Here is a 144,179-nt window from a genome sequence, read left to right as displayed (position 1 = left end):
AGTGGGTCTCCTACGCCCCCATCCCAAATCACCTCAGGCCCCCACTGAGCAGTGACGGGTTGCTGTGATCCGGGTGAAAGGGCAGACCTCTCGCCCCACCCCAGTGACCGGGGGGCTTCTTCATCCCACCCAAGCGTTGCCAAGTATGGAGCAACACTTCCACAGGCTGGCATCTCTTTGTATCCTTCTCCTTCCTGCCGATTCCTTGACCTACTTGATGGTAGAGCCCAGGACACTTACAGGGATCCTCGACTGGGAACTCTTTTCTCTGGTAAGTAACTGGCAAGCAGGAGAGGAAAATTCTCCTTAGCCAGGGAGGGAGAGAACAGAATGTGGAGTCAAGGTTGATCTTTCGCTGCCTCGGGAATCCTCAAATCTGGTTGGTGAAAGATAAAGTTAACATATACTATTAACCCAGTAGTACCACGCCTAGGGATTTACTTAAGAGAACTGAAAACATTTGTAGCAGCTTTATTCGTATTAGATGAATAACACTGCAAGGCTCATTCAGGTAAACAAATTGAGTTATAGTTGTATGACGAAATACTACTTAGCAATAAGGACAAAAAAAAAAAAAAAAAGGACTGAGCTGGGCATGGTGGCACACACTTGTAATCCCAGTACTTGAGAGGCTGAGACAGGAGGATCACAAGTTCCAGTGCAGCCTTAGCAAGTAGTAAGATGCTCATCAACCTAGCGAGACTCTGTTTCAAAATAAAAATCAATCCCCAATATCACAAAAAAAAAAAAGGAAGGAAGGAAGGAAAGAAGGAAAGGAGACAGAAAGGTAAAGCCCAGAAAGGCAGGTATTTTATCTTTATTTTATTTTATTTTATTTTTATTTTTTGTGGGTCTGGGGATGAAACTCAGGGGCATTCAACCTCCAAGCTATTTGCTGGGTGTGGTGGCGCACACTTGTAATCCCAGTGCTTGGGAGGCTGAGACAGGAGGATTGCACAGATTCAAAGCCAGCCTGTTACTTAGTGAGGCTCTCAGCAACCTAGCGACATCCTGATTCCAAATAAAATTTAAAATAAGTCTGGCAGTATAGCCTAGAGGTAGAAAGCCCCTGGGTTCCATCACCATCACCACACACACACACACACACACACACACACACACACACACCAAACAAACAAACAAACAAACAAAAACAGGGTCTCACTAAGTTGCAGAGGGCCTCACTAAGTAGCTAAGGCTGTCCGCGACCTGTGATCCTCCGGTCTCAGCCTCCAGATGCTGGGATTACAAGCGTGAGCCACAGCTTCTGTCTTTACTTTATCAATATTATTGTTACTATCATTTTGGTACTGGTGATTAAACCCAGGGGCATTCTACCCCAGAGCTACACCACCGGCCCTTTTTATTTTTTTATTTTGAAGCAGGGTCTTGCAAAGCTGCTGAAGGACTTGCTAAATTTCTGAGGCTTGCCTCCAACCTGTTATCCTTCTGTCCTAGCCTCCCAAGTACTAGGATTATATAGGCCTGTATCACCACACCAGGCTTTGTCTTTATTTTAGGAAGAAACTGAGGACAAGACACTTGCCAAAGTAACCCAGCTAGTAAGTAGCAAGACTCCTTCCTTCAACTCTCCCTTATTATGAAGATCGCATTCTCTCCATCCTTCATTCATCTGTTCATTCATTCATGCAACAATCAAAAGCAAATAAGTACTGTGCGCCTCCTCCATGCCAGGCACTATCTGGGGTACCGAGCCATACCAGCCTCCCTGGGAAGACTAGCGAAGGGAGATGGGAGAGTTAGGTGAAGCCTCCAAAGCAGCCATGTCGTGGTGGGGAGGAGGGGCTCTTCTGATTGTAGTTATTCAAGTGGTTTAGCCAACAGGCAGGAGGTTTATGGTTATATAAACATAACTAAAGGAAACCTCCAGGTTACTGACTTTGGGAACTTTCCAGAAGCTGACATCAATAGCAGGTAATGTTAAAAACGGGTTAAAATCATTATCGGATTATGAATAATTCACCAGGCACCCCGTTTCCCATTACATTTTGTTCTACATAATTGCTTCCTGGAAGTCTGCTCTCAGTTCAGGGAATTGGGAGCACACATAAAATTGACTATTTCTGCCTTTGACAAATAAATTTAGACAAAATTGTAAATTAGTTTCTGTCCACTGCTGCCTGTCCTCGTTGAGTTGATAAGACTGGTCCTTTATCCTAGCAAAATAACTGAGCAAATAAAAAGGGGTATAGCATCTTTGAAAAGGACATCAACTGCCAGTCTCCTTCAGAACAGGCAGTATCTCAGAATTTTAAGCATTATGAGGGACTGAGGGTGGGATGGGGGAATAGAGGAGGGATGTCTGAGAGAGAATCAGTGTCAAACCACAAAATGTATTCTGCATGTATGACATAAAAATGGGAATGATCAGACTAATAAGAGAAATCATGTCTTTTTTTTTAAATGTAGATATAATTATACCAGAAATTCACCCAATTAAAGTGTGCAAGTCAGTGATGCTTAGCATATTCACAAGATTGGGCAATGGAGCCGGGCCTGGTGGGAAGCACTTATAGTCCCAACTACTCCTGTAGCTAATGTGAAAACCTACTCAACATCACTGGCTTTATGCACCATTCTTTCTGGATAGCACACAGTTTAAGACCTGTGGTGGTGCACGCTTGTAATCCCAGCATTTGGGAGGCTGAGACAGGAGGATTGCAGTTCGAGGACAACCTCAGCCACTACTTAGTAAGGCCCTTTGCAACTCAGAGAGACCCTATTTCAAAATAAAGAATAAAAAATAGAGTTGAGGGTGTAACTTGGAGGCAGAATGTTCCTGGGTTTCATCTCCAGTACCCCCCACCCAAAAAAAAAAAAGAAACCATATGATTTCTTCCCTTTTGGCAGGAATAGACAAGTATATCCATAAGGTGGTAAATTATGACAAGCTCAGAGAGGTGATGCAGGAGCTAAATGAGGAGCCTTCCATCATTTTGTCTCCTCTCAGGGAGGCAATGCTTAAATACACTCATATGGCCCCTCAGTCCAGAGGACACCAGCCTTTCCTACATTTATATTTTATCTCACAATCTGCTCCTGATATTTGGAGAAAGCTACAGCAGATGGAAGAGGACCCCAGACTGCTTAAGAGGTTCTCCTAGCAGACATGGTGGTGCACGCTTATAATCCTACTACTTGGGAGGCTGAGACAGGAGGATTGTAGGTTCACGGCCAGCCTCAGCCACTTAGTGAGATTCTCCACAACTTAATGAGACCCTGTTTCAAAATAAAGAATAGAAAACAAGCCGGGTATGGGCGTGTGGAGAAGGGGCCACTGCAGGTCCTCAATGAGGACACCCTCCTGGTTCAAGGATATTCTACTCTCAGGCCCCAGAGCACCTCCTAAGGAACTCTCTCCTCTAGTAGCCTTATCAAATGCTGATTTTGCCACTGGTGAGCCCAGGGGACCCCGGGTAAAAGGGGCAATGTCTGGTAATGCTGGCTTCTTATCTGTTTTAACAGAATTCTTGGAAACTTTACTTCCTTCCTCCATCTCCGTTAGTGGAGTAAAAGGAATCACAGAAAACCCCAAGAAGACTCCACCCCTATTTTACCATTTTGGACAAACCTCCCTTCTCTACTCCTTTCTGGTGATTTCACAATGTCCTACGCTACTTATAGGCAGGATTTACTTCACAAATTAGGTATGCCCATATGACTAAGTAGCTTTACAGAAAGTCATCCTTATTTTATTTTACACTTACCTATCCCACTACCTCAAGGGGCAGATAACAATTCCCCAAACATCCGTGCTCATATAAATTCAGATATGCAACACAAAATCCCCCAAAATAGCTATCCACCATACACCAATAAAAAAATCTCATTTAGAGATCTTTATCTCTCTATCACCATTTCCCAATACTCATTAAGCCCAGCCAATGTCCGAGGGCTCCAGCCTATTATTTCCTGCCTTCTATCCGCCCAACTTCTAATCTCTACTGACTCTCCACATAATACCCCTATCCTCCCTGTCAAGAAACCAAAGGGCTCCTTTTGCTTAGTGCAGGACCTGTGACATATAAACAAAGCCATAATCCCTACCCACCCAGTACTGCCAAACCCTTGTACTCTCTTATCCTGCCTCCCTCCATTTACTACCTTTTTCTCGGTATTAGACCCAAAAGATGTCTTTTTTTTTCTTTTCTTTAATATTCCTCTAACTCATCTTCACAACAATTATTTGACTTTACCTAAACGGATCCCAATACAATACATGCCCAGCAATTTACCCAGACAGTCATCCCTCAAGGTTTCCACAAGAGTACCCATTTCTTTAGCCAAGAACTTTATTCAGACCTAAAAAGACTTGACCTAAACCCCAGCATTGTTCTCCAACATGTTGATGATCTATTACTCTGTAGTTCAACCCAGCAAGACTGCAGAACTCATATTGTCCAGTTGCTAAATTTCCTGGCCACCTGTGGGTATCGGGTTTCACAGAAAAAGGCTCAATTGATCACTCAAAGGGCCATATATCTTGGTTTAATAATCACTTCTACTACAAAAGAAACTCTCTGCCGGGCGTGGTGGCGCACGCTTGTAATCCCTGGCTTGGGAGGCAGAGACAGGAGGATCGCGCAGGTTCGAAGCCAGCTGCGCGCGCTGGCTTAGGAGACCCTGTTTCCAAAATGAAAATGTAAAAATAGGTCTGGGAGTGTAGCCCGGAGGTAGAAGGGCTTCCAGGAACCCCAGTACCACCAAAAAAAAAAAAAAAAAGAAACTCTCTTATCCTGGAAAAAGACCATCATTTCTGTTACTTTTCCCAAAACAAAACAGGGAATTCTCTCTTTCTTGGGCCTTACTGGGTACTTTGGAGCCTGGGCACCCTTATATTCAAACCCCTCTATGAAGCCACAGAAGGAAACTTTACTGATCTAATTCCCCTGACCTATTTTCTAGCCAGGCATGGTGGTACACGCTTGTAGTCCCTGCACTTGGGAGGTGGAGACAGGAGGATCCCGCAGGTTCGTAGCTAGCCTCGCTGGCTTAAGAGACCCTGTTTCCAAGTAAAAATATAAAAATGAGTCTGAGAGTGTAGCCCAGAGGTAGAAGGGTTTCCAGGAATCCCAGTACCACCAAATAAACAAAAAGACAACATTTCATTCATTTCCCTGACTCTGACCTGTCTAGAGCCTTTAATGATTTCTGGAAAAAGGCCATCATTTCTGTTACTTTTCCCAAAACAAAACAGGGAATTGTCTCTTTCTTGGGCCTTACTGGGTACTTTAGAGTCTGGACACCCTTATATTCAAACCCCTCTACAAAGCCACAAAAGGAAACCTTACTGACCTAGTTCCCCTGACTCTGACCGTCCAGAACCTTTAATGACTTAAAGCCGGTGCTGAGCCAGGCAACCACTATGGGGCCACCAAATCCAAACAAACCCCCTTTTCTGTATTTACATAGCAAAAACAATAGGCCTTAGTTCTCCTGAATTAACCAGCTGGAGATCTTATGGTACCTGTCACTTACTTGTTAAAACAATTAGACACCATATATATATCATGTATCTATTCTGTCTAAATTCTTGGGTTCTGCCACCCTACTAATCCCAGAAGCCCTCCAGCTAACCTTCTATTGCCCCCTTCTGGTACTGTCCTCTCATAACTTACTTGATGTACTTAGTCACAAAGCTCTTAACACTGTTTCAGATTCCCACTTACAAACTCTCCACTCCACTCTCCTCCAGCCTGAAGTCTCCTTTGCAGCCCTTCTCTAAACCCTGCTAACCTTTTACCTTCAAAACACTCAGAAGAAAGTGACCAACAATTGTTCATAAATTATCAAATTTTCCCTGACCACCTTCTACCATATAACTACTATTCATATGTTGGGGGCACCTGGCTGGTTCATTGATGGAAGCGCATCTAAGGATCCCTAACTACTGGATACGCCACTATTCAAAGGTTATCATGACCATGATCGATGTTATCCATCCAGGAGGATATTTGAGGCAATCCCTTGCCCCCTCACATCACTTCCCAACAAGCTGAGCTCATAGCCTGACTTGAGCACTGACCCTAGCAAAAAGTTGTATTATTAATATCTATACTGACTCAAAATATGCCTTCAATATCCTTCATCCCAACACTCAAATCTGGAAGGATTGAGGTATTTTAGCTACAAAATTCAGTCCTATACTAAATCATAAATTAATTGATCACCTCCAAGCAGCTCTCCTACCAAAGGCAGTGGTGGTTATCCATTGCAAGGGACACCAAAAAATAAAGAATATATCTCCTCAAGTAATTGAGAGGTAGACAAATTAGCAAGATTGGCCACTAATGGCAAATATATTCCTCACAACCTATTTCCATTGATCCCAACTCCACCTTTTGTCCCAACTGAGTGTTCCCTAAAACAAGAGAGCCAGCTAAAGGTTCTAGGAGCCTTATTGGGATATCCAGGGAAAGCTAATTCTTCCAGAGCAGTCCCAAGGCCACTTCCTCACCAGTTTACATAACGTTTTCCATTCTGGCTCCTTCCCTATTCAAAGATTATTAGAACCCCATTTCTACCTCACACTTGAAATAAAACAACATATAAATGAAATTAAAAGACTTTAATATCTGTCAATAATCCTCAACATCCTCTAGCCTAACACCCCCACTTTTCCCCACTTACCAAGTCTGGTGTCACCTTCTAGGGGAAGACTTGCAAATAGATTTCACCCACATGTCCCCAACACAAAAAATATAATATTTTTTAGTCTTAGAAGATACCTTTTTGGAGTGGGTTGAGACCTTTCCAACTACCAACACAAGAGCCTCAACCAACTCATTACCTTACCTCTAGCATAATTCCCCAATTTGGTATATTCAATTCAATCTAACCCAATAATGGACCTGAGTTCACCTCAGAAATCACCCAAAGTTTGCTTAAAACTCTGGGGGTAATCTGGCATTTCCACATTCCTTATAGACCTCAGTTGTCAGGGATGGTTGAAAGAATAAATAGAATATATATATATATATATATATATATATATATATATATATATATATATATTTTTTTTTTTTGTAGTACTGGGGGTGCAACCCAGAGGCTTCTACCTCCGGGCTATACTCCCAGACCTATTTTTCATATTTTATTTGGAAACAGGGTCTCACTAAGTTTTTGAGAGCCTCACTAAGTAGCTGAGGCTGGCTTCAAACCTGTGCGATCCTCCTGTCTCAGCCTCCCAAGCGCAGGGATTACAAGCGCGTGCCACCACGCCCGGCTCATGAATGGAATATTTTAAAACACCCTAACCAAGCTCTCCCAACAAACTCACACTTATTGGATCAATCTCCTTTCCTTAGCCCACCTAAAACTAAGAACACTTCCCCAAAAACCCCTCATAGTAAACCCTTTTGAAATAATGTATGAGAGACCTGTTGTTCCCATTTACACTTCAACCCACCCAGGTTTCCCCTTCCATACCTCCACCCTCAGTCCTCTCCTCCGCTCTCTTGATTCTGTGTTATAGAAACACATAGATTCCAATCTTTCCCAACCCTCCCATTTTACACACTCTTCCTTACAACCAGGGAACTGGGAATATCTCCAAACTACACCTGAGCCACTTTGCCCAAAATTTGAAGGGCCCTACCAAATTATCCTGACTACCCCAACAGCAGTGAAATTAAAGGGACTCCCCTCCTGGCATCATTTATCCACTCTCAAGCAGGCATGGTTGCTGGGCCCATCAGAACTAGATTCTTCAAAACCAGATACCATATATACAAACACCCACCCTCCCTTTTTTCTTTACTAAACTCCATATTCCCTCACTCTTCTCCCCCTGCCCAGGTCCCTGTGGATAAAAATTACAAAACACCAGGAAAAAGGATATTATTTTACTCCCATACCAGAAGAAAACATATGAGCAGAACAACTTAGCCTGACACATGTCCTTTTCTTTTTTCTTTTCCTTTTTCTTTTTTTTTTTTTTTTTTTTTGGTGGTACTGGGGTTCCTGGAAACCCTTCTACCTCCGGGCTACACTCCCAGACCTATTTTTAATTTTATTTGGAAATAGGGTCTCCTAAGCCAGCGAGGCTGGCTTCAAACCTGCATGATCCTCCTGTCTCCACTTCCCAAGCGCAGGAATTACAAGCATGCGCCACCACGCCCGACATGATCTCTTTATATATTGTCCATGAGGTGTGGACCCTGGGCATGTTCCAAGATTATAACCCCACTCACTTCTTTTCACTCTGCCTTGCTTTCTCTGCCCTTCATGTTTTGCATCCTGCCTTCACCTCATGACAGATAAAACAGTAATGGTTCTAACTTTCATAGCCCTGGGTCAGATATTTCTAATTCTTTTAATTTTTAATTTTTTAATTTTTTGCAGGTCTTGGGATGGAACCAGGGGCATTCGACCTCCGAGCCATACCCCCTACCCTATTTTTGGAGCCCAAACTGCCTTTTCACTTCTTCATGTAATCAAGCATATACAGGCAGACTAACCATCCCTGCAAGGTAATTTAGTTGATTATTCCTAGGATCAAGTTTTTTCTAAATAAAAATCCAAGATAGGCATGGTGGTGTAAGACCCCCGCCGAGGGGAGACCCTCAATCAACCTCGGGATAAGCGACGTCAAGTACCACGAGAGACTACGTCCTCAATGCAATGAGCAAAAAGGTTTATTAAGGAGCCAGTGCACTGAGGCCGACTCGTATAGGAGTTCGGCCCCGAGCAACTGAAAGTGTGGATATTTATAGGGAAAAGACCACCAGTTAGGGGGGGTAGGGGTTTGGGCCAGATTGCATGCGTTTACAGAAAATTACAGAATCATTTGAAAAGTACATTCTGTAGTCAGGTGTTAGATAAGATACCAAGTGTAGTCAGTAAGCTCCCGGGTCAAGGCGCTCTGACCCAGTCAGTATAGATAAGATGGGGTGGGCTTATCGCATATTTTACATTCCTAAGCTGTAAGCTGCAGTAAAATATACTTTTCTTTTTAACTATTAGCTGGCTGCTAGGGGCTTATGATTTTTCTTCTAAATGGAGCCTTTCAGTGGCACACACCTGTTATCCCAGTACTTGGGAGGCTGAGACAGGAAGATCATGGACAACCTCAGCTACTTAGTGAGGCCCTCTGCAACTTAGTAAGACCTTGTTTCAAAGTAAAGAATAAAAAAATAGGGATGGGGTATATCTCGGAGGTTTAGGGTTCCTGGTCCCTGGGTTTCATCCCCAGTACCATTAAAAAAAATCCTGACTCCCTCCCCATTATAGTTGAGGAGGCTTTAAGATTTCAACTATTCTGGATTCTTGTCCTCCATACCTTTCTCACTACACTAGACCAACTGATGCAGAATTGCTTTCTGCCTGCCAGTTAGAACTATGCTGGGCACTGCTAGGACCTATAAGTTACCCACACCTCAGGATGATTGCCTTCCTCTACTCTGACCTCTGTTGTCCTGTCTCTCCTCAAGGGATCTGCTAAAGGTATATTCCCCTGTCCCTGCTATTCCCCAGAGCTATTTCCAGACTGTCTTCACTTCTTACACCCTAATACTGGCTGAATGCTACCAGGGGTTACACTGGCTCATTGCATTGCCTCTGGCCAAACCTACTAGAAGGTCAAAATTACCTCCCCAGACATAACATGGCGTTGGATCAATAGGGAACAGCCAGTCTGCTTCATTTTACAAACACACTGGGGATACTCTAATAGAGGAGGCATCCAGGACAAGACTAGGAAAGAAAACATCAAAAAGTATCAACTTTGTCTACAAATAGACAAATTCAAGTTCCAGGAGTCATTTATCTCCATTACTTTATTAATTGTTCTAACTCAAGCTTAGCAAAAGATAGCTAGTTCTGCTCATCTACCCCGTCCCTTGCTACATCTTTTCCTCTCAATATCTCCATCCTCAATTTAAGCACTTCTTCAAACCCCTACTCACCGATCCCATCAGTTCCAGAGTCCAGTTATTAACAAACTAACCTCTATCATGCATCTCCCAAAAGAACATAAAAAAGGTAGGAGATTTATGGAGCATCCACACATGCCAATCAATGGTCCAGGTGCTAAGCACTCAGCCTTTGTGACTCAGTGAATCAGGAGTTATGTTTCTCTGTGGTGGATTATCCTATTATTATTGTTAACCATCCAACTGGACAGGGTCTTGTGATGGAGTGTGGGTAATTCTTGCAGTTGACATTGCATCTACTAATCAGCCTTTCCTATTCCCCTGGAAGCACACACTCGCTATAAGTCGGTGGTCCAACTTATTCCTTCCTAATATTCTTAGGAATAACTAGCTCAGTGGCACAAGTGTTGGAGCCCTAGCCACTGCAACTACTTACGAAAAATGCCAATAACAATGGGCAAGTTGCCCAATCTATTTTTAAGTTACAGGATCGATAGACTCCTTAGCAGAGGTAGTACCGCAAAATCGGTGAGGTTCAGCTCTCCTGACTGTAGAAAAAGGTGGTGTGGTCTGTGCCTGGTTTTTGGAGAGGAACACTGTTTCTATGCAAATCAACCTGGCATCATACATGAGATGACCCCAAAACTAAAAGAAAGAAATAGCAAAATGGAGGAAAGAATTGGCCAACTATGGAGACTCCTGGGCACAATCCTTCAACTAGCTTTCATGGGTGGCTCCACTAGTGGGACCCCTGCTTATAATAATCTTAGCAGCCATCTTCAGACCCTGTCTGGTAAACTTGATCTTGTCCCAGATTTTTAAAAAAATCACTAACCACTCTGTCAATGAGCTTCTTCTCTTATAGACCAGAGGCCAAACACACAGGACCTCTAAGACCTTCACAGTGCCTGCAACACAGCTTCTAGTCCTAGGTCTACCTTTATCCCACTGGCATGCAGCTAGAGGGACTCCAGCCACCTATTTCCCAATATAAATATTATAAAACCTCTGGAATAGCCAGGCTCAGTGGCGCACGCTTGTAATCTCAGCACTTGGGAGGCTGAGACAGGAGGATCACACAGGTTAGAAGCCAGCCTCAGCTACTTAGTGAGGCTCTCAGCAACTTCGTGAGACCCTGTTTCCAAATAAAGTAAAAAATAGGTCTGGGAGTATACCCCAGAGATAGAAAAGCCCCTGGATTCCACCCCCAGTACCATAAAAAATTTTTAAAAAATGAAATAAAATAAAACCTCTGGAATGTGGGCACTGTGAGGTCTAACTGTGAGGCCTGGTTGGAGGAGGCCCCAAACAAAGAACTCCAGGAGCAGCAGTAAAGTAAAGAAAAAATGCCTCTAACCATCCCCTGCCCCAGCCCCATAAATTTACCTGTTCTGGCCTGATATCAAGCCCACCAATTGGAGAAATACACAACGCATGCAATCTGGCCCAAACCCCTACCCCCCCCCAACTGGTGGTCTTTTCCCTATAAATATCCACACTTTCAGTTGCTTGGGGCCGAACTCCTATATGAGTCGGCCCCATTGCACTGGCTCCTTAATAAACTTTTACCTTTTGCTTTTGCATCAAGGAAATTAAAGTTTCTCATGTGTTCTTGCTGTCTTCGCTTATCCCGAGGTTGATTGAGGGTCTCCCCTCGGCGGGGGTCTTACAAAATCACCCCCTCAGCTTTGTTGGTCCATCTGTCTAAGTCAACCCTGTCCTGAAGAGCTTCCTAGGAAAACAGAAGATACTAAGCCCCCGGAAACCCCACAGGCTCTTTAACTACAGGACAATGGTGCATCCCCACGGCAAACTTGGAGACAGGGCAGACTGTCCCTTACCCTCATTTTTACCTCCTTCTTCATTCTACTGTGTGCCACGGTGCTTTTTATCTTTATCTTTTTCTTTTTTTCTGTGTGTGTGTGTTACTAGTGTAAGACCCCCGCCGAGGGGAGACCCTCAATCAACCTCGGGATAAGCGACGACAGCAAGAACACATGAGAAACTTTAATTTCCTTGATGCAAAAGCAAAAGGTAAGAATTTATTAGGGAACCAGTGCACTGGGGCCGACTCATATCTCACGTAAGAGCAGAGGAGTTCGGCCCCGAGCAACTGAAAGTATGGATATTTATAGGGAAAAGACCACTAGTTAGGGGGGGGTTGGGCTAGATTGCATGCGTTTACAGAAAATTACAGAATCATTTGAAAAGTACATTTTGTAGTCAAGTGTTAGATAAAATACCAGGTGTAGTCAGTAAGCTCCCGGGTCAAGGCGCTCTGACCCAGACAGTATAGATAAGGTGGGGTGGGCTTATTGCATATTTTACATTCCTAAGCTGTAAGCTGCAGTAAAATATACTTTTCTTTTTAACTATTAGCTGGCTGCTAGGGGCTTATGATTTTTTCTTCTAAATGGAGCCTTTCACTAGGAATTGAACCCAGGGGCATTCTACCTCTGAGCTACACTCCAGCCTGCCTTTCTCTCTTTCTTTCTTCCTTCCTTTCTTTCTTTCTTTCTTTCTTTCTTTCTTTCTTTCTTTCTTTCTTTCTTTCTTTCTTTCTTTCTTTCTTTCTTTCTTTTGTGGTACTGGGGTTCCTGGAAACCCTTCTACCTCCGGGCTACACTCCCAGACCTATTTTTATACTTTTTCATTTTGGAAACAGGGTCTCTTAAGCCAGTGCACCTGGCTTCAAACCTGCCTGATCCTCCTGTCTCCGCCTCCCAAGCGCGGGAATTACAAGTGTGTGCCACCACACCCGGCTCTTTATTTTTGAAACAGGGTCTCACTACGTTGTGAGAGCCTCACTAATTAGCGGAGGCTGGCGGTGAACCTGCGATCATCCTGTCTCAGGCTCCCAAGTACTGGGATTACAAGCATTGACCACTACACCCAGCTTGCCATTGTGCCAAAGGAGCAGAGCAGAAACTGTCTTAGAAAATGAAGGAATAGAGCCCGTGTGGTGGCGCACGCTTGTAATCCCAGCATTTGGAAGACTGAGACAGGAGGGTCATGGTTTGCGGCCAGCCTCAGCTACTACTTAGCGAGGCCCTTTGCAACTCAGTGAGACCCTGTTTCAAAATAAAGAATAAAAATACTAGACTGGGGGTGTAGCTTGGAGGTAGAATGCCCCTGGGTTCCATTCCCAGTACCACAAAATAAATAAATAAATAAATAAATAAATAAATAAATAAGGAATAGGTTTAGTAATTCAAAGTATTTTCTTTCCTCTCCATGGGCTCCAAAATCTGAGACAGTTTCTTAAGAGACTTTTTTTTAAAATAAGGTTACACCAGAAACTGGAGCATACACATTAAAAGAGGAAATACGCCCAATCTGCAGATTTCAGAGCTGGAGGAGCCCATGAGGATCAGCTAGTTCTCCCTCTGGTTTTGCAGAGGGAGAAATGGCAGCTGCAAGAGACCTGTCAGGGAGATGAAAAGCGGCAGAGCTAGCTCTAAATCCAGCTCTCCCAGCCTGATCCCCTTTCCTCTCCCTCTTGAGTGCAAAATCATAGAAAACACAGCTCCAGGTATATCATAAAGGCCTAAGAACACCGTGCTGAGTGACTGCAGAGACTTCCCAGTTTTAATTTCCTCTTCGGGCATGGCAGGAACGCCATCTGCGCCCTGCGGAGGGCTTCTTGTTGAAGTCAGCTCAGAGCCATCTTCCCCCCTGTGAGTCACTGCCTGCACAGGAAGCATCTTAATGAGATCGCTCCAAGAGAAGGAGAGGACTTGAGGGCGAGCAACACAGAGGTGCAGACATTTTTGGAAACGAGCTCCAGAGCTGAAATCAACAGCCTCGATCTGAGTAATGACAACATGCAATGTTCTGTGGGCAGCACAAAAACCCTCCAGCTGCAACCCTCTGCCTGTATGTTTACAGACTATTTACACAGGAAAGGAAACACTACTGGGACATGTTTTGGGTTTTTCCTTTTTTCTTCTTCCTTTTTTGTATAACATTGTAAAAGCTTTGGGGGAGGGAGAGGTGGGGGGGTAGCTGTTATTGAACTCAGAACTGTTCTACATTCCCATTTTGAGACAATGTCTTGCTAAATTGCCCAAACTGTCCTCAAACTTGGAATTTTCCTGTTTTAGCCTCCCAAGTAGCTAGGAATACAGCTTTAAGCAATCATGCCTAGCCAGCAAAAGCTCTTTATCTAAGGGTTTAGTTTTTGTCTGTCTTGTAGTTTCACAAATATTTCTCTCTAGTGTGTGTGTGTGTGTGTGTGTGTGTGTGTGTGTGTGTTTGCACTAAATTGCGCAGGGCCTCCATAAGTTGCTGAGGCTGGCCATGAACCTGCAATTCTCCTGTTTCAGCCTCCCAAGTACTGGGCTTACAAACGTGCACCACCACACTTAGCTTCAATCTCTATATTTAATATATAAAAGTTATGCTTCAATAAAATGAATGGAAGTGTAAACATATGCCTTAAAAAAAAAAAGATATGAGAGCTGGGCGTAGTGGGGTACACTTGTAATCCCCGCGCTTGGGAGGCTGAGACAGGAGGATCACACATGTTCGAAGCCAGCCTCAGCTGGCTTAAGAGACCCTGTTTCCAAATAAAATATAAAATAGGTCTGAAAGTGTAGCCCGGAGGTAGAAGGCCCCTAGGTTCCGAACATCCCCAGTACCAGAGAGAGAGAGAGAGAGAGAGAGATTTGAGTCCTATCCAACATAAAAAGCTGCTGTGGCTGCTCAGTTCAGCTGACCAGCGGGTTCTGAGTCTCTGAGTCTGAGGACACAGTCAGTGTTTCCAGGGCAACCCCTCAAATCAGCTGATCTGCTTGCAGGATGGACACTTGACCTGGGTGTGGTAGAGCAGGCTGAAGCCAGTTCCACTAAAAGCAGGAAGAACAGAAGCTTGAGAAGAATGCCCAGACGCTCTAGGATGTGGAGATCTCCTAATCACTTGCACACCAAGCCTTATAACTGTTTGCCTGAATCCATAGAACACTCATGAAGAAATGTGGCAGGTGAGATCCCACTCACTGACCAAGAATGCCCCAGGGCACAGCTGGCCCCTGTTCCACCTAAGCCTGAGAGAATCTTATCACAGCAGAAAGATCGCTTCAGTGAAGAGTCTAGAGCAGTCCCCAGTGGGGACATAGAGGAACACAACTCAGGAGCAGCAGGGATAATCCCAGTACTTGGGAGGCTGAGACAGGAGGATCCAAGGTTTAAGAACAGCCTCAGCAAGTTAGTGGAAACTTTTTTCCAAATAAAAGTAAAATAGGTCTGTGAGTATCATTGCAAGATGCTTGGTCCCCACCATCAGGTCCCCAGAGACAAAGAAAGCATGAAGGAATGGAAGAATCAGGCAACACTATTTATGTGTGAAGATGTAGTAAGCCACAGCTATGGAACTGGGCCTCAAAGACATTCCAACTTTCTTATACATTTGGATATATTATATTATTATATTATATTATATTATACTATATTATACTATATTATATTATTATATTGTATAATAATAAAAATAATAATAATAAATTTTGGTACATGCCAGTCAGAGACATAGAATGGTTGTAATCCCAGCATTCGGGAGGCGGAGACCGGAGGATCGCGACTTGTGGACAGCCTCAGCTACTTAGCCCTTTGCAACTCATGAGACCCTGTTTCAAAATAATAAAAAGGAGCCAGGCATGGTGGCACACACTTGTAATCCCCGTGCTCGGGAGGCTGAGACAGGAGGATCGCACAGGTTCGAAGCCAGCCTCAGCTACTTAGTGAGGCGCTCGGCAACTTAGTGAGACCCTGTTTCCAAATAAAATATAAAATTGAGTGGAAAGCCTGGGGGTTTCACCCCCAGTACCACCAAAAACAACAACAGCAGCCAAAAAAAAAAAAAGAATAAAAAGAATAAAAAATAGAACCAAGGATGTAGCTTGGAGGTAGAATGCCCCTGGATTCCATCCCCAGTACTGCCAAAAATAAATAAATAAATAGCAAGAAATAAACATTCAAGGGAGAATGTGGGCCATCTCCACAGTAAGAGGTGCATTTGGCTCTTTTTATTTATTTGTTTGTTTATTTACTTACTTATTTTGTGGCACTGGGGATTGAACCCAAGGGAATTTCACTTTCAAGCTACACCCCAGCCTTATTTTAGTTTTATTTTGAAATAGGGTCTCACTAAGTTGATGAGTCTCACTACTTGCTGAGGTTGGCCTTGAACCTGTTATCTCAGCCTCCCAAGTACTGAGATTACAAGTGTGTACCACCATGCCCAGCTGTGGCTGTTCTTTTAAAAGAAACTCGGTGAGGGGTGGGGGTGGGAAGCTACGTGAGGATGACATCATCCCACTGATCACAAGTTGGTTTCTAGTGGGTCTGGCCATCTACCAGATCCTCCATTATCTGATCAATAGATAGCTGGCAAGCCCCCTAAATTATAGGTTTCTCAAGGTATCATATCTGGCTTACTAACAGTACAACAGGGTAATTATAGTTTTGGGAGATTAAGGTTTTCAGATTTCCCAGGAATTTGGGAAAGATAGGCCTGGGAGAAAGAACTGGTTCAGGAGTAAAAGTATGAGGAACTTTAGCACCAGGCGTTCATCTTAAAGTTATATTTTCTATTTCTCTGATTCCTTCTATCCTACCTCAGTTTCATCTATACAGATCTCTTCTGAGCACCATATTCTAAGCCAATGTTTCTGAGAAGAGTTGATCGTACCAGATAATTTTGGTGGTACATGAGCACTAAATAACTAATTTAGGGGAATTGGACCTAAGTGCATTCTATTTTTGAGCCATACTGTTTTTATTTTTATTCTTACTTTTATTTTGTGGTACTGGGGATTGAACACAGGGCAATTCTACCTCTGAGGTACAGCTCCAGTCCTATTTTTTATTTTGAAGTAGGGTCTCACTAAGTTGCTGAGAGTGTCACTTTGCTGAGGCTGTCCTAGAACTGCAATTCTCTTGTCTCAGCTTCCCAAGTACTTTGAAACAGGGCCTTGCTAGGTCGCTGAGAATCTCACTATTGCTGAGACTGGTCTCGAACCTGCAATCCTCCTTTCCCAACCTCCCAAGTATTGGGATTACAGGTGTACACCACCATACCCAGCTTTATTTTTTAGTTTTTGTGAAACAGGGTCTTGCTAGGTTACTAAGAGTCTTAATACTGAGGAGATAGAAAGGAAATAGGCAGATAGGGAAAAGGCCTAGGTAGAAAAAGCCAATTTCCTGAGTTTCCTGAGGGGCGACAAATATCTGAAATTCCAAAGGCTCAGAGATACAAGGACCAGAGCTTCACAAAGCCATCTGTTTACTAATCAACAAACCCACCCGAACAAGTCTGGCATTCCTGAAAGGAGATTCTTCAAAAAACTTGCAAATACCCTATGCAAATCCTGAGAGCTGCTTCCCAGAATTCCCAAAGTCACCCTAACCAAAAGATGTCAAAAACGATCAGGCCTTCGCCTTACTCAGACTGCAAAAGGGGGCTTTCCCTCTTGGGACTCCCTCCCCTTTTGGGGAGCTGTTCTCTCTCTTGCAGGTCGTGTTGGCCCTGAGAGAAGGCAGAGTGCATTTGAGGGAATGTGGCTCGGGCGACTCTCGAATAGTGACCTGAAGGCCTCTGTTGGGCATCAAGGCTGGCCAGGCCCCTAGGGGTGACCTGCACCTCTTTTCTGGCAGATCGCGTGGGCTCTGGGAGAAGTATGGCACTTGGCGCGGGCGACACTCGGGTAGTGACCTGAAGACAGTACTGGACAACAGAGACCCGACAGCCCCTTTGGGGTGTTCGGCCACATTTCTCTATTCCCTTCTGGCAGATCACATGGACTCTGGAAGAAAGCAGCCTGCACCTGAAGGCAATTCGGCTTGGGCTACTCTCAAGTATTGTCCTGAAGGCAGCTGCTGGACCCCAGAGTTCCAGCCCCTTTGGGGTTTTTAGCCACTCCCCCCCCCATTCCCTGTTGCTTCCAATAAACCTTTTACTCCCCTTCCTGAGGTCTGCGGGTGTCATTCTTCGCTCACCGTAGACAAGAACTCGCCGGGTTTCCTCTCAAGAAACCCCCATTTCAGTACGTTCCTGAGGCTCTCATGGAACCAGAAACCCTCCGGTCTCAGCCTCCTTAGTACTCAGATTACAGGTCGAGACAACCATGCTCGGCTCATTTTATTTTTAATAGTTACATATTTACTTAACTTTGGATATATGTAAGTATGTGCATAGATATAATGGAACATAAAATTCAATTAATTAAGTTAATGTTAAATTTGGGGCAGGTACTGGGAACTAAACCCAGGGGCATTCTACCTCTGAGCTACACTCCCAGACCCATTTTATTTTTAACTTTGAAAGAGGCTCTAAGTTGTGGAGGGCTACACTAAGTTGTTGAGGCTGGCCTCAAACCTATATTTCTCCTTTCTCAACCTCCCAAATACTGCGATTACAGGCATGCAACATCATGCCTAGTTTTAATGTTAAAATTTAAAAGATGACTTTTAAGATGGGTATGGTGGTACACATCTATAATCCCAGTACTTAGGAGGCTGAAACAGGAGGATCACAGGTTTGAGGGCAGACTCACCAACACAGCAAGTCTTTCAAAATAAAAAGGGATTGCCAGGCGTGGTGGCACATGCTTATAACCCCCGTGCTTGGGAGGCGGAGACAGGAGGATGGCGCAGGTTCGAAGCCAGCCACGCTGGCCTAAGAGACCCTGTTTCTAAAATATAAAATAGGTCTGGGAGTATAGCCCGGAGGTAGAAGGGCTTCCAGGAACCCCAGTACCACCAAAAAAAATAAAAATAAAAAAATAAAAAAAATAAAAAGGGATGAGGTATGCTGGGCTTGGTGGCGCATGCTTGTAATCCCAGCATTCAGTAGGCAGAGACTGGAGGATCATGGTTCGTGGACAGCCTCAGCTACTGAGTGAGGCCCCTTGCAACTCAGTGAGACCTGTTTCAAAATTAAAGAATAAAAAATTAGGGCAATGTTAAGAAAATGCTGGTCTTGGTGATTCTATAATCCCAGTGCTTGGGAGGCTGAGACAGGAGGATTGCAGGTTTGGGCCAGCCCCAGCAATTTAGTAAGACCCTATTTCAAAATAAAAAGAGAGTATAGCTCAGAGGCAGAATGGACCTCATTACAATAATTAATAATAATAATAATAATAATAATAACAACAACAACAATAACAACAACAACAACAGCAGCAGCAGCACAAATGGTACATGGATAGAACAAAAAAAAAGTAATTGGCATACAAATCTTTGGCATTTAAAAATGGAGTATACACCCTCCCTCCAGAAACTGATCCTGGATGCAAGGTTTGGGAGATGAAAATGGAAAGTTCCCTAAAAGGCAGCTCCATGCAGGTAAATCAGGAGGAAAAATAAATATGTTCAGAATCTCTCAAGAGCCATCAGGAACTGTTTGGCTGGGCCAGGTAGAGTGGCACATATTTATAATCCCAGCTATTCCACAGAGGCTAAGGTAGGAGAATGGCAAGTTCAAGGCTAGCCTGGACAACGTAGTGAGACCCTGTCTCAAAGTCAAAAACGGGCTGGGCATGTACTTCAGTGGTAGGTTGCTTGCCTAGCATGGGTAAGCCCCTGGGTTCAGTTCCCAGTACCCTCTACTCCTAAAAAAAAGAAAGAAAGAAAGAAAGAAAGAAAGAAAGAAAAGAAAGTACCTGGGTGGAAGCTATTAAAAAAAGGTGCAGGTCCTCAGGAAGAACTTACAGTGTAGTCACAATAGAGACTCTTCTTTCTAGAGACAATGGAAAAACTCACCCAGGTGATGTCCCCGGAGCTCACACTTCCCAGTTCAGCAGGTCTTCCCATGCGGGTACTTCTGACCTAGGAAAATCAGTCAGAACCTCGGAATTATTTTTAGTTAGGAATTTAGATTTAAGATAAGAAAAGTGAGAATTTTCCCACCCCTTTCCCCTAGTTTCCCTCAAGCTGACACTTTGGAAAATAAAAGAAAGAAAGCCCCTTTCAAAGTTAATTGAGCCGTTCTGTAGACATCCCTGGAGTCAGGACCCAGGTGCTCTCCCTAATGTAAACAAAAGAGAGTCTCTCTGGGCCATGTACAAGGTCAGAGAGAGGAGGGGAGGATGTGTGATTTAATGGCCTTTCTGCTTTCTGCATCTTGCTTATGCTAGGTAAAATAAACCACACACTTATCCCTCCCCTCCCAAAATTAGGAGACTGTGAGAGCCAGGTGTGGTGGTGCATGCCTGTAATCCCAGTATTTGGGAGGCTGAGACAGGTGGATCTGGGTTTGTGGACAGCCTCAGCTACTTAGTGAGGCCCTTTGCAACTCAGTGAGACCCTGTTTCCAAATAAAGAAGATAAATAGGGCTGGGGGTGTAGCTTGGAGGTAGAATGCTCCTGGGTTCCATCCCTAGTACTACCCAAAAAAAAAAAAAAAAAATCCTGTAAGCCCTTGTTAGCTGGTTCTTCACCAGTGAATAAAGAATCCTTGCTAACCAATTTTGGCAGCTGGAGTTTCCTTTGTTTCTGAGACCAGGCTGTGGGACCAAGAATCCTGCAACACTTTCTGTCTGGTCCATAGACAAAATGGCTGCAGCACTGACCAAGCCCAGGACACGATCCGCTGACGGCTTGACCAAGAGAAAGCCACAGGGAAGTACCCATCTGTAAGAACTGAATTTGTTGAACAAATAAAGGCATCAAACAGTAACCTATCTTTGAGTGGCTAGTTACTTATCAGTTAAGTCCATTTTGAGAATTTAGTTTTCTTATTAATATTCTGAAAACTTTCCTTTTCTTCCTATTTCTGACTAGGAGCTTCCCAACTTGGATAAAAGTGCCTTCAGATACCGGAGCTAGCTGTCAGGGGCGTGCTGAGACGCAGCAAGTAAGGGCTTTGTCCCACGCTTAAGTTTCTCTGGGGCCTTAGAACTCACTAGGAAGAGAACCTCCCTCCTCACCTCAGAAAAACACTTCGTGTCTCACCAGAGTCCCCAGAATTTTTTAGGCCTAAAGCCTTATGTGTAGCACATAGAGGATGATACAAGGATGCCACCATTGTGGGGGGTACTGGAGATTGAACCCAGAGCATTCTCCCTCTGAGCTACACCCCTTGCTCTGTATCTATCTATCACCTATCTATCCATCTATCCATCTATCTTGAAATATGGTCTTGCTAAATTGCTGAGACTGCCCTCAAAGGGTGATCCTCCTGTCTCAGACTCCCAAGTACTGGGATTACAGGCATGTGAAAACACGCCCAGATGAACATTTTGTTCTTAACGGTGTTTTGGGGAAGAGAGGAACATAAGTAATAAAAAGGCAGGAGGAGCCAGGCGCACGCTTGCAATCCCAGTACTTGGGAGGCTGAGACGGAGGGATCGCAGCCAGCCTCAGCTACTTAGTGAGGACTCTGCGACTTAGTGAGAACGTGTTTCAAAATAAAGAATAAAAGCCGGGCGTGGTGGCGCACACTTGTAATCCCCGCACTTGGGAGGCAGAGACAGGAGGATCGCGCAGGTTCGAAGCCAGCTGCGCGCGCTGGCTTAGGAGACCCTGTTTCCAAATAAAAATGTAAAAATAGGTCTGGGAGTGTAGCCTGGCGGTAGAAGGGCTTCCAGGAACCCCAGTACCACCAAAATAAATAAATAAATAATAAAGAATAAAAAAAATAGGGCTGAAGGTGTAGTTTGGAGGTAGGAGGTAGGATGCCCCTGGGTTCCATCCCCAGTACTGACAGAAAAAAAAAAAAAAAAGGCAGGAGGAAGCTGAGGAGGAGGAAAGCCAGGATTGGCTGCAGACAGAGCCGACACTGTCAAGGTCCCATCAGCTCAAGCGATGGGACTAGGGGAAAGTGAATTTTCCATCTCTCTCAAAGCTCCCTGCCACATGGAAGGACCTAAAACAACAACCATAACTGATTGTTATGTTATGACAGTTCACAATGGGCCAGGCATTGAGTGCTTTTGTTACCTATTCCATTTGGCAGAAGTCAAGAACATGGGCTCTGGTGTTACCCTTTCAGCCAGAAAATTGCTGGGCAAGTACCCTCCCACTGAGCTACATCCTCAGCCTTGCCTTTTACTAACTTTAATTATTTATCTATTTATTTTGGGTGCTAGGGATTGAACTCAGGGACATTCTCCCTCCGAACTACACTCTTACCCTTCTTTTTTTTTTTTTCTTTCTTTCTTTTTTTTTTTTTTTTTTTTTTTTTGCGGGTCTGGGGATGGAACCCAGGGGCATTCGACCTCCAAGCTACACACCCTGCCCTATATTTTATTCTTTATTTTGAAACAGGGTCTCACTGAGTTGCAGAGGGCCTCACTAAGTAGCTGAGGCTATCCGCGAACCGCAATCCTCCAGGTCTCAGCCTCCCGAATGCTGGGATTACAAGCGTGAGCCACCACGCCCGGCTCCCTCTTTATTTTTTAAACAAGTCACCCTAAATTGCTGAGGTGAGCCTCAAACCTGCAATCTCTCTGCCTCAGCCTCCCAAGTACTGGTATGATAGGCATGTACCACCATGCCCTGCTGTGTTCTACCTCTAATTCTGCCTCTGAGCTACCCTCCCCGGCCCCCCCTTTTCTTAAAAATTTGAAACAGGGTGTCCATAAATTGCTAAGGCAGGCTTGAATTTGTGATCCTCTTATCTCAGTCTCCTAAATACTGGGATTACAAGCATGAGCCAGCAGGCGGAGCTTTATGTCTCATTTTTTAAGTAACTGTTTTCCAGTGGCTACACCATTTTATCCTCCTACCACCAGTGCACATGGGGTTCAATTTCCCTACATCCTCGACAGCACTTGTTATCTTCTGTCTTTAGAGGAGCCATTGCCATGAGCAGGAAGCAGCAGCTCGCTACAGTTGCAACATGCGCTTCCCAAGGGCTAGAGATGCGTGCTTGCCAACGGTCTGCATATCTTCTCTGGATAAACGTCTAGTTGAGCCCTTTGCCATTTTAAACTCGGGTTGTTTGTTTTGTACTGCTTTTGAGATGTCGTGTGGTATTTTATATGTGTTTATCTATTTCTTCCCATGCACCTGAGTCCACCCACTAAAGCCCCATGCCTGCCAGGCAAGCCACAGGCCCTGCCTCCTCCGCAGTCCTCTAGAGGGAGTGGCTTCCTGGGAGGGCACCTGGCAGGTCAGACTGATAAATGCAGTCTGCAAGGGCAGCCGGAGACAAGAAGTAAACAAACCCGGGAAGAAGGCTCACCAGGGAGAGAAAACCAACAGGCTCCAGCTCTCTCAATCTCATCCATATTAAATCAGGTACAAACCAGCAGAGCTTCAAATGTCCGCTGACCCCTCTGAATCTCATCTGTGAGATGGGAGTCCAAGGGGAATGTGTCTGTGCACATTCTAGGGAAATCCTCCCTACCTCCCCTGACTGGAAGGGAGCAGCAGCAAAAACAAGAATAATGAAGCAAAAGAGTGGGTGGGGTCTGGCAAGATGTTGGATCCATGCAAGCAGCCTTCTGTGGGGAGAGACAGAGAAAAGGATTGCTCCCCGTAGCACTCTCCAGAGGCCGGGTCTTAGAGCAACAGCGTAAGAAGGCAGTTGGCATTCATAATGGGGCATGTGAGACCAGGAGGAAGGTTGTGTGAAGAAGATGTCAAAGCAAAGTCAGGAGACTCCTAGAAAGGGCAGCCATCAGAGTACCCTGAGATCAATCCCTAATACAAAAACAAAACAAAACAAATCTTCCATGAGGCACTTTTATTTATTTATTTATTTTCAGTACTGGGCATGGAACCCAGGGGCATTCGACCTCCGAGCTATATCCCCAGCCCTATTTTTTATTCTTTATTTTGAAATAGGGTCTCATTGAGTTGCAAAGGGCCTTACTAAGTAGTAGCTGAGGCTGTCCGCAAACCACGATCCTCCTGTCTCAGCCTCCCAAATACTGGGATTACAAGCGTGGACCACCACGCCTGGCCATGAGGCACTTTTAAAACAGGCTTCTCTTACTTGGGAGTGGTGGCACATGCTTTCGGGAGGCTGAGATAGGAAGATCACGATTCGCAGACAACCTCAGCTACTTAGTGAGGCCCTCTGCAACTCAGTGAGACCCTGTTTCAAAATAAAGAATTTTTAAAAAATAGGGCTGGGGGTATAGCTCAGAGGTAGAATGACCCTGAGTTCCATTCCCAGTAAAATAAACAAACAAACAAACAAACAAACAAACATAAAATAGTAGACTTCTCCTCTAACAGTGACTACAGGCCAGTCCAGGTCCCGTCAACCCTTGATATTAGAATAACATTCTAGGTCGGGAATGTAGGGCCAAATGAAAGACTGGACACACCTCTGGGCACATGGCCTCAGTGGCCTGGGGCGGCCTGAGAACCTGCATTTTCCCCAGCGGTGCCTGGGGAAGGTGATGCTCATGGCAGAGCCCACCCTTCAAGCCACTGTGGCTGCTGTCAGTGGTACAGAGACTACCCCAGGCCTTCCTCCGTCTGTGGGCCAGTGGGCATAGTTTCTGTTTCTTTTTTCTTTCTCAAATCTGGGGTGAGGATCTGGAAATGTAAACAGAAAAATTCAGAGTTAATGACTCATCTCATGACAACAGAATTCTTCCCTTCCTTCCTGCAAGAATTTGCTAAGAAGTGCTTTTATTTTCCAGGCCTTTGAGTGTTTGTTTGCCACATTAATGGCATGAGGAAGAAGTTTGGCAGATGGAGTTCAGGAGAAAGCGTGTTTAAGAGCTGTGGCAAACTATACTCGCTGAGTACTGAGGATAAAATGAGAACCCTAAGATAAAGTTACAGAGAAAATAGGATTTGGTTTTCATAGCTGTCGGAAACACATCCATCTGTGAGTGCAATAACAATGACATCTCTTGAGCCAGACCCAGAGATAAGTAGGCTTCAAATATCCATTCATCATCCCGGCACAGTGGCACAGGCCTGTAATCCCGGTATTTGGGAGGCTGAGATAGAAGGGTCACAAGTTTGAAACCAGTCTCAGCAACTTACCAAGCTCTTTAGCAACTTAGCAAGATCCTGCTTCAACATAAAAAGGGCTGGAGGTGCAGGTCCGTGGGAGAAGGCCCCTAGAGTTCCACCCCTAGAAAAGAAGGAGAAGAAAGAAGAGACAAAGGAGAAGAAAAAAGAGAGGAACCAGGCGTGGTGATGTACACCTGTAATCCCAGCTACTCTGGAGGCTGAAGCAGGAGGATCACAAATTTGAAGCCGGCCTTGACAACTTACAGAGACTGTATCTCAAAATAAAATTTAAAAAGGCTGGGGATATAGCTCAGTGGCTGGACTTGGTAGCATGCACAGAGCCCTGGGTATAATCCCCAGTACTGAAAAATATATATATTAAAAAAAAGAAAAAGAATCAAGTAAGATAGTACACATACAGTACCTGGCACACAGCAAATACTCAATCAGCAGCAGGCATTATTGCTATTATTTTTTTAAATTTGCTATAGTGTCTCCAAAAACATGACCTCATTAACAACAATTAACATTAATCAAACACTACACCAAAAACCACCCCTTGGGTCTATAGTCCCACTACCTTCCCCTTTTCCTGGTGACTTTATTTTTATTTTTATTTATTTATTTATTTATTTTTTTTTGCAGGTCTGGGGATGGAACCCAGGGGCATTTGACCTCTGAGCTATACCCCCTGCCCTATTTTTTATTCTTTATTTTGAAACCGGGTCTCACTGAGTTCCAGAAGGCCTCACTAAGTAGCTGAGGCTGTCCACAAACTGCGATCCTCCAGGTCTCAGCCTCCCGAATGCTGGGATTACAAGCGTGCGCCACCACGCCCGGCTGGTGACTTTATTTTTCTTAGGAATGGTCTAACCCTCATTCCATGGTCTTGGCAGGGCTTCCAATCACAGAACTCCATTCCTTCCCATGTTTCTCTTGAAGCCTAATCAGCCAGAGCCCTCCAGGAACACAGCCTGTCGTCTGACAAAGTTGGATTTCTGGTCTCGGTGCAGTGAGGTACAGCAATGCAGAGGAGCCTGGGAAGGAGGGCAGGCCTCCAGAGAGCCCTGGGCTCCTGCCCAAGGGTCACAAGGAGGGTCTAAGGGAAGCAGGAGTAAGTTTTGGACCAGTTGCTATTTTGGATCTGGGATTAAGAAAAGCAGGGATTAACTGGGTATAGTGGTGCTCACTGTAATCCCATACTTGGGGAGCTGAAACAGGAGGATCACAGGTTTAAGGTCAGCCTCAATAATTTAGCTAGACCCTCAACAACTTAGCATGACTCTGTTTTAAAACAGAAATTAAAAAGGGTTGGGGTGTAGCCTGGTGGTAGACTACCCCTGGGTCTGATCCCCAGTATCAAAAAGAAAAAAAGAAAGAAGGGGTAGGGAGAGAGGGAGGAAGGCAGGCAGGCAGGCAGGCAAAGCAGGGACTACTTAGGGATGGAGCATCCTGAGCCACAGCTGCTGAAGGTTTGGTTTCCCCAGCAACAGAAGACAAAGCAAGCAGGCCTGTGCCCTGCTCTGGGAGGAATAATGCCTCCTGTTAGCTTTAGAGCTGGCTTCCTCGCTTCTGTCTTCCTAGGCTACTTTTTCTTTTCTTTCTTTCTTTTTTTTTCAGTCCAAGCTGATTTTCACTTTTAGTCTCAGAGTTTTACTCTTTCTGCCCCAACTGAAACTTCATACAAAAATACCCTTCCCCAGGACACTTTACTGCTACCTGCCAGACAATTGTCATGATGAGACCCCAAGTCTCTGCTGCTTGACTGCAGTGCAGGCAGCAGCCCAGCCCAGTGCCCTTGAGCCCTGAGCGGGCAAGCAGGCACCCAGGTTAGGAGGGCTGGAGCAGTCATCTGAGCCCCGAGGGAGGCTGAGCTCCAAGCTTCTGGGCCGAGGATCCTGTCACTGCCCACGCTCCTTCAGGCCCTCTGAGGACTATTTAGATCTTCTGATTCTGAAACTATCTCAGTTTTCCACCAGAAATACTTTTTTTTTTTTTTTTTTTTGGTACTGGAGATTGAACCCAGGGGCATTCTACGTCTGAGCTACACCTTCAGCCCAACCCTATTTTAATTTTTTATTTGGAAATGGGGTCTCACTAAGTTGCTGAACACCTCACTAAGTTACGGAGGCTGGTCTTGAACCTTCATCCTCCTGTCTCAGCCTTCCAAGTCCTGGGATTACAGACATGTGCCACCACACCTGGCTAGTAATGCTCTTAAACAGAGCCAGTTTCTGTTGTTTAGAAATCTAAGTAAGCCAGGCGTGGTGGCGCACACTTGTAATCCCAGCATTCGGGAGGCTGAGACCTGGAGGATCGCGGTTCGCGGGCAGCCTCAGCTACTTAGTGAGGCCCTCCGCAACTCAGTGAGACCTGGTTTCAAAATAAGGAATAAAAAATAGGGCAGGGGGTGTAGCCCGGAGGTCAAATGCCCCTGGGTCCCATCCCCAGACCCGCTAAAAAAAAAAGAACTCTAGATAGCCGGGCGTGGTGGCGCACGCTTGTATTCCCAGTATTTGGGAGGCTGAGACCTGGCAGTTCGCGGACAGCCTCAGCTACTTAGGCCCTCTGCAACTCAGTGAGACCCGGTTTCAAAATAAAGATTAAAAAATAGGGCAGGGGCAGTAGCTCAGAAGTCAAATGCCCCTGGGTTCCATCCCCAGAGCTGCAAAAAAAAAAAAAAAAAAAGAACTCTAGGTAACATATCTCCTTTTGTAGTAGCCTTCTATCAAGTGCTGGGATAGAGAGAAATAAGATGCAGGCCTGTGTGGGTATACTGGCTTCTACCTGTGACGCAAGAGCATGATTATTCCCATGACGAAGGAGTTCTCTCTTTCACAATAATTCACCCGTGTCTTACCTCTTTCTCCCCATCTGAGTCTATAAATTCTGTGACTGCTCACGCTCCTCACTGCCTGGCCCACAGTAGGCCCTCAATAGGCTCAGTGACTGATGAGCAGTGTGGCCACCTACGTTTCTACAGATAAGGAAGCTGAGCTCCAGAGAGGCTCGTTGAACGGCCTATGCACAAGCTCCTTCTTTCTTTCTCTCTTTTTTTCTTTTTCTTTTTGTTACTTTTCTTTCTTTTCTTTTTTTTTTTTTTTAGTATGCAGGATTGAATTCAGCACATACTAACAAATGTTAGAGCAGGGATTCAAAACCAGGCCAGCTAGCATTACTATGCCACCACATGCTGTTTACCTTGCTTGTCAAAAAGTAGGCTTGAGGTAGGATAGGAGAAATAAAATATTAGGTAGAAAGGAGACAAACTGGGAAGGAAAGGGAAAATACAGTTTTAAAATCTAGAAACTTCATAATCCTTAACTTCATCTTACAGGGTCTGCTCTTCCTTAGGCAAAACCTCTTAAGAGGCCACACTTTAAATTTTTTAATTAATTAATTAATTAATTTATTTATATTGTGGTACTGGGGGTGGAACCCATGGGCCTTCTACCTCTGGGCTACACTCCCAGACCTATTTTATATTTTTATTTGGAAACAGGATCTAAGTTTCTGAGAGCCTCACTCAGTAGCTGAGGCTGGCTTTGAACCTGTGTGATCCTCCTGTCTCAGCCTCCCAAGCACGGGGATTACAAGCGTGCGCCACCACGCCCGGCTCACATGTTTTAATCATATGGCCTATGTGGCCTGGCGTTTTTCTTAGGCCAAGCTCCTCAACAGGACTACACTTTTTTTTTTTTTTTTTCGGTACTGGGGATGTAACCCAGAAGCATTCTACCTCTAAGCTATAACCTCAGCCCTATTTTTTATTCTTTATTTTGAAAAAGGGTCTAATTAAATTGTGGAGAATCTTGCTAAGTAGCAGAAGGTGGCCACAAACCACAATCCTCCTGTCTCGGCTTATACATTCACACTTACACTGGGATTATACGTGTGCACCACCACACCTGGCAGGCTTACACTTTTTAATCCTAATGGCCCATCTCGCCCGCCAGTCCTTTTTCTTGGGCAAAAATCCTTAATAGGCCACGCTTTTTCATCATAATGGACTGTCTTTACACTTGAACTTCCTGGGATGCTTGACAAACAAAAAATATCCCCCAAGGAAGTCTCACCATTTGTCAAGCCTAGCAACTGATCTTCACTCTTAAACTTCCTGGGATTCTTGGCAAACAGAAATTCCAAAGGAAGTCTCACCGTTTGCCAAGCCCAGGCATCACCCAGCACCCATCAACGAAATGGCAAGAACCTAAAGATTCAAAGACAGGAGCTCAGTCACTCCAAGTCACCCCATCCCTGCCATGCATCCATAGCCACCCCTCTTGAGGTCCCCTATAAAACAAGGATTGTGAAGACCTGAAGGGCCTTTCACCCTTGAATGTATACACCCACCCACTTTTTTTTTTTTTTTTTTTTTTGCGGTTCTCGGGATGGAACCCAGGGGCATTTGACCTCCAAGCTACACCCCCTGCGCTATTTTTTATTCTTTATTTTGAAACAGGGTCTCACTAAGTTGCAGAGGGCCTCACTAAGTAGCTGAGGCTGTCTGCAAACATGGAGGTCTCAACCTGCCGAATGCTGGGATTACACGCTTGCACCACCACGCCCGGCTCCCCCACTTTTCCTAAATAAAACCTCTGCCTTTGTGTCTGACTGGTGCATGCTAAAATTCTTTTCCACTATGAAAGCCAAGCACCCCGAGGTCCTGAGGAGAGCTTCCTTTCCCTAAACCTGGGAAATCTTTGGGACTCTCCACGGAATTATTGTTTTCCTGTGACAGGCTGGGCATGGTGGTACATGCCTATAATCCAAATATTTGAAGACTGAGACAGGAGGATGGCAGGTTTGATGCTGGTCACAGCAACATAGTAAGACCTTCAGCAATTTAGCAAGAACTTGCTTCAAAATAAAAAATAAAATTGGGTTGGGAGAGTAGGTCAGAGGCAGAATACCCCTGGGTTAAATCACCAGTAACACACACACACACACACACACACACACACACAGAGTTAAAATTGTTTAGCTGGGCATGGTGGCGCTTGCTTCTTGTAATCCCGCATTTTGGAGGCTGAGACTGAGGATCCCAGTTCCTGGACAGCCTCAGCTACTTAGTGAGGCCCTCTGCAACTCAGTGAGACCCTGTTTCAAAATAAAGAATCAAAAACAGGGCAGGGGGTGTAGCTTGGAGGTCAAATGCCCCTATGTTCCATCCCCAGACAGATCCGGAAAAAAAAAAAAAAAAAAGTTAAAATTGTTTCATATGCCGGGCGTGGTGGCGCACGCTTGTAATCCCCGTGCTTGGGAGGCAGAGACAGGAGGATCGCGCAGGTTCGAAGCCAGCCGCACGCGCTGGCTTAGGAGACCCTGTTTCCAAATAAAAATGTAAAAATAGGTCTGGGAGTGTAGCCCGGAGGTAGAAGGGCTTCCAGGAACCCCAGTACCACCACCACCAAAAAAAAAAAAAAAAAAAAAAAAAAAAAATAATAATAATAATAATAATAATACAGGAGGTGTAGTTTGGAGGTAGAATGCCCCTGGGTTCTGTCCCCAGTACTGGAGGGTAGGGGGAAGGAAGAAAATAGGGCTGGGGTTGTAGTTAAGAAGCAGAATGCCTCTGGGTTCAACCTCCAATACAAAACAAAAACAAAAAAAAACCATTTTGCTGAAAAGCATATCTCCACAAATAAAGATCTTGCCGTCTCTTTCACGTTAGGCTAAGGAAGAGCAGAGGAGGAGATTGAGAATTAGAAACACTTATTTTCATTTTCAGGAAAGGAAAACACTGTTCTTGGCAGAAGTCACTAACACGCACCGCTAATTAGAGTTCTCACAGTCAGCACAAAGGTTCTGAAAAACAGCCAGTCAGCGACCGCCTCACTCCTGTAACCTTGCTCAGGAAAGTAAGCCGAACCACGGCTGCCCAAAAGGCAGCCAATGAGCGGCAGCCCCACTAGATATCAGCCAATCAGCAGGTGCCTTACTCTGGTGACAGTGTTTCCCAGAGTCAAAGGCAGTTTTACTCATGCACTGCCACACAGTTGAAAGTCTTGGATCCTTCAGTATTTCCTTTCTGAAAGGTCGCTGTTCCCTGAACCCAAAGCTTCTGAAAACCTTACATAAAATCAATTCTGAGATTTTAGGAAGATTTCCACACAAATACAATTCTCTCTTGCAGGCAAACTGAAAGTTTATCCCCCCCCCCCCCGCGCCCCTTATCAGATGTCAAGTGCAATTTAATGCTGTTTTTATTTTTATTTTTTTGGGGGGTGGGAGTACTGGAGTTTGAACTCAGAGGCTAACTCCCAGCCCTGTTTTTACTTTTAATTTTAAAATGGGGTCTTGCTAAGCTGCTGAGGGAGCTAAATTGCTGAAACTGGCCTTGAACCCGCAATCCTTGTGTCTCAGCCTCCCAAGTACTGGGATTACAGGTGTGCACCACTACACCCGGCTTTAATGCAACTTTTTAAAACACATACACCCATTTATGGCTTGTTAGGAGTTCAGTCTTGTGAGTGACACGTATCTAAAGGGCTGGGAGAGAAGCAAATTCAGTATCTTCTTTTCTTGTGATGGTTTCTTTTATCTATTTTTTGTACTGGTATTGGGAAGAGGGTTTAAAATGTATTAATGTGTCAATACTGGGAAAGATGTCCAATCTTAAAATATATCTTCTTTACTAAGAAAGCCAGGGTTAGCTAACATGTCCTTGCATTCCTAAGAACAATTTAACACATTTTGGGGGAGAAGAGAAAGGTAAAAGCCTGTTTCTGGAGACAGAGATGCCTCCCTCTCAGGCCATAAATCTGGGCCTGTGTTTGGAGACAGAGATGTCTCCCCCTTTAGGCCATAAATTCGGCTGGAGAGATAACAGAAGCAGATCCGGGGTTGGAGATAAGGGGTAACATGATCTCCAAAAATCAGAGGGACCTGCTGGACTTAGACAGGATAAAAACTCAGTAAACTGGAGTTCTTTGGCATTTTCATTCAGATTGCCCCCCTGTGCCCCTCTGCAGCACAGGGCTGTAACTATCTCTATATTTCTATCTTTTTAATAAACTTCTTTAAATCTGCAGCAGCTGTCCAAGCGATGAATACTTATTCTTAGCTTAGGACAAGAATCCATGGTTTTTCTATTTGTCTGTCTGTCTGTATGGGGGGGGGGATTACTTCTCCACACACACAACACACACCTCCCCCCCCACAACCTATTCCCGCAACATATTTCATTCGTGCATATCTGAACTCTCAAAGGCCAAAAAAGTAAGCATACATTTTCTGAGCAATGGAAACTTATTAAATGAGGAAAAGGTACTTTTGAAGCTCCTTAAGTAGTACGCAATTGTTGATTTAATACAAAAAGTGGCAGAAAGCTAACTCTAAACTAGCATAGCCGGTCCTGGTGGTGCACATTTGTAATCCCAGCATTTGGGAGGCTGGGACAGGAGAATCACAGTTCACATACAGCTTGGTGTAGCTTGGTGGTAGAATGCCCGGGGTTCCATCCCCAGTACTGCCAAAAAAAAAAAAAAGAGTAAATAAAATAAAGTAGCATATGGCCGGGCGTGGTGGCGCACGCTTGTAATCTCAGTACTTGGGAAGCTGAGACAGGAGGATCCTGCATGTTTGAAGCCAGTCTCAGCTACTTAGTGAGGCTCTTAGCAATTTAATGAGACCCTATTTCCAAATAAAATATAAAATAGTTCTAGAAGTGTAGCCTGGCGGTAGAAAGCCCCTGAGTTCCATCCCCAAAACCACAAAATAAATAAATAAATAGATAAATAAACTAGCATACATTAACATATACGCATAAAAATGTATGACTTACTCAACTTTGGGCTAAGGTAATTGCTAAACTGATAAATAATAATAATAATAATAATATTATTATTATTATTATTATTATTATTATTATTATTATTATTTTGCGGTACTGGGGATGGAACCCAGGGATATTGTACCTCTGAGCTGCCCCCAGCCCTATTTTTCAATTCTTTTCTTTATCTCTCTCTCTCTCTCTCTCTCTCTCTCTCTCTCTCTCTCTCTCTCTTTTTGAGGTAAGGACGGTGGAACCTGATAAGTCAGGTTCCCCCACGTGACCCTGCAGGGGACAGTAGGCGGACCCCGGAAGCCATAGAATCCGGGCGCCCGGACATCCCAGGCATTGCAAGGCTCCAGATGTCCCGAGAGAATCAGCGTTTCCACGCTGTTAGCCCCACTCCCCCAACCCACCCGCCTAACACACAGACGCTCCTCTCCCACCGCGTGTGGCTCAGCTATCCCACCGGGACTCTGGTGACTCTCCCTATGGGGGCGTCTGTCCCTTCCCCCACGGCCGGCTGACTTCAGCTTTTCTGATACATCGGCTGGTGTATACCTCCTTCGCGACTCCCTAGCTCAATTTTCAACACTTCAAAATCCAGAGACATTGTACCTCCAAGCTATATGCCCAGCCCTAGATTTTAGTCTTGTTTTTTGTTTTGCTTTGTTTTGCTTTTGTTTTGAAACAGCGTCTCACTGGGTTTCAAAGGGCCTTGTTAAGTAGCTGAGGCTGTCCAGGAACCGCGATCCTCAGGTCTCCTCCTCTTGAATGCTGGGATTACAAGCGTGCACCACCGTGCCCGGTGATAAATTATTTTTATTACAAAAAATTCTGGTTGGACACGGTGGCACATACTGTAATCCCAGTACTCGGGAGGCTGAGATCAGGAGGATCACAGTTTCCAGCACAGCCTTAGCAACATAATGAGACCAACAACAATTCAGTGAAACCTTGTTTCCAAACAAAAAATAAAAGGGCTAGAGGTGCAGCTCTGAGGTAAGAGAGAAGGAAGGGAGGAATGAGATTCAGGTGTGTGTGTGTGTGTGTGTGTGTGTGTGTGTGTGTGTGTGTGTGTGTGTGTGTTGCTAGGGACTGAACCCAGGAGCTTTCTACCTCAAAGCTACACTTCCAGCCCTTTTGTGTTTTGTTTGGACACAGGGTTTCACTAGGTTGTTGTCCATCTCACTATATTGCTAAAGCTTTCCTGGAAACTGATCCTTCTGTCTCAGTCTCTCAAGTAGACTACAGGCGTGTGCCATCACACTCAGCTAGCAATTCAGTCTAAAAAGATAATCGCAGCAGAAGTTGTTATGGCTTTTCATACTGTGTATCCTCGTGTCTTTCAGCTCAATTGTTTGAACATACTACTAATGGAAGCTTTCTGGTTGTAAAATAACAAACGTATTTTCAAATGCTAGGATAAAATCTACTGCCAAAATAAAGTGGTAAGACACTGGGTATGGTGGCACACACCTGTTATCCCTGTATTGGGAGACTGATACAGGAGGGTAGCAGGTTCAAGGACAACCTCAGCAAGTAGTGAGACTTTCACCAACCTAGGGCAAACCCATTTCAAAATAAAAATAAAAAATTAAGGTTGGGGGTGTACTTGAGGTAGAATGCCCCTCAGTTTAATCTCCAGTACCACAAAAAATAAAAACAAAAAAAGTGATAGCAATTCCATTTAACTTTTCAGAGATTATCACATATCTACACACCTTACTTTATATGTCATGGTACACTACACAAAAAGTTTTCCTTTGTGCAAATATTTTGCTCATGAAAAAAGCGGAATCTGTTCCAGATGAGACTTGAAAAACAATAGCAAATTTTTGCCACAACTTTCATTGGGTTAGCAGTTAATGAGAACATTTTTACTGCTTTTAATGGAGAGAGAGCAAATAAAACTTTTAGTGGATGTTTGCATAAAGGTACAAACAATGTTTATTCAAAGTTGGAAGCAAAGCATGAGTGATTTTATAGAAAGTGGTGTCAGTTGTCTTGCTAGATTCTACATCATGCTTTACAAATAACAGTTGCCATACATTGAGTTTGAAGCAATCATTAATAAGCAATTGTTACCTACTTCTACTGTTACTATGTTTTAACTGAGAAATTATAGGATTTTATTTATTTATTTGTCCCGGGGGTTGAACCCAGGGGACTCTCCTGCTGAGCTACACACACCCCTAGCCCAATTTTGTTTTTTATTTTTTTTGTTTTGTTTTGTTTTTTTGGTGGTACTGGGGGTGGAACCCAGAGGCTTTCTACCTCCAGGCTATACTCCCAGACTTATTTTATATTTTATTTGGAAACAGGGTCTCACTAAGTTGCTGACAGCCTCACTATGTAGTTGAGGCTGGCTTCGAACCTGTGCGATCCTCCTGTCTCAGCCTCCCAAGAGCAGGGATTACAAGTGTGCGCCACTACACCCATCTTATTTTTTATTTTGAAATAGGATCTTGTTAAATTGCTGAGGCCAACAGCAATCATAAGATTTTTTTTTTTTTTTTTTTTTTTTTTTTTTGGTGGTACAGGAGATGGAACCCAGGGGCCTTCTACCTCTGGACTACACTCCCAGACCTATTTTATATTTTATTTGGAAACAGAGTCTCACTAAGTTGCTGAGAACCTCACTCAGTAGCTGAGGCTGGCTTTGAACCTGTGCTATCCTCCTGTCCCAGCCTCCCAAGTACTGGGATTACAAGCGTGCACCACCGTGCCTAGCTGCAATTGTAAGAATTTAATCATTTTTTGGCATTCAGAATTTTTTTCTTTCACAATCGAAAACACGTTGGCAATCTTTAACAAATGCAGTTGAGCAAAATCTTCCATTATTTTGAAGAACAGTTCAATCTGAAGAAAAGGCTCCTCCAACTCTTGACTTTTAAATGATCCATCGAATGAAGCCTACTTATTTCTTGTTCATAGTTTTCAATGTCAATTTAGTAACAGGATTATGCAAATCGAAAGAGCCAAGAGCATTATTGGAGGATTCTTGCTAAAAGTATAAAATAGCTGGGTGCGGTGGCACACCCCTGCCATCCTAGTACTTGGCAGGCTGAGACAGGAGAATCATAGGTTCAAAGTTAGCAACTTAGTGAGACCCTGTTTCCAAATAAAAAATAAAATAGGGCTGTTGCAGGAAAACTAGGTCCCCAGAGTCAGGAGACAGAGACTAGAATTGGAAGTAGGTTGGTTTTTCTTTCTTTCTTTTTTAAAATACTTTTATTGGTGCATTGTAGTCTCATATCATAATGTAACTCACAGTAATGGTGACGTACATGCACCCGGCACTTTCCATGGCTTCCTCCCCGCACCCCCTTCCCCCTTACAGATATTGAGACTGGCATTGGTGTTCTCACATATGCACATGCTATCAGCCATTCCTCCATTGATCCTCCCTCTTCCCCCACACAACCCTAGACCACATTCCTCCATCCACTGAAGCTTGTCTGCCATTATTTAAAATCCCTCTTGTATCCCGATTACTTCCTAGGTCACACACACAGCATTTTGCCATTTGAGCAACACCCTCAGCCCTATTTTTTTTTTTTTTTTTTTTTTTTGGTGGTACTGGGGTTCCTGGAAGCCCTTCTACCTCCGGGCTACACTCCCAGACCTATTTTTACATTTTTTTTATTTGGAAACAGGGTCTCCTAAGCCAGCGCGTGCGGCTGGCTTCGAACCTGCGCGATCCTCCTGTCTCTGCCTCCCAAGCGCGGGGATTACAAGCGTGCGCCACCACGCCCGGCTCAGCCCTATTTTTTATTCTTTATTTTGAAACAGGGTCTCACTGAGTTGCAAAGGGCCTCACTAATTACCCCAGGCTGTCTACAAACTGCGATCCTCCTGTCTCCGTCTCCCAAATGCTGGGATTACAAGTGTGCACCACCAAACCCAGCTTAATTTTATTTATTTTTTGTTGGCGAATAATACTCGCATATGTTTATGGGGTAAAATGTGATGTTCCAGTACACATTCTCATTGTTCAATGAGCAAATAAGGCTAATTAACATATCGGTCACATCCAGTACCTACTATTTCTTTCTTTCGTTTTTTTTTCTTGAGAATTTATTTGCTTGCTTTAATAGCTTACAGATTGAGAACAAAGGTTTACTTCTACAAACAATGACTTTAAAATTGGGGATCTTTCCACTATCTTGCCACTGAACTTTGGAACCTAGTTAAACGATGCTTAGATTTTTAAACAACATGGGAAAAGAACCATTTTAATACATTCTTTCCAACTTTGTGAATTTAGAAAGAATGCTCTTGTTGAATTTTCTCATTTACATACTATCTTGGGGGCTTTTTTTGTTGGATTTCTTTTTTTTAATAAATTTTTATTGGTACATTGTAGTCATACATCTTAATGGGATTAAAAAAAAAACAACTTGTAGAGATATACATGCACACATCACCCAATCAGCCCTTACCCTAACGCCTTCTCCTCCCTCCAACCCATTCTTGGCTTCCTGATTGACTGTTTAAGTACATCATGTGCTTTAAAGAGTATCCTTCTCCCCCCTCCCATCCCCTGAGATAAGTCACCTTAATTGTTCCTCTAGAGGATCCCTTCTTCATCTGGAGTTCCTCCTGTTACCCATTTCTCCCTAGTTTTCACGCATTAGGAAAAGTATCTGATTTCTTATTTTTTGTGACATTTCACTGTATATGCCATAATTTTGTTCTCCCTCATGTCTGGCAAAATTCTATTGTATGCACAGCCCATAGTTTTGAAATCCACTCATCCGCTGAAGGACACCTTGGCTGGGTCCACAGTTTGGCAATGGTGAACTGCGCGGCTATGAACATGGTTGCTCATGCATTAGTTTGGTAGTTTGGTTCTCATTCTTTTTGATAGATACCCAGAGGTGGTATTGCTGGATCATATGGTAAGTTCATTTTCCTTCTGCTGAGGATCTTCCATACTGTTTTCCAAAGTGGTTGCATTAATTTGCAATCCCACCAACAATGTATTAGAGCTTCTATTTCGCCACATCTAATCAATTACAGTTTCTTTCTTCCTTGGAAGTCCTTCTTTTAATTTCCATACTTATTCCCATTTACTGAAATCCTGAAAGCCAGAAGATGAGTAACTTTGAGAAGATGATCCACTCACAACCAATTTTTTTTAGAGGTCACTTGGATCTGGGAATCTGCTGAGAGATGAGGTGAGGCAGCGGCAGCTTCTAGTGCTTCCTGGCCACATGGTTGCAGGAACCCAGTGGCCCTTTGCTGTGGAGCAGGTCCTGGTTCCAGGCCTGCTGCACAACAGGCCTCAGGCCTGGCCTCACTAGCTACGGGCCCAGCCTTGCTGGCTCCAGAACCGGCCTCGCCGCACGGCAGCCTCTGGTCCCTGTCACCATGGGCAGAACATCTACAGAGGTTCCCATTTTCTCTTCCATATTATTATTATTATTATTATTGTTGTTGTTGTTGTTGTTGTTATTAATTATTATTATTATTATTGTAGGAGAAAATAGCACATGTCATTTGCAGAAGCTGGGAGCCCGATTCCCTAGCAGCAATAGATTTTTATCTCCCCACCAAAAGTGGAGGCCCACAGCCTCACCATGGAGAGTGGGTTCTGCTGCTCCAAGCACACCCTGGCCCGCAGCACAGTGCAGAGGAGCACAGCAGCCATGAGCGCTGAGGTCTCCTGAGACAACCAGCACAGCGAGCTGGCCCGGCCATATGGGCAGGACTCTCTCTGACTATCCCTGGACATTTTTCTTATATAGTTTGTTATCCAGAATTCCTGAACATGTGTGGCAGGAGCAGTCTACTTTCGGGGAGATTTCTTCAAAAAATTCAAGGTGGATTGGATTGGATCTGTCTGCCTCTCCTGAATACAGGCCACTGCCGCTGCCACCTTCTTGGTCTCTCTTAGAGTATACTGTTGTTAAGAATTCCTGTGCAAGTGTGGCAGGAGCAGTCTACTTTCTGATCTCTTCTGGGATACCACTCCAAAAATCACTTTTCTTGCCAGGTGTGGTGGCGCACACTTGTAATCCCCACACTTGGGAGGCTGAGACAGGAGGATCACACAGGTTTGAAGCCAGCCTCAGCTACTTAGTGAGGTTCTCAGCAACTTAGTGAGACCCTGTTTCCAAATAAAATATAAAATAGGTCTGGGAGCATAGCCCAGAGGTAGAAAGGCTCTGGGTTCCACTCCTAGAACCACCAAAAAAAAAAAAAAAAAAAAAGAATCACTTTTCTTGCAGTGGCAGGTGCTTCTAATGCCACCATTTCCCACTCTCTCTGCTATATTTCAGATAGGAAGTCATGACTGGAGATGTCTCCGTATGTTGTCCCAATCAGCTATTAACCCAAAATCTGTTGTCCAGGGTTTCTCAGAGGGGTGCATGTCCTATTAGACTGCTGTCAACCATCACAGCTGTGGCTGTGGTTGCCACTGAGGCCACAGCTGCTGCCATCTTCCTCACTCTTCAATATTTCTTAATAAAAGAAAACAGTACCTGTCTTTTGCAGAAGTTGGGGGCCCAGGTACTTAGCAGCCATGGGTTTTTATCTCCCTGCCAAGAGCGGAGGCCCACAGCTTCACCCGGGAGAGCAGGTTCTGCTGCTACAAGTGCACCCCAGTTGCCTTCGCGGTGCAGAGGAGTGTGTCAGCCAGGAGCGCCTTTGTCTTCGGGGACGTGCAGCCGACCAGGCTATGTGGGCCTCCCTCTGACATGCCCTGAACTTTCATATATATATATATATATATATATATATATATATATATATACACATAGTATGTTTTCCAGAGTTTCTGAGCATGTGGGGCAGATGCAGTCTACTTTCGGGGAGATTTCCTCAAAAGTTCAGGGTGGATTAGATTGACTCTGTCTGCCTCTCCCAAATACTGGCCGCTGCTTCCATCTTGGTTCTCCTCCCGAGCATTTTTCTTACATAGTATGTTGTCCAGAATTCCTGAGCATGTGGGGCAGGAACAGTCTATTTTCGGGGAGATTTCTCCAACAGTTCAAGGCAGGTTGGATTGGATCTGTCTGCCTCTCCCAAATACTGGCCACCGCCGCCGCCATCTTGGTCCATCTCGGAAGTAGGTTTCTTTATTCACTAGTGAAGGCTCATCAAGCAATGCTTCAGATCTGAGCACCGATCACTGAACATCACCGAACATATGAGCTCTTTCATGCAGCTGGTTACCTATTGTTGAGAGGGGAGGGGTACACATGAGATGTGTGTTTCCTAGCTTAAGCGTAATGACAGAAGCAGACCAAGCCATTAATCATTATACTGTTTATATTTTCATCACTGCTGTGTGTGTGTGTGTGTGTGTGTGTGTGTGTGTGTGTGTGTAGCCAAGAAGTAAAATGCCACTGGGTGTGGTGGCTCACGCTTGTAATACCAGTACTTGAGAGGCTGAAACGGGAGGATGGCAGGTTCATGGCCAGTCTCAGCTACTTAGTGAGGCTCTTTACAACTTAGTGAGACCCTGTTTTAAAATAAAGAATAAACAATAAGACTGGATGTGTAGTTTTGAGATAGAATGACCCTGGGGTCTGATCCTCAGTAATGCGCAAAAAAAAAAAAAAAAAAAAAAGGAAAGGAAAAAGAAAAAGAAAAAAAAAGAAAGCTGGGCACAGTGATGTATGCTTATAATCCCAGTACTTGGGAGGCTGAGATAGGATAATCACAAGTTTGCAGCCAGCCTCAGCTACTTAGTGAAGCCTTCTGCAACTTAGTGAGATCCTGTTTCAAAATAAAGAATAAAAAAAAATAGGGCTGGAGATGTATCTCAGATATAGAATGTCCCTGGGTTCAATCCCCAGTATGGAAAAAAAAAAAAGAAGAAGAAAGGAAATAAAAAGAAAAAAAAAGAAGTAAAATGCCCCTGAATTCAATTCCCAGCAAACAAAACACAAAGTCCTAATAATAATAATAGTGATTCTTTAATGAGGGCTTATTCTGTACCTGGCCCTATCCTAAATGCCTTCATTGTATTAAATACATCATCTACTCCTCCCCAAGGTGACTATTTATTATAATAATAGTGTATACAATAAGGTAGACATTATTCTTTCTGTTTTATGGATGAAGCGATTATGGCACAAGGGAACTGGGTAACTTACCAGAGGTTGCATGACACAGTGGTGGGGCTGGGACCCAAAGCCAGGCGCTGCAGCTCGGGAGTCCTCCCGAGCACATCCTCCTGTGGCTCTCTCGGGCCTCTGCCCCGCCTCCCGCCTCCCTAAGGTGAAACACTTAATGTTTGAACCATGCAAACAGGCAGTTTATTATATTATTTTTCCCTCGTGATGGAGCCTAACATAGCTAAATTTGTTCCCATTTTTCCCCTTTTACTTTCTCTTTTCTCTTTCTTTCTCTCTCTCTCTTTCATTCTTTCTCTTTTTTCTTTTTTCCTTTCTATTTTGATACTGAAGATTGAACCCAGGGGCATTCTACGACCAAGCTACACCTCCAGCCCTTTTTATTTTTTTTTAATTTTGAAACAGGATTTTTCTAAGTTGTCAAAGGTCTCACCCAATTGCTGAAGATCTTGCCTCGTTTCTAAGGCTGGCCTCAAACCTGTGAACCCCCCCCCGCCCCCGCCGTCTCAGCCTCCAAGTACTAGGATGATGTGCCATCACACCCAGCTTCATTTCCCCTCTAAAAAGGATGCTGAAATAGCCAAGTGGTGGAAGCAACCCAAGATCCATCTACAGATGAAGGGATGAACAAAACGTGGCAGGAAAAAGCAAGACTAGGGTGATGACAGAAAGTTCAGAGCCGGGCGTGCGGTTTATGCTTGTAATCCCAGTACTTGGAAGACTGAGAAAGGAGGATCGCAGGTTTGCAGCCAACCTCAGCTACTTAGTGAGGCTCTCTGCAACCGAGTGAGACTCTATTTCAAGACAAAGATGCTTGAGTTGAGACACTTTTCTTCACCTTTCTGTGCCTCAGCTTCCTCGGCTATCAGGGGGATGATAACAGTAACTGTTTCTGAAAGCTTTGTCGGGATTAAATGGGCTTTCACTTCTGAGCATTGCATTTGGAATTGTGCCTTATATGTGGCAAGTACTCAATAAATATCAGTGAGTACTAAATTAAACCTATGAAGTCACTCCTTTGGGCCGGGCGTGGTGAGGCATGTTTGTAATCCCTGCGCTTGGGAGGCAGAGACAGGAGGATCGCGCAGGTTCGAAGCCAGCTGCGCTGGCTTAAGAGACCCTGTTTCCAAAAATAAAATAGGTCTGGGAGTGTAGCCCGGAGGTAGAAGGGCTTCCAGGAACCCCAGTACCACCAAAAAAAAAAAAAAAAGAAAGAAGAAGAAAGAAAGAAAGAAAGAAAGAAATCACTCCTTTGCCATTTTTCAAAGTTAAAACTATTAAATATTAGCAAATTCATAGGATTAACCTAATATTGCTATTATCATCCTCCCACCCAAAAGTTAAATTCAGTCCAGCAACCAAAAACAATTAATGTTTTTGTTATTGTTTCTAGAAAAATGTCAAAGAAGCCGGGTAAGGTGGTGCAAGCCTATAATCCTAGTGATGGGGATTGATGGGGATTGAGCCTATATTGTTAATGAGAGGTGTATTAATTATTTTAAGAACAAATTTTCATACTTAGGCAGAACAATAAAATCCTTTTCTCAGATGCGTATGGTGGCACACACTTATAATCTCAGCATTTGTGAGGCTGAGACAGAAGGATCACGGTTCAGGGACAGCCTCAGTTACTTAGTGAGGCTCTCTACAACTTAGTGAGACCCTGTTTCAAAATAAAAATGAAAAATAGGGCTGGGGTTATAGCTCGGAGGTCGAATGCCTCTGGGTTCCATCCTCAGTACTGAAAACGAAAACAAAACAAAAACCAAACCAGGGCTGGGAGCTAGGCAAGGTGGTGCACGCTTATAATCACAGTATTTGTGAGGCTGAGACAAGAGGATTGCAGGTTCTTGGCCAGCCTCAGCAATTTAGTGAGGCCTCTACAAGTTAGTGAGACTTTGTTTCAAAATAAAGAATAAAAATTAGGGCTGGGAGCCAGCGTGGTTGCACATGCTTGTAATCCTAGCATTTGGGAGGCTGAGAGAGGAGGATCATGGTTCAAGGACAGCCTCAGCTGCTACTTAGTGAGGCCCTCTGCAACTTAGTGAGACCCTGTTTCAAAATAAAAAATAAAAAACAGGGCAGGGGTTGGAGCTTGGAGATTGAATGCCCTGGGTTTCATTCCCAGACAAATAAATAAATAAATAAATAAATAAATAAATAGAATAAATAGGATAAATATAAGGTTGGGGTATAGCTCAAAGGTAGAATGCCCCTGGGTCCCATTCCCAGTACTGAAAATAAATAAATAAATAAATAAATAAATAAATAAATAAATAAATACAGACAGACAGACAGACAGACAAGGGGTATAGTTCAGAGGTAGAACGCCAATGAGGTTCATTCTCCAGTAACACATACACACATATAATAAAATAATATATTGATGCCTCCTGTTGAGTTTAAGAAAAAGGATAAGGCCGACCCCTTGGACAGCCTCTGTGGGCCCTTCCTTCCCAGTCAAGCCCCCTCACTGCCCATTGTGGGTGCCACTCTACAAATGCCTATACTTGGGAAGTTGAAACAGAAGGATCGCAGGTTTGAGGGCTGGTGATGTAACTCAGTGATAGAGCATCCTTGGGTTCACTGCTGAGTACTACTACAGGTAACCAAATACTCCTTTGCTCTTTATCGCCCCCTCCCTGCCCCAACTATCCAGAAAATCCCTTTATTTCAAAGATATACTCGAAGTTCCAGTGTATGAATATACAAAATACAATTCTTTCTGGTCATCAGTTTTGAGTTTAAACCCCAAAGAGCAAGGCTTCTCCCATTTCCTTTCAAAATGTAGTGCCAAGGAACTGAGCTATTTCCGGAGTCTCAAGGGCAATTATTCCAGCATAATTTGCATACCCACAATACACTGCAAACAGTGCAAGTATTTTCATGAAAATAACATTTATTTTTTACTCAAAATTTAGAAACCATAAAACAATTTTCCACAGCATTCCTCAGATAAGTATTTGCAAGCAGTAACATTTTAGATAGAAAGTCACCACTAGTGAACTAGGAATTGCAGTTACTCCAGGCATGAATTACAGGCTTTCAGAGGTATACTCTGGTTTCTCTTCAGATCGTACAAATCTTTCGCCTTTTACTAAAGATTTCCGTGGAGAGGAACAATTCTGAGTCTTAAACCAATTTTTTGAGGTCTTGCTTTTGAGCAAGACTGTCTTATATTGTTTAAAAGAAGTGATAAGCAGTTATATAAGCTTATGGTTCTAGTACTATGTCAGCACCACAAGAATAAAGTTAGGTTTCTTGTCCATGGCTATTTTCATATTTACTTTGCACTCACACGAAAACACTTTTTCTTCTGGTATTGTGAATTTAATTCAGGGGCATTCTACCTCTGTACCACACCCCCAGCCATAGTTTTTATTTATTTTGAAACAGGCTCTGAGTTGCCAGAGTGGTCAAGACTGGCTCAAGTATTGGGATCAGAGAGCCAGGTGTGGTGCACATGCTTGTGCAGTTCAAAGACAGCCTCAGCTGTTTAGTGAGGCCCTCTTGCAAAGAAGAAGAAGAAGAGGAGGAGGAGGAGGAGGAGGAGGAGGAAGATAAGGCTGGAGGTGTAACTTGGAAGTAGAATGCTCCTGGGTTCCATCCCCATTACTGAAAAAATAAATAAATAAAAATTAATAATACATAAGTTAATTACTTTTTTGTGTGGTACCAGGGAGTAGAACCCAGGAGCTTTTCTACCTTGGAGCTACACTCCCAGACCTATTTTATACTTTATTTGGAAACAGGGTCTCACTAAGTTGCTGAGAGCCTCACTAAATAGCTGAGGCTGGCTTTGAACCTGCGCGATCCTCCTGTCTCAGCCTCCCAAGCACTGCTATTACAAGTGTGCACCACCAAGCCCGGCCCCAATTAATTACATTTTTAAAAGGGCGGGCAATGTGGTAAAGTATCCCTGGGTTCAATTCCCAGTACCTCTCCCCACACACAAAAGTTCTGGAAATTGGCCACACAACATTGCAAATATTATGTGCATATGTTTTTTGTTTTGTTTTTTGTGGGTTTGGGGCTGGAACCCAGAGAGAGGCATTTGACCTCCGAGCTACAACCTCTGCCCCATTTTTTTATTTTTAAAACAGCGTCTCAGTGAATTGCGAAGGGCTTCACTAAGCAGCTGAGGCTGTCTGTGAACCGCGATCCTCCGGTCTCAGCCTCCTGAATGCTGGGATTGCAAGCGTGCGCCAAAGAAGCAAATTCTGCCTTAACCTCCTCAAGCATCTTCCCTCTCCTCTCCTCCGAGAAGCTGGTTTCTGGTGGGTTTGGAGTGTTTTTGAGATGAGAGGCAACTGAGAAACCACAGGGAGGCATTTGCAGGGGAAGGACTAAGAGAAAGTGGCAACAGGAGAGAAGACAATGGCGGTGAATTGGAAGGAGGACAAGGCAGACCCACTTCGGCTGTCTATGTGGCTAGGTTTTTAGTTGAAAGTTAAGAATGAGGAGTACGAGCCCGGCGTGTGGCACAGGCCTGTAATTTCAGTACTTGAGAGGCTGAGACAGGAGGATCGCAAGTTCGAGGACAGCCTTAAGCAAGTAGTCTCTCAACACCCTAGTGAGACCCTGTTTCAAAATAAAATAAAATAGGGCTGGGGGGTGTAGCTCAGGGGTAGAATGCCCTAGTACAAAGAGCGAGAGAGCGAGAGCGAGAGAGAAATCGTGTGCACACAGTGAGAAAGGCTTCCTGATAAGTATAAATGAGAGGAGGAACTGAGGATGCAGCTCAGTGATAGCCTGCCCAGCATGTGTCAAGCCATGGGCTCCATTTCCAGTACTGCCAAAACAAATAAAGTAATAGGGAAGGAGATTTTTTTTTGTGTGTGTGTGGTACTGTGGATTGAACCCAAGGGCATTCTACCTCTGAGCTATACCCTCAGTCCTATTTTTTTATTCGTTATTTTATTTATTTTTTATTTTTTATTTATTTATTTTTGTGTGTGTGGTGGTGCTGGAGGTGGAACCCAGAGGCTTTCTACCTCCGGGCTATACTCCCAGACCCATTTTATATTTTATTTGGAAACAGGGTCTCACTAAGTTGCTGAGAGCTTCACTAAGTAGCTGAGGCTGGCTTCGAACCTGCATGATCCTCCTGTCTCAGCCTCCCAAGCGCGGGGATTACAAGCGTGCGCCACCATGCCCAGCTTTATTCGTTATTTTAAAAACACAGTCTCACTAAGTTGTGGAGGGCCTTACTGAATAGCTGAGGCTGTAGGTGAACCCACGATCCTCCTTTCTCAGTTTCCCAAGTACTGGGATTACAAGTGTGGGCCACTACACCCAGCGGGAAGTATAATTTTAAAAGGTGCTCTGAGTTTTGACTTGTATTCTCCTTGACACGTGTGTGTGTGTGTGTGTGTGTGTGTGTGTGTGTGTGTGTGTGTGTTACTGGTGATTGAACCCAGGGGCATTCTACCTCTGCTATCCTCCCAGCCTTTTTTTTTGTTGTTTTGAAACAGGGTCTCGCTGTGTTACTATCTCACCAAGTTGCTAAGGTTGGTCTCAAACCTGCAATCCTCTGTTTCAGCCTCTCAACTACTAGTGCAATGGTTTGAGATGTTGCTGTGGGTTCTTGTTCTTAGCTAGTTTGTTTGTTTGTTTGTTTATTTATTTATTTATTTATTTATTTATTTATTTATTTATTGTCGTACTGGGGATGGAACCCAGGGGCTTTCCACCTCTGGGCTATATTCTCAGACCTATTTTATACTTTATTTGGAAACAGGGTCTCACTAAGTTGCTGAGAGCCTCACTAAGTAGCTGAGGCTGGCTTTGAACCTGTGCGATCCTCCTGTCTCAGCCTCCCGAGCGCGGGGATTACAAGCGTGCGCCACCAGCCTGGCTCTTAGCTAGTTTAGAAAAAATAGCCAGAACTGCACTGCTGCACACTTAAGCAAAGCTTTATTATTACAAAAGTAATAACTTACCATTTGATCCAGCAATATCACTTCTGAGTATGTACCCCAAAGAAAGGAAACTAAACTACCAAACTAAAACATGCGTATCCATGTTCATAGTTGCACAGTTCCCCATTGCCAAGCTATGGAACCAGCCAAGATGTCCATCAACAGATGAATGGATTACAAAACTGTGGGGTATGTACACAGTGGAATTTTACTCAGCCATAAAGAAAAACACAATTACATCATTTACAGGGAAATGGAGGGAACTGGAGGACATTATGCTAAGTGAGGTTAGTCAGACACAAAAAATCAAGAAATCAGATGCTTTCCCTAATATGCAAAAGTTAGGGAGAAATGGGTAACAGGAGGACCTCCAGATGAAGAAGGAGATCCTATAGATGAGCAAATAAGGCGACCCAACTGAGCTGATGGGAGGAGAGAAGAGGGAAACTCTCTAAAGCACATGATGTACTTTTTTTTTTCTCTTTTTGCGGGTCTGGGGATGGAACCCAGGGGGCATTCGATCTCCGAGCTATACCCACTGCCCTATTTTTTATTCTCTATTTTGAAATCGGGTCTCACTCAGTTATGGAGGGCCTCACTAGCTGAGGCTGTCCGCGAACCGCCATCCTCCTGTTTCAGCCTCCCAAATGCCAGGGTTACAAGCGTGCGCCACTACACCCGGCTTACATGATGTACTTAAACAAACGTATCAAAGTCAGTCACTAAGCCAAGCATGGGAAGGACAGATGGGGAGGGAATGGGGTGGGGATTGGGTAAGGGCTAATTGGGTGGTGTGTGCATGTATGTCTCCACCATCTTTTATCCCATTAAGATATATGACTACAGCCGGGCGTGGTGGCACACATTTGTAATCCCCGCACTTGGGAGGCTGAGACAGGAGGATCGTGCAGGTTTGAAGCCAGCCTCAGCTACTTAGTGAGGCTCTCAGCAACTTAGTGAGACCCTGCTTCCAAATAAAGTATAAAATAGGTCTGGGAGTGTAGCCCAGAGGTAGAAAAGCCCCTGGGTTTCACCCCTAGTACCACCAAAAAAAAAAAAAAAAAAAAAAAAAGATATATGACTACATTGCACCAATAAAAAATTTTTTAAAAAAAGAACCAGGGCAGACCAAAATAGAATCCCACATAGGCCTTTCTGATTAGTCCCCAGTCCCTCTGACTCCAGTGCCTCCAGGCTTAACAGAGACCCTGCAATGGCTCCCCCAGAAAGGGCAACTCAGAGCAATTGAATTGGCTCAGTTTCAGCCCCATGAAGTCACTCTCCTGCAAAGATCTGCATGCAGGTAGATGGGGGTTAGGACTTCATTGTGAAACATCTGGAATCCTCATGCTGAGATAAGATTTCTGACTGAACTTAAAAACAGACAAGCAGCCAGGCATGGTGGTGCACGCTTGTAATCCCAGCATTTGGGAGACTGAGACAGGAGGATCGGGGTTTGGAGACAGCCTCAGCAACTCAGTGAGACCCTGTTTCAAAGTAAAAAATAAAAAGTAGGGCTGGGGGTGTAGCTTGGAGGTAGGATGCCCTTGGGTTGTTCCATCCCCAGTACTACCAAAAAAAAAAAAAAATCCATACCAATACTGAGGCCAAAGAACAAGTCCCTTGCTGTGATTTGGATCCAGAATGTCCCCCAAAACTCATGTTAAAAGTTCAGTCCCCAGCCGGGCGTGGTGGTACACACTTGTAATCTCAGCATTCTGGAGGCTGAGACAGGAGGATCGCGGTTCAGAGACCGCCTCAGCTACTATTGAGGCCCTCCGCAACTTAGTGAGACCGTTTCAAAATAAAAAATAAAAAGTAGGGCAGGGGGTAGAGCTTGTAGGTCGAAAGCCCCTGGGTTCCATCTCCAGACCCGCAAAAACAAACAAACAAACAAACAAACGAAACAAAAACACAAAAACACTTCAGTCCCCTAAGTAGCCAAGTTCAGAGGTGGGCCTTTAGACAATGATTGGATTATGGACCTAGCTGGAGGAAGCAAATCACCAGGGACATGCCCTGAAGAGTTTATCCTATTACTAGGCTTGTGCTCACTAGCTCTTGTGCTAGCACTCTCTCCCTCTCCCTCTCCCTCCCTTCCCCCCTCTCTTTCCCCCTCCCCCTTTCCCCCTTCCCTCCCCTCCCCTCCCCCTATCTCCCCTCCCCTTCCCTCCCCTCCCCTCCCCCTACCTCCCCTTCCCTCTCCTCCCCTCCCCCTATCTCCCCTCCCCTCCCCTCCCCTCCCCCTCCCCTCCCATCTCCCCTTCCCCTCCCCTCCCCCTCCCCCTATCTCCCCTTCCCCTCCCCTCCCCCTCTCCCTATCTCCCCTCCCCTCCCCCTCCCCTATCTCCCCTTCTCCTCCCCTCCCCCTCTCCCTATCTCCCCTCCCCTCCCCCTCCCCCTATCTCCCCTCCCCTCCCCTCCCCCTCCCCCTCCCCTCCCATCTCCCCTTCCCCTCCCCTCCCCCTCTCCTTATCTCCCCTCCCCTCCCCCTCTCCCTATCTCCCCTCCCCTCCCCCTATCTCCCCTCCCCTCCCCCTCTCCCTATCTCCCCTCCCCTCCCCCTCTCCTTATCTCCCCTCCCCTCCCCCTCTCCCTATCTTCCCTCCCTTCCCTCCTCCTCCCCCCTTCCCCTCTCCCTATCTCCTCTCTCTCTCTCCTCTCTCCTCTCCTCTAAGTTATTCTTGACAGGCCTACTGCTCACAGCAAGGCAAAGCTAACATGTTACAAACTATAAAGGAAGCAGCTCAACTGTCCCTGGTCTCATCAGGGTCTCAACAGATGCTCTGATCAGCTGGTCTGGAGCTGCAGCTGAGCCCAAGGACATGTGAGCCCCTGGACTCTCTGCAGCAAGCAGAGTCAAGGGAACTGCAGCCAGTGCTGAGGAAGGCCCTGTCGTCAAGGACACAAAGCCAGGGCTCCTTTGGCCTTTTGCTGCTGGAGGAGACCTAGGCTGAATCTGGAGGTCCTGCGCTTAGTCCAGAATAGCCCAGACTATGAGACACATCCGTGGACTCTGAGCCCCATTTTTCTCATCTATAAAATGGTGACAGTCGTTTCCACCTATTAAGAGGGACCATATAGCTGGGCATGGTGGTGTATGCCTGTAATCCCAGTACTTGGGAAACTGAGACAAGAGGATCCCAGGATTAAGAACAGCCTCAGTGACTTAAACAGGCTCTCAGCAACCTAGCGAGACCCTGTTTCAAAACAAAAATAAAAAGGACGGGGTGCAGCTTAGAGAGAGTGCCCCTGGGTTCAATCTCTAGCAACACACACACACACACACACACACACACACACACACACACGCATGCACACGCATGCATGCACGCAGACATGCACATGGGCGCACACACACATTATAGTAAACCTACCCATATGGGGTAAATGAAATAATGCAGGCCAAGTTTCTGGCCACTGGTGTATATACAAATATACTGTGTATATAGGGTATGTTCCCATGTCTCTAAAATAACAGTGTAAGCATAATCATAAAAAAAAATTTTAGAATGTTCTCTACATTGTTAGCAATGGTTACTTTGGTGTGGGCAATTGGGCAGGTTCCTCCCTTTTTCTCTAGTAATACACTGCTGCAAAACTGATCTTAAAACAAATATATAAAAAGCCCACTTAAATTTTAAAAAACAAGTTAGCTGAGCCTGGTGGTGCAGGCCTGTAATCCCAGTATTTGGGAGGCTAAAACGAGAGGTTGCAGGTTTGAGGCCAGCCTCAGCAATTTAGCTAGCCTCTCGGCAACTTGGAGACCCTGTTTCAAAATAAAATTTAAAAAATAGGGCTGTGGGTGTAGCTCAGAAGTAGAATGCCTCTGGGCTCAATTCCCAATACCAAAAAATGAAAAAAAAAAAAAAATGTAAACCAGGCGTGGTGGCGCACGTTTGTAATCCCAGCATTCGGGAGGCTGAGACCTGGAGGATGGCGGTTCGCGGACAGCCTCAGCTACTTAGTGAGGCCCTCTGCAACTCAGTGAGACCCGGTTTCAAAATAAAGAATAAAAAGTAGGGCAGGGGGTGTGGCTCAGAGGTCGAATGCCCCTGGGTTCCATCCCCCACTCCGCAAAAAAAAAAAAAAAAGTAATAGCTAGGCCAATAAAGAGCATCCACAGTTCTCCCCGCGCCCCGCCCGCCGGGCAGAGTCCGCGGCCCCGAGCCAGCGCGCGCCGCCGCCTCCCGCGTGACCCGCGCACGTGACCGCGGCCGCGCGCGCCGCCGCCGCCCCGCGACCGCGCAAGGGCGAGCGGGTCCAGGCCGCGTCCCGAACCCGCGCCCGCGAGGCAGCCGCACGGCCCGGGCGGCCCGGACAGCGAGCCACACGTAATACGGGCGGGGGGCTCGGGTCGCAGCGCGGCCTGCCCTCCACACACACCGCGGTGCCGGGGCCAGACGTCTAGCCTCTAGCCTCGATCGTGCTTTGGGGGAAACTGAGGACCAGGCAGGGCGGCGGGAAGAGGAACACACCTCCCCTGGCAGAGAGCCGCGACCCCTGCCTGCTCTGGGACGTCTTTGGGGTAGAATATCCAGCCTGTCTGGCGGTAGGGTTGCGGGCAGGGGGCCGAGTGGAGCTAGGTAATAATCGCCAACATGTTGAATCCTGTGTGGTTTAAAATCGGCGAAGGAGGTACGACTGTCCCACTTTTACAGGAGGAAACGGGCTCAGAGAGCCCGGCTGCTGATGAGGTCCTGCTCTTGGTCTATGGGGGAAGCTCAGATTAGAACCCAGTCCGACCCTCAGTGGGGTCTCCCGGCGGGTGGCAGAGGCGCTCGGCCCAGCCCCGTAGCTCCTCTAAATTGACAGGCAGGGCCTTATTTCTTTGCACAGCTCGGGAAGAAGGATGTTTGTTGCTAGGTTGAAGGGGCCTCTTCCCCAGCCCAACCTCCTCCATCCTTTTCTCTGATTTATTTTTCCGGTCTCATCCCCTCACGGCAGGACAAGATGAAGCTCATTATCCTGGACCACTATTCGCAGGCCAGTGAGTGGGCGGCCAAGTACATCAGGAACCGCATCATCCAGTTCAACCCAGGGCCGGACAAATACTTCACCCTGGGGCTCCCCACCGGTGCGTGCGGGAAGGCGAGGGTGCCTCGGGTGGGGGTGGGGAGAGTGAGCATCGGAGGCTTTTAAGGGGCCAGGTTCATGGTCTCACTCAACCCAGGGACTTAAAGGAGAGCTTGAGTGAGGCACTGGCTCCATGACAGAACCCCAGGCCCCTTCTGCATTCAAAATAGAGGACCCCACTTCCTATATGGGTTGGTATAGTTGGGGCCTGCTCCTATAGAATCCTGGAACTGAAAGGATCTGGGTTAGGCAGGAAGAACAGGAAGAACTAGTTTTGTTTTGTTTTGTTTGGTTTGGTGGTACTGGGGTTCCTAGAAGCCCTTCTACCTCCGGGCTACACTCCCAGACCTATTTTTACATTTTTATTTGGAAACAGGGTCTCCTAAGCCAGCGTGCGGCTGGCTTCCAACCTGCCCGATCCTCCTGTCTCTCTGCCTCCCAAGCGCGGGGATTACAAGCGTGCGCCACCACGCCCGGCTCGAACTTGGTTTTTAGGCTACATCCTAAATCAGTCTTCATCCAGGGTTCCTTAACAATTAAATCTGATTGCCTAAGGCATACATTTTACAAAATGAATTAATTTATCTTCGGTGCATGTAAGCAGGTACTAACTAAGCGCCATCTTTGGGAGAACGGAGAAGATAGTTACTCATATTGTTTTCCATAAGGCATATAATTAAGCACAGGATCTAAGTGAAAGATCCGTTTCTTTTGGAAAAGGGTAGAATGTTGCCTTTATAGAAAGGCATTTTTGACCCCAGTACTTCGAGGTGGATATCCTAATTATTCTTTTCACAGGTGTCTTTGCCCACCTCACTCATTAGAGGCCTTGAAACTTTTTCCGTAAATGACCAAACCATAGCTACTTTTGTTTTCGATTTTGCAACTGGAGTATGAAAGCAGCCACTGAGGATAGGTAAATGAATGAGGCTGTGTGCCAATAATAAGAACTTTTTTTGTGTGTGTGTGTGATATTGGGGATGGAATCTCCCAAACTCCGGTCTCCTAAATGCTGGGATTACAAGCATGTGCCACCACGCTCAGCTCAATAAAACGTTTTTACTTTTTTTTTTCTCTTTTTTTGTGGTTCTGGGGATGGAACCCAGGGGCATTCTGCCTCTGAGTTACACTCCCAGCCCGATTTTTAATTCTTTATTTTGAAACAGGGTCTCACTGAGTTGCAAAGGGCCTAAGTAGCTGAGGCTGTCCGCAAACCGCGATCCTCCAGTCTTAGCCCAGCAAACACTGGGATTACAAGCTCAGTAAAACTATTTATAGACATATGTTTGAATTTGATTTTCATGTGTCACAAAATATTTTGACTTTTAAAAACTTTTCAAGTATAAAAACCATTCTTGTGAGCTTTACAGAAGCAGGCAGCAGGTTCAGTTTGGCTGTGGGTCAAAGTTTGCTGAGCTCTGCACTGGAGGCTTGTGTGAGTGGTATCTGCCTGCGCCTGTAAACCACTGGTAACTCAGCCTGTGGAGGCTGTTAACACCCGGTCTCCTGACTGTGGAGGGCCCCAGCCTCCACCTGCTCTGCGTCTGAGTCCTGCTGCAACTCCTGGTTCTGCTGGTTCCCACTGATACAGAATCAGAGCCCAGCTCCTCACAGTGGCATTCAAGATCCATTAAGACTAGGCCTCCCTGCCAGTTGTGGTGGTGCATGCCAGTACTTGGGAGGCTGAGGCAAGATGATTGAAGATTTGAAGCCAGGCTCAGCAATTTAGCAGGACTTTCCTCACCTTAGCAAGACCCTGTTTCAGAATAAAAAAATAAATAAAAAAGGGCTAGGGGTGTAGTTCAGAGGTAGAACACCCCCGGGTTCAATCCCTAGTACCAAAAAAAAAAAAAAAAAAAAAAAAGTGCAGGCCCCACCTTGCCTGGACTTCATCCAGCGCAGCATCATTCCCTCCGTTAGACGCATTACCAGTCAGGGTCCTGGGTACCAACCACAGAAACCAACTCCAGGCAAAATAAGCAGAAAAGGAGCTAATTGGCTAGGTATTGGCAGACACACAAAAGTGATAGGAAGGCTGGAGTTTGGGACTTGGCAGAAGACGGTAGGGCTCCGGCAGGGCTAAGGCCTTGCCTGTGGTGGGTTACTTGCCTCGGGGCTGGGGAGCTGCCCCTGCCACTCATTCAGCAGATTTTTTTTTTTTTTTGTGGTACTGGAGGTGGAACCCAGAGGCTTTTCTACCTCTGGGCTATACTCCCAGACCTATTTTATATTTTATTTGGAAACAGGGTCTCACTAAGTTGCTGAGAGCCTCACTAAGTAGCTGAGGCTGGCTTTGAACCTGTACGATCCTCCTGTCTCAGCCTCCCAAGCGTGGGGATTACAAGTGTGCGCCACCACGCCCAGCTCAGCAGATATTTCTTGAGTGCCTTCTAGAGTAAGGCAGTTGTAGGTTCTGGAGATACAGCAACAAAAGGGTGTAAATTCCTGCCTTCCAAAGCTTAAATTACAGTGGGAGAGTCAGATAATAGAGGTAATTAATAGAATATAGTATTTTTGGTTTTATTTATTTATTTATTTATTTATTTATTTATTTGCGGTACTGGAGATGGAACCCAGGGGCATTCTACCTCTGAGCTACACCCCAGCCCTATTTTATTTTATTCTTTATTTTGAAACAGGGTCTCACTGAGTTGCAAAGGGCTTCACTAAGTAGCTGAGGCTGTCTGTGAACCTGGACCCTCCTGTCTCAGCCTCCCAAATACCGGGATTACAAGTGAGCAGTAACACACCGTGCTTCCTAGTCTTTTTTCAAAATTTGAAACGGTCCCACTAGCTTGCTGAGGGTCTCACTAAATTGTTGAGGTTGGCCTCGAACTTGTGATTTTCCTATCTCAGCCTCTCATTTACTGGGATTACACGCATGTATCATTGCTCCCTGTATTGGGGTGCTGTGGGTTAAACCCAAGGTTCGAGCATGCTAGGAAGTGAAGATAACCACAGAGTCCCCCCCATCCTCCATCTTAGTGCTTTACTCCACTGTGGTCTTCCTGCCTTATGACATTGACTTACTAATGAGACTCAACTCGAGTTTGCTGCTTCTTGGGAGGTCCTTGAACTCTAAAGCACTCCATGATCCCGTAACGTGACAGTCCCGCGTCACTCCTAGAGAGTGGCTTCTTCTAGAGTAGCTGTTGTCTCTCCTCTGCCTCCCAGTCCATGGCTTTGTACCTTGCACACAGTAGTTGCTCAGAGAATTTCACGCCAATACTCAGGCCTGACATTCACTCTAGTACTAATCAGAGTGATAACGGGCGTCGGAGACTCACAGTGGGCAAGGCAGACACAGCCCTGCCCTCCTGGAGCTGGGAAAGGCACTGAAGCAGGCAGTGGATTGGTGGCTGCTGGGGCTGGAGCCTTGTGTCAGGCTTCAGACCTGATGGACAGGCTCTCCTGCGGAGCAGCCCTGACCCATCCCTGGGCGCCCTCTGGGCTTCCAGGAGCTGGGCCCGAGGGTGGCTCATGGTCACGGCAGCCTTTACGGCTGAGGTCTCTCTTGCAGGGAGCACCCCACTTGGCTGCTACAAGAAGCTGATTGAGTACTATAAGAATGGGGACCTGTCCTTTAAATATGTGAAGACGTTCAACATGGATGAGTATGTGGGTAAGTCTTTCTCTTTCAGAGTTCCTACCTGACTCAAGAAGAGCCATGCTCCTCCTCTTGCAGGCTCAGCCCTAGAGAGGAATGGGGAGCACTCAGAGAGCCGGTGATGTTTGGTGATAGGCTTTTCCAGCCTTGGTTTATTTAGCTATAAAATGAGGCTTATACCTCATGGGGCACAGCATTAAATGGTACCATGATAGGTATGGAAATTTCTTGCACATAATGAACATTTAATGAATATTTAATAAAATTAGGGTACTCCCTTCCCTTTGCCCACTTCCCAACAAAATGCCGTTTCTGAAACAAATGCTTACAAATAGAATTCTGCCAGGGGTGTGTCCCCAGGGTCTTTCAGGGCTTCTTTTCCAGTGAAGCTCTTGTCCCTCTTTCTTTCTTTCTTTTCTTGTGGTACTGGGGATTAAACCCAGAGGCAGTCTACCTCCAAGATATTCACTCAGCTCTTTTTATTTATTTTTATTTTTTTATTTATTTTGTGGTATGGGGGGCGGTGGTGGAACCTAGGGGCTTTCTACCTCCAGGCTACACCCAAGTCCTACTTTTTATAATTTATTTGGAAACAGGGTCTCACTAAGTTGCTGAGAGCTTCACTAAGTAGCTGAGGCTGGCTTCCAACCTGTGCGATCCTCCTGTCTCAGCTTCCCAAGTGCTGGGATTACAAGTGTGCGTCACCACGCCTGGCCTTTATTTTCTGTTTTGAAACAGGGTCTTTCTAGGTTGCTGAGAATCTCATTAAGTTGCTGAGGCTGGCTTTGAACCTGCGATCCTTCTGTCTCAGCCTTCCAAGTGCTGGGATTACAAGTATACACCACCACACCTAGCCTCTTGTTCACCTTTCTGCCAGGTACACTTGGAGAGTAACTGAGGCTGGTGGTTTTTCTTTTTTTTGTATGTCTGGGGAAGGAACCCAGGGGCATTTGACCTCCAAGCTACACCCTATTTTTTATTCTTTATTTTGAGACAGGGTCTCACTAAGTTGCAGAGGGCCTCATTAAGTAGCTGAGGCTGTCTGTGAACTGCCATCCTCCAGTCTCAGCTTCCCGAATGCTGGGATTACAAGTGTGTGCCACCACACCCGGCTGTTTTTTCTGCTGTAGGAGCTAGTCATGGTGGTGCATGCTTGTAATGCTTGTAATCCTCTCCAGTACTTGGGAGGCTGAGACAGGAGGATCTCAGGTTCAAAGCCAGCCTCGGCAACTTAGCAAGGCTATCAGCAACCTAGTGAGGCTATTTCCAAATAAGAAATAAAATCAGGTTGGGGGTGTAGCTTGGAGGTAGAATGCCTCTGGGTTCAATCCTCAGTGCCAAAACAAAACAGAAACTTAGTCTTCTATTCACCTCCTTCTGCCACTCCCAATCACTTTGTGATGGCTTTAAACTTTTTTTTTTTTTTTTTTTTTTTTTTTTTTTTGTGGTACTGGGGATGGAACCCAGGGGCCTTCTACCTCTGGGCTACACTCCCAGACCTACTTTATATTTTATTTTATTTGGAAACAGGGTCTTACTAAGTTGCTGAGAGCCTCACTGAGTAGCTGAGGCTGTCTTCAAACCTGTAATCCTCCTGTCTTAGCTTCCCAAGTGCTGGGATTACAAGTGTGTGCCACCATGCCTGACTCCTATTTCCTGTTCTTTATTTTGAAACTGGTTCTCACCGAGTTGCAAAAGACCTCACTAAGTAGCTGAGGCTGCATGAGTACCATGCTCCTCCTGTCTCCGCTTCCCAAGTGCTGGGATTACAAGCATGTGCCACCATGCCTGGCTTTTAAACATTTAAAAAAAAAATTGTGGTAAAATACAACATAAACTATCTTCAGTGCTGAATGTGGTTTGTGAGACTATAGTCTCAGCTACTCAGGAGAGTAAAGTAGGAGGATCACTTAAGCCCAGACTGAGGCCAGCCTGGGCAATATAGCAAGACCCTGTCTCAAAAAAAAAATTACAATCTTAAATATTTTATATGTACAGGACAGTAATGGTAGCGTTAAGTACATTCACATTGCTGTACATCTGATAGCCAGAACTCTTTGTGTCTTGCAGAATGAGATTTTAGATTTCATACCCATGAAATTACTCCCCATTTCATGCTCTCCCCAGGCTCTGGAAACCACCATTTTAGTTTGTCTCTGAATTTGACTTCTCTAGGTACCACATGTAAGTGGAACCATAAACATTTTGCAACCAACTTCTTTTACTTAGCCTGTTTTCAAGGTTCATCCCTCTTGAAACATGTCAGAATGTTTTTATTTTTAAGGCTGATTTTAATTTTTGGTGGCACAGGGGATGGCATCCAGGGCCTAGCTTATGCTAGACAAGTGTGCTGCTGCTCAGCTACACCCCCAGCCTTTTTCATTTTGAGGCAGAGTCTCACCAAGTTGCCCAGGCTGGGCCTGACTTTGCACCCTTCCTGCCTCAGCTTCAGAAATAGCTGGGGTTACAGGCTTGTGCCGCTATATCTGGTTTGATTTTAGTCCTCAGTGCTTGATATTGACGGTTCACTTTAAACAAATTCCTTTTCTTTCTCAAACAGCCCATTTGAGAAGCCCTAAGATAATCCTCTCCCACTGCAGGGTATTTTAGTTGGGGTTCAGGGGGAGAGGTAGAGCCCAGGGTGAATGGTGGAGGACCAGGCACAGGGGGAGGAGTGTGTTGCTTCCTTTCCCAGGTGGGCCCAGGCCACCTCCAGGAGCCCAGTGCCCCCAGCCCCCAGCCCCTAGCCTCTGTTATTCCCTTGTGTAAAGATCAGAGTGAGGGGATTTCCCAGGCCCAGCCAGCGTCGTCTGTGTGATAGTGTGTGGACACTTGACCCCAGCTCAGCTTATCCCAAGTGGCTGGGGGTCAGAGGACTGGTGCACAGGCCTCCTATGGCCCGTACCCCGAGTGTCCCTGTGGGTCGAGGTGGTGTCCTGGCATCCTCCCTGGGGGGGCAGTGCTAGCTCCACTTGGGCATGACTGAGTGATCCATGGCCCACAGGTCTCGCACGAAACCACCCAGAGAGTTACCACTCCTTCATGTGGAACAACTTCTTCAAGCACATTGACATCCACCCAGAAAACACGCACATTCTGGATGGGAACGCAGCTGACCTGCAGGCCGAGTGCGATGCCTTCGAGGAGAAGATCGAGGCTGCAGGCGGCATCGAGCTGTTTGTGGGAGGTGAGCTTGGGACTCCTCAGCCCACGTCCAGGCCCAGGCCCACGGTGACTGTGACATGTGGGAAGGACAGGACACCATGCCCGTCTCCACACAGCCCTGTCAGAGCCAGTGACATGGGTCATCTATCACCGTGTGGAGGCAGGAGAGGCATGAGGCAGAATCTTGGTCCCAGCCCTGGCTCTGCTGCTCAGGAACTGTGGTCTCGAACATCTCCTCTCTACTTTGATGTCTCATCTGTAAATTGAGAGGTGGAACTCAGGTCCCTACGTACCCCCCCCCCCCAGTCCTAAGGCTTTTTTGATCAGTCATGTAATTATTCTGGATATTTAAAATCATGGACTTGCCGGGCGTGGTGGCGCACGCTTGTAATCCCCGCGCTTGGGAGACAGGAGGCCACGCAGGTTTGAAGCCAGCCATGCGCGCTGGCTTAGGAGACCCTGTTTCCAAATAAAAAATGTAAAAATAGGTCTGGAAGTGTAGCCCGGAGGTAGAAGGGCTTCCAGGAACCCCAGTACCACCAAATAAAATAAAATAAAATCATGGACTCATGCAATTCCAGAAGGCTCTATCCAGTATGCTGTCAATAGCCAGTTGAACGCAGAGAGGTTGTAAAACTTATCAAGGCCAGCCAGCCAGGAGCAAAAGGGTGCTGGGTGTCTGTCTCAGAGTTAGACTTTGTTCCTACCCAGGGCTGACTACCTGTCCACTAGTTGGCCATCTTGGGAGTCACCCTGGGGTGTAAGCTGGACTGCCTTTTCCTGTTCTTAGTCTAACTTATATAAAAGTGGGGAGGAGGAGGGCAGGAGCTTGTAAGTTCTGAGAATTTTGTTTTGTTTTCTGTGGTGCTGGGGATTGAACCAGGAGCATTCTACCTCCAAGCTATACCCCTAGCCTATTTTTATTTTTTATTTGGAAACTGTCTCTCTAGGTTGCTGAGAGCCTATGTTGCTAAAGCCGGCTATGAACCTACAGTCCTCCCATCTCTGCCTCCCACACTAGGATTCCTGGTGTGTGCCACCATGCCCGGCTAAATTCTCAGATTTTAAAATCTTGGCAACCCCTTCCCCAGTGTTGTGGGGTTTTTCATTGTTGTTGGTTGTTTGTATTTTGTGGTTCCAGGGTCTGGATCCAGAGGCATTGCACTTCCTAGCTACACTCCCAGCCCTTTTTTATATTAATAAATTAATTATATTTAATTTTATAATTAATATTATTTTCATATTAATTAATTATATTAATTAATTAATGTGTGCATTTGTTTGTGGTACTGAGAATTGAACCCAGGACATTCTACATCTAAGCTACAACCCCAACCCTATTTTTTATTCTATTTATTTATTTATTTATTACTATTATTTAATTTATTTTTTTGGTGGTACTGGGGTTCCTGGAAACCCTTCTATCTCCGGGCTACACTCCGAAACCCATTTATATATATATTTTTTTAAATTTGGAAACAGGGTCTCTTAAGCCAGCAAGGCTGGCTTTGAACCTGTGCGATCCTCCTGTCTCCATCTCCCAAGTGGGGATTACAAGCCACCACGCCCAGCTATTCTTTTTATTTTTGAAACAGAGTCTCACTAAGTTGTAGAGGGCCCCACTAAGTAGCTGAGGCTGACTGCAAACCTGTGATCCTCCTGTCTCAGCCTCCCAAGTGCTGGGATTACAAGCGTGCACCACCACCCCTGATTGTGTGTGTGTTCGTGTGTGTGTGTGTGTGTGTGTGTGTGTGTGTGTGTGTGTACTGGGGGTGGAACCTGAGGGTATTCTACCTCTGAGCTATATCCCCAGCCCTATTTTGTATTCTTTATTTTGAAAAAGGGTCTCCCTGAGTTGCAAAGGGCTTAAGAGCTGAGGCTGTCCATGAACTGCAATCCTCCTGTCTCAGCCTCCCGAATGCTGGGATTACAAGTGTGTACCACCATGCCCACTGGCTCTTTTTTATTTTTTGAAACAAAGTCTCGCTAGGTTGCTGAGGCTGGTCTTGAACCCAGGTTCCTCCTGTCTTAGCCTCTCAAGTGCTGGGATTACAGGTGTGTGCCACCACACCCTGATAAGTGCTGTATTTTCTCTTCACTGCAACTGTATCCCAGTGGCAGGACCCTGGCTACAGGCAGGAGAGACAGAGAAGTCATACTACAAGGGTGTTGGGAGGAAAAGCTATTTGGAGTGCTCCATACTGAGCTTTATGAGAGTTGTAGCAAGTTAAAAATGTCTGTATATGCCTCCGATGGAAGCGATGGGGGGGGGGGTCCTGTGTTTAATGCATATCTACCTCAGAGTACAAATGAGCAAAGAAATTCAGTTTTCAAGGATTCCCCCAACTCCCAGCCCTAGTTAGGGAAGGAAAGTTGGCCATTCTTGAAATGTGGGATCTCTGGAACTCACAGGCTGTCCTGTCTGTCTCTGTCTCTCCCACTGCAGGCATTGGCCCTGATGGACACATTGCCTTCAATGAGCCAGGCTCCAGTCTGGTGTCCAGGACCCGTGTGAAGACACTGGCCATGGACACCATCCTGGCCAATGCCAGGTTCTTTGATGGTGATCTTGCCAAGGTGCCCACCATGGCCCTGACGGTGGGTGTGGGCACCGTCATGGATGCTCGAGAGGTAAGTATAAAAGTCCACCAGCCTTCATCACGGTGGGGCACCAGACTTGTCTTTTTGTTGTTAACTTTAGCTGTACAGGTACCACCTGAATACATTATCAAAGATGAAGGCAAAATAAGGCTAAAATCCCAGCTGGTTCTAAGACTGTCTCTCCTCCTTCTTGGGAGGTTACGTTGTTCCAGTGTGAGGTGCATCCTGTGAGTGTTTCTTCTATGCCTTTGGTTGTCTATGTACCTCTTTCGTGCTTCTCTCCAACAGAGAAGACTCCGGCACCATTACTGTGGGGATGTGAATTTTACCTCCCCAGGTACTGAGAGGAACCCTTTGATGGTCACTGTTTGAAGGGAAACTCCTCTTGAAAACCAAGGATGCTGTGATTAGAGGCCTGTGCTCAGGGATAGTGAATGTGTGAAGTATGATCAGCTCGTGTCCTAAGGCTGGTGTGTAGTGCAGTGAGAGAGCACTTGCCTGGCATGTGTGAGGTTGAGTTCAGTCCCCACTAATGCAAAAAAAAAAAAAAAAGTGTCTTGAATTTGATTGCGTGTGTGTGTGTGTGTGTGTGTGTGTGTGTGTGTGCATGCATATGTGTGGGGAGGCACCAGTGTCCTTACTGCTTTCATTAGAATTTTTATTTATTTTTTGTACTGGGGATGGAACCCAGAGGAATTCTACCTCCAAGTTACAATCTCAGCCCAATTTTTTATTCTTTATTTTGAAACAGGGTCTCACTGAGTTGCAAAGGGCCTCATTAAATAGCTGAGGCTTTCTGAGAACCCGGATCCTCTGGTCTCAGCCTCCCAAATGCTGGGATTACGAGTGTGTGCCACCATGCCTGGCTCATTAGAATTTTTAGGAGCATTTTCTCTTCCTATTTTCTCTTCCTTTTCACTTCCTGTTCAGTGGGAAGTGGCTCCAGACATTTTAGCCTCAAATTTCTTTGCTCTGGCCTATAAACAAGCATCCGAATCCATGTGAACTTCTGTGAAACGAACGACAGCACTCAGATTTCCCTTGGGACTTTGAATTGTAACCTAGAGGATTTTTCTCATTGCTGTTTAGAAACACAAGGGTTTGGGTCATTCTTATCCCCTGAGGGTATCTGGTTTGGGGAAGGACCTGGGCCAGGAATTAAGAAATCCTCTTCAAAAATGACCTCAGAGTTGCTGAGGGGTCCTGAGGGGTTCTGCTCTCTCTACACTTCTGTGTTCTTATCTTTTAATAAAGGAATAGTGACTCCTGTTTTCAACCTCCTGATACAAATGAATTAAAATGGAAGGAAATTTATAGAGCTGAGTTCTCTGGATCACTTTCCAGCACTTAGGTTCTTGATATTTTAACTGTTACATGGAGTCTATGCATTTGTTCTATACACAAAAGTGTCATTCCAAGTCATATTGGTAGGGTAAATGCTCTGAACTAAAAGGGGCCTTTTATTTTATTTTAATTTTTCGGTGGTACTGGGGTTCCTGGAAGCCCTTCTACCTCCGGGCTACACTCCCACACCTATTTTATACTTTTGAAACAGGGTCTCTTACGCCAGTGCGGCTGGCTTCGAACCTGCGCGATCCTCCTGTCTCCGCCTCCCAAGCGCGGGGATTACAAGCGTGCGCCACCACGCCTGGCGCTTAAAAGGGGCCTTTGAAAGGGCACTTTTCTGGGATTCAACCTTCGCAGACCCATAGATAGCTCCCACAATTGCTTCCCAGGGGTTTCCTGGCTAGCTGGTGCAGGCTGGGGCCCCTCAGATTGTGAGAACTCATCTAGCTGATGGGCTAAGTGTGTGGGCCTCTGCACGGCATATCTGCTCACGGGGGCCTTCCGTCTTCATCAGAGTTGTCTAGAGACGCTGTCATGTAGTCAAGAGTGTGGACTAAGGTCACAAATGACCTTGAGCAAATTACTCAGCCCCTCCATTTCCTTATTTTATGACACGGGGATAAGGACGCCCCCTGCCTCAGGTCATGTGTGTAAAGCGCAGGGAGCAGTGAGCACAGCGTGTGCATGCTAAGTACTTACAACGTGCTATGAAAACCATCCTTACCATCGTTTGAGGCATCTGGACTTCTCCATCCCAGGTGATGATCCTCATCACAGGCGCTCACAAGGCCTTCGCTCTGTACAAGGCCATCGAGGAGGGAGTGAACCACATGTGGACCGTGTCGGCCTTCCAGCAGCATCCCCGCACTGTGTTCGTGTGTGACGAGGATGCCACCTTGGAGCTGAAAGTGAAGACTGTCAAGTACTTCAAAGGTGAGGGAGGGTGGGCTGGGAGTGAGGAGTGGATCTAGCTTTCATTTGGGCTATTTTAATCCACATTATGATCCTAATTAAAAATCGGACCCTGGGGGCTGCGGATGTAGCTCAGTAGTAGGGCACTTGCCTGGCGTGTGTGAGACCGTGGGTTTGATCCCTAGTCAGACTTGACTGCCTCACAATACAGTTATTTTTCAATTCATGACTGCAAGGATCCATTTCCAGAGACCTGTTAGCTCGAAGGAAGCAGCAAGAAAACAGAGTTGTCATCAAAGGCTGTGTGGTGAGCCTATAATGCCATCAAGCCGTGGCTTTTCTCTGTCCAGACCTCATATAGGCCTTTCCCTCCAGTAGAGGAAATGAGGATCTTTTCTTTTACTTTTTTGGGGAGAAGGGTACTGGGGATTGAACCCAGGAGCATTCTACCTCCAAGCTACACCCCCAGCCCTATTTTAGTTTGATTTTGAAATAGTCTCACTAGGTTGATAAGAGTCTCATTCCTCGCTGAGTCTGCTCTCAAACCTGCCATCCTCCTGTCTCAGCCTCCCAAGCGCGGGGATTACAGGTGTGCGCCACTACGCCCGGCTCCTTTTACTTTAAAAGGGCACCTACTTGGGAGCTGGAAGTGTAGCTCAGTGTAGTGCTTGCTAGCGTGCATAAAGCCCTGGAGGTTCATTCTCCAGCACAGTTCCTGCTTTAAGAAAATTATATGAAAATCCTCATTTACGAAGCAAGTAAATTAGGAATCTGTTCTGTGCTGAAAAGATTAACCTGTAGTCAGCCAGCTCCCTGGTGGTGGGGTTGACAGAACTTCCATGCACGCTCTCTCTCTTACTGGGAATAACTGCTTTCCTGCTCTTAGTGTTTATCACTTGGAGATCAGAGAAGTATCAGTTCTAAGACAAAATCTGAGAACTCTGGATGCTACTGGTGATAACTGTGGACCTCTTGTCTCTACCTGCATTAACCACATTTTGTTTTTAATTTTTTAGGCTTAATGCTTGTTCATAACAAGTTGGTGGACCCCCTGTACAGTATCAAAGAGAAAGAAATTGAGAAAAGCCAGTCTTCTAAGAAACCATACAGTGATTAGCCTCTGCTGGGACCTAGTATCCAAAAGTACTTCGTAGGGACAGGAGGCTGCTGGAAATTGTTTTTAGAACAGAATTGCTTTTCTTGATTCCAGTCTGGTTTTTACAGATAAGGGGGTTGACGCACGGTTCTTGGCTCTGGGGCTAGGTGCCTAGTCATGGTGTTTTACAGGGAGAATGACTTGCAACTTAATGGGATAGAAATCTCTGAACAACTGCTCCATCCTCTTGATGCCTGCCACACCCAAGTGAGGGCTTGTTAGCTTTTTGTTCTGCCTTAGCCACTGTTCACATGTGTTAACATGCTCCTGTCAGGAATTTCTATCCTGTGTACTGATTCTCAAGTGGGTAGCAATTAGGCATTTGTGTGTTTTAGATATAACCTCTTAGAGAATCTGGAAAGCTCCTCTTAAGCAGGCCTGCTTAATTTGAGAGGCCCTTGAAAATCTCTGCTCCAAATTAAGGAACAAACTCCTGTGTGTGTGTGTGTGTGTGTGTGTGTGTGTGTGTGTGTGTGTGTGGTACTAGGGATTGAACCCAGGTATGTTCTACCTCTTAACCACACTCCCAGCCCTATCTTATTTTGAAACAGTCTGCTTAATTCTTGAGGCTGTCCTTGAATCTGTGATCCTCCTATCTCAGCCTCCCAAGGACTGGAATTACAGGTGTATGCCACCACATCTGGCAGGAACAAACTCTTGATATATAAATGATAAATAAGGAAGCAGTCTCTTGGGTCAGTAACAGGTACCACAGAAGGAACACTACCCTTTACTCCCTTTCCTCTGGCTGTTTTCTGCTCTCAAGTTGGTTTCTTCATAAACTGGGAACTCCCTGGGAGAGGATTTGGGTGGTTAGGGATAAAGAGGTGGCCTTCACTGATAAACCCAGAGCCCCCAGGGGCCCAGCCATTATAAAATTCTCTCAGGGACCCAAAGGAGGAAAGCAGGAACCCTTTTCCGTCAAAGGTCACATCAGCGTCAAAGGTCACATCAGCGCGGAGGCAGTCCAGGGGGCAGCAGGCACTTCCAGGATTTTAGTGTTGTGTTCCACCACGGTGATGGGCTGGAGAGCGCACTCCATGCGAGTGCCACGCTCTCCTGCCTCCCTCGGCCAAGTGCCAAGACCGCACGGCAGCTGCTTCTCATTTTGTCTCCATTTACCCTGCTCTCTAGCCCTCTTTAGGTTCAAGTGGTGTGATCTGATGTTCTCAGAACATGAAGAAACACAACCCTGGGCTGGGGATGTGGCTCAGTGGCAGAGCACTTGCCTAACGTGTGAGGCCCTGGGTTCAATGCCCAGCACTTCAAAATATAAAACAAACAAAAAGGACAGCCCTTTGCCCTTCTCTACTTAGCCCTCCCTCCCAAGATGGTCTGTTGCCGTCTTCCCTTTATGCTCTTAGGCCTCTGTGGAGTGGCCGCTGCCTTTTCTTCCTTTCGGTGCCTGTTTGGAGCTACCCCTGCCTCTTTCTGGGGAAGTTTTCTCAGAGCGAGGCTCAGGCCTCTTTTCTAAGTGCTGTATTTGGCACCAGCAATTCATCTTTAGCTTTTATACACATGATTGTGCTGTCATTCTGTGGACTTGTTTACAATGTGATGTTTTATATTAAATCTGATATTTTCAAATAAAATGTGTCATTTGTTTGTTTCTATCCCCAAAGTTCAGAAGCTTGTCTTCTAAAGTTTTATTCCCCAAATTCTTGTATTTTGAGATAGCCAGTCAGCAGAGCTTCACACTCATCCTCACAAGAGTTTGCAAGAAGGTCACAAGCATAGCAGCCATCCATTGATCTCTTCTTCAGTCGTCAGGGTGAAAAAAAATTATAAAAATGAAGCACCTATGTGAAAAAAGGTGGGAATGAACCGGTGAGCAGTAGACGGTCGTGTTCTGGCTGTACTTGAGACTAAACAGGGATACAGTGGCTAAAAGAGTAGCACAGGCTAGAGATGGGGACACGGGGGCTAGAGATTGGCTCAGTGAGAGAGTGCTTGCCTAGCAGTTGCAAGGGCCTAGATTTCATCCCCAGCACCTTAAAAATAGTAATAAACCTGTAAGGTAGCCATGAGTGGTGGTGACACTTGTAATCCCAGTACCTGTCTCAAGGAGGATTGCAGGTTCAAAGCCAGCCATGGCAATTTAGCGAGGCTCTCAGCAACCTAGTGAGACCTGTTTTCAAATAAGTAGAATCAGGAGCCAGGGTGTGGTGGCGCATGCTTGTAATCCCAGCATTTGGGAGGCTGACACAGGAGATCACAGTTGCAGACAGCTTCAGTTACTTAGTGAGGCCCTCTGCAACTCAGTGAGACCCTGTTTCAAAAAAAAAGAATAAAAAATAGGGCTGGGGAGGGGTGTAGCTTGGAGGTAGACTGACCCTGGGTTCCATCTCCAGTACTGCCACAAAAAAGAAAGAAAGAAAGAAAGAAAATCAGTCGGCGCATAGCTTGGATGTAGAATACTTCTGGGTTCCATCCCTAGTGCCTAAAAACAAAACAAAACTATAAGGTATGGGAAATACATTTTTCTATTTTTTAAAACCAAGTCAGGCCGGGCGTGGTGGCGCACGCTTGTAATCCCCGCGCTTGGGAGGCAGAGACAGGAGGATCGCGCAGGTTCGAAGCCAGCCACGCGCGCTGGCTTAGGAGACCCTGTTTCCAAAATGAAAATGTAAAAAATAGGTCTGGGAGTGTAGCCCAGAGGTAGAAGGGCTTCCAGGAACCCCAGTACCACCAAAAAAGAAAAAAAAAAAAAAAAAAAAACAAACCAAGTCAGTATAATAGGATATCGTGGGTCAATATGATCAAGTTAAGAAGGTACAAGAAAGAAGAAGGTTTTACTTTTATTGAGGTACTTATATGCTAATAAAATCCACCTATTAAATATAAATCCAATGATTTTTAGGTTTATGGAATTGTACAATCTTTCTATTATTCCCAAAAGCTCCCTATTTCTACTCCCAATCACAGGTGACTACTGATTTGATTTTGTGTCCATAGATCTGTGTTTTTTTTTTATTTTTTGTTTTGGTGCTTGTTGAGCATTGAATATAGGGCCGCATACATTACATGCTAAGCACATGTTCTACACCCCTAACCCTTGTTGGAAATTACATATAAATGAATATGACATCTATGTCTGGCCTCTGTGACTAAGCATATTGTTTTTGGTGGTGCTGGGATGGAGAGCCTCATGCATTCTGAGCAAACATGCTACCACCGAGCTATATCCACAGCTCAAGCACACTTCAAGATTCATTACCATGACACCTGGTAGTCCATTCCTTTTATTGCTGATTAGTACTCCATTGTGAATATGCAGCTTTTTGTTTAGTCAATAAGGGTTTAAATTTTAAGTAGGTACATTAGAATGAAATGAAGAAGGATTTAGTCATGACATCTAAACTGGAGATAAGCTTGGGACCTTGAAGAAATCTGATCTCTTCTCAGGTCTGTTCCCTGGTGGGCTGACAGCGGTGCCATCCTGCTACAGCCAGTGTTAATGGGGTCAAGTAGGGTAGCTCCAGCTTGGGCCTCTAGTAGTACTCTGGGCTCCCTGTAGAGAAGCTAATTATGTGCGTGGGGGCAAGATTCACGTTAAATCTGGAATATCTTGTTCCTAGAAAATAAGAATGTTTTCAAAGATACATGAGGCAGTGTTAACAGGACAAAGCAACCAGCTAACGGGACTGCCACTGGCCAGGTTGTGATAATTTGATCAAAAAGAAAATATCAAGTACGGCTGACATGGACAAGTTGAATCTGTAAAAAGTAAATTTGATACTCAAAAAAGGAAAAGGTAATATTAAGTGTACACAGAGTTTTATTTTAGGAAGAGTGGTTGGAATGTATTTTAAGTTTCACTACATTTAATAAGAAGTTGCAAATTCGATGACACTTTTCCAGGAACCGAAATCCTTACTGTGATAAGGTGCTAGAGAAGGCCGCGTGTGATCAGGTGTGTTCAGAGACAGTGGGCACACAAAACAGAGTAACTTAAACTTCCAGGGAGCCCTAACGCCAGCTGGCAATCATACTATATTAGTGGTCACACCTACTCACTTTAGTCTCGCGAAGACCATGAGACCTCAAACCACTAATGCACCAGCTTTTCTCTTGGCTGATGACGTAAAAGTAGAAGCAATTAAAAAAGAATATCCACAAGTTCCCCCATCACACACGCCCCAGCAAGCCAGCCTGCCCTCACCTCGCCATCTGTTGCTGGCTCCGTGGCTGAGCCTCCACTGAGCCTAGGCCCCATCCCCTCCTGCCTCCTTGGGGCTGCTGCCCCAGCAAGATTCCTCTCTCACCCACAGCAGCAGACCATCCTCTCCAAATCACCATCACTCCACTGGCATGCAAAACAAGAGGCAAAAAGAAAACCACCTCTCTGGCCCCTCTGCTTATAGCCTCATTTTTTTTGGTCCCTTTTATAGCAAAATTTCTAGCTACCTATTAAAATTTATCTCTTCCATTCTCTTTCTCTCCTGAAATTTACTACAACCCATTGTTAGGCTTTTTGTAGTTGTTTTAGAGTTCTCAGATATTTTTTTCCCTATTCTTTTTTGAAATCTTTTAATTTTAACTGAGCATGGTGGTACATGTCTGTAATCCCAGTACTTGGGAAGCTTAAACAGGAGGAACACAGGTTTGAGACCAGACTCAACAACTTAGTAAGGCCCTCAGCAACCTAGTGAGACCCTATTTCAAAGTAAAAAATAGAGACGCTGGGCGTGGTGGCGCACGCTTGTAATCTCCGTGCTTGGGAGGCGGAGACAGGAGGATTGCGCAGGTTCGAAGCCAGCCTCGCTGGCTTAGGAGACCCTGTTTCCAAATAAAAAAAAGTATAAAATAGGTTTGGAAGTGTAGCCTGGAGGTAGAAGGGTTTCCAGAAACCCCAGTACCACAAGAAAGAAAGAAAAGAAAAGAAAAGAAAGGAAGAAAGAAAGAAAGAAAGAAAGAAAAAGGAAGGAAGGAAGGAAGGAAGGGAGGGAGGGAGGGAGGGGAAAGGAAAGGGAAAAAAAAAGGCTGAGGATGTAGCTCGGAGGCAGAATATCCCTGGGATCAATTTCCAGTATAGACAGACAGACAGACAGACAGACAGAATTATAGAATGGTGCTCCTCCCCAATGTCGTACCATCAGTGGACTGTATAATAAGAGCAGTTTACAACTGAGAGCAGCAACACACACACAGACTCTAGGGAGTTTCTAGAGAAAACCAAAGGCAACAGGGGGGACATAAACAAGGAACATAAGACCCAATTACCCAACTGACTCTTCTACAGTAGACTGGACACAACTAAGAAGGAATCAGTGAACTTGAAGATATATCAATAGAAACGTCCCAAAATGAAATTAAAAGATTTTTGTTGTTGTTGGTTTGGTACTAGGGATTGACTAACCCAGAAGCATACTACCTCTGAGCCATACTCCAACCTTTAAAAAGCTTTTAAACTTTGAAATAGGTTCTAAGTTGCTAGAGTCGCACATATTGCTCAGGCTGTCCTAGAACCTACAATCCTCCTGTCTCAGCCTCTTCTATAATCTTATTAAATCTCTGCCCTTTTTATCCCCCTCCCTCCCAGTGGGTAGAGTCCCTGGGCTGGGACCTTCAGAGAATTCTTAGCTTTCTTAACCTCTTATGTGAGACAGGAAGGCCAGAGGAGGCCTGAGCCATCCAATTGCCCTCCCTCTTGGTCAGAGACGTCTGTAGCAAAGTAGTCTTCCCTAAGGGCAGGCCTCTGCATTGGAGAAGAAAAGTCTGGGGCTATTTTCTCTCTGAATGTACTTCAAAATGGCTCCTTTTCCCCTCCCCTGGCCCAAAGCACAAGGAGATTTTTCTGCCATCTTCATAATAGCACTCCTGAAGGGGAAAACCCACCAAATTGTGAAAGGCCCTGTGCATTAGCTCCCAGATCTGTGTTTCAGGAGCATTCGACCTCTGAGCTAGACTCCCGTCTTACTTTGAAACAGCCTTATTTAGTTATTTACTTATTTTGAAACAAGGCCTTGCTAAATTGCCGAGGCTGGTTGGTGAGCCTGTGATCTCTTCTCTCAGCCTCCCAGTACTATGATTATAGATGTGAGCCATTGTGCCAAGCTAGCTCCCAATCTTTAACTCAAGCTGGCCCATACCTAGCCGCCAGCAACTGATTAAAATTTTAGTTACTGGCTCTACCAGCTAATGTCTTAGGTAAGCTGACCTGCTATTTCCCTTCCCCTTAGTGTTTAAGGTGGAGGTTAATCTATGGCCTCAGTGCTCTAATGGGTCTGAGAAAGTTGATTTTCAGTTCAAATTTTCTTCCTTGAGGACACTCTTTCTTTCTTAAAAAACATTCCAATTTTTCCCCTCCCCTCTCCTTACAGAGCACTTGTCAAAGTCCACAGTGACCTCAACACTGATTCCATCAATTGGTAGGCTCCTATTACTTCTGTGCAGCATCTGATACAATTGATTACTCCTCTTCCAAACCTGATTTGGCTTCCAGGACATCTCATACTGCTGTTTTTCCTACTTCACCAGCCACTCCTTGTCTGGTTCTTCCTCATGTCCTTGACCTCTTAGCATTTTGAATGACCCAGAACTCAGTCCTTGTACCTTTCTTTACATATAACTCACAGCCTTGATAAATCTCATCTAGTCTCCGGGTTTAAAACACCATCTAAGCCAGGCATGGTAGTGCATGCCTGTAATCCCAGTATTTGGGAGACAAAGACAGATGTATCGCAGGTCTGCATCTAGCCTCCGCATCTTAGTGAGACCCTGTTTCAAAACGGAATAGGGCTGAGAGTGTAGCTCAGAGGTAGAATACCTCTAGGTTTAATCCCCAGTACTACAGGGGAGGAATAAAGACCATTAGACATTGTCTCCCATATTTATGCCTCTAGCTTGAATCGCTAACTGCCCATCTAGCATCTCCTCTGGAATTAGTACCAGACATCTCAAACTAACCTATGACCAAATCCTTGACTTTTACCTTCAAGGTCAGTATAGAATTTAATCAATTCTCCAGATTCCAACTGCTGGCACACTGGTACAAGCCACACACACTTTCCACCTGAGTTACTACAATGGCCTGGGTAGTTTCCACCCTTGTTCACCCCTAAAACGTAAGTCAGACTCTATCACTTCCCTGCGCAAAGCCCTCTAAAGGCTCCCATCTCAGCAGAGGTTCACACCAGGCCCCTCCGGTCCACTGTACTACCTGGCACATCCCATCTCTTCCTATTCTCCCTTCCTTGGTCTACTTCAGCCCTTGGTGACTACCAGGCTGTTCCTGGGGCCCTCTAACATGCTCCCATCCCAAGGGCTTTTTCCCTGGCTATCCCTTTACCTGAATTTTCTCCTCCAGGGACTAAAAGGATCATTCTGACACTGCCAAGCCTTTGTTCAAGTGCTATCAGAAAAAAAGCCTTCTTCACTCTTAAAGATTCCAGCAGGTCCTACTCTCCTGACTCCACAGTCCTTCCTGACTTCTCTCATGAAGCTTATCTTCTGGCGAGCCATATAGTTTGCTTAGTGTTTGTCCCTTTCCACCAGGGCAGTAAGCTTATGTCCATCTTATTCAGTACTACATTCTTAGCACCTAGAAAAAGAGTAAGGCCCATTGCAAGATGCTCAATAGATATGTTAAATAAGTGAATTACTAAAAGAAATGTAATAGATTACAAAAGTGGAATGGGTTTGAGAATGAGATACATAATTACTTTAAAAATGTATGTGACTTGTAATCCCAGCTCTTGGGAGGCTGAGACAGGAGGATCACATAGGTTCAAAGCCAGCCTCAGCTACCTAGTGAGGCTCTCAGCAAACTAGTGAGAACCTGTTTCCAAATAAATAAAATCGGGCTGAGGGTGTAACGTGGAGGTAGAATGCCTCTGGGTTCAATCCATATTAACCAGAAAACAAAAACAAAAAATTGATATAAGCCAAGCATGGTAGTACATGCCTATAATCCCAGTATTTAGGAGGCTGAGACAGGAGTTGTGTGTATATGTGGATATGTGGATATATATAAAATTTAAAAATTGGGCTGGGGGTGTAGTTCGGAGATAGGATGCCCCTGAGTTCAATCCACAGTAACACACACACACACACACACACACACACACACACACACATACACACTCCAAAAAAACCCAAAAAAACCTCTGGAACTCAAGTGGCCCTCCTGTGTCAGCATACCAAAGTAGCTGGGACTGCAGGTGTGCTCCACTAGGTCCTAGTAAGATCACTTGATTTTGTGTGTGTGGTAGTAGGGATAGAATCCAGGGAGAACCTCTGAGCCACACCCCCAGCCCTATTTTATTTTTTAGGTTCAAACAGGATCTGAAGTTGCTGAAGGCCTCACTAAATTGCTGAAGCTGGCTTTGAACCAGTGATCCTCCTGTCTCAGCCTCTCAAGTACTGGGATTATAGGCCTATGCCACCATGCCTGCCTTCCTGTTTGTTTTGTTTTGAATACCATGGGAACTGCTGCCACCTTCTGGTGATGCTTATGCCAAAGTTAATACTTTGGGAATAGTAAAAATATTTATATTGTTTTGAAGTCAGAAGCCATATGAACAGCTTCATGATTCTTCCGTGATTAGCTCATTACTCTTGACAGAAATATAAATAGCAGGTATATTAATGGATTTTTAAAGTAAACAAGAGCCTTCTACCACAAAATAATCACCTTACTAACCATGCTACAGGTCTAAGATGTCTTCCAAATCATTTCTGTTTGTCATATTGATAGACAGGAAGAAGTATGCTCCCTACTCTTTTTTTTTTTTAAAGAAGTTTATTAGAAAGATAGAAATACAGAAAATAGAAATACAGCCCCATACCAAAATAGCATTGGGGGGGGGGCGGATGACTCTAAATGAATACACCCAGCTCCCTACTCTTGATTGCACTGAGTTGACAGGCTAATCCTCTCACACCAGAGCAAAGGTGTGTGGGTCCAGCTCAATCAACTTGCCCAGTGTTTATAAAGATTTTCTTCCATGAAGCTGAGCAGGAAAATGCCCATAACAGGTACAAAGCCTAGACTTACACATGCAGCCAGTGAAGTATCCTGAGAGATAACTGGCTTAAAGCTACAGAAAGACCTCAATCAAAAACTTCATTGATGCCAGGCATATTAGTAATAGAGGTCACTGGGTGTAGGATATATGGGTACTCTAAACTACCTATGACTGAAAGTTTTTAGCAGAGCATGGTAGCTTATAATCCAAGTACTTGGGAGGCTGAGATAGGAGGATCCAGCCTTAGACAGGTTCGCTGCCAGCCTCAGCTGCTTAGTGAGGCCCTCCACAGCTTAGTGAAACCGTTCCAAAATAAAGAATAAAAAAATTGGGCTGGGGTGTAGCTCGGAGGTAGAGTGCCCCTGGGTTCAATCCTCAGCACCCCCCTCCCATTGATTTACTGATGCTTAGGAATAGGTAACCAATTAATCTTTTTTTTTTTTTTTGTGGTACTGGGGTTCCTGGAAGCCCTTCTACCTCCGGGCTACACTCCCAGACCTATTTTTACATTTTTATTTGGAAGCAGGGTCTCCTAAGCCAGCGCGCGCGGCTGGCTTCGAACCTGCGCGATCCTCCTGTCTCTGCCTCCCAAGCACGGGGATTACAAGCGTGCGCCACCACGCCTGGCACCAATTAATCTTTAAGAAAAGGTTTTGCCGGGAGTGGTGGCGCACGCTTGTAATCCCCGCGCTTGGGAGGCAGAGACAGGAGGATCACGCAGGTTCGAAGCCAGCTGTGCTGGCTTAGGAGACCCTGTTTCCAAAAATAAAATAGGTCTGGGAGTGTAGCCCGGAGATAGACGGGCTTCCAGGAACCCCAGTACCACCACCAAAAAAAAAAAAAAAAAGGTTTTCAGCTTTCGACTAATATAAGTGCATTAACATGTAATGGACTGGGCTTGGTGGCGCACACTTGTAATCCCCGTGCTTGGGAGGTGGAGACAGGAGGATTGTGTAGTGGAAGCCAGCCCTGCTGGCTTAAGAGACCCTGTTTCCAAATAAAATATAAAATAGATCTGGGAATGTAGCCAGGAGGTAGAAACAAAACAAACAAAACAAAAAACAAAACAAAACAAAAAAGATGTAACAGTAACAATAAAAATGGATGGGAAAACAGTGTACATAAAGAGAAGGTTAAGAGTCATGATGAGTAAATGTAATAATACAGTGTCCTGCAACAAAAAGCAAAATGAAGGAAAAACTGAGGGAATCTGAATAAAATATGGATTCTAGTTAGTAATAATAGTGATGATGATGATGATGTGTTAACATTGGTTCAGTGATGTGATGAATGCACCATACTAATACACTGTATGAGTAATAGAGGTCACTGGGTGTAGTGTAGATGGGTACTCTAAACCATCTTATGACTAAAAGTTTTTAACAAGCCATGATAGTGCACACCTGTAATTAAGTACTTAGGAGGCTGAGACAGGAGGATCATAGGTTCAAAACCAGCCTCAGCAATTTGGCAAGACTCTCAGCAACCAAGCAAAACCCTGTTTCAAAAAAATAATAGAGGACTAGGGTATACCTCAGAGGTAGAATGCATCTGGGTTTAACCCCCTTTTACCATACTACATAAACAGATAAATATTTCTTTAAAAAATATTATGAAACAAGATCTATCTCAATTAACAAAGACAAGCTCTTAATTTAATTCAATCAAAGTCACAGAGAGCCGGGCGTGGTGGTGCACGCTTGTAATCCCAGCATTCAGGAGGCTGAGACTGGAGAACTGCGGTTCATGGACAGCCAGAGCTACTCAGTGAGGCTCTCTGTAACTTAGAGAGATCCGGTTTTAAAATAAAGAAAAAAAAAAAAAATAGGGCAGGGGGTGTAGCTCGAAGGTAGAATGCCCCTGGGTTCCATCCCCAAACCTGCAAAAAAAAAGTCACGGAGACTTTATTTTTGACTTAAAAAATTTATTTGGAGGTTGAGATGGGAGGATTACAGGTTTGAGGTGAGCCTCAGCAATTTAGTAAGATCTTATTTCAAAACAGAATGGAGCCAGCTGTGGTGGAACAAGTCCATAATCCTAGTTTCCAGCTGAGAAAGATCTAATAAGGTTCAAGGCCAGCCTCAACAACTTAGTGCGGCTCTCTGCAACTTAGTGAGACCCTGTTTTATTTAGTTTTTTATTTTTTAAATTTTTTTGGTGGTACTGGGGTTCCTGGAAACCCTTCTACCTCCGGGCTACACTCCCAGACCTATTTTATATTTTTTTATTTGGAAAACAGGGTATCTTAAGCCAGCGAGGCTGGCTCCGAACCAGCGCGATCCTCCTGTCTCTGCCTCCCAAGCACGGGGATTACAAGCGTGCGCCACCACACCCGGCTGAGACCCTGTTTTAAAGTAAAGAATTAAAAATAAGGCTGGGAGTAGAGCTCAGAAGTAGAACGCCCCTGAGTTCAATACCTAGTAACACACACAAGCACACACACACCACATAACACAATTGTAAATGGGCTGGGTGTGACAGTGCATGCCGGTAATCCCAGTACTTGGGAGGCTAAAACAGGTTTGAGGACAGCCTCAGCAACATGGTGAGACCCTCAACAACTTAGCCAGACCATATTTTCAAATAAAAAATAAAAAGGACTGGGGGTATAGCTTGGAGGCAGAATGCCTCTGGGTTCAATAGTCCCAAATAAATACATAAATGAATAAATAAATATATATCATAAATGGAAAAAGATTGAGCTGGGCATGGTGGCGCACCCTTGTAGGCTGAGGTGGAAGAATCACAGGTTTGCCGACTGCCTTACCTACTTGGTGAGGCCTTCTGCAACATAGTGAACTTAGTGAGACCTTATTTCAAATAAAAATAGAGATGAGGGTGTAGCTTGGAGGCAGAATGCCCCTGGGTTCCATCCCCAATACCGCAAAAAAACCAAAAAAACAAAAAAACACAACAACAAAAAACAGAACCCCCCCCTTTTTTTCAGTACTAGAGATTGAACCCAAGGACATCTACCTCTGAGCTACACCCCCAGCCATATTTTTTTTTTTTTGAAACAGGGTCTAAGTTGCGGAGGGCCTCACCAAGTAGCTGAGGCTGGCTGTGAACCTGTGATCCTCCTGTTTCAGCCTCCCAAGAATGGGGAGTACAAGTGTGCACCACCACGCCCAGCTGACTCTTCCCATTTCTTTAATAAAACTACTGTAAAAGCTTCATTTCTACTTCTATGACACCATCAATATAACGTTTAACAGCTTAAAATCTCTAATGCAAAGTATCAACTACTTCATGAACTACAGCTTCTGAGTGGCTACTACTGAAAAATCCAAACTGAACCCATCACAGAAATCACTCTTCACAGTATAATTGTTTTAATTTCCATTTCTTCAACTTATTAACTTCAGTTCTTACATAAAATGCACTAAATGGAAATTTAAAAAACTGACTTGTTTCAACAAAATACAATCCCTTAAGCCTAGGCTCAGTTACAAGTCCAAAAGAGGAGATGTTCTGGGACTTATATTTTCACTTAAAGAATAGGTTACAGGGGTCCAGGTGTAGCTTAGTGGTAGGAGCGCATGATGAGTATGCTCAGGGCCTTGGGTTCAACCTCCAGGACCCTACAAAATAATGTTATAGTTTTAAAATGTGACAGAACACACAGAGCAATTCTGTTCTAATCATTAGATGGTTTTTAAAACTATTTTTATTTTTAAGATTAAGCATCCTCATTGACAATTCAGAAATAGTCCTTGCTGACTTTGTGGACACACACCTAAAACAGAAGTGATTCCTCTATTTTCAATGACAAGGTCGAAAAAACATGTTCACAAGCTGCAGTTGAATTCTGCTATCCTATTTTTTTGTTTAAAAAAATCTTAATTTGCCACCAACTCACCAAACCATAAGGAAAGATAATTTCCCCCAAAGCCAACAAAACCCAGAAACAGGAATCTAGGTGTCTTTCAAGACAAAATTATCACCCAAAATACTGCTATTGAAATAAAGGGTAGGAAGCCAAATTCCCATAGTTATTAGAGAAAACCTTTAAAAAGAACTCAGGTTAGGACTAGAACTACGGTGTGTGTATAAGTTCAAAACCAAGCAATTAAATTTCCAGCTTGAGAATATATTAGGTTCTCTCTTATTCCAGCAAAAGAAATAAAAATATGTGCTCCTGGAATTAATATTAAAATTGTCTTACCAACAGAAGGGGGGAGGATAAAGGGAAAGAATGTGGAAAGGTGAATCTAACTAAGCTCTACCGCCCAGGAAGGTAGACTGGGGCTGAGATTCTTCTGAGCCAGTATCGTTACATTCTAGATCTGGGTCAAAGTCAAGCAATTATAATACCTCTCATAAATATCAAGTCATCCACAGTGTTTATGGTATTAAAATATTTCTTAAATTATTATAAATTTCTAAACTCTGAAAAGCAGTAGATCAAAATGACACCGGGCCATTCCGTCAGTTATAGAGTACAAGGATCCCTCCAAAGAGAACGAACTTAGCAGAGATTTAAGTCAGAAGGAATGTGAGTGACATGGAATAATAAGGTCAGGCTCTCAGTACAATTTAATAAGGCTTCCAGCCCTGCTCCCTCCCGCTGCAGCTGTGAGTAGGAGGACTGGGGGTGCCAACAGAATGTCTCAGAGGGATGCTTCTCAGAGATGGTTAAGTTTAACTCTTGACCCTCTCCTTACCTAAAGCTTGGGGAATAAAATAAATATTTATTTTTAAGTTTCAGAGCTTTGAGCACAGTATAATATTTAATATCCTATAGTTTTCATTTCTGAACCTTTGGCTTATAATTTTATCGATTTATGATACACAGGAAAATGTATGAATGTGCCATAATCAGTAGTACCAAATGAAAATATAAACCTTGTTCTTCCTTATCTTCTGTGAAAGCATGGTACCCTAGTTATTGTGCAAAGTTAATCTGTGTACTTGACAGAAGGTTAGGGCAAACCATTCCACTTCCGTATCATGAGCAGGACTTAACTAGTCTTCAATCTCATCTTCCCAAATATCTCCATTAACATCCACCGCATGGAACAACCTGGAAGCATGAAATGAGCATATATTTATATGCACTTGGACAAAACTGAACATACTCCACCTTTCCTCTCTTCAAAAAAGCTTTCTGTGTTCTCTGGTATCTTTTCTTCCTTAATTACTCCATTGAGGAAGACTGAAATCTGGATCCCTCTGAATAAGCTGCCTAAAGTTTATAAGACCAGTCCTTTTAGCTAGGCATAATGGCACACACTTGTAATCCCAGCTACTCAGAGGCTAAGGCGGGAGAATCTTAAGCTTAAGACCAGTCTGGGCAACCTAGTGAGACCCTGTCTCAAAATAAAATATGAAGGAACATAGATGTAACTCAGTGATGGAACACTTATCTAGCATGTGCAAAGCCCTGGGTTTAACCCCTATTAATACTCAGTCCTTTTAGGATCCAAACTCTATAGGACCAAGGACAAACTTAGGCTCAATGTACACAATAAGTGAAATAAGATTGGGAGCTGGTCGTGGTTTTTCTTGTAATACCAGCATCTGGGAAGCTGAGACAGGATTGAGGGTTCGTGGCAGTATCAACTACTTAATGAGGCCCTCTGCAACCCAGTTAGACCCTGTTTCAAAATAAAGAATGAAAAACTGGGCTGTAGCTTGGAGGTAGAATGCCCCTGGGTTTCATCTCCAGTACCTCAAAATCTAAAAAAGGAAGAAAAAAAAAAAGATTTGAGAACGTGGCCATCTAAAAGAAGTGGAGCGCTATCATTTCTCTATCATATGTTAATCCTTCCATTCTCTATCTTCACAGTCCTAGTACCTTCCACTAGTGAAATATTTCATATTGGAGTATTTTGCCAATTTGTCTTCCTTCCCTTATAGTACCTAAAATTAATGCAATTTCCAATACTAGAGTCCCAATAGTTCACAGCAGGGCTTATTTCTTTAATTTCTCTTTCAGTTTCATAACACTGATGAGTATAGGTGCTCTGGAGAATGAAGACAGGAGGCTACAGCAGGAAGGCTGCAAGTTCTAACCTATCCTCTACAACTTAGTGAAACCCTGTCTCCAAATAAAAAGTAAAAAATGATGTAACTCAATGGGATAAAGCATCCTGCCTTTAATCACTAGTTTTAAAAAATTGCCTATTAAGGGAGATCATTATCAGCTGAGTTTGGTGGCACATGCCTGTTATCCCAGTATTTGGGAGGCTGAGAGAGAAGGATCAAAACCTCGAGGCCAGTGTGCAGTAACTTAGCAAGACCCTATTAAAAATTACAAATAAAATAAAAAGGTTGGGAATGTAGCTCAGTGGTAGAACACCCCTGCGTTCAATCCCCAGTACCATACACAAAGAAAAAAGAGAGATCTTTGACTGATGCTCAAATATGCTAGCTGTTGGAGAACAGAATATTCACGCCATGCCAAGCAATCAACCAACAGATTACTTACTAATAAAAAAGGGGAAACTTACCTTCACGATGAAGTAAGTGATAGAACTGAGCATCACACTAACAGAAGACAGCCTGGCATTATGGGCTCCTAATGTGGTACAACCCATAGTGCATATCACCCACTCATGAAATATCCTTGTCAAATATGTTACTCTAAATCGATTCAAACTTCATTCTAGATCTAATTTCCGGCTGAAAGCATATATAGAAGATAGAGAAACAAACTAAAAGACACTATAGAGAAATAAAACTATAGAAGGTAAGACATCATATAGGATAACTGATCTAGACTCTTCAAAAACTCAATGTTCAGGCTGCAGGTATAGCTCATTAGAAGAACACTTATATGGCATGTGCAAGGCCCTGGGTTTGATCCCCAGCATTAAAATTTTTTTTTTCTCCTAAAAAAAAAAAAAAAGCCAGGCATGGTAGTACATGCCTGTAATCCCAGTACTTGGGAGGCTGAGATAGGAAGATCACAGGTTTGAAATCTGCCTTGACAGCTTAGTAAGGTTCTCAGTAACCTAGTGAGACCCTGTCTCCAAGTAAGAAATAAAATCAGGCTGGTGCTGTAGCTTGATGGTAGAATGCCCCTATGTTCAATCATCAGTACCACAAAAAGATGAAGGAGAGAGAGAGAACCAGGTACAGTGGCTCAAGCCTGCAATCCCAGCTGCTAAGGCAGGAGGACGACAAGTTCAAGGCCAGTCTCAGCAACTTAACAAGACCCTGTCTCAAAATAAAAAATCAAATCTGGGGTGGTGGTGTACATCTTTAATTCTAGTATTTGGGAGGCTGAGACAGGAGGATTGTAGATTCAAAGCCAGCCTCCAAAACTTAGTGAGACTCTATTTCAAGATAAAAAAATTTAAAAAGCTGGGGGTGTAGCTTGGGAGTAGAATGCCCCTGGGTTCAATTCCTAGTACCAAAATAATTTTAGCCGGGCGTGGTAGCACACACTTGTAATTCCAGTATTTGGGAGGCTGAGACAGGTGGATCGTGCAGGTTCGAAGACAGCCTCAGCTACTTAGTGAGGCTCTCAGCAACTTGGCAAGACCCTGTTTCCAAATAAAATATAAAATAGGTCTGGGAGTATAGCCCGGAGGTAGAAAGCCTTTGGGTTCTATCCCCAGCACCACACACACACACACACACACACACACACACACACACACACAAGTAAAATAATATAAAAAAGCCAGGCATGCCAAGTGTGGTGGAGTATACTCGTAATTCCAGTACTTAGGAGGCTGAGACAGGAGGATCGCGGTTCGTGGACAGCCTCAGCTACGTAGTGAGGCCTTCTGCAACTTAGTGAGACTCTGTTTCAAAATCAAGAATAAAAAATAGGGCTGGGGTGTAGCTCAGAGGTAGAATATCCCTAGGTTCGATATCTAGTTTAGAGAGCCCCTGGGTTCAATCCCAAGTACAAAAAAGGGAAAGAAAAATAAACAATTACCAATTACAATAACTGAACTTGATTAGATCCTGGCACAGTAATATGGCTTCAATAGGACTTTCAAAGGACAACTGGGAAGATTTAAGTATGTGATGCTATTGAGGGCGGTATGCCATTATCATTAATTTTTTAAAGGTATTGTCATCATGTAGGTCATGTAGAAGCATTGTCTTCTTTTACTCTTTTCCTTTTTTTCTTTTTCTTTTTTGGTACTAGAAATTGAAGCCTGAGGCATTCTACCTCTTAGTGAAACCCTCAGCCTATTTTACTTTTTATCCTGAAACAGTCTTTCTTGGTGAGTTGACAAAGCTGGTCTAGAACCTTCGATTCTCCTGTTTTGGTTTTCCAAGTAATGAGATTATGAACCAGGACCTCACACATGCTGCAAAAACACTGCACCGCTGAGTTACACCCTCACCACTAGAAACATTTTTTCCCCCCCTATAATGGGGAATGGAACCCAGAAGCATTCTACCTCCAAGCTACACCCCCAGCCCTATTTTTTATTCTTTACCTTGAAACAAGGTCTCACTAAATTGCAGCTGAGGCTGCCACGAATCCTCGATCTTCTTGTCTCAGTCTCCCAAGTACTGGAATTACAAGCATGTACCACCACACCTGGGTAGAAGCATTTTCTTAGGAGATATGTGTGGAAGTATTTAAAGTTAAAGCATGCTGGGTGTGCTGGCGCACGCTTGTAATCCCCGCGCTTGGGAGACTGAGACAGGATCGTGCAGGTTCGAAGCCAGCCTCAACTACTCAGTGAGGCTCTCAGCAACTTAGCAAGACCCTGTTTCCAAATAAAATAGGTCTGGGAGTGTAGCCCGTTGGTAGAAAGCCTCTGGGTTCCACCCTCAGTACCACCAAAAATACATAAATAAATAAATAAATAAATAAATAAATAAAAGCATTATCATAACTACCATTTATTTTCAAGTAGCTTAGCAAAAAAGATGAATAGAGAGGACAAATATGGAAAAGTATTACTGTTTACTCATACTAGTCATAGTACTACCCTCTCAACTTTTCTGTATGTTTGAAATTTTTCACTATGAAAAGTTGAAGACAGCTGGGCATGGTGGCACATGCCTGTAATTCCAGTCACCAGTGAGGCTGAGGCAGGTGATTACAAGTTGGAGGCCAGCCTGAGCAGCTCAGAGAGGCCTCATCTCAAAATAAAATAAACAGGGCTAGCGGGCATGCTCGTAATCCCCCCACTTGGGAGGCTGAGACAGGAGGATCACGCAGGTTTGAAGCCAACCTCAGCTACTTAGTGAGGCTCTCAGCAACTTAGTGAGACCCTGTTTCCAAATAAAGTAGAAAATAGGTCTGGGAGTATAGCCCGGAGGTAGAAAGCCTCTGGGTTCCACCCCCAGTACCACCAAAAAATAAAAAAATAAAATAAAAAAACAGGGCTAGCTCAGTGATAAGAGTATTTGCCTAGCAAGCAGGGGTTCTTGTTTCAATCCCCAGTACCAACCAATTAACCAAGGAAAAGGACAAAAAGTAAAATAAAGCCGGGCGTGGTGGCGCACGCTTGTAATCCCTGCATTTGGGAGGCAGAGACAGGACGATCCTGGATCGCGCTGGTTCGGAGCCAGCTTCACTGGCTTAAGAGACCCTGTTTCCAAATAAAAAATATAAAATAGATCTGGGAGTGTAGCCCAGAGATAGACGGGCTTTCAGGAACTCCAGTACTGCAAAAAAAAAAAAAAAGTAAAATAAAAAAATTTCAGGTAGTGTATATTCTCATTATAAAACTCATTGTTAAGCCAGGTGTGGTGGCGCACACTTGTAATCCCTGTACTTGGGAGGCTGAGACAGGAAGATCACAGGTTCAAGGACAGCTTTAGCAAGTAATGAGGTTCTCATCAACCTAGCAAGACTCTGTTTCAAAATAAAAATAAAATAGGGCTAGAGGTGTAGCTCAAAGGCAGAATGGCTCTGGGTTCAAACCTTACTTAGTACCATAAAAAGCCCTCATTTTCAAGAAAATAATATATAAATTATATACATGGGAAAACATGCAGAATCCTGTAAGGCCAAGTACTTAATTAAAACATTGGACTGTGACCTGCAAATTAAGTACCAAGAATTGCTGCCAAGTCTGTACAATTCTGTGAATACACACCTGTTAAAACACGGGGAATCGGGATCCGTGAAATGTTTGTAAGGGTTTGCTCTAGAGAGAGAACCCATGCAAATCCAGCAGAAATACTGCATACAGCCAGTACACGTCATTTTGTTACAGCCATCTAACTTCTGGTGGGGAGGATAAGAAAGAGAATATCAAGGTTATAAAAGCTAAATGGAAATGCACTGCCAAAAGCATTTGGTATAACACTCTCCTCGTTTCCTCCCTTTTCTCATGCAAGATTGAGATAGGTTAACATACTGATAGTTTAATGCTTACTATTCTTTATTACAAGTAAAATACAGAAAATACTTAGTGTTTCTGTGAATAAATACTTAGCAAAATCTCTCTCTTTTGTTTTTTGTGGTACTGGGGATGGAACCCAGGGGCATTCTACCTCCGAGCTACATCCCCAGCCCTATTTTCTATTCTATATTTTGAAATAGGGTCTCATTAAGTTGCACAGGGCTTCACTAAGTAGCTGAGGCTGTCTGTGAACCACGATCCTGTCTCATTCCTCCCAAATGCTGGAATTACAAGCATGTGCCACTACGCCCAGCTGCAAAATCTCTTCTGATAAACAATAAATACAAAATAAACTCTTTTCTTAATACTTTACCCAATCTGTAGTAAATTAGCAACAGAAAATAGACTTGTGCATAGCCCATAATTTTGATTTGGATATGAGAACAACTGGGTCTGTACAAAAGCACTATGTTATTTAAGGTCAGTAACAAGCTGGGCATGACGGTGCACACCTATATTCCCAGCTACTCAGAAGGCTGAGGTAGGAGGATCACAAGTTTGAGAAAAGTGCAGGCAATTTAGCAAGACCCTATCTCAAAATAAAATTAAAAATTGAGGATAGGGATATAGCTCAGTGGTAGAGTACTTGCCTAGCTTAAGCAAGGCCCTGGGTTCAATCCCCAGCTCTATTAAAAAAATAAAAATAAATAAAGGTTAACTGGGGTAGAGGTACACACCTATAATCCTCGTTTTTAGAAGGCTGAGACAGGAGGGTCACAGGTTCAAGGCCAGCTTCGGCAATTTAGCAAGACCCTCAGTAACTTAGTGAGCCCCTGTTTCAAACTAAAAAGTAAAAAAGGGGATGGGGGTATTGCTCAGAGGTAGAATGCCACTGGGTTCAATCTCCAGTACCCTCTCACTAAAAGGGTCAGGAACAATATTTAGTAGTCAAATTTGCATTTTCCACATAAGAAGGCTTATAGGCGGTCGTGTGGTGCACGCCTATAATCCCCGCATTTTGGAGGCTCAGACAGGAGAATCACAGTTCGCAGACAACCTCAGCTATTTAGTGAGGCCCTCTGCAACTCAGTGAGACCCCATTTCAGAATAAAGAATAAAAAATCGGGCCTGGGGTGTATCTCGGAAGTAGAATGCCACTGGGTTCCATCTCCAGTACCCCCCCCCACACACACACAAAGGCTTAATATATACCAAAATATAAGTTACTAGACTAATAGCCTTCCTTTCTTTCTGTACTGGGGGTTGAATTCAGGGGTATTCTACCTCCAAACTATACCCCCAGCCCTTTTTATGTTTTGTTTTGCTGAGAAGCTCCCTAAGGTGCTGCGGCTGGTCTTGAACTTGTGACCCTTCTGCCTCAGCCTCCCAAGTACTAGGATTACAGGCATGCACCACCCTGCCTGGCTTAGGCTTCTTAATTTCAGGTAATCATGACATGCTTTCAGATCTGCTGCCTCCATCTCTGTTCCAAAACACTTACCTGTATGGGAGTCCCACAACACGGGCAACTCTTCGAGTTCTTTTCTAGCCACTCTTTACTTTCCATTTCTTCCAGGGCCTTCTGAATCACCCTCTTACCATATCTCTGTTCCAAAAACCTTTTAGTGGCTTCATCTGCTTGCAGGTACTCATTTTGTAGGTCTATTAATTTTTCTAGAAAGTGAAACAAAAAATTAACTTTTATACTACTTTGTGATATTGACTAAAAATCATTTAAAATGGTCACAATCTTTTTTTTTTTTTTTTTGCGGTACTGGGGATGGAACCCAGGGCCATTCTACCTTTGAGCTACACCCCCAATGAAACAGGGTCTCATTGAGTTGCAAGGGTCTCACTAAGTAGCTGAGGCTGTCCACGAACTGTGATTCTCCTGTCTCAGCCTCCCGAACATTGGGATTACAAGCGTGCGCCACCACGCCCGGCCTAAAATGGCTACAATTTTTTACTACTCAATAATACTATTCCTAGGACTTCATCAGAAGAAAATACTACAAAGTAAAGTCATGTGTATTTCCATGCACATAACAATGGCAAACAAATTAAATTTTCAAGAAAATAAATATGTGTGAAAGATCTATTTAAAGACAATATTAAATTATTAAAATATAATCAGAGCCAGGCATGGTGGCATACATGTCTGTAATCCCAGTACTTGGGAGGCTGAGACAGGAGGACTGCAGGTTCACTGCCAGCCTCAGGAACTTAGTGAGGTCCTGTTTCCAAATAATACAGGATTGGAGGTGTAGTAGCCCCAATTCAAACACTCATTACAGAATCCAGAAAAAATATAACTATGTAAAAATTACACATGCACAAATGACAAAGGAGGGAAAGGAAGTCCCCATCTAGAAAAGCTGGACTTGCTAGAGGTAGACTTTCCTTTGATTTTGATTTCTTAACAATGTGTTTATGCAACTAGTAGCATACAGTTAAAGACTAACTCGTCTAAAAGGTACATATGGTGGTGCACACCTATAATCCCAGTACTTGGGAGGCTGAGCTACGAGGATCATAGGTTTAAAGTCAGCCTTAGCAACTTAGTGAAGGCCTCATCAACTTATAGAGACCCTATTTCAAACTAAAAATTAAAATAGGGCTGAGGATGTAGCTCACAGGTAGAATGCCCCTGGGTTCAATCTCCAGTACCAAAAAATTAAAAAATAAAATAAATAAATAAAAGATACATAGCGTAAAACAGACACTGCTTTTCCACTGTTAGCAACATTCCCCATCTGATAATCAACAAGGTTTATCAACTACACAAGGCACCTTGACTTAAGAGCAAAGACCAACCATTCAATTGTACATATAAAATAATCAGTGAATAAAATTTATCATCTTCACTTTGCCCCGTCCCGTGTTACAGGTGCTATAAAGTTCTTCCTGCTAATGTTTTCCTTTGATTCTTTTTACCTTGCTTCTACTGCTCTACCGATTAACTTAGATGGATCAGGCAACCATTTGCAAAGGTTATACCTGAAGACAAAATGCTTTTGTTCACAATTCTATTTTATTTTTCAAAAAACTTAAAGATCTTCCTTATTAATGTTCTGGTTGTTTTATTAGTCTACTCTCCTCACATTATTCAGAGATGTCGCTCCCTCTTTTTTGTGTATGTGGTACTGAGGCTTGAACCTACGGCATTCTACCTCCAAGCTATAGCCTCAGCTCTATCCTACTGTATTTGTATTTTGAAATAGCAATTAGTAACTATAATAATAATTTGCATTTTGTCAGCCTATTTTTTTTCTCATATTATTTAGGGTAAAAACAATTTTCCTCCACCAATCTGTCAAAGATAAATACTTTTACAAAATAAAATCAAATGAATTATTATAAAAACTAAAGAATACTTTTTATTAGATTTGACTAACATAAAATTAGTCTGAAGTTGCTATAAGTTTCTAATCCTCTCAATTTCTGTTTACCTTGTCATAGACTAGTATAAGAACTTTTTTTTTTTTTTTTTGTGGTACTGGGGATAGAACCCAGGGGCATTCTACCTCTTGAGCCATACCCCCAGCCCTATTATTTATTTATTTATTTATTTATTTATTTATTTATTTATTTATTTATTTATTTTTGGTGGTACTGGTGATGGAACCCTTCTACCTCCAGACTATACTCCCAGACCTATTTTTTATATTTTATTTGGAAACAGGGTCTCTTAAGCCAGAGGCTGGCTTCGAACCTGCCTGATCCTCCTGTCTCCGCCTCCCAAGCACTGGGATTACAAACTGTGTGCCACCATGCCCTGGCTATTTTTTATTCTTTATTTTGAAACAGAGTCTCATTGAGTTGCAAAGGGCTACACTAAGCAGCTGAGGCTGTCCTTGAACCACATCCTCCTGTCTCAGCCTCCCAAATGCTGGGATTACAAATGTGTGCCACCATACACCGCTAAGAACTTTCTGAGTAGAAGTTCTCTTCGTCTTCTTAATAGCCCTATGAAAGAGCTAATATCATCATTCCAGTTAAATCTGAGAAGAACTAAGCCACCAAGGCCAGTTAACCTCACAACCAGGGCCTGATTTCCCAGTCTTTATCTAGATCAGAATTGAAACACGGGTTCCCCGCCTGTGCCCACTCTAACAGAGGGCGGCTCTGTGAGGTGCTATGTTGAGGGAGATTCTGAGGCCTCCCTGGGAAAAATGAGAAATATTTGATGACTGAGCCTCTAAGAGTTTTATTACCCATGTTCCTATGTAGATATTATCTTGCCATTTCTTTCCTGAAATGCTCTCCCTGTATCTGCACAGTTCTCCTTACTGTCTTCAAGTCTTTTTTCTTCTCTCTCTCTCTTTTTTTGGGGGGTGGTGGTGCTGTGTGTATGTTTGTGCGCATGCACGTGTGTATGCTTGTGAGGTGCTGGAGCGAGCCCGGGGCATTCTATCTCCAAGTTTTGAATAGGGTCTCACTAAATTGCTGAGCCTGGCTTTGAACTTGCGATTCTTGTCTCCGCCTTCCAAGTACTGAGATTACAGGCATGCGCCACAGTGCCAGGCTTTCTTCAAGTCTTTCCTTAACCCATTCTGACCCGACCCTCCCCTGGTCTGAGTAACTAAATCCCAAGTCCTCTCCCACTCAGAACATTTCATGTCCTGCCTGCTTCTGCTTTCTTTCTTTTCCTCCTTAGCACTTATTAATATCCTTATTTATTTTGTTTGTTTGTCACCCACACTGGAATGTAAATTCCACAAAGGCATAAATTCTCTTTTCTGCTACTATAAACCCCAGAGCCCAGGACAGTAAACGAACACAAAGTATCTGCTGAATGAATATTTCTATTACTTATTTACTTCTGTGGTACTGGGGATTTAACTCAGGAATATTCTACCTCTGAACTATATCTTCAGCTCTAATTTTACTGATTAATTAATTGAGAGAGAGAGAGAGAGAGAGAGAGAGAGAGAGTGTGTGTGTGTGTGTGTGTGTGTGTGTGTGTGTGTGTGTGTTTACTGGGGACTAAACCCACGGTCATTCTACCTCTGAGTTAAAAATTTTTATTTTTTTATTTGGAAACAGGGTCTCACTAAATTACTGAGGCTGGTCATGAATCTGCAATCCCCCTGTCTTAATCTCTTAAGTCCTAGACTACAGAAATGCACCAACATGTCTGGCAAATGACTATTTCTAAATTTAAGAATTAAAGTCATATAGCTTTGCTTGGGAAGGGGTAAAGAAAAGGGGTTTGGGATCCCACAATTACAACATACCTGCAGTCACCTTACATGGAGAGACCCCATGGTAGGTCAATCTACACAAGGTACAGAAGGCAAAATTACAGCTGGAGCAGATGCCCATGGTGCAGCCAGGCTCCTGCATGACAGGCAGCTGGCAGCACGGGCGGGGGCAGTATACCACATCTGCCATCAGGTCCAAGGTGGACTGGAGGAGAAGACGGTCATAACGGGCGAATAACTCTGCTTCTACTAGCTCTTTGACCTGAGGGGACACAAAACCAGTTAAGATTCTAAGGAGATTTTTAAGATGCTGGTGTAAGCCAGGAGCACAGAAATTACAACCTCTGTCTTGCTTCAGAATCAAACCAAGTATGCCAGGTGTGGTGATGCATGTTTGTAATCTCATTTCTTGGGAGGTGGAGACAGGAATATCGTGGGTTTGCAGCCAGTCTCGGCTAGTGAGGACCTCTGCAATTTACTGATATCCTGTTTCACAAACAAAAGAATAGAATAGGGCTGGGAGTGTAGCTCAGAGGCTGAATGTCCCTGGGTTCAATTCTCAGCACCAAAAAAAATTAAACCAAATATGGCAACCAAGATGGTGGTTACATGGGTCTAAACCTTTGTCAAAACTAAACAAACTACAATTAAATGGGTGGCATTTATTACTGTAAGTAAAATTATGAGTGCATAAAGTTAAAAACAAACCAACCAAGTAGACTGTACTTATGCTAAAGTCTATAAATAATTCAGTTAATCATCCCAAGGGATGTCCCTTTCAAATCCCAATCTCATCCAAGAAAGGCTAATAAGCCCAAGGTGGATGGGATCATAGAAGACATACAAAGTAAATCACCCAAATTATTTCGTAATTAACTTTTTAACACTGGTCCTTGTCTAGAACTAGTGATCAAAAGGCCAGAAAAGGAAGCATTTACATTCATCTAAATCATAGAATAAACCATATCTTTTTTTTTTTTTTTTTTTTTTTTGCAGAGTACTAAGGATTAAACCCAGGGCTTCATACATGCTAGGCAAGCATTTCACCACTAGAGCCCTAATAGCAGTCTGACCATAGTTGTTTTTTGGTTTTGTTTTTGGGGTGTGTGTGTGTGTGTGTGTGTGTGTGTGTGTGTGTATGTGTGTGTGTGTGTTTCTGGGGATTGAACCCAGGGGCGTCCTATCTCTGAGGCACATCCCCAGTCCTACTTTACTTTTTATATGGAAACAGGGTCTTGATAAGTTGCTGAGAACCTAAGTTACTGAGGCTGGTTGCAAACCTGCAATAATACTCATCTCACAAATAAAATAAAATAAAATAAGGCACAGGAAAACAAGTGCTGCTTGGTCTCACTATGTGGAATTAAAAAAAAAAAAAAAAAGTACTAGGGTCATAGGCGTGCATCACCACACCCAGCTCTGACCACAGCTTTCTTAATGGATACAGTGAGCAACAAGTGGGCTGGCTCCAAGGCAGCAGAATGTCCAGGGAGCCCGAGAACTTTTCCTTTGTGAAAGAGGATGAAGAGGCAACGGTTACTAGATTAAAGTTACCTGACCAGGGGTGGCCACTGAAGAGCACTTTGGTTCTGGGCAGTTGAGGCATTGAACTTGGCCGTCTTTGATCTGGATTTCAAAGTAGTCCTTCAAACAGGCTTTGCAGTACACATGCCTGCACTCCAAGAAGTACATGCATTCACTACCCAGCTTCTCACAGAAACAGATATTGCACAGGAACAATTTACTATTAAAGCATTTAATCTGCTGAGCTTGATCAAAGTCCAAGATTTCCTGGATCAGACTTGACAATGATTCTACATCCTGTACGGCTCTCTCATCCACAACTTCATCTGGGTCTACATCAGATCCAGCAGCTCCTCCAAAATCTAGCTCTGTGTTGGAAGACGCCTGAGCCATCCTTCTTTGCACTTTTTTCTGAGAACCCATTCTAAGCTCAAAAGGAGAGACAATATTCAAGTAGGCCAGGGTATCTTCTTTAAGAAACTGCATCCATGCAAACAGGACCACGCTGCCTCGGTGTTCTTCCCACAAGTTGTCCAAGTGTTTGCAGAGAGCAGAGAGCTAGGAGGAAACACACGAGGATGTTGTGAGCTTGGAAAGATGATGATGCTTACCAACTCCTGATGGCTCTAGGAATCTTTTTAACTTGTTAGACTCTTGTACTTCCTAACACCATTTTTCTACCACTGTGATAAAACTATGCTACACATTTTTTTTTGTGGTACTGGGGATTGAACCTAGGGGCATTCTACCTCTGAGTTACACCACCAGACCTATTTTTTATTCTTTATTTTGAAACAGGGTCTCACTAAGTTGCGAAGGGCCTCACTAAATAGCTGAAGCTGGCCATGAACCCAGATCCTCCTATCTCAGCCTCCCAAGTACTGGGATTACAAACATGTGCCATCATGCTTGGCTCAGAATCAACATTTTTATTGAAGCACTTCTTAAATTGTCCAGCAACATGAGCCAAAGTTGAGAATACAAAGTCAAGAGTTAAATAAAATTCCATAAAAACAGGAGAAATGGCAAAACCCCCTAAGACATAGAACTAGGTTTATATTTTACATTTGAGCCACTGAGATAGGGGACTTTTTTTTTTCCTGTTCTTTGTTCTTAGTTTTACTTCTAAAATTATTTCTTTCCCTTTAGGAGTTCTAGTCCTATAGGTACCCTGAAATAGTGGTTAGAAAAAGAAGAGGGTTTTTTTTTGTTTGTTTGTTTTTGTGGTATTGGGGTTCCTGGAAGCCCTTCTACTTCCAGGCTACACTCCCACACCTATTTTATATTTTTATTTGGAAACAGGGTTTCTTAAGCCAGTGCAGCTGGCTTTGAACCTGCGTGATCCTCCTGTCTCTGCCTCCCAAGCGCGGGGATTACAAGTGTGCGCCACCACGCACGGCGAAAAAGAACAGTTTAAAGTGTCATCTAGGACTGGGAACGTGGCTCAGTGGTAGAAGGCTGGCAAACAATACTCGAGGCTCTAGGTTTGGTCCCCAACAGCACAAAACAAATCAACAAAGAAAGGACAGTCTTTTCAATAAAAGGTGATGAAAAAACTGGATCTCCACATTCAGAAGGATAAAACTATACCTTTATCTCTCACTAGATACAATGTCAACACAAAATAAATGAAAGAGGAAAATATAACACCTTGAAACTACTTGAAGAAAACACAAGGGAAATATTTCAGGACACTGGGATGCTCATGGACTTTTTGTTTTTTGTTTTGTGGTACTGGGGGTGGAACCCAGAGGCTTTCTACCTCCAAGCTATATGTCCAGACCTATTTTATATTTTATTTGGAAACAGGATCTCACTAAGTTGCTTAGAGCCTCAGTAAGTAAGTAGCTGATGCTAGCTTCAAATCTGTGTGATCCTCCTGTCTCAGCCTCCCAAAGCAGGTATTACAAGCTTGCGCCACCACGCCCGGCTATGCTCATGCACTTTTTAGACAAAATCCCAAAAGCATAGAAAACAAAAGCAAAAATAGACAAATAGGATTATACCAAACTAAAAGGCTTGTGCACAGCAAAGAAAACTATCATCAGAGTGATGAGACAGCCTACAGAATAGAAGAAACTATTTGTACTGCATATATTTGACACAGGGTGATATCCAGAATATATAGGGAACTACAAGAATGTAATCGCAAAAAACTCCCCAAATAACCTGATTTAAATAACCTGAAAAATAAAGGGCTTGGGTGTAACTCAGTGGTAGAGTGCCTAGCATGTGAGAGGCCCACGGTTCAATCCCTAGCACTACAAAATGAAAAAAGGGGAGAAGACCCAAGTAGACATTTCTCAAAAGAAGACATATAAATGGCCAACAACGCACATGAAAAAACGCTCAACATTACTCACCAGGAAAATATAAACCAAAATCAAAATGAGATTTCACTTTTGTAAGAATGGCTATAACCAAAGAGACAAGTGCTGGCAAAGAAGCAGAGAAAAGTAAACTCCTCCATGCTGCCGGCCATGGAGAAATTTGTACAGCTAACATGAAAAACAGCACCAAGGTTTCTCAAAAAGCCAACACAGAACTACAATATGATACAGGCATCCCACCACCGGATGTGTATCCAAAGAAAATGAATCAGAATGTCAAGAGAGACATCTTCACTTCCATGTGTTTTAGAACACTATTCCTATAATCAAGAAACAGAAACAACTTAAATGTTCATTCATAGATGAATAAAGAAAATGGAGTACATATATACAATGGAATACTATTTAGCCATAAAATGGATGAAATCCACTATTTGCAACTACATGGAATGAACAGAAGATCATTATGCTACATAAAATAAACTGGGCACTGAGCCAGGCATGGTGGCACACACCTGTAATCCCAGTACTTGAGGATAGCAGATTTGAAGCCAGGCTCAACTACTTAGACCCTCTTTCTTTCTTTCTTTCTTTCTTTCTTTCTTTCTTTCTTTCTTTCTTTCTTTCTTTCTTTCTTTTTTTTTTTTGTGGTGGTACTGGGGTTCCTGGAAACCCTTCTACCTCTGGATTACACTCCCAGACCTATTTTTTTTTTAAATATTTTTATTTGGAAACAGGGTCTCTTAAGCCAGCACGGCTGGCTTTGAAGCTGTGCGATTCTCCTGTCTCTGCCTCCCAAGCGCGGGGATTTCAAGCATGCGCCACCACACCTGGCAAGACCCTGTTTTTAAATAAAAAAAAAGAATCATCATCAAATGGGGCTGGGGGTGTAGCTCTGAGATAGAATGCCTATAGGTTTAATCCTCAGCACAAATAAAATAAGGCACAGAAAACAAGTGCTGCTTGGTGTCACTATGTGGAATATTAAAAAAAAAAAAAAAAAAAGGCAGGAATGGTGGCCCACGCCTGTAATTCTAGTAATTGGGAGGCTGAGACAAGAGGATCGCATGTTCAAGAACAGCCTCAGCAAGTAGTGACACTCTCATCAACCTAGCAAGACCCTATTTCAAAACAAAAATAAATAGGACTTTGGGTATAGCTAAGAGGTAGAATGCCTGGGTTCAATCCTCAGTAACACACACACACACACACACACACACACACACACACACACACACACTATTTTCTCAATTTTGAGAGTGGAATGGTGGTCACCAGAGGCTGGAGAGAATAAGAATGAAAGTTGATGAGTGGGTACTAAGTTAGTTAGACAGGAACAAGAAGTTCTAGTGTGCTATTGCAAAGAAGAATGACTACAGATTATAACATACTATTTCAAAAGCTACATGAAAAAAAAAGCCAGGATTGCAAATGTTTTCATCATAAAGAGTTAATATTTGAGTAGATAAACGTTTACCTCAATTTAAACATTATACAACATATATTGTGTATTGAAACACACACACACACACACACACACACACACACACACACACACACCATATCCTAGGAACCCAATAATTTTGTTCAATTTTTTTTTTTTTTTTGGTGGTACTGGGGTTCCTGGAAGCCCTTCTACCTCCGGGCTACACTCCCAGACCTCTTTTTACATTTTTATTTGGAAATAGGGTCTCCTAAACCAGCGCGCGCGGCTGGCTTCAAACCTGCACGATCCTCCTGTCTCTGCCTCCCAAGCGCGGGGATTACAAGCGTGTGCCACCACCACGCCCGGCTAATTTTGTTCAATTTTTATGTTTTTATTTATTTATTTATTTTGGTGATTCTGGGGATGGAACTCTTCTACCTCCAGGCTACACTCCCAGACATACATACATATACATATATATATATATATATATATATATATATATATATATATATATTTTTTTTTTTTTTTGAAACAGGGTCTCTTAAGCCAGCAAGGCTGGCTTTGAACCTGCACGATCCTCCTGTCTCTGCCTCCCAAGCACAGGGATTCCAAGCGTGCACCACCACGCCCAGCCAATTTTTATTTCATTAATTTTTCTTTTGCAGTACTGGGTATTGAACCCAGGGGCATTTTAACCTCTGAGCTATACCCCCAGCCCTATTTTTTATTATTTATTTGAAACAGGGTCTCAATAAGTTACAGTCTCCCAAGAACTGGGATTGCAAGTGTTAGCCACTATGCCCAGCATATATTTTTGTTTTTATCAAATAAAAATAAATTTAAATTAATGCTGGCATTAATTTAAATTTAAATGTGTGGTGGCACATGACTGTAATCTCAGTACTTGGGAGCTGAGACAGAATGATTATCACAGGTTCAAGGCCAACCTCAACAACTTAGCAAGACTGTTTCAAACTAAAAAAATAGGGCTAGGGTTGTAGCTCAGAGGTAGAATGCCCCCAGGTTCAATCCCCAGTACCTTCCAACACAAAAAAATGGGCTGGGGTATAGCCCAGTGTCCCTGGGTTCACTCTTTAGCCCAGGGGTGAAAAGTATCAAACAAGTTTTTAAAACTGGTTCTAACTTTAAATCCAATCAAAAGCCAAATCATCCTAAGGAATTACTAACAGAACTCAACCTCAGAGTCCTTTTTCAGATTTACAAGCTACTAAGCAATCCAAACTTTTATCAAATCCCAATTAATAGAAGCAGGCTGATATTAGCCCTGAGCAATTACAAGCCCTCAATATGGTTTGGCTGCCACGCAGTACACTTTTGCTACCTAAATAGCCAATGTTATAGCCGGGTGTGGTGGTGCACACTTGTAATCCCCATGCTTGGGAGGCTGAGACAGGAGGATCACACAGGTTCGAAGCCAGCCTCAGCTACTTAGTGAGGCTCTCAGTAACTTTGTGAGATCCTGCTATCAAGTAAAATATAAAAGAGGTCTGGGAGTATAGCCAAGAGGTAGAAAAGCCCCTGGGTTCCACTCCCAGTAACACACACACACACACACACACACACACACACACACACACACACAGAGAGAGAGAGAGAGAGAGAGAGAGAGAGAGAGAGAGAGAGAGAGAGAGAGAAATAGAAAAGAAATAGCCAATGTTAAACTATTTCGATTTCTTTTTTTTCTTCCTTTTTTTGTGGTACTGGAGATTGAACTCAGGGGCATTTTATCTCAGAGCTATACCCCCAGGCCTATTTTTTATTCTTTATTTTGAAACAGGGTCTCACTGATTTGCAAAGGGCCTAAGAAGCTGAGGCTGTCCATGAACCGCATCCTCCTGTCTCAGCCTCCCAAATGCTGGGTTTACAAGAGTGTGCCACCATACCCAGCCTATTTTGACTTCTTTTGAACTGATCTGTTCAATTTAAAAGGCAAATATAGGAAGATTTTTCATTAGAAATGTAGAATATTTGTACATAGAGCCCAGGAATTATAAGCTGTGTTTCTTTTTTGGGGTAAACACCCAAAAAAGCATTCCAGATGACAAACTTTGAAAATTTAAATAACAAATGGAAAAGGACATTTTTTTTAAAACTAGGGATTGAATTCAAGAATATTCTACCTCAAAGCTATACCCCCATCCTTTTTTGTTTTAAAACGGTTTCATTAGGTTGTTGAGAGTCTCGTTAAGTTGATAAGGCTAATCGCAAATCTACAATCCTCTTGTTTCAGCCTCCCAAGTACTGGGATATTTTCTGTTCTTTGTTCTGTGTAGCATGCTATTGACTAAACTCTGCACAGGGACTAACTTAAATACTTATTAATGAAATAAGATTGGACAACTAAAGACAACTAATGCTTTTTCAGATTTGCTTGAAGATGCATATATCAACCATGCTTTTGAGAAATGTGCTAAAATCTGTAAAATGGAGCTGGGCGTGGAGGTGCATGCTTGTAATCCCAGCATTCAGGAGGCTGAGGCAGGAGGATCACAGTTAGCAGCCAGCCTCAGCTACTTAGTGAGGCCCTTTGCAACTCAGTGAGACCTTGTTTCAAAACAAAGAATAAAAAGAATAGGGCTGGGGGTGTAGCTCGGAGGTAGAATGCTCCTGGGTTCCATCCCTGGTACTGCACAAAAAAGAGAGAAAAATTAAAATCTGTAAAATGTACTACTTAAAAGGGAAGTACATGCTGTGTTACCAAGTCCAGTGAAGAAATAATTCTCTTCCATCCTTTTTCCTTCTCCAGCCCCTTCCCAAAAGAGGCAGCAGGAATGCATGTAAATGTGAAGGAGAGAAGGGAAAGACAGAAGGAAAGAGCAAGAGAGATACTGTGTGTATTTATACTGGGAGAGGAATGATGGAAAACACTAGAAAACTAAACCCACTTCTCGAATCTTAACTACCCACTCCAAATTCAGTGAATGACAAGTCTGTGTGTTGGCTTCATTATCAACCGGTGAAATTCACAATGCCATGGTGTCAGGGTACAGCAGCAAATAAGAATTGAACCAGGAACCTAAGAGACCAGTTAAAATGTCAACTCTATACATAAGAATTTATTTGATAAACTCGTACTGTAATTTTTAGCTTTAAAATGTAACACAATGAACAATCTTCTACCTCCACCATCCAGCATTAAGTGGATGCTAGAATCTGAAACTACAACTACACAGCCAGTTCATCTGTTCCTATTTTATGCCCGTGCCGGTGCATATACACATGCATGACAGCTCTTGAGCTTCCTGAAGAAATAGAATTATAAATATATAAATAATTTAGTCGACTATCATTGATCTAAATGTCAGTCTTGATATTTATGGGGAAATAATCAGCTGTTTATATATATATTGCCTTTGACACAAACACTAAAATGTTAAGTAATAGTCATTCTTATTCTGTCTATATATTATCCTTATTTATTTATTTCGCAGTACTGGGGATGAAACCTAGGAGCATTCTAACTCCAAGCTACACCCCCAGCCCTATTTTATTATTCTTTATTTTGAAACAGGATCTCACTGAGTTGCAAAGGGCCTCGCTAAGTAACTGAGGCTGTCCGCGAACTGTGATCCTCCTGTCTCAGCCTCCCGAATGCTGGGATTACAAGTGTGCGCCACCACGGCCAGTTCTCCTTTTATAAAGTTTAATTTTCTTTTGGAACCATACTCTCATTTTGCAAAAACATTCATATCTAAAAGATTAGACTGGTGAGTAGTAAGATGAAAATTATATGATTAAAAGAGAAAAACTAGCCAGGCATGGTGGTGGTATACGCTTATAATCCCAGTACTCAAGAGGCTGAGACAGGAAGATTGCAGGTTTGCGGCCAGCCTCAGATACTTGTGAGACCCTTTGCAACTGAGACCCTGTTTCAAAATAAAGAATAAAAAAATAGGGCTGGGGGTATAGCTTGGCGGTAGAATGTCCTTGGGTTCCATCTCCAGTACTGCAAAATTAAATAAATAAATTAATTAATTAAAGGAAATACTAATGATCTATTCTTTAAGGTCAGCAAATCTGATGGCTTTGGCTTAATATGTCAGCCTATCAATCTTTATCATGATTTCTGGAAAAGTAGCTGCTACTGATCCATTATATCTGAATATATTAGCTTAAAGTTATATTTATGTCTCAATCAAGAATTCAGGTTGAAGAGAGGTATGTAAAGGCTCCAAACATAAATGGTAAAATGGAAATGTTAATTACCCTGATCCGATTACACTCTATACATTTGTTGAAACATCAGTGTACCCCATAAATATGTACATTTATTACAAATGAATGTTTTGTGTATTGGGAATCAAACCCTGTGGTATTCTACCTCCAAGGTACATGCCCAGTCCTTTTTAACTTTTTGTTTTGTTTTGAAACAGGGTCTTGCTACAGTGCTAAGGTTGACCTCAAACCTACAATCTTCCTGTCAGCCTCCCAAATACTGGGATTACAGGCATGTGCTACCATGCCCAGCTATTACACGTTAATTTTTTTGTGCATGTGTGGTGCTAGGGACACAACCCAGGGGCCTTCTACCTCTAGGCTACCCTCCCAGACCTATTTTATATCTTATTTGGAAACAGGTTCTCACTAAGTTGCTGAGAGCCTCACTCAGTAGGTGGGGCTGGCTTTGAACCTGTGCGATCTTCCTGTCTCAGCCTCCCAAGCGTGGGGATTACAAGCGTGTGCCACCACACCCAGTCACATGTTAATTTTTAAAAAAGAATCGAGGTTGTAACTGGAAAAGAATATATAGTCTGAAGGGAACAAAGGTTCTCAATGTAAGGTCTAAATCCTTACTGATTATCTATGAGAATGGTATAAATTTCTTTCTTTCTTTTTTTTTTTTTTGTGTGGTACTGGGGTTCCTGGAAGCCCTTCTACCTCCAGGCTACACTCCCAGACCTTTATATTTTTTTATTTGGAAACAGGGTCTCCTAAGCCAGCGCGCACGGCTGGCTTCGAACTTGCGCGATCCTCCTGTCTCTGCCTCCCAAGCGCAGGGATTACAAATATGCCCCACCACGCCCAGTTAAATTTCTATATTTATACATTCACATTTGCATGATACCAGTCAACAACTGTTATTAATATGTAGATTTTTATGGAAAAAAATCACTTATTTACTCAAGAAATTTACTTATAGCTTCATCAGCTCAATTTTCAGTCCTAATTACAATGAAATCTTTCATTTAAGAAATGAATTAAAAATTAGGAAAAAAAATATCAACATCTCAGAAAAAATGAGGACCTTACTAGTCTCCATTACAATAGAGTTAAGTGGGAAAATAGTTAAGACAAGAAACAAAATACTTGATTAAAAATCACTACCACTGCAATTTATGATTCATGATTTCAGTTACTGCCATTTCTGTTTAAGACACCGAACATTCCCAATTAATTACCATTAGGATTCATGAAAGCAAGGGGGAAAAAAAAACTATAAAACCAGTCATTTGTTCTTCATGCACTAAATTCAAGATCATCGAGGTAGTCTTCAATTAAAGATGATTTTGTAGGTTTCTAAAAATGGATAGCAGAAATTAAGTTTTGGGTCTACCTGAGTTGGTGACAGCCATTTGCCACTAAGTGTGAATGAAGGTGGGGAGGAGGATGGATAATCTGGTGGCAGTTCAAAGTTCAGCACAAGTGGAGGCAGAAAGCAAATGGTGTATTCAAAGCCTCTATTCTGGAGACACTCATTTGAATTGCCTGAACCAAAAACAAAGATTAGAAAGGATCAGCTGGTCAACACCTGAGTGTCCATTATGTGGAGCAGTGCTCAAGAAAGACTTAATGCTTTAGTTGAAGGGATAAAAACCTCCCAAAGCACATTCTATTCTCTATTTTTAACTTCACAGCCACCACCTAAAAGAACAATCTTATAAGCCCTTGAAAAATCTACAAGACACCATGAAATGTATATTGAAGACATATAACATATTCTTGTACACACTTCTCAGTATAATTCCTAACACTAAAAAGCAAACAATACACACGGTTTTGTTTTGTTGAAAGTTTAAAGTAGACATTTAAAGACATATTCTAGAGAAAAAGGTATTTTATTTCTATCAAACAACTTAAGACCAGGATGCGCCAACTACCCATGAATCATAGTTGAGAAATTTTTGTGCCCAAATGCTCTCAGGCTTGAGGAGACATTACAGCACACTGCACTGTCACAATCAGGTTTCGTTTAAATCATCACTTGTTCTTTACTCAATGCCTCTATAGTAGAAACATTTTGAGAAAGTGTACATCAGGGTCTTCTGTGAATGTATTTAATCAAAAGTAGTTTTGTTTTTTGAATAACAGCATTGTGTCACCTGTTTATGGTAGTTGAAATGATTCTGGAAACCAAATACAATTAACAATCACCATGGTACTTTAAGGCTTTCCAAGTGCTTACTTCCTTGGTTTCCTTTTCTTCTTTCTCTTTTTTTTCTTCCTTCCTCTTCCTCCTCCTTCCTTCTTCTTTCTTCCTCTTCCTCCTTCCCTCCTCCTTTTGTTTCTTTTGGTATTGGGGATTGAATCCTGGGCATTCTACCTCTGAGCTACACCCTCAGCCCTATTATATTTCTTATTTGGAAATAGGGTCTCACTAAGTTGCTGAGGGTCTTGCTAAATTGCTGAGGCTGACTTCAAACCTATAATCCTCGTGCCTCAGCCTCCCAAGTATTGGGATTACAGGTGTGGGCCACAACTCCTGGCCTCTTTCTTTTTTATTTTTATGGTACTGGAGGGACTGAACCCAGGGATGTCCTACCATCATCGATCTACCTTCCTAGCCCTTTTATTTTTTATTTTAAGACAATGTCTCACTCAGTTGCCCACCTGGCCTCAAACTTGTGACCCTCCTGCCTCAGTCTCCCAGGTAGTTGGGACTGTATATGTGTGCCCCATCACACCCAAATTCCAAGTATTTTTGCAGATGTTTCTCATTTCATTTTGTCTGTAACTACCAATAATTCATGGATGATAAACTGCTGGTTAAAAGACAGGATGCATACAATATGTAAGCTAATAACCCAAATTCAGTGGTCAGAAAGGCAAAATCAAATTGCAAACTGCTTATCTCTCATTCTAACTTATTTTTAAAATGAAAACATGCATTACATTTATAATACTACCATTTATCATTAAGGCTAAAAACACACCATGACAAATAGTTTAGGGTATACTAAATAACTGAAAATAATCTTTATTCAGAAAAGTCTGTTTAAGAATATATTATTAACTAACCGCTCACAAATATCTTGAAATTTTGTGGCAAATCCAAATAGATCCTGGTCTCTCCACCTTGGACAGAATCTGCTTTTCTGAACTCATCGCCATCGTAAATACTCGCCAGGGCCAGCAGTTCATCCTCCTGAGCTTCTCGGTCTTCTGACGACATTTACTTTTCTGAAGAATTGAAGATAACCACTCAAGTCAGTGAAGAACAGAAAATGCAGAGTCAGGGAAAGCTTAATGGTAGATAAAACAAAGGTTCCTCACAACTAACTGCAAGGGATTAATCAATACTCCCACTTTTCTCACAGCCGTATCTATCTAGCATTCCATTAGTTTTGCAATAGTCTGTGCGTGGGGTGGGTACTGGGGACAGAATACAGGGGCATTCTACCTCTGAGCCACACCCTCAGCCTTATTTTATTTTTATTTTGAAACCGTCTCATTAAGTCGTAGAAAGTCTCACTAAGTTGCTGAGGCTGGCCAAGAACCTGCAATCCTCCTGCCTCAGCCTCTCAAGTACTGGAATTACAAATGTGTGTCACCATGTCTAGCTTTAGCTTTCTAGTTTTTCAAAAAGGGTGCTGGAGCCCAGCATGGTGGTACATACCTGTAATCCCAGTACTGGGAAGGCTGAGACAGGACCATCAAAGATAGGAGGCCAGCCTCAGCACCCTAGCAAGACCTTGTCTCAAAACAAAACATAAAAGGGCTGGGGAGGGCTGCGGGGTAGAGCTGGGAAGTTATTCCCAGTACCATACATAAACACACACACACACACACACACACACACACACACACACACACACACACACACTCATGGACTCATGGTGCTTCTAATTGCTGACTTTATCAGTTAAGTATTATGACTGATTCAGAAAAAACAACCCAATTTTAAAGCTTTTTTTTTTTCCGGTACTGGGGATTGAACCTAGGGAATTTCTACTCCCAAGCTATGCCCCAGCCCTATTTTTTATTCTTTATTTTGAAACAAGATCTCACTAAGTTGTAGAGGTCCTAACTAAGTAGCTGAGGCTGGCCATGAACCTGCCATCCTCCTTTAACTTCCCAAGTACTGGGATTACAAGTGTGTGCCACCACACCCAGCTTAAAACTTTTTTTTTGGCAGGTCTGGATATGGAATGCAGGGGCATGCGACCTCCAAGCTATACCCCCTGCCCTATTTTTTATTCTTTATTTTCAAACAGGGGCTCACTAAGTTGTGGAGATCACTAAGTACCTGAGGTTGTCTGGGAACGGTGATCATCTGGTCTCAGCCTCCCGAATGCTGGGATTATAAGCGTGCGCCAACATACCTGGCTAGTTTAAAACTTTTTAAAAAATCTTTTTTTTTTTTTTTTTTTTGCACTGGGGATTTAACCCAGAGGTATTCTACCTCCAAGCTATACCTCAGCTCTATTTTATTTTTATTTTGAAACAGGGTCTCACTAGTTTGATGAGTCTCACTACTTGCTGAGACTGTTGTCAAACCTGTAATCCTCCTGTCTCAGCCTCCCGAGTACCAGGATTATAGACATGCTTTACCATACACAGCTAAAAACATTTTTCAAAAAAATGACAAATCAGGCTGGAGATCTACCTCAATGGTAAAGCACTTGCTTAGCATGCATGAGGATCTGGGTTCCAGCCCAAGCACTGCAAAAAAGAAAAAAAAGACAAGCTAGACATGGCGATACATACCTGGAATCCTAGTACTTGGGAGGCTGCCCCTGGGTTCGATCCTTAGCAACACACACACATACACACCATAAATTACTTTGATTTGTCCACTTGACCTAGCAGAGTACAAAAGGAACTGGAAGTATATTTGATATAAATCTTAAATGTTTGTTGTGGGGAAGACTATGTTGTGCACTGTAGGATGTTTAATGACATTTCTGGTTTGTACCCACTAGATGCCAAAAATATGCCCCAAGAGTTGTAACACTATAAACGTCTTCAGTAGCCAAGCGTGATGGTGCATACTTATATGCTTGGGAGGCTGAGACTGGAGGATCACAGTTTAAAGAATAGGCTCAGCAACTTAGTGAGGCTCTCAGATATATATATCTTCAGATAGGGAGCAAAATTGTTCCCAATTGAGAAAATTCTATTCTAGGTGACATTATAGGCAGATACTATATGTTACAATTAAAGCATTAGTCAATACTTTTTATTTTATTTTTATTTTTATTTTTTTTGGTGGTACTGGGGATGGAACCCTTTTATTTCCGGGCTATACTCCCAGACCTATTTTTTTTATATTTTATTTGGAAACAGGGTCTCTTAAGCCAGTGTGGCTGGCTTCCAACCTGCGCGATCCTCCTGTCCCCGCCTCCCAAGCGTGGGGATTACAAGCGTGTGCCACCACGCCCGACTAGTCAATACTTTTTTAATGCAGTGACTGAAAGAAAAGACAAAATTTCAGAACACTTAAAGTGGGAAAAATATGCAATGAGAATCCATTACAATTACTTTAATAAAAATATATTATCATTCTGTTGACTGAAATGTTGAATGTAATTATAGTTGTTCCCTCTCAACTGCAATTTTTTAAGTGAAATGTACAAAAGCAAACATGGTTCTCACATTATAAAAGGTGTTACTACAAAATGTAAACAAATTCATGAAAATGATTCCATTTTCAAAAAAATTATTTTTTCCTAGCAATGTTAATGGCTCAGAGTGCACAATGACATGTTCTATTTGAGCTCAGTTAGTACCTGTTAATAATAACCTGAAGAAAGTGATATTAACACTGTAGTTTGTATTTCAGTTCCTTTTGGAATCTGTGCAAATCCCATTTATTCTTCAGCCAGTGGAGCTGAGACTGCTGAAGCTGGATAAGAGGCCGAGATGTGGGACTCATAGTAGAGAAACTATGAAAATCCTGCCATCTGCAGAAAAGAAATATGAAAGATGCTGTTAGGACCCTCTCCAAATTTAAATTCTGAATTTCCATCATCATTTGCTTAAGCCAAACACATACAGCCAATTCTAATCTACAGCTACATATTACTCTAAAAGACTGAGTCATGTGGTTAGAGGCAACTGCATGTTCCCAAGCACTGACGAGTCTTATCTGACTGCTCTCAGCCCTGGGAGGAACTCATCATGCAAGAGGTTAGGGACACATCCCACAACAAACACCTTCAGCTTGGTTTTTGGTCTTTTGCCCTTTCCGGTTTGGCTTCTTCAATTCCTTAATTTCTATCCCCACCAGTTTTTCTTCTCTTCTGCTCATGAATTAACCTTGCCAGTGACACTCAAGGTTAGGTCAGCTGATGGCAGGGTAATATTTTGAAGCAAGAGCAAACACATACACCAACTTTTAAGTTTTATTCTAAATGTTTTAGAGCCAGACTTCTAAACTGGGATTCCCAAGAAAGGAAGTGTGGTGGTACAAGGTAATAAAAGGATTAAGCTTTTTGCTTCTTCTGTTAAAATGTTTACAGATGGTATAAGAGATGAACTTACAAGTTTATAGTTTTAAGTTAGTGTTCTCTATCTTGTCAATGCATTAAAATCTCCTGAGTGGCAGCTTTTATAAGTGTCTATACCCAAGCCACACCCAAGAGCAATTAAATCAGTCCTCTAGCTTCCCGAGCTTTCCAATTGATTCCAAAGTGCAGCCACCGCTTCCCTTGAACAACTCCTCCCGTCCTAAACACCAGACCCCAGCTTCTAAAGCTGCCAGTGTATCAGTTCCTTAGTTCGGGTCACTAACCTTCATTGCCTACTGCCTCCATCTATCTACTCGTCCTTGGAGGCCTACCTCCAAAGCCCTCCTCCATACAGCACTTTCCAATTAAATATCATGTCTTTAAATTCCGGCCAAACTGTAACCTTCTTATGACATTGTCACACCTCACCTTGTATTACAGTAGTTTGGTGAACTTCCTCCCCTACTAGTCTGCAAGGGCCAAGGCCAAGTCTTTTTCGTCTGTTTTGTTCTCGGCACCTAGAGATGCCTTGCAGTAAATAATGAAAAAAATTCTAACTGCACTGGGGTGAAACGCACCGTACTGGAATGGGGAACCAAGGGCATAGGGTTCAAAGACCACTCCGCTACATCCCACTAGAAGCAGGAAGCTGGAATGGTCGTCATAACAACATTAAGAACCGTAACAATGAGTGCGCTCTTACCGTGTGCCAGGCATGTGCCAGCCCTTTCAGTCCATTAACTGAGCTAGATATTTCCACAACCACCAAGAGGCAGGTCCTATTACTACTTCAGTGCACAAATGGGGAAAATGACACAGTGTAGGTCCCTTTCTGGCTCAAGGTCACACCGCTAATATATAACTAAATCTGGATTCACAACGCCCGGTTTCTTCATCTATAACACAGAACAAGTATAAACCCCGACACCATCAGATTACGGGCAATTCAAGTTTAATATTACTTGTGGCAAACCGGAAACCGCCACACCAGTAAGGGCAGCTCCTCGGCCGCCGGGTTTCCCTACGGCCAGAAAAAAACCCTACTCGTTCTCCCAGGCCGCAGTGTGTGGACTCCAGCCCGGGCAGCCCCGACCGGTCTTCACCGCCGGCCGCCCGCCGAGCAGAGTTGTTCCTGCGACTCAGCAACAAGCCGGGGCGGGGCAGGGCCCCGCTGCCTGGCCGGGCGCCGGGGCGCGGGCGTGTGCGGCGAGGCCGGGGCGGCGGGCGCCCGCGGGAGCAGGGCCTGGACCTCCCTCTTCCTGCCGGGCGCCCCGCGGGTCCAGGCCGGACGGGGCGGCGGCCGGGTGGGGAGCGTGGGGCCCGCAGGGCAGCACGGCCCGGCCAACCTGCTCGGTCTCGCGCGCCCAGAATTGTCCCCCGGTACCTTCCGGCAGCCCCGCCGTGCCGAGCCCGAAAGTTCCGCTCTCCGCCCTCGCCGGGGCAACGCGCCGCCGCTCGCCGGCCTGGCCCGGAGACGCCCGGCTCCACCGGCGCACCGCCCCTTCCGGTCCTGAGCTGTCAGCTGAGCGGGGCGGAGGCTGCAGGCGCCGCGGGCGAGGGGACGTTCTGCGCAGCCGCGGGCCGCTTGGTCCCCGGGCGCCCTCCCTAGGCCGCAGGCGGCACTGCAGGCAGCCGCGCTCACCCCCTCCGCGCCTGGGAAGTCTCAGCTATCAAGAAGTGCAGATTCTGAGGCACCCTGCTCAGGGCACTCCTTTTAGCTCAGTAGTTCTGAGTGTGGCCCGAGGATTAGAATTTGTACCAGTTCCTAGAGAGGAACCTGAGTCAGAGATATTCTGATTTGTAAAAAAAAAAAAAAAAAAAAAAAAAAAACCCAGGCCAGCTCCTGCTGGCGAGGCTGGCCTGGCCCATCCCAGCCACCCTCTCGGAAAGGCTGCCCGCCTTTCTAGCAGCTGCACTAGAACGCGTTAGCTCACTGTTCATTACAGCAATAACGACCACGATTCCTGAACATTGTACCCATCTTTATGTGTTTTCTCTAGCTTCACTAAAATCTAATGATTAGGTGCCATTTGTTATTCTCACTTTACAAAGAAGTTGAGACTTAGGCTCAAGACTTTACCAAAGGTCACATGACTATTGAGATGCTGAACAGGACTCAAAATTATATGTCCCCTACTTCACACCACAATACAAACATTTGAAGTGCATCGAGATCTAAATGTAATGCCACTACTTGGGAGGCTGAGACAGGAGAATTGTAATTGAGGCCAGCCCGGGCAATTTAATGAGAACCTGTCTCAAAATCAAGTATTACAAGGGCTTGGGACCCATCTCAGAGGCAGAACTCCCTGGGTTCAATCCCCAGCGCGGGTGCACGCAGACACGGACAAGGGATCTGATAGTTCTGCAAAGAAGATGTGAAAACGATCAGTAAACAACGGAAAAGTTGCTCAACATCATTACTTATCAGCGAAATGAAAATTAAAACCATCATAAAAATCCATTTCACACCCACTAGGACTATTTGTAATAAAAAAAACATAACAAGAATCCATAAGGATATATGGAAATTGGAGCCTTTATATACTGTTGATTGAAATGTAAAATGGAAAGCCGGGCATGATGGCACACACTTGTAATTCCAGTACTTGGGAGGCTGAATCAGGAGGATCGCAGGTTCTCTCGGCCAGCCTCAGCTACTTAGTAGGCTCTTTGCAACTCAGTGAGACCCTGTTTCAAAATAAAGAATAAAAAGAATAGGGCTGGGGGGTGTAGCTTGGAGGTAGAATGCCCCTGGATTCCATCCCCACTGCAGAAAAAAAAAAAAAGAAGAAGAAGAAAATAGGGTTGGAGTGTAGCTCAAAGGTAGAATACCACTGGGTTCAATTCCCAGTATCACAGAAGATAAAAATAGATGTTTCAATAAAAAGTAGTACATGAGTGCTCATAGCAACAATATTCACAAAAGCCAAAAAGTAGAAACCCAGACTTTCACCAATGGGTGAATGAGAAAACAAATGTTGCATACCGATACAATGAAATATTATTCAGCAAGAAAAAAGGATTGAAGTACTGATAGACACTTCATTATGTGTTTTGTTTTGTGGTACCCAGGGCATTCTATCTGAGCTACACCCCCAGCCCCTTTTGTTGTTGCTGTTGCTTTGAAACAGAGTCTTGCAATGTTGATGAGAGCCTCCATACATTGCTGAGGCTACCCTCCAACCTGAGATCCTCCTGTCTCAGCCTCCCAAGTACTAGGATTCCAAGTGTGAGCCACCACACCCGACTCATTATGTTTTTAATCTGAATTGTTCCCTAAATAGTCCCGTGTTAAAGGATTGGTTCCCAGGGCAGCAATTTAGAGGTGGGATTTGAGGAAGCGACTGGATCGTGAGGACTCTGGCCTCATGGATGGATTAATCCATTGGGAGGTTCATAGCTGGGTGGACTGTTCGGAGGTGGTGGGAGCTGTAGAAGGTGAACCTGGTTGGAGGGAGGGAGTCCTGGGGGCGCGCCCTTGTAGACTGTATCTTGCCCCTGACCCCTCCTCCTCCCTCTGCTTCCCAGGGCATGAGCTGAGCAGCTCTCCTCTGCCGCGCCTTTCCACCGCGGCGCGCTGGCTTGCCTCAGGCCCAGAGCAGCGCAGCACGCCAGCCACGGGCTGAAACCTCTGATGCTGAGAGCCAAAGAACCCTTTCCTCCTCTGAGTTGGTTCCCTTAGGCATTTTATCAAAGCAATGACAAGCCAACATGGATGAACCTTAAAAATACTATGCCGTGTGAAAGAAGTCACAGAAAAGGCCGCATATTGTATTTTTCTGTTTATATGAAATGTCCCTAATAAGCAAATCCATAGAGACAGGAAGTAGAATAGTGGTTACCAGGGGTTAAAACAGGAGGAAATGGGAAATAACAGTTAATGACGATACTGAAGGAGGATAGAAACGTTGTGGAATTAGAGTAGTGACAGTTGCATAACTTTGTGAATGCACACACCACTGGAGTGTACACTTTTTTTTTCCTATACTGGAGATTGAACCCAGGGCTTTGCACATACTAGGCAAGCACTGCACCACTGGACTTCATCCTCAGCTTCCCGTTTTTTTTTTTTTTTTCAGGTCTGGGGATGGAACCCAGGGGCATTTGATCTCCGAGCTACACCCCCTGCCCTATTTTTTATTCTTTATTTTGAAACAGGGTCTCACTAAGTTGCAGAGGGCCTCACTAAGTAGCTGAGGCTGTCCACGAACCGCGATCCTCCAGTCTCAGCCTCCCGAATGCTGGGATTACAAGCGTGTGCTACCACGCCCGGCGGCTCTCAGCTCCTCTTTTAAAAATTTATTTTAAGGAGGCTGAGATGGGAGAATCTGGGTTTGCAGTCAGCCTCAGCAACTTAGTGAGGCCCTTCTCAACTTAGTGAGCCCCTGTTTCAAAATAAGAGAATAAAAAAAAAACAGGCTAGAATGCCCCTGGGTTCAGTTCCCAGAACCACTATATATATATATATATATATTTTTTAATATACATATTTTTTAAGACAGAGTCTCACTAAATTGCCCAGACTGGACTCAAACTTTAAGTCCTCCTGCCTCAAACTCCAAATTAACTACAAGTATGCACCACCATACCTGATTTCTGCACTCTTTTGTTTTTTTGGGAGTTTTTTGGCAGTACTGGATTTGAACCCAGGGGCATTCTACCACTGAGCTACATCTCCAGCCCTACTTATTTGTTCATTCATTCATTCATTCATTCATTCATTCATTGGTGGCTAGGAATTAAACCCAGGGCATTCTGCCTCCAAGCTACACCCTCAGCCCTATTTTATTTTTATTTTGAGACAAGTTCTCATTAAGTTGAGGAAAGTCTCACTATTTGCTGAGGCTATCCTCAAACCTGTGATCCTCCTCTCTCAGCCTCCCAAGTTCTGGGATTACAAGCGTGCACCACCATGCCCCGCCTGATTTACTTATTCATTTTGAGACGAGTTCTCACTATGTCAACTAGGCTATCTTCAAACTTGTGATTTTCCTGCCTCAGCCTACCAAGTTACTGAGATTACAGGCATGTGCACTGCACCTAGCAAAGGTTATACACTTGCAAAGAGTTGATTTTAAACTGGGTGTGGTGGTGCACGCTTGTAATCTCAGCACTTGGGAGGCTGAGACAGGAGGATCGCACAGGTTCGAAGCCAGCCTCAGCTACTTAGTGAGGCTCTCAGCAATTTAGTGAGACCCTCTTTCCAAATAAAGTATAAAATAGGTCTAGAAGTATAGCCTGGAGATAGAAAAGACCTTGGGTTCCACCCCCAGTACCAACAAAACAAAACAAACAAAAGAGTTGATTGTATGATATGTGAGTTATATAACTAAAAAAATTTTTTTCTTATATATGAAGCACAATTCTCAGTATCTAAGTGGAATACAGAAATGTTGCTTCCTGCTCCTGGGAACCATCAAACTAATGTGCCTCCAATGATCTAATAAGTTCCTGTGTCCTCCTCATCCTATATTTCTTCCCCCAGAAAATGGCAGAACTCAGATTCTAATCCAAGCCTACAGAATCCCAGAGCGCACATCCTCCTGCCTCACTGTAGGGCGGCTTTGTAGGCCAGCACCTGAGCAGTGGCTAAGAGCCCTCCTGGGAGGCCCAGGCTTAGAAGGGCTCTACTTTTGATTTGATGCTGTGCTGTTGCAATTTTGAAATTCCTAGTAATTTCTGAACAAGAAATTCTGCATTTTTATTTTTCCCTGGGATCTGCAGATTATGTAGTTGGTCCTACACCCAGGAGACAGGAAAAGCCAAGTGGGTAAATCAGAGTACCCAGAGGGTACCTGGCCGCCACAGAGAGAAAACTTGAAATACCAATAATCGCTCTGAATTTTCTGTACTTTAAATCCGTGTGTGTGTGTGTGTGTGTGTGTGTGTGTGTGTGTGTGTGTGTAGATTGAACCCAAGGGAATTTTACCTCTGAGCTACACCCCCATTGCTCTTTTATTATTACTTTTTTTTTAAATTTTGAAACAGGGTCCCACTGAATTGCTGAGGGCCTCATTAAGTTGCTGAGGCTGGCCTCAAACCTGTGGCCCTCCTGTCTCAGCCTCTCGAGTACTGGGATTACAGGTGTGGGCCACCCTACCCAGCTGCACTATAAATCTCAATTGTCACATAACAGAAGCCAAACTATCCCTAGAATAGACACCCAAACCAGAAACATACCCCTTAAAAATGCAAAGGAAGAAAGAAGAGTCTCCAAAGCCATTCACCAGGGTCCTTATTCATGTTTAGCTAAAGGAATAAAACCCAGAACAAAACACACGGCCACCCTACCTCAGGGTGCTCGGGCTGGTGAGACCAGACACTTCCTAGAGATGTAAAAAGTGAGACCACGCAAGAACCAGCTCGGGAAATTCTCAGAAAGTTGTCGCCGGTGCTGGATTGTGACATCGTGTCATGACCTCATGTCAAAGGTCACAGGATAGAGAGAAGAGAGCTATTCAAAGTAGTATTAATTGGTGGTAGCCGGGCGTGGTGGCGCACGCTTGTAATCCCCGCGCTTGGGAGGCAGAGACAGGAGGATCGCGCAGGTTCAAAGCCAGCTGCGCGCGCTGGCTTAGGAGACCCTGTTTCCAAATATAAAAAAAAAAATGTAAAAATAGGTCTGGGAGTGTAGCCCGGAGGTAGAAGGGCTTCCAGGAACCCCAGTACCACCAAAAAATAATAATAATAATAATAATTGGTGAATGTTAACATTAATTAAAGATTTATAGGCTAGTTTTAAAAAAAGAATTAGACAAAGAGAGTCTTTTAATATGTTTTGTCTTTATACTCCATGAAAATAACAGACTTCTGTGACTTGGGTTTGTGCACCTGGTTAGTCTTTTAAATTGGGCTTTTCCCTTGTGCCCGCCCCTCCACTGAATTAATCACTTTACGTGCATCACTTCACTAAATGCCTAGGGCTTCCAGACTTGGGTAAATTTGTCTTCCTGTTTACAGAGGAGGATATCGGAGCCCTGAGGATGAAGTTGTTTGTTTGTTGTGGTACAAGGGCCCTCTACCACTGAGCTGCAACCCCAGCCCTTTTTATTTCTTTACTTTGAAACAAACCCTCACTAAGTTGAGAGAGGAAGAGACCTGCCCCCCCCTCTGGCCCCAGATGATAGGGCCGAGGGGGGAGAGAGGGTGGAGTGTGTGACCTACCAGAGGATCAGAGCCAGGCGATTGAGGAACGAGTCACAAAACAAGGTCTATTGCTCCAGCGGTTAGCGAGCCTTCCGCTGGTGACTGAACTCGTTCCCATCTACCCAGCATCCAGTGGTGTCCAGAAACTTTTCTGAGCTCAGTGGACCAGCCCCTTTTATTTATTTTATTTTTATTTTTATTTTTGATATTGGGGGTGGAAAGCAGGAGCATTCTACCTCTGAGATATACTCCCAGCACTTTTTATTCTGAAATGGGGTCTTGCTGAGTTGCTGAGGATGGCCTCAAGCCTGCAGTTCTCCTGTCTCAGCTTCCCAAGTACTAAGACTACAGACCTGGGCCAGCACCCGGCCATAACCTCCTTTTGAAAGACCATCACTCACAAGTACCCATGGTCCAAGCCCTTGACACATGGAGGGGCAGCAGTGTGGAGGGAAAGGTCCTGCATGGCAATTGCATTAAGATTGGACAGTAGTGAGCCCATCCAATACAGAAGTGTCACTATCACTGAATTCATGTTGGTTACTTATCATTGTGTTTGCTCATCAGGTAGGAGGTGTGTGTGTGTGTGTGTGTGTGTGTGTGTGTGTGTGTGTGTTGTGTTACTGGGAATTGCATTCAGGGGCATTCTACCACTGAGCTCTACCCCCAACCTTTATAATTTATTTTGAGACAATCCCAATAAATTACAGTCTCAATAAATCTCAACAGATTCTGGTCTCTAACCTGAGATCCTCCTGTCAGCCTTCCAAGTACTGAGATTATAGGCATGTGCCATCATGTCCAGTTTCATCATACAGATGTTAAAAATGTATTGTCAGCCAGGTGTGGTGGTGCATGCTTGTAATCCTAGTACATGGGAGGCTGAGACAGGAGGATTGCAGGTTCAAGACTAGCGTTGACAATTTAGCAAGACTCTCAGAAACCTAGCTAGACCCTGATCTAAAATTTAAAAAAATAGCCGGGCGTGGTGGCACACACTTGTAATCCCCACGCTTGGGAAGCTGAGACAGGAGGATCGCACGGGTTCAAAGCCAGCCTCAGCTACTTAGTGAGGCTTTCAGCAACTTAGCGAGACCCTGTTTCCAAATTAAAAAAAAAAAAAAGGTCTGGGAGTATAGCCCGGAGGTAGAAAGCCTCTGGATTATACCCCCAGTACCACCAAAAAATAAATACATAAATAAATAAAATAAAATTTTAAAAAATAAAATAAAACAAAAAATAAAACAGGGTTGGGCATGTAGCTCAGAAATAGACTGGCCTGGGTTCAATCCCCAGTACCACACATACACACAGAGCATCTTAGAGTGCCGCCCATGCCGCAGGTCCTCTAAGTGCAGTGTACTGACTAGGCTAAACCTGACAGCAACTCGACAGCTAAGTTGTATCGTGGTCACCATTGTCATCATCATTGTCATCACCATCCCTGTTTTAAACTAAGGAGACTGATCACAGACAGGCTCTTAATTGGCCTGCTTATATCACACAGATGGTAAATTAGAGAGTCAAACCTAGAACTCAAACATCGATGCCCCCAGCGCTATGCTTGGCCCAACCAATACTTATTTCAAAGAGAACAGTCAGTCGGGTCTATAAGGAGAAGCCTGCAGATCACTGTGACCAGCTTCCCCCGTCAGTGCGGCCAAACAATCCCACAGGTCATCCCAGGGTGAGAGGAAGACAGACTCCTGCAAAGGCTTGAGGTTGCTGACAGCATAAAATGTTTTCTGTGCTCCTGATGTAAGGTAAAATTTGATTTATAATAATAGGCACAGAATGATCATGTTTATACTTGCAACCTGGCATTTTATTATTATTCCCCTGAATAACAGTGAAAAGAGTTTTGTAACCCCAAGGTAACATGGCTCTGGAAGAAGGAAAGAGGGGTGAGATTTAGCAGCAGCTGCCATCGTAAATCAGTGTGTGGCTGTTCCTCTCAGGGCTCCAGGCTCAACTCCTGGCTGTCATAAACTTGTAAAGGGAAGCCCCATGAGAATTTATGTAACGATGGGAAGTCTCATTTTCCTTCCTGCAAGAGCCTTTCTGAAGCCAGGCGAGAATTAGGCTGATTAAGGTTCTATATGAAGAAAAAACCCAAACCAACGGTTTAAAGGAAGGGGAAAATGTGGGTCAACCTGAGCTACTTCCCTTGCCATCAGAACCGACCTTGTAAGCAGAGAAGAACATGCCGAATTCCACCAAATAAATGAGTGACTGGATGACCGAGTGGTTTAATGACTTAGTGTGATCCAGGCTTCCTCCGGGTGGCTCTTTGAGTGTGAGAACACTTCGATCCTGGAGTGACCCAGAAATGCTGAGTACATAACAAGGCCAATCAACAGAGTCAGCTTCTGAATATTCATGAACAGATGATGCACCCAGTCAATAGGTTTGATTTTGTGTGTGTGTTTACTGATACATTTTCGAATTCACTGTGTAAACCAAAATTCTGGTGGGGAACAAAAAAAAAAAAAAAAAGAAAATGAAACGTGTTGAGAGCATATGTTATTTCTGGATAGGGTTGTCAGATAAAAATACTCATACCAAAAAAGTAGTCTCTGTTTATCTGAACTTCAAAGTTAACTGGATGCCCTGAATTTTTGCTTGCCAAATCTGGCAACCTGTATCTGGGCCAATAACCCAAAGAGGAGAGGGCTGAGCACAGGATCTGGGGAACATGCCTGCAACTGGGAGTCAGAAGGAAGGGAAACCAAAGGAGAAGCAGACGGAGGGGAGTGCAGACACGCAGGAAGAGGGCCAGGTGAGCACAGAGCTCTGATGAGCAGTGACACAGCTATTGGAGAGGCACCAAGAGGATGCTGAGGAAGGAAGCTTCTCAGCTGCCGTACTGAGCCACAGACTTGGTGCGTTAGTCAGCTTTCTGTTGCTATGACAAAATACCTGGAAAACGAAACTTAGAGGACAGATTTATTTTGGCTCGCGGTTGCAGAGGTTTCAGCCCATGCATGGCCGTGGAAAGGCAGTACATCGTGGCTGAAGGATGCGGTGGAGCAGAGTGCCTCACCTCATGGTGGTCAGAAAGCAGAGACAGCACAAGCAAGCGGCTGAGACGAGATATAGCCCCCAAGGGCATGTCCCCAAGGACCCACTCCTGTAACTAGGTCCCACTTCCTACAGTTTCTACCCTAGTCCAGTTAGCTATGAACCCATCAGTGACCCACTCGTTTCCCCCAAAAGCCTCTGAACATTGCTACACTGGGGACCAAGCCTTCAACAGATGAGCCTCTGTAGGACATTTCAGATGCAAACCACAGCAGTTAGCTATAAAGTTTGGCCCCTATAAGGTCACTGGTGCTTCTGAGAAGTTCCCTTCAGGGCTCTCAAGAAGGTTGGGGTGCAGATAGAGTGTGTATCAGAATCACCTATAGTATATCAGAATGGAAATCTACAGGATGAGAGCAGTGGCACATACCTATAATCCTAGTACTTGGGAGGCTGACACAGGAGGAGGGCAGGTTTGAGACCAGCCTCAGCAACTTAGTGAGGCTCTCAGCAACCTAGCAAGACCATGTTTCAAAGCAAAACAAGCCAAACGTGGTGGCACATGCTTGTAATCCCAGCATTTGGGAGGCTGAGACAGGAGGATCTTGGTTCGAGGACAGCCTCAGCTACTTTTAGTGAGCCCCTTTGCAATTCAGTGAGACCCTGTTTCAAAATAAAGAATAAAAATAGGGCTGGGGGTGTAGATCAAAGATAGAATGCCTCTGGGTTGCATCCCCAGTACTGCAAAAACAAAGAAACAAACAAATAAAACAAAACAAAAAGGGCTGAGGGTATAGATTGGAGGTAGAATGCTTCCCCCAGTAACACACACACACACACACACACAGACACACACACACACACACACACACACACACACACACACACAGACAGGAATTGAAAACCTTTCTCCTGTGAGAGTTGGGGCAAGAGATGTGTGTAACCTTTATTTTATTTATTTATTTATTTATTTATTTATTTATTTATTGGTGGTACTGGGGTTCCTGGAAACACTTCTACCTCCGGGCTATACTCCCAGACCTATTTTTATACTTTTTAAAATTTGGAAACAGGGTCTCTTAAGCCAGCGCGGCTGGTCTCTGCCTCCCAAACACGGGGATTACAAGCGTGCGCCACCAACGCCCTGCCTACGTAACCTTTATTAACCCAGAACTCAGGCCATCCAATTTCATCCAGTTTGGCAGCCATGTTCTTCTGACCAAAGCAGAAAATAAAATTCGAAAATAAAATTAATATTTTCTTAAAAATCATGGAGGTTCACAGTTTGCAACAACTCTTTCTAAAGTTCTTGTCATCTGCTGTCTTCTACTAACTTCCCAGCCTCTACTGTTCTCTCGTGCGTCCCACTTCATAATTTTCTTAACTTTCAGCAACACTATTCCTCCCATATATTTTTTTAAATTTTATTGTATAGATTAGCTTAACCTCTCTTTCCAGCAGAAAGATCCAACCGGCTTCACCAATGATGCTCCAAATGATCTGAAAGATGAAGCCTTTAGAAAGGGAAAAAACTAGCCGGGCGTGGTGGCGCACGCTTGTAATCCCCGCGCTTGGGAGGCGGAGACAGGAAGATCGCGCAGGTTCGAAGCCAGCTGTGCTGGCGTAAGAGACTCTGTTTCAAAAATATAAAAATAGGTCTGGGAGTGTAGCCTGGAAGTAGAAGGGCTTCCAGAAACCCCAGTACCACCAAAAACAACAACAATAACAACAACAACAACAAAATAATAAGAAAGGGAAAAAACTGAGCTAGAAATTTACAGAATACTTAGCCGGGCGTGGTGGCACATGCATGTAATACCAGCATTTGGGAGGCTGAGACAAGAGGTTCATGGTTTGTAGCCAACCTCAGCTACTTAGTGAGGCCCTTTGTAACTCAGTGAGACCCTGTTTCAAAAGTAAATAATAAAAGCCGGGCATGGTGGTGCACGCTTGTAATCCCAGCATTCGGGAGGCTGAGACCTGGAGGATCGCGGTTCGCGGACAGCCTCAGCTACTTAGTGAGGTCCTTTGCAACTCAGTGAGACCCGGTTTCAAAATAAAGAATAAAAAATAGGGCAGGGGCTGTAGCTCGGAGGTCGAATGCCCCTGGGTTCCACCCCCAGATCTGTAAAAAAAAAAAGAAAAAAGAAAAAAGAAAAAAGAAAAAGAAAGAGAAGAAAGAAAAAAAGAAAGAAAAAATTACAGAACACTTGTCGGAAGACTGGGAGAGGGAGAATGAATTTTCTTGTCCTGTCCCTCGTATCTTGCAAAGCCTTCCAAGTGGTTCTCATACTCAGCTTCTTTTGAGGACTTCCACTCTTAACCAAGACAGAAGCCTTTTTATTGCTTGAAAAGTCTATTTCTTGTCAAGTTTCTCCTTGCAAAGTGCACACTTCTCTCTGCACTGGGCCCAGAAAGAAGTGTCTCTGTATGGGAGGGGACATCTGTCACCTGTTCCAACAACTCCCCAAAGTGCCATGTCAGGAACAGGTGACCCAGAACATCTGGCTGCATCCCCCGTCAAGATTTGAGACAGGCTCCAACATCGACAACGTGTTCCTGAAAACTGAAGCTGAGCTTGAAGGGTCCGGCCAACTTCCTGACCAGAAAGGTCCTGCTACTTCTTGTAGCCTTGCTGTGGCGCTGTGGCAGCTGCTGAGCGGATTGGTCAGGATCCCAGAAGACCTGAGTCCTGAGATTGGGCCACAGCTGAGAGGACTGGGGGGTTATTTATGTCTTCATCCAGATCTCCTGGGAATCGCTCAAGGGCAGAGTTGCACCATACTACTCTGACCCCTCTAGTTTCTCAAGACTCCCCAGCCTTCTGAAAAGCTCCTCTGACCCTCCCCTTCCCACCTCACCCACCAAGGATTCCTGTGTGGGCAACCTCAGGTGGTCCTGAGCCAGGCCTTCGGCATCAACCTCCACCCTGTCCTCTTTATAAAAATATTTCCGATCTGAAGGAGACTATCTTTGACCATTTCAAACCTATTTCAGAGGACTACCCCTGCTCCTTCAAACCTATTTCCAAAACTCAAGGAAATGAAGCTTCTCCAGACAAGCTCTAGAGAAAGCGCCATTCGCTCCTTGATCTGGGGCTAGTAGAAGGCAACTGACTTCTGTAGCCTAAAAGGAACAGAGAAAATGACTAAATGGTGGCCTTGTTCCTAGAGGCAATCATCTGTAAAGAGTTGGATGCCTTGTTGGCTGCTTTAAAACCTTCATGTGTACATGTGGCACTGGGGATTGATCCGGGGACTGGAGCAGGGTCTCACTGAGTTGCCTTCAAGCTATATCCCAGGCCCTGTTTTATTTTATTTTTTGAAACAGGGCCTCACTAAGTCACTGAGGCTGACCCTGAACCCATGATTCTCTTGTCTTAGACTCCAAAGTACTGGGGTTACAGGCTGTGCACCACCACACCCAACTAGCTTTGGAATCATAAAAGGTTGTCTTAGCTTCCTATCCCCATGTGAATAAGACAAACACGAGGCAATTTGAAATCCAAATTCAAGCTTTCCGGTGACCTGTGAGTCCATTTTCTGTATCCATCGTCTCAGTCAAGAAGCAACACACACACACACATACATGCACACACACATACATGCACACACATTTATATTCTCAAGAATATAATAGCACAGGTAAAAATCATGAACTCCCTCTATTCCTTCTGAGATACTTGTCCACTTTAGATTAGGTTTCCTATTAAGACATACAATTGTTTCCCATCCAAGTACTAACTAAAATAAAATAGGGCTGAGGGCGCAGCTTAGAGGTAGAATACCCATGGGTTCAGTCCCTAGCACCTAAGGCGGGGCGGGTAGCGGTATGATTGTCATGTGTGTGTAGCTTCTCCCTTGAGTTCTGTGGGCCCTCGGGTCTCAGGGGCTGTCCCTGGTGAACCTCTCTGCTTCTTTCCTTGCCTTTGGCCACCAGATGGCATTCTGGAAACGCGCCCTCCTCTGGAGTGCTCTGCGCGGCTGCTCCCAGCAGTGCTCTCCCTGCCTCCCTCCCTCCACTCCGCTGCCTTCCAAGCCATTTTCCAGAGCTTCCGGGAGAGCAAATCTGCATGATTTTTTTTTTTTTTTTTTTTTTTTTTGGTGGTACTGGGGTTCCCGGAAGCCCTTCTACCTCCGGGCTACACTCCCAGACCTATTTTATTTTTGGAAACAGGGTCTCTTAAGCCAGTGCGGCTGGCTTCGAACCTGTGCGATCCTCCTGTCTCTGCCTCCCAAGCGCGCGGGGATGACAAGCGTGCGCCACCACGCCCGGCTCCGCATGATCTTTGACAGATTGCCTGACCCTCTGTGCTCAGCTTCTTCAACCTGACAGCTTGGTTGTGAGGGTGACAAGATGTAGGTAAAGCTCTCAGGACAACGCCGGCATGTTGGCACTATTCTCATCCTGCTTTGAGCCTTTCCAAAGTGCCCCGTGGCCTTCAGGACAAGTTTTAAATCTTACTCTGGGTCCCAGGATCTCCATTGTTTGATGACTCCTACTTCTGTCCCCAGTGCTGCCTTCCCCCCTCCACTCTACCCCATGATTCCTCCTTTAATGTGTACGGATCCCTTCCACTTCCCACCCCACCTGCGGCAGTGAGCCCCTTGGGCACTTGCCTCGCTGCTGCCCAGCGAATGGTGGGGTGAATGAGGCCCAGGCAGTGAGTCTGCCAGGAGGGCTGACTGTCTCGAGGATGCTCTGTGTCCCGGAGTGCCAAGGGGCCACCTGGCTCCCTTGAGCACAGGCAGCACCTTGCCCTCACCGAGCTGAATAAGACTAGGGAAACACAACTCCTTGCCAGCAAAGCAAAGGACAAGGAGAAAGGGCAAATGTGAGGCCATCTTTGCCACCTGCTTGAGGCATAAAGCCTGGAAGATGACCGAAGGTTAAAACCATAGCCCCAGGTATCCGGGGCTTTCTCTGGGGCAGGCCCACCCACTCATGAGGTGGGTGACCACACCCCCAGAGAAGGAAACTGAGGCTTGTCATGTCACCTGAGCAATGTCTCAGAACTTGTGAGGACCTGCTGCTCCCCAAAGCCTTGCTTTAGGAAATGGCCCTGCAGATCCAGGCCCCTTGCTACAGTTAAATGGGTCCCGGTAAGATGATTTGGAAACCTCCAGGAGTAGAAGAGGGCATGGAAGGACTGTCTCCTGATTGCCACTGCCTCCATATCAACAAGCCAGACTGGAGCCCGGTGAATCCAAAGGGGGCCTCTCCGGCCCCAAGGTCTCAGCTGCAAACATCCACCTAGGGGAAGCTGACCTAAGTCCCATCACCTTTACGAACCTTGGGAATCAACCCGGAGGTGGGTGTGAGGCCAGGAGAAGGTTGGGGCAATGTGCTGAGAAGCAACAAGGCCACTTCAAAGGCCACCAATCAGGCTGCCCGTCCTGCACCTCACCTCTGTGAGCAGGTATACCTTAAAGTGGCCTGGACGGCAGCAAGTTGTCACTCATGGGACTCTGTCATAAACAGAACTGGGGAGAGAAGAATAGGAGGAAGGGAGGGAAAGCCACAGATGAAAGAGAGAGGAAGGTGTGGGAGAGGGAAACCTATAAAAGTCTCAAGCACGGAGGGAGGCTGGGGGTTCCCCAGACAGGCGCTCAGGCTGGACCAGATGCAGAGAACAATGGATCTTAGGATGGGGCCGGAAGAGAGGGGGAGGGAGCAACCGGTCAGGGCAGACAGGCCTCACAGCTTCAAGAGCCAAGACCATGGGCATCCTCCTGGGTCGGTGTGAGCCAGGACTGCCCCAGCCAATCCAAGAGCCAGAGGCAGCCGCAGGTGGGATGGACTGAGCAGATTACAACACCTGCTTCTTGTGATGGAGGGCCAGGCCAGAGCCCTTCATGCATCATTGCTTGCTTGCTTGCTTGCTTTCTTCCTTCCTTTCTTCCTTTCTTTTTTCTATCTCCTTATTTTGTGGTACTAGGGATGAAACCAGGAACATTCTACTTTTGTGTGTATATGTATGTGTGGTACTGGTTTTGAACCCAGAGGCATTCTATCTTTGAGCTACACCCCCAGCCAGATTTTATTTCTTATTTGGAAACAGGGTCTCTCTAGGTTAATAAGAGTCTCACTACTTGCTGAGGCTGTCCTCAAACCTGCAATCCTCCTGTCTCAGCCTCACAAGTGAATAGGCCAGCATTCCTGGCTGGCATTTTACTTCTGAGCTTCTGAGCTACACCCCCAACTGCTCATTTTTTTAAAAAAAAAATGAGATCTTGCTAAGTTTCCACATGGTAGCCTCAAACCCACCATCCTCCTGTCTCAGCCTCCCAAATACTGGGATTACAGGCATGCACCACTGTGCCCAGCTGCATCATCTCATTGAATCCTCACAATTTGCAATTGAGAGGGCTACTGATCTTATCGCCACCCCCATGCTAAAGATGAGGCAATGGAGGCCCAGAGAGGTTAAGTAACTTGTCTCAGAGGACCCAGCTGGTAAGTTACAAAGTCAGTATTTGAATCCAGACACTTTATCTCTGATGGATGCTCTGTTAATCATAGCTGCTTCCTAGTGAGACAAACAGGAGTGATCAGAGCAGGCTCAAAACTGAGAGGTAAACAAGTGTAAGAAAAAGGAGCTGGGCGTGATGACGCACCATTGTAATCCCAGCATTTGGGAGGCTGAGACAGGGGGATCAGGATTCACGGACGGACGGCCTCAGCTACTTAATGAGGCCTTTTGCAACTCAGCGAGATCCTGTTTTAAAATAAAGAATAAAAAATAGGGCTGGCGGTGTAGCTCGGCGGTAGAATGCCCCTGGGTTTCCATCCCCAGTACCGAGAGAGAGAGAGAGAGAGAGAGAGAGAGAGAGAGAGAGAGAGAGAGAGAGAGGAGGAGTGGGAGGAGGAATGATGGGGAAAGACAGGAATAAAGAGAATTGAGAGAAGAAAGCATGACTTGCACCGGGGACATCATCTCAGGTCGCTCACTTGGCTACGCAGGGGACCATGTCCCTCAGCGCTGGGTGTCTCACTGCGTGGACAGCACCTTCTCATCCGGCCTGTCCCGGGGAGCCCCTGCCTCATCCTCCTGAGCAGCAGGCCACTCAGCTCCACAGGAAATGCTCTTTCTCTAATTGGCATTGAAATTCACAGCCCTCCCTTTTCCTGTAGGTGGGGTTTCCAGAGGAAAAAGCTGCTTCTCTGTTTCCCTGGCCTAATAAATGTTTGGAAGTCAGATCCTCGCATCCTGCTCTACTGGGTCAAGTCCCTCTGGGAGCTGCTCTCGTCCATCACTGCACGTGGCCCTGTTGGTGCTGCGTGGGGGCGTCTCCCTTGGCAATTTTACTTTATCAGTGCTTGGACCTCTCAGATCACTTCCAACGAAGATGGCCTTGCCTGGGAATCCTGCTTGTCTTGCCATCTTCTAGTTATGGGATGAGGATGTGCCGGCAGGTCCAGGGGCTGGAGAACGGGGCTAATCCAGCCATCCAGGAAACACTAGAAGGCTTGTCCAGTCTTCGGAGAGCTCTAGCGGTCTCTGAATCCAGCCCACGCTGGCGGTAAGCATGACACCACTTCTCCCTCTTCTGCTGGGGATTTTTGGGCCAGGTGGCTATTTGTTCCGTTCTGGGGGTTGTCAGGAGGTGGCCACTCTCACGGTGAAATACCAAGTGACGGAGGAAGTGCCGCCTGGCACGGTGATAGGGAAGCTGTCCCAGGAACTGGGCCGGGAGGAGAGGCCCCAGCAGGCAGGGGCTGCCTTCCAGGTCTTGCAGCTGCCGCCGGTGCTCCCCATTCAGGTGGGCGACGAGGACGGCTTGCTCAGCACCGGGGCTCGACTGGATCGAGAGCAGCTATGCAGGCAGCGGGATCCCTGCCTGGTTTCCTTCGATGTGCTTGCCACAGGGGATTTGGCTCTGGTCCATGTGGAGATCCAAGTGCTAGACATCAATGACCACCAGCCACAGTTTCCCAAAGGCAAGCAGGAGCTGGAAATCTCTGAGAGTGCCTCTCTGCGCACGCGCATCCCCCTGGACAGAGCCCTTGACCCAGACACCGGTCCAAACACCCTGCACTCCTATACCCTGTCTCCCAGTGAGCACTTTGCCCTGGATGTCATTGTGGGGCCCGATGAGACCAAACATGCAGAACTCGTGGTGGTGAAGGAGCTGGACCGGGAAGTCCACTCGTTTTTTGATCTGGTGTTAACTGCCTATGACAGTGGGAGCCCCCCCAAGTCGGGCACCAGCTTGATCAAGGTCAATGTGCTGGACTCCAATGACAACAGCCCCGTGTTTGCTGAGAGTTCCCTGGCACTAGAAATCTGGGAAGACGCTGCCCCTGGTACTCTCCTCATAAACCTGACTGCCACGGACCCTGACCAGGGCCCCAATGGGGAGGTGGAGTTCTTCCTCGGCAAGCACGTGCCTCTAGAGGTGCTACACACCTTCAGTGTCGACGCCAAGACAGGCCAGGTCACTCTGCGCCAACCCCTGGACTATGAGAAGAATCCTGCCTATGAGGTGGATGTCCAGGCGTGGGATATGGGTCCCAATCCCATCCCGGCCCACTGCAAAGTTCTCATCAAGGTTCTGGATGTCAATGACAACGCCCCAAGCATCCACATCACATGGGCCTCCCAGCCGTCGCTGGTGTCCGAAGCTCTTCCCAAGGACAGTTTCATAGCCCTTGTCATGGCAGACGACCTGGACTCAGGAAGCAACGGGCTAGTCCACTGCTGGCTGAGCCAAGAGCTGGGCCACTTCAGGCTGAAAAGGACCAATGGCAACACATACATGCTGCTGACCAATGCCACACTGGACAGAGAGCAGTGGCCCAAGTACAGCCTCACGCTGCTGGCCCAAGACCAAGGACCCCAGCCCTTATCAGCCAAGAAGCAGATCAGCATTGAGATCGGCGATGTCAATGACAACGCACCTGTGTTTGAGAAGAGCCGGTACGAGGTCTCCACTCGGGAGAACAACCTGCCTTCTCTCCACCTCATCACTGTCGTGGCTCGTGACGCCGACCTGGGCACCAATGGACAGGTCTCGTACCGCATCCAGGACTCCCCGCTTTCTCACTTGGTAGCTATTGACCCCGACACGGGGGAGGTCACTGCCCGGAGGTCTCTGGACTATGAAGAGGTGGCTGGCTTTGAATTCCGGGTGATAGCAGAAGACAAAGGGCAACCCCAGCTGGCATCCAGCATCTCTGTAAGGGTCAGCCTCTTGGATGCCAATGATAATGCCCCCGAGGTGGTCCAGCCCGTGCTCAGTGATGGCAAAGCCAGCCTCTCCGTGCTCGTAAATGCCTCCACAGGCCACCTTCTGGTGCCCATCGAGACTATCAATGGCGTGGGTCTAGCAGGTGCTGGCTTACCACCCCTGGCCACTCATGGCTCCCGGCCATTCCTTTTGGCAACCATTGTAGCCAGAGATGCTGACTCGGGGGCCAATGGAGAGCTCCTCTACAGCATTCAAAGTGGGAATGAAGCTCAGCTCTTTGTCCTCAGCCCCGACCTGGGGCAGCTATTCATCAACATCACCAATGCCAGCAGCCTCATCGGGAGCGAGTGGAAGCTGGGGTTAGTGGTAGAAGACCGGGGCAGCCCCCCTCTGCAGACCCGAGCCCTGTTGAGGGTCGTGTTTGTCACCAGTGTGGACCACCTAAGGGACCATGCCTATGAGTCCGGGGTCCTGAACACATCGATGCTGATGGTGATTTGCTTGGCTGTGCTGCTAGCCATTTTGGGGTTGATCTCGGCTCTGTTCATGTCCATCTGCCGGACAGAGAAGAAAGACAACAGGGCCTACAACTGTCGGGAAGCTGAGTCCACTTACCGCCACCAGCCCAAGAGACCCCAGAAACATATTCAGAAGGCCGACATCCACTTGGTGCCTGCGCTCAGGGCCCAGGCAGATGAGCCTGGTGAAGTCGGCCAGTGCCGCAAGGATGCGGCCACAGAAGTGGCGATGGAAGCAGGCTGGGACCCCTGCATGCAAGCACCTTTCCACCTCACACCAACCCTGTACAGGACTCTGCGGAACCAAGGCAACCAGGGAGCACTGGCGGAGAGCCGAGAGGCGCTGCCCGACTCCGTCAACCTCCTTTTCAACCATCCCAGGCAGAGGAATGCCTCCCGGGAGAACTTGAACCTTCCTGAGTCCCCAGGCCAGCCACGCGCCAGGCCTCTGAAGATTGCAGGCAGCCCTGTAGGGAGGCTGGCTGGGGACCAGGGCAGCGAGGGGGCCCCACTGAGTCCGCCAACCTCCTCTGCAACCCTGAGGCGGCAGCAGAATCTCAATGGCAAAGTGTCTCCCGAGAAAGAACCAGGTCCCCATCAGATTCTGCGGAGCCTGGTCCGATTGTCTGTAGCTGCTTTTGCAGAGAGGAACCCTATAGAGGAGCTCACCGTGGATTCACCTCCTGTGCAGGTACCTTGGGCATGGGCGGCTCTTTCTCTGGTCACCCCGGACCACCACCAGTAGCACCATTTCCCTCATGATCCTCCCATTCAGTCCTTAGGCTCACCAGTACTTTATGATGCTATTCTATGTTTGTTTTTGAGTAGCAGTGGTTCAGAGCGCAGCTCCGGGGGCACAGATCTTGGCTGTGTGATCCTGAGCAAATTACTCACTGTCTCTGAGCCTTAATTCCCTTAACAGTAAATAGAAATTACAGAAGAGTATCTGCAACTGTCCTGAGAATCTGATCAGTTAATTCCTATGAAGCGCTTATTCATGGTCCCCAGCACAAGTAGACATAGCAAAGATCGTGATTTTGAGTTCAAGCTTTAAAGCAAGCTTGCCTGGGTTTGAATCCTGGCTCTACCTCTTCGCAGGTGTAACTCAGAGAAAAGTTACTCAACTTCTTGCTAAGAGCACCCATCTCCCAAGCTTGCTTAAAGATAAAATGAGTCGGCATACTCCATACTTGTGGAACGGTGTCCAGCATGTGGTCAGTGCTCAGCAAGTGATCACTATTACTTCTGCAAAGCCCTTCTCTACTGCTGCTCTCCTCCTGCTGCATCTCATCTGGGCAACTTCCCTATAAAGCGAGCCAGCCTGGGCATCATTGCTCCCCAGCTCAAGAGCAGCATTTGACTTGCCTGAGACCCCAGAGTTCATTGTTGGACTGAAGAATGGGGCAGCTGAATTTAGAGTTTTGGAGTTAGGCAGATCTAAGTTCAAATCTCAGCATAGCCACTTAGGAGCTGGACAACCCTGGGTAGGCCTCATTTTCTTTATAAAATGAGGATTGCAAATGCCAAACTTACCCTGTGTCTTCCTCTCTGGAGGGTGAGGATTAAATGGGATGGCAAATGCCAAACTATTCAGTAACTCCGGTTTGCTAGATATGGCTGGGGAATCTCTACAGGGATGGTGCCGTATCTCACACCCTCATTGGCTCCTCTGAACTCCAGAGATCTGTCATTGTGCCAGGCTGCCTGCCCAAAGCACAACTCTGTTTGGCCAGGCCATCAGCTCAGACTTTGGGTAGGGCAAAGACACAATTTCCTTTCCCCAGCCCCTTCCCAGAAAGCCACCTGGAAATGGCCTAGCTCTTCTCTAAGGACTCTTGTCCTGGCCTCCCTGCAGATGCAGAGATTGTCAAGAGCCATCCATCCATCCATCCATCCATCCATTCATCCATCCATCCATCCACCCATCCATCCATCCACCCATCCATCCATCCACCCATCCATCCCTCCAATACTTTGCAGATAAAGTCTTTGTGCTAATCACTGTGCTGGCTGCTGGTGGACAAGACAGCAGAGAGCAGGCCCTTTGGTAACACCTCTAGGTGATGGAAAGAAAGGTGCCCATTTGGCATAAATTTGAGGGTCAGAGGGTGAGATGTCCAGTGCTGGTGTCTTTCCATCATCACAGCACCACAGTAGAGTCAGAACTGAGTTCAAGTTTCGGCCCTACTTAAAATGGAGCCCAAGCCAGTGTAATGGTATCTCCTCCTTTGGACTATTGTAAGGATTAAATGAGATTGTATACTACCAGACAGTGTTTATCATGAGATCTATTAATAAGTGATTTATATACTGTGGCTCCTTTAAACTTCATAACTAGCTCATGACCTGAGTTTCATTATTATTTACCTTTTTACTGTGGAGGAAATTGAGGCTCAGAACACTTAAATAATTTTGGGGGGCCACAAGATGGGAACTGGGGCAAGAACAGCTTTAGAATGTGAGCCTGAGTCCTGCCGACTCCCAAGTCTGGGCTCCTACTGTAATGTGACCCTGAATGACAGCACAAGGCTTGTTGTTCAAGGACAAGGAGTATTTGCCAAGAGTCATTTGAGCAGACAGTAACAGGTACTTTGCCAGGGATGCTAGGCCCAGGCTGGGAGGTAGGGTCTGCTTTGAGGCAGTAATGGGACCTTGACCCTCCCAAGTCACAATGAAACCCCAGGCCTGGCCACTTCTTCCAACTGTCCTATGAGGCCAGCACTTCTGGGGCTCTCAAGGAAAGAGTGGGGATGGTCCCACGAGGCAGAAGCAGCACTTCTAGTAGTAACAACCCAAACTCCTCCATTTGCAAAGGGTGTTTAACTTTGTTCAAGCTATCTAATGTATCTGATAGTACTGTGAAGAAGACAGCCCCAGCTGGGTGTGGTGGCGCATGCCTGTAATCCCAGTACTTGGGAGAATGAGACAGGAGGATTGCAGGTTCGAGGATAGCCTCTGCAGTTTAGTGAGACCTTCAGCAGTCTAGTTGGGTCCTGTTTCAAAATAAAAACTAAAAAGGTCTGGGGGGTAGCTCAGATATAGAATACCCCTGGGTTCAGTCCGCAGTCCAAAAAAAAAAAAAAAAAAAAAAGATAAGAAACAGGTTTGAGGAGGTCTACATGCCTGCCTGATATTACCTGACAGGCTAGGAATTACATTTAACTAAAACTCAGCCTCCCAAGATTTAGTCTACTGTCTCTCTCTGGCATGGATTGCATGGTCTGGCACTGACATCTCACCCACCCCCATCTCCTTCTCCAGCCTTTCTGAAACTCTGCCATCTTTCTAGCCATTCAGCTTACATTGCTCCTGTCCAAACCTCCACCCCCCTTGCTCAGATCCTCACTTTCATTCCACCTGCTGAACGTCTGCAGGGCCTTTGGGCCTCAGCAGAGGTGCCTGGCATGGTAGCAACTCAACATTTGTTGAGAATATACTTCTCCCAGCACCACCTCCTATTTCTTCCCTGCTCCGTGATGGGTTGGGGGCCTCCTCTGCTCCTGTGGCCTCACCCTTTTCCATCACCCAGATGCACCCCTGTTGTAACCACTCTCTCCCTGCCGACTGCAAGCCCTCAGAGGGCTGCAGCCAGCCTCCCACTCTTACCCCATAGGAAGCATCCTGCCTGGCACTAGCGAATAATTGTTAAGGCATTGAAAGGGTGAATAAATGAATGCTTAAATGACATCATTTTTGCCTTCTACAATGCTGTCTTATGTCTGGCTCATACAAATTGGCCAGAGTGGTATCTGAATACTGCTAGACGGGGAAAATAACTCTCAATGACAATCCTTATCAAAGTAATAATGACTTTATGATCAGGAAATGCCTTTTTCACCCCCTCCCACAGAGTCCACTAGGAGGAGAGCATTTGGGATAGTGCTCATGAAGGGATGGGCCTAGAAGGTCCCTGTGCTCTCTCTCAGACACCCACGTCCCTGTCTCTGTCACGAGGGACCATCCCCCATTTGATCACACAAACATCTGAAGCCAGAGGAAAAACTATAAAAAGCAAGCACCGGCATTGAGGGAAACATCCGGCGAGGAAGTGTGCTGGGTCGGAATTGTGTGGAGTCAACAGATTTTTCCTGTCTTGTAGCAAATCTCCCAGCTGCTGTCCCTGCTGCACCAGGGCCAATTCCAGCCCAAACCAAACCACCGGGGAAATAAGTACTTGGCCAAGCCCGGCAGCGGCAGGTAAGCTGCACATAGCCCCAAGACTTCTCGAGACTCCCGTTGCCCCATTATTCTGCAGCCTCAGTGATGGGAGGAAGGGCAAGCACATCCCAGACACTGGTCACCAAGTGGGCAGCAGACAGCACCATCCCCCCCAGAAGGCTCCATCCTGGGACGGCTGTATTTATAGTATTTACAGGACCCACAGTCAGTCACTAAGGAAATGACTTCATCCTGAGCTCCATCTGTGCCCTGATTACAGAGGTGCTGCAAATTGGCTTTAAACCTGTAACTTTCACCTTTCTTTCTCTTGACCTATAAACATAATATATAAGGACACAGATCTGTGAGTGTGCCCCGTGGGCATTCCCAGAGTTGAAGACACCTCATGAGGACATCTAGTCGCTGGGCATGGTGGCGCACACTTGTAGTCCCAGCTACTCTGGAGGCTCAGGCAGAAGGATCTCAAGTTTAAGACCAACGTGGGCAATTTACAGAAGCACTGACTTAAAATTCAGAAAGAGCTGAGGATGTATGTCAGTGATAGAAGGCTTAGCATGTATAAGGCCTTGGGTTCAAACCCCAGAACTACAGAAGGAAGGAAGGAAGGAAGGAAGGAAGGAAGGAAGGAAGGCAGGCAGGCAGGCAGACAGGCAGGCAGGAAGGAAGGGAGGAAGGGAGGAAGGGAGGAAGAAAGGAAGGAAGATCTAGTCAGGTAAGAAGAAAGGAAGGAAGGAAGGAAGGAAGGAAGGAAGGAAGGAAGGAAGGAAGGAAGGAAGGAAAAAAGGAAGGAAGATCTAGTCAGGTATGGTGGTACATGCTTGTAATTCCAGCTAGTTTTAAGACTGAGGCAGGAGAATCACAAGTTTGAGGCCAATCTGGGCAACTTAGTAAGCAAGAGATCCTGTCTCAGAAAAAAGAAAAAGAAATAGGACATCTATTCTAATTCCTTAATCCAGATGCAGAAACTGAGGCTTTAAGTAGTTTGATCCAACCCAACTATACAAACTTGAACAAGTCAGATATTCTCTGTAACAGGGAAGACATACTACCTCCCTTATAGTGATGGGCTAAAACTTTAATGGTCAGCTACATTCTAAGGCCATAGCTTAACGCCCGTACCTAGCAGGTGCACAAGCAATCATAGATCCTGTCCCCTTAAAGTGGCTTTGCTCAAGGTCACATAACAAGTAAAAGGCAAAGCTGGGACCAGCCCTAAGGGGTCCTGCCCTCTGGGTCAGGGCTCCTGCACTGATAACTTGTATCTTCTTCTTCCTCTTTTTTAATTTTTTTTCAAAGATGGAGAGCAATGGTGTAGAACAGAGAGGGGAATACTGTAAGGAAGCTCAAATTTTCTCTCTAAAGGTTTGATATTCCAGTCTGCTAAAATAAACCGCCAATAACAAGAAAAAGGCCGTAAGATTGTTTTGGTCACAGTTTATGTGACATGGGATCTTCAGATTGGAGGCCCCAAGCCCAGGGTAAACTACTACATATTTTTATGCTTAGGCTCAATGAAGCAGGGCAGCTGTGTGAAATATGATTGGAAAAAAGGGTTCAAGATAAAGGGAATAGAGCTAGGGAGAGCCCAGCGAGGTCTGTCTGTTCAGATTCTTGGCCTCTGTGCAGCACAGTGAGGTGTGGGCAGGACCCTTGCTGGCATGGTGGTCTTATGACCTATACCCAAACAAAGTAGGTCATGAAATTTTTATTTTATATTTGTGGCACTGGAAGTTGAACTCAGAGGCATTCTACCTCCAAGCTACACACTCAGCTGTATTTTATTTTTATTTTTGAAACAAGAGCTCCCAAGGTTAATGAGAATCTCACTACTTGCTGAGGCTGTCCTCGAACCTGCGATTCTCCTGTCTCAGCCTCCTAAGTACTGGGATTGCAGGCTTGAGCCACCATACCCAGATAATTTCTTTTTTTTTTTTTTTTTGGTGGGTCTGGGGATGGAACCCAGGGGGATTCAACCTCCGAGTTACACCCCCTGTCCTATTTTTTATTCTTTAGTTTGAAACAGGGTCTCACTAAGTTGCAGAGGGCCTCACTAAGTAGCTGAGACTGTTCATGAACCGCGATCCTCCAGTCTCAGCCTCCCAAATGCTGGGATTATAGGCATGTGCCGCCATGCCCAGCTCAGAGAATTTCTTTACAGCCAACTCTTACACAGGAAGGTGGGAGGAAATTAGAATAATATCTTTAGGTTTGATGGATGATTTTGGGGAAAAGAGGTTCTGGTTTCTATGATCCATCTTGGAAATAATAGATTCTAGGTTTGGTTTTTTTCTTTTTCTTTTTTGGTACAGGGGATTGAACCCAGAGGCATTCTACCTCCAAGCCATGCCCTACCCAATTTTATTTCTTTATTTGAAAACAGGATCTCACTATGTTTCTGAGTCTGGCTTTGAACCTGTGATCTTCCTGTCTCAGCCTCCCAAGTACTGGGATTATAAGTGTGTGCTACCACACCTGTCCCAGCATTTGGGAGGCTGAGACAAGAGGATTGCAGTTTGCAGACAACCTCAGCTACTTAGCTAGGTCCTTTGCAACTCATTGAGACCCTGTTTCAAAATAAAGAATAAAAACAAGTGGCGGGGGGGGGGCTCGGAGTATAGCTTAGAGGTAGAATGCCCCTGGGTTTCATTCCCAGTACCAGAAAAAAAAAAAAAAAAAAAAAAAAAAAAGAAAGAAAGAAATTCTAGTTTCTATGGCTTGTTCTCAGGGAAAAATGAGAGGGGAAAGATGGGATGGAAGAAACTTTGCTTCTGAGGCTTTCACTATGGGGTATTCTTTTCCTCTTTTTCTTTTTTTTCCTTTTGGTACTGGGGATTGAACCCCCACAGGTGTTCTGCCTCTGAGCTACATCCCAACCCTATTTTATTCTTTTATTTTGAAACATGGTCTCACTAGTTGCTCAGGGCCTCACTGAGTTGCTGAGGCTGGCCTTTAACCTGCAGTCCTCCTGTCTCAGCTTCCCAGTACTGGGATTACAAGCATGTGCCACCACACACAGCTGGGGTGTCCTTTTCTGCTCTCTAATGGTACACACAAATTTGAATTCTTGCCTTCTCACTAAATTCATGGGCACAGTGGGCATGCTGCAAAATCCCCACAAGTCTTGGTTTTCTTGTATGTGAATGGTGGTGACAACAGGAGACCCCTTACAGGTGTGAACGGCACATGTTCTTGGGCAGCTTGAGGCCTGGCTCAGTTCTGGCTCTGAGTCAGTGTCTGCTAGTTGCTGTCATTATTACTTGCCGAACTGCCCACGTCCCCTCTGATCTCTGGTGTGTCTGTGTGAGGGGCACTGGGGATTGAACCCAGGGGTGTCTACCTCTGAACTATACCCCTAACCTTAAAAAAAAAAAAAAAGAACCAGGAGCTTACTAAGTCATCATGTCTGTCCTCAAACCTGTGTTCCTCCTGCCTCAGCCTCCCAAATATGAGATTACAGGTGTATGTCACTGTGCCTGGCCTACTGATTTTTTACTTTTTATTTTTGGGACTGAAGATTGAATCCAGGGGAGTTCTACCTCTGAGTACACTCCCAGCCCTTTTTTTTTTTTTTTTTTTTTTTTTTTTTTTTTTTTTGGTGGTGGTGGTGGTGCTGGGGATGGAACCCAGAGGCCTTCTACCTCCAGGCTACACTCCCAGACCTATTTTATATTTTATTTGGAGACAGGGCCTCTTAAACCAGCTGAACAGGGTGTTGTTAGGTTGCTGAGCATCTTGATAAGTTGCTGAGGCTGGTCTCAAACCTGTGATCTTCCTGTTTCAGCCTCCCAAGTACTGGGATTATAGGTGTGCACCACCAAGTCTGGCTCCTATTCATCTCGTAATAGCAGCAGAAATTGCCACAGTAGGAGTGGGTGACTACAGCCTGACAGGGCTCCTAGGCCTACAGCCTACCAGAGCGCCTTCCCGCCTGTTGGGGTGAGGGTCTAGGGGCCACTAAAGGTAGAGTACATGAGATAGGGGGTTCGGGTGGAGTCAGCAGGAGGCTGGGAGCAGCGGTAGATGGAGCAGCTTTAGGAGGCACGCAAAGCAGCCCGTCATACACCTGCTCTTTTGACCTGAAATTTGGCTTAAACAAGAGGACAAAACATTCCGTCACTTATTCCGAAAAGTATTTATTAAGCACCTACTATGTGCCAGGCCCTGTTCAGAGCACTGATGGAAAGTAGGGAATGAGAAAGAGAGGAAAACAAACAAACAAACAAACAAACAACCCTGCCTGGCTTGATGGGGCGTGGATTGCCTGCCCTGGCTCGATACGTTTGCTGAACTGCTCTGTGCCAGGCACTGTGCTGAGCCCTGTACCAGCCATGTCTCATGTTACAGCACCCCCAAAGGCAGGGGTTACTTAATTACTCCTATTAACAGATGAGGAAACAGAGTAAGCAGGAAGGCTGGGATCGCAGGTGGGTCTCACTCTGAAGGCCGGCTGCCGCGTGTCCAGCTTCCTGAGGATGAATGAATGCGGGCATGTGTGAGCAATCCACATGGGGACGTTTCCTGACTGGCAGGTTTCCTTCACAGGAGCGTAACCCCAGACGCAGATGCCCCAGGAGCCAGGGCTGGGGTCCAGGCGGAAGCGGACCAGGAGGAAGGGCCCTTAGACCCTGAAGAGGACCTCTCTGTGAAGCGCCTGCTGGAAGAAGAGCTGTCAAGCCTGCTGGATCCCAACACAGGTGGGGCTCCTGCCTACTCCACGGCCACCCCCACCCCTTGCTGCCTCTGCCCCACCCCAGTGCTTCCTCTCATGTGCCAGGTTTCGGAGTTCTGTTCCAATTTGCTGCACAAAAAGGCCATTCTATTTCTAGAGAGGAACATTTTTCTCTGGAGCCCCAGAAAGCATTCCTTTGTTTAAAGACCAGGTTCTTCTTTGATTATTAATTTTATTTATTTTTTTGTGGGATAGAATTCAGGGGCATTCTACCTCTAAGCTATACACCTAGCCCTATTTTTTACTCTTTATTTTGAAACAGAGTCTCACTGTGTTGCAAAGAGCCTCACTAAGTAGCTGAAGCTGTCTGCAAACCACGATCCTCCTGTCTCAGCCTCCCAAATGCTGATATTACAAGCATGCGCCTCCATGCCCAGCTTGATTATTAATTTTAAAAAGTCACCATAAGAGCAGGGAATGGTGGCACACGTCTGTAATCTCAGTACTTGCGAGGCTGAGACAGGAGGATCACATGTTCAAGGACAGCCTCAACAAGTAGTGAGACTGGAGGTGTAGCTTGGAGGTAGAATGCCTCTGGGTTCAACCCCAAAACCAAAAAAAAAAAAAAAAAAAAATCACCATGAGAATATTGAATGATTATTTGAGGTCTTGGTGTATACCAGGCACTGGGAAAGCATGTTATATATAATATCTCATTTAAGCCTCTAAACATTTTTTTTTTTTAGTACTGGGGATTGAACCCAGGAGCATCCTATCAGGAGATACAGCTACACCCCCAGCCCTTTATATTATTATTATTATTATTATTATTATTATTATTATTAATTTTGAAACAGGGTCTCACTAAGTTGTCCAGGCTGATCTTGAACCTGTGATCCTCCTGTGCACAGCCTACTAAGTATTGGGATTACAGGCATATGCCAACATACCTGGCTCAATCTTTTGAGATAGTTTTATTAGCCACCATTTACAAGGAGCAAACGGAGGCTTGGAGAGGTAACATAGTCTACCCAAAGTAACCCAGCTCTTCAGGGAAACCTAAACCTGGGCAGGTTTTACTGTCTAAATCCTACATTTGAGTTTCTTTGTGATGTTTTAATACCCTTTCACTCTGGGGACAGAGTCAACTCTTTGATATGCTAACACTTCTAATTGAAACAAAAAGAATTGCTGGGGAGAGAAAAAGAGTGGTTTTGACAATAAATACACAATGTAACAGCCGGGAGTGGTGGGGATGCTTGTAATTCCAGTACTTGGGAGGCTGAGACAGGAAGACAGCAGTTAGCTGGTTAGGGGACAGCCTCAGCTACTTAGTGAGGGCCTCTACAATTTAGTGAGAGCCTGTATAAAAATAGAGTAGAAAAATAGAAAAATGGGTAGAATGCCCCTGGGTTCTATCCCTGGTATCACAATAAATAAATAAATAAATAAATAAATAAATAAATAAATAAATAAATAAAAATATACCATGTAAAATTCAATTCAAGAATCTGCTAGCCAGCTCTATACCTGTAATCCCAGAACCTGGGAGACTGAAACAGAAGGATTGATATTTGAAGATAGCCTCAGCAACTTTGTAGCGAGGCCCCCAGCAACTTAGTGAGACTCCATTTCAAAATAAAAAGTAAAATAGGGCTGGGGGTGTGGGTTGGAGGTAGGATGTCCCTAGGTTCAATCCACGGTTGTTGTTTTTTTTTTTATTTTTTTTATACTGGGGATGGAACCCAGGGGTATTTTACCTCTGAGCTGCACCCCCAGCCCTATTTTTTATTCTTTATTTGGAAACAGGGTCTCACTGGGTTGCAAAGGGCCTCACTAAGTAGCTGAGGCTGTCCTCGAATTGGGATCCTCCTGTCTCAACCTCCGGAATGCTGGGATTACAAGCGTGCACCACCACACCTGGCTAATCTGCATTTTTTCTGGTGGTACTAGGGGTGGAACCCAGAGGCTTTCTACCTCCAGGCTATACTCCCAGAATATATATATATATATATATATATATATATATATATATATATATATATATATAGTTTGGAAATGGGTCTCGCTAAGTTGCCGAAAGCCTCACTAAGTAGCCGAGGCTGGCTTCAAACCCATGCGATCCTCCTGTCTCAGCCTCCCAAGCACTGGGATTACAAGCGTGGGCCACCACGCCCGTCCTAATCTGCATTTTTTCTAAAAAAAAAAAGAATTTGCCAGCTGCCCCTACCCCTTTGCGGTGGACACTCCTCCTTCTACTCCTTGAGGTAACACAGCCAGCCTGACGTCACATTGCTACACTGTGGTTTTCTGTTTTTGGAGTTAATCTATTTCTCACGCACTCCATCTGGCTGCAGACATGCTGGAGGCAGGGAAGGGACAGACCTTTTTTGGTTAAAAAATTACAGCTAACATTTACCGAGTGCTTTTTATGTGCTTGTCCCTAAGTTCCTCATGAGAAAAATCTTATGAGAGAGACGCTATTCATTATTCCCTCAAAGAAAAAAAAAAAATAAGGTCAAGGATGTTTAATAATTTGCCCAAGGTTATGCAGCTAATAATTATTAACATAGGCAGCCTAGCGTGGCTCTAAATTTTAGAGCTGTGCTGTTCTGATATAGTAGCCATTGGCCACATGTGGCCATTTATATTTAAATGAATTAAAATTAAGTAAAATGAAATATTCAGTTCCTCAGTCATACCAGCTACATTTGAAGTGCTCAGTACCCCAAAAGGATTAAAGATACAGCTTTGGACTCTATTTCCACTGGCCAGTGCTAGGGGGGAAACCTGTGTCCCCCACTGAGCAGAGAGTGCTGATGCCAAAGTATAAGTGGAGGATGGGAAGGAAGCTAAGATAAGAAAGCCACAAGCCGGACGTGGTGGCACATGCTTGTAATCCCAGCACTTGGGAGGCTGAGACAGGACAGCCTCAGCTACTTAGTGAGGCCCTTTGCAACTCAGTGAGACACTGTTTCAAAACAAAGAATAAAAACTAGGGCTGGGGGTGTAGCTTGCAGGTAGAATGTCCCTGGGTTCCATCTCCAGTACCGCAAAAATAAATAAATAAATAAATAAATAAATAAATAAATAAATATTAAAAATTAAAAATAGGGCTGGGAGGTAGGATGCCCCTAGGTTCCATCCTCAGTACCGCAAAAGAAAGAAAGAAAGAAAGAAAGAAAGAAAGAGAAAGAGACAAAAAATAAATAAATAAATAAGTAAACCCATGATGCTCACAGGGCTGGACTTCCCCAGGGCTACTAAGACTAGAGTCTTGGTAGTCAGATAAAAGCCCCACTTAGGCCTGGTGTGGTGGTAGTGTGTGCCCATAATCCCAGTACTTAGGAGGCTGAGATAGGAGGATCACAGGTTCAAGACCAGCCTCAGCAACTTAGCAAGACTCTCAATAATCTAGAGAGACTCTGTTTCAATACAAAAATTAAGCCAGGCATGGTGGCACGGGCTTGTAATCCCAGTGCTTGGAAGGCTGAGATAGAAGGATCACAGTTTTGTGGCCAGCCTCAGCAATTTAATGAGACTCTGTTTCAAAATAAAAAATAAAATAGGGCTGGATATGTAGCTCTGAGGTAGAAAGTCCCTGGGTTCAAGTCTCAGTACCAAATGTAGCTCATAGGTAGAATGCCCCTTGGTTCAATCCCCTGTAACACACACACACACACACACACACACACAAATTAAAAAGGGCTAGGGGTAGCCGGGCGTGGTGGCGTACGCTTGTAATCCCCGCACTTGGGAGGCAGAGACAGGAGGATTGCGCAGGTTCAAAGCCAGAGCACTAGCTTAAGAGACCCTGTTTCCACATAAAAGTATAAAAATAGGTCTGGGAGTGTAGCCCGTGGGAGTGTAGCTGGAGGTAGAAGGGCTTCCAGGAACCCCAGTACCACCACACACACACACAAAAAGGGCTAGGGGTGTGGCTTGGTTCCTGGTTCAATCTCCAGTACCAGAAATAAAGAACAACCTTGCGGATGTGAAGACGATGCTAGGTTACTGATCCTATGAGCTCACTGAATTCTCACAGTGATAAGCATTACTTTCTCACCACTGGTGAGAGGGAGTCAGAGGTTAAGCCATTTTCCCAAGGTTATGCTGCCCCAAGTGGTAACACTGGGAAGTTAAACCCTGGTGGGCTCAGTGCCCACCTACAGTCTGAACCCCAGCGAATTCTCATTCTCTTGTGAAGCTCACCAAAGGAAAGGCCTGATTCTGTACCACCACGAGTTCCATTCAACCTTCCCACCTCAGTCTCAGGGACCTAGGGTTTACAGTTTTCAAATGGTGAGGGTCAGTATTTATGTTTCAGAGCCCTTCAACAGATGTTCACAGCCTGCACAGTTTAGAACTGAATACAAGACAGAGAATCATCTATCAATATAAAGAAATGAGCCGGGCATGGTGGCACACACATGTAATCCCAGTATTTGGGAGGCTGAGACAGGTTTGCGGCCAGCAGCCAGCCTCAGCTACTTAGTGCGGCCCTCTGCAACGTAGTGAGACCCTGTTTCAAAATAAAGAATAAATATAGGGATGGGGTGTAGCTCAGAGGTTGAATGTCCCTGGGTTCAATCTCCAGTTCAAACCTGTCAGCCTCCTGCCTCAACCTTTCAAGTACTGGGATTACAAGTGTGCGCCACCATGCCTGGCATTGCACAGATTTTAAAGCAGCTCATATGAAGCAAAGCAAATAAATGTTAAAGAAGAGTATATTTCTCTCTCTCTCTCTCTCTCTCTCTCTCCCTTCTCTCTCTCTCTCTCTCTCTCTCTCTCTCTCTCTCTCTCTCCAGTTTCTTCTCTACAAGACTTACTCTTTTCTTTCTTTCCTCTAGCCTGGCCCTCTGCCATCAGGTCTGGAACTTTTTTTCTTTGAGACAGAATTTTCTGTTGAAGAAATGGGAATAGAAGTGTGATGGTGGCATCTGGAAGCTAAGAGACAGTATCTGGAGCTCCCAGCCCCCAGGCTGCTTAGCCTCTGGCCTCACCAGCCCTGGTCCCTTTCCCTCAGGCAGGCAGCCCCTTCCCAGCCTGCTTCTGGTCAGGGATCCTGAGCTCAATGGCGGAGGTGTGAGGAGTAGAGGGTGTGGAGCAGGTGGTGGCAGCGTGGTCCTTCACAGGCCTGGTGATTCCAGAGTGGGGCTCCTGGAGTGTCCAGAGCAGGGAAGAGGCAGCTCTTCAGACTGGGTGGGGTGGTACGTCCAGGAGCTTCAAAGTCATCTGGGTCAGAGCTGGGCTTGGTTGCCTAACAGATATGTGACTCAACTTCTTTGGGGTCTACTTTCTTCACCCATAAAATAAGGTAACACTCTTTCTTTTTTTTTTTTTTTTTTGGTGGTACCAGGAGTGGAACCCCAGGGGCTTTCTACCTCTGAGCTATCCTCCCAGACCTATTTTATATTTTATTTGGAAACAGGGTCTCACTAAGTTTCTGAGAGCCTCATTAAGTAGCTGAGGCTGGCTTCAAACCTGTGCGATCCTCCTGTCTCAGCCTCCCAAGGGCGGGGATTACAAGTGTGCGCCATCATGCCTGGCTGAGGTAACACTCTTAATCCCAAGAACTATAAGGATGAGATAATTATTTAAGTTGTTCTGCATACAGGTACCTAATAAGTGGTCACTGAGATTACGAATATGAGCAGCTCCAAGCCAGGACTCCAGCCTTGGCTAGGAAAAGGGATTTTTCCCCGTCTGTAGCTGGTGGTGCCCTGGGGGGAGAAGTCTCCCTGAGCTGGACAAACACCTGGCTGCCCAGGAATGAGTACAAGCTGCCTAGACACCTCAGGTGGGGAAATTTTTAGAAAAGGGCTAATTTTCAACTCTAGTTTCTCTTCCTCCTCCTCCTCCTCCTTCAGCCGCCTCCTTACACCGAGGGCTTCCGTCAGCAGCCTTCCTGCCTAGCCAGCTTCGCTGTCAGGGCCTCTTCCTTCCTGTCCCCCTCTGGCCACCCCAGTGGTCCCCTGACATTTCCCTTCCCTTCTTTGTCTGCTGCCGTTGCCCCGCCCACAGCCCCACCTCGCCTGCTCACGGTGTCCCCTCCTCCCCACAGGCCTGGCCCTGGACCGGCTGAGTGCCCCGGACCCGGCCTGGATGGCCAGGCTGTCTTTGCCCCTCACCACCAATTACCGAGACAACGTGTTCTCCCCGGACACTGCCACTTTGGAGGAGCCCAGAACGTTCCAGACGTTTGGCAAGGAGACAGGCCCTGAGCTGAGTCCTGCGGGCACGCGGCTGGCCAGCACCTTCCTCTCGGAGATGAGCTCACTGTTGGAGATGCTGTTGGAGCAGCGCTCCGGGGTCCCCGTGGAGGCCGCCTCCGAGGCGCTGCGGCGGCTCTCGGTCTGCGGGAGGACCCTCAGTCTAGACCTGGCCACCGGAGGGGCCATGGGCACGGAAGTGCAGGGGGGCCCAGGTGGAAAAAGGGGGGCTGGGTGCAGCAATGGGTGCCTGTGAATGCACCGGAGCCTCCGGATTCAAGAACCAAGTCCCCGGAGATGGGCGATGTGTGGGAGCCCAGGTCTTGAGGATCTGGCCATAGGAGCTGGTTTGTAAGCTCTGGGAACTCCCCAACCAGAGGTGGCCCCAGAACTTTAGGGTGACCAATGCTGGATCATACAGCGGACTGGCCGAAGCAGCCCCTTGTCAGGGGCTCTGACTGAGTGTGTTGGAGGACAGGGACGGTCTGCAGTTGACGTGTTTGCTGGCAAAACACATATGGAGAACAAAGGATGGTTTCTTGGGCAGATCGGGTGCCACTGAGTATCACCAGCAGGGAGGGTGGCCTTGTTGGACACTGGAGGCAGAGGGCTGGATCCTGGGGGTGCCAGGCAGGGCTCTCTGACCTACTAATAAAAGAAAGTAGCAGTTCATTCTCTTGTATACACTTGTCAAGTGGGGGGAAGAGGGAGAGTTGGCCGAGGGTTCTTTCTCGTCCACTCCTGGGAAGAAAGTCACGGTGGGCCTGGACAGGAATGGGGCACTTGGCGCACGGTGACAGGCGCAGACCATGGGCCTGCATGCTCTTCACCCTCCTTCACTGTTATCAAATAATCTGCTTCTCAGCTGGAAAATTAGAACTAAGAAAAGCGCAACTATAAATAGAGCGTTTATATGAGCCAGGCATCAGGCTTAACAATAGGATTTAATTAGATTTTCCCACAAGGCTGGGAGGGAGGTACTATACCCCCATTTCACAGACAAGGATCTAAGGCTTGGAGAGGTTGAATGTCTTTTTAAAGGTGGAGCAGGGGGTGGAGCCAGAATTTGCATCCAGCCTGGTCCAAAGAGCAAAACTCATGCCCTCAAGAATGGCACTAGACTTGCCCAGCTCCCCTCGGGAAATGCTATTGAAATAAGTATTTCCAAAGCCCTCAGGTCCGCAGAGCTCTACACTTGTAAGCACAGGTGGGAGGAACTTGGATCTGACCCCATGCAGGCCGTGTCCTTTCCCAGCGAGTAGCCCCTCAGGTTCCGAAGTAATTTCAGCCGGCCTGTTTGCCTGTAAACCTTTCTCTGTGAATTCAGGCCCCAAAGGACAGTATGTGAACTGGGTCTGTGAAATTGACACTGACAGCAGCCAGCCTTCCAGGGGAGGGGGGAGCAAAGAAATAGCAAATATTTTCCCAAAGCTCAGCCCTATAATTTTCCAAGCAGTCACAGCTAGTTTATGATCAGTGCAGGGCTGTCCTGCACACTGAAGGCAGAAGTTCCTCTACTGGCTCCTCCTTTTGTCCTCTTTTGGAGCCCTGTGACTTTCCCATTGTCCCTAGGAACGGACCGATCCAACTCTCAACTGGAGATAATGGAAATCATACACGCTTGGGATGCAGTGTGGCTTCATTATTCCATTTTACAGATGGGAAAATGAGGTCCTCAAAAGTTAGGTGCTTCGGAGGCAGAGTCTCTGGGTCTCTGATCACCTCGCTTGAAAAGAGTGATCTCCTTACAAGATCTGTGATTTTCAGCATGGTTCAAAGAGCTGCTGGGTTCTGCAGGTCACTGATAGAGGCCCAGGGAAAACCAAGCAGGAAGGGAGGTCTCAAGCTTGCCCAGCCAGGTGCCAAGCTCAGAGACACTTGATGAATGCCCGCTGAATGGATGCATGGATGAAGAAATGGGTGACGAATGCTTCAGAGTTCCCTTTTATCTGTACTGGAGCTCCAGGCCTACCTGGAGCTCTGCTGGGGAAAGAATGGTTCCATTCTATATAAGAAAAGCCTAAAAACTACAGCTGTAAAGGAGGCCATGCTGACCTCTAGTAATTAGTGGATTTGCAGTTATGAGGGTGGAGAGGAGAGGTATGGGGAGGAGGTGACCTAAGGAAGCTGGAATAGTGGTTGCAACTGGATCTATGGGTACACTGGACCACTGCATCACTCTAGTTCAAACTATGTTTCAGACTATGGTCCTTGGACTCCTGAACACCAGGCAAGACTTTGCATACAGGCATTTTTCTAGGCAGAAGGTAAAAGCTCTCATCAGATTCCCAACGGAACGTGTGACCCATAAAAGATGCTGCCGCCCTGCTCTAGGGCACTATCTAAATCTCCAGACACAGGCCATATGGTCATAAGAAGTCTGACCTTTAGCTATTTCAACTCTTCATTTTATAGCCAAAGATATAAAAAGATAGAAATGGCAGATGACTTGCCCAAGGCCACGAGGCAGGTTTGTGGTGCAGCTAGGATCAGGATCTGGGATTTTGTATGTTCTTTCTAGTACATCAAGGGTTCTTAACCTGAGGTCATTGATTGAGCTTCAGGACACGTGAGCCTACTGAACTGCATTCAAAATTGGGAGAAGCTGGTGCTTTCATCAGATTCTCAAAGTGGTCTATAACCTAAAAAGGATTAAGGGCTGGGTGAAGTGGCACACAGCTGTAATCCCAGCTATTTGGGAGTCTGAGGAAGGAGGATTGCAAATTTGATACCAGCCTGGGCAACTTAGTGAGAGCCTGTCCCCAGATAAAAAGTAGAATAGCTCATTTGTAGAGTGCCACTGAGTTCACTCCCCAGTATTGCAAAAATTAAATAAATAAAAATTAAAAAGATTAAAGCCAAGCATGGTGCACACGTGTAAACCAAGTACTTGGGAGGCTGAAACAAAAGGATTGCAGGTTTAAGGATGGCCTCAGCAGTTTAGTGAGACTCTCAGCAACCTAGTGAGACTGCTGTAAAAACAAAAAATAAAAGGACTGGAGGGGCAGCTCAAAGGTAGAATGTCCCTGGGTTCAGTCTCCAGTAAAACACACACACACACACACACACACACTCATAAAAACAAGGAACAAGACTAAGGCCCACTGCAATCCTCTGTGGGGTCCTCAGCCCTGCCTTCGCTGCAGAACCGGGAGAACTTGGGCAGAGCTGCTCCTTCTGGCAGCTCCTCTCTGGCCAGGGCGGGGTGGGTGTGAGGGTTAGTGCACTCCTGCACTGTGCACACCCTCAGCACGCTGACACAGCACTTTTCCAATAACAGACTGAGCGCGACAGTGACAGAACTGGGTGTGCTGAACAGGAAGGCTACAGAAACTTCTTGACATCCGCCAAGATGTCGAAGCTGAGACTTTGGACATGTTCAAAACCGTTTCAACCAAGATGGGCTCTGTCCCCTGGGAGACCGAGGGAACAGGCGAGCCAGCCAGCACTCAGTTAAATGTCGTCTTAATTTGGAAAGCACAGAGGGATGCTTTTTATCAATAGTCAGCCATTCTCCAGCACCAGGAGTGCAATGCAGGGCTCACTCAGAGCCCGGGGGCAGCTCAGAGATTGACAGGCAGCCTCCTTGTCTGTCACCCAACTTCAGCTTGGCAGCTCACTGACCCTACCTCTCCTCTAGCAGGATCAAGACTAAGATAGCAAGCCACCACCCTTGGGACTCTGGAGAGAACCAAATCCCCTCCTCCCACCCCCCCCCAAAAAAAAAAGACAAGAGTGGAGAGGAGGGAGTCTTAGCACAGGCTCAGCCTGGCACCTGGTAGGTGCCCAGAAATAGGTCAGCATTTTCTAGCCTCTACTAAGTATTAGTGAATACAGTGCACTGGGAGGGCATGATCATAAATTCATTCAAGGATCATTTTTTATTTACTGAACAATTTCTTAGTCCCAGAAGTAGCACAAGGATCAACAGTAGGAGAAAAGGCATATGGAATCATTCATTTATCCATTCAATGATTATTCAAAGTACCTGCTATGGAAAAGCTGGGCGTGGTGGTGCATGCTTGTAATCCCAGCATTCGGGAGGCTGAGACCGGAGGGTTTGTGGACAGTCTCAGCTACTTAGTGAGGTCCTGTGCAACTCAGTGAGACCCTGTTTTCAAAATAAAGAATAAAAAATAGGGCTGGGGGAGTAGCTTGGAGGTAGAATGCCTCTGAGTTCCATCCCCATACCACACACAAAAATAAAGTGCCTACTATGTGCTGGGTAGTTTGGTGCTGGGCCTTGGGTAAAGAGGGGTACGCATCATCATTCATTTGTTGGATATTTACTGAACATCTAAGTGCCCACACTGTATTAGCACTAAAGATCTAGTGACTCAAATGGACTTCTTTCCACTAGAGTG

The 144,179-nt window shown here is 45.0% G+C and overlaps 3 protein-coding genes across 3 annotated transcripts; 2 read left to right on the top strand and 1 right to left on the bottom strand.

Annotated features, from left to right (window-relative positions):
• Nucleotides 1-51,550: 51,550 nt before the first annotated feature.
• GNPDA1 (glucosamine-6-phosphate deaminase 1) lies at nt 51,551-64,422 on the top strand (the record flags this gene model as incomplete). The annotated part of the gene is made up of 6 exons (XM_080698186.1): nt 51,551-51,674; nt 55,194-55,295; nt 58,285-58,467; nt 60,892-61,076; nt 63,152-63,326; nt 64,322-64,422. The coding sequence occupies 6 exons, from the start codon at nt 51,551-51,553 to the stop codon at nt 64,420-64,422; spliced, it is 870 nt and encodes a 289-aa protein (XP_080554312.1).
• A 13,973-nt stretch (nt 64,423-78,395) lies between these two features.
• RNF14 (ring finger protein 14) lies at nt 78,396-101,599 on the bottom strand (the record flags this gene model as incomplete). Its single annotated transcript, XM_080703780.1, has 7 exons — nt 78,396-78,453; nt 83,453-83,583; nt 85,203-85,375; nt 88,939-89,167; nt 90,460-90,987; nt 99,764-99,915; nt 101,446-101,599. 7 exons carry the CDS (start codon nt 101,597-101,599, stop codon nt 78,396-78,398), a joined length of 1,425 nt encoding a protein of 474 aa, XP_080559906.1.
• Nucleotides 101,600-122,575: 20,976 nt separating this feature from the next.
• On the top strand, nt 122,576-140,071 carry PCDH12 (protocadherin 12; the record flags this gene model as incomplete). The annotated part of the gene is made up of 4 exons (XM_080711381.1): nt 122,576-125,446; nt 128,855-128,952; nt 133,477-133,628; nt 139,668-140,071. The coding sequence occupies 4 exons, from the start codon at nt 122,576-122,578 to the stop codon at nt 140,069-140,071; spliced, it is 3,525 nt and encodes a 1,174-aa protein (XP_080567507.1).
• Between the last annotated feature and the right edge of the window lie 4,108 nt (nt 140,072-144,179).

The sequence above is a fragment of the Muscardinus avellanarius genome, assembly GCF_963383645.1.
Source record: "Muscardinus avellanarius genome assembly, chromosome: 1".
In the NCBI taxonomy this organism is placed as follows: domain Eukaryota; kingdom Metazoa; phylum Chordata; class Mammalia; order Rodentia; family Gliridae; genus Muscardinus; species Muscardinus avellanarius.
The sequence above is the reverse complement of the archived record's forward strand: the minus strand, read 5'-3'. Positions and strand labels throughout refer to the sequence as shown.